The sequence below is a fragment of the Telmatherina bonti genome (genome assembly GCF_933228915.1).
Source record: "Telmatherina bonti genome assembly, chromosome: 6".
Taxonomy (NCBI): Eukaryota; Metazoa; Chordata; class Actinopteri; order Atheriniformes; family Telmatherinidae; genus Telmatherina; species Telmatherina bonti.
This window is the reverse complement of record NC_136624.1, coordinates 9,386,739-9,508,634: the sequence shown is the minus strand read 5'-3', so window position 1 is coordinate 9,508,634 and position 121,896 is coordinate 9,386,739. Positions and strand designations below refer to the sequence as shown.

General features: G+C 45.7%; 3 protein-coding genes across 3 annotated transcripts; 1 reads left to right on the top strand and 2 right to left on the bottom strand.

The window, feature by feature from the left end:
* Window positions 1–13,206: 13,206 nt before the first annotated feature.
* ppp4r2b (protein phosphatase 4, regulatory subunit 2b) lies at window positions 13,207–25,513 on the bottom strand. The gene is made up of 9 exons (XM_079242331.1): window positions 25,429–25,513; window positions 24,549–24,630; window positions 23,159–23,329; window positions 17,558–17,651; window positions 17,433–17,470; window positions 17,270–17,344; window positions 17,046–17,186; window positions 16,708–16,961; window positions 13,207–14,947 (listed from the first exon to the last, which is right to left on the bottom strand). The coding sequence occupies exons 1-9, from the start codon at window positions 25,460–25,462 to the stop codon at window positions 14,610–14,612; spliced, it is 1,227 nt and encodes a 408-aa protein (XP_079098457.1). The 5' UTR covers window positions 25,463–25,513; the 3' UTR covers window positions 13,207–14,609.
* Window positions 25,514–30,579: 5,066 nt separating this feature from the next.
* On the bottom strand, window positions 30,580–42,539 carry gxylt2 (glucoside xylosyltransferase 2). Its single transcript, XM_079241682.1, has 7 exons — window positions 42,177–42,539; window positions 37,400–37,583; window positions 37,139–37,270; window positions 35,201–35,452; window positions 34,874–34,997; window positions 32,316–32,488; window positions 30,580–31,458 (listed from the first exon to the last, which is right to left on the bottom strand). Exons 1-7 carry the CDS (start codon window positions 42,449–42,451, stop codon window positions 31,282–31,284), a joined length of 1,317 nt encoding a protein of 438 aa, XP_079097808.1. The 5' UTR covers window positions 42,452–42,539; the 3' UTR covers window positions 30,580–31,281.
* A 1,470-nt stretch (window positions 42,540–44,009) lies between these two features.
* On the top strand, window positions 44,010–85,696 carry shq1 (SHQ1, H/ACA ribonucleoprotein assembly factor; the record flags this gene model as incomplete). The annotated part of the gene is made up of 12 exons (XM_079242857.1): window positions 44,010–44,053; window positions 46,251–46,417; window positions 46,535–46,599; window positions 49,724–49,852; window positions 49,933–50,087; window positions 50,166–50,278; window positions 50,350–50,447; window positions 53,136–53,293; window positions 55,110–55,163; window positions 56,489–56,612; window positions 73,368–73,488; window positions 85,318–85,696. The coding sequence occupies exons 2-12, from the start codon at window positions 46,275–46,277 to the stop codon at window positions 85,694–85,696; spliced, it is 1,539 nt and encodes a 512-aa protein (XP_079098983.1). The 5' UTR covers window positions 44,010–44,053; window positions 46,251–46,274.
* Window positions 85,697–121,896: the final 36,200 nt, after the last annotated feature.

The window sequence follows — 121,896 nt, the reverse complement described above, 5'->3', positions numbered from 1 at the left end:
CCGACAACACACACTTCCCTCTCTCATCTTTACTCCTCTCTTTCACGGTGAACGAAAACGGTCCTTCGTCTCTGAAGGAAGACCTGCCGTGGTGTCATACTGGTGATGGTGATGTCTGCTTGCTGGGTTAATGGTCTATTCTGCCTGCAGACCCCTGCCATTTGTCAGACAGACTCTCAGCGCCACATGATCTTTCAGTCAGCAGCTCCGCACCTCGTTACTGAGGACAAAGCTTCGACTCTGACAGGACCGAATACCCCCCCTCCCGTCCATCCTCCCCCATCGTCCCACCTTCAGTCGTCCAGTTCTTTAATGAGGCCACAACACAGAAGCAGCAGAAATAAACTTTAAACAGGATTTTCTTCCTCATATTCATTTCCTTATGTCTGCTTTATAGATTTAAATGTGTCATTTGCAAATTGATCGATAAGATTGTTCATATTGAAGTATAAATGTTTTCAAGTCAAACTATTTGATTGCAAGTAAACTAATTTTAATCATTTAAATGTGTACAACCTCCATCCTCTTCATCAGAACCGCCTTCTGGTACCAGGTGGGAATTCCTTTTTAATTCTTGCTGTGATGATTGAACAAGGTGGAAACATTCCTCAGAGGTTTTGCTCCATGTCGACATGGATCCACCTCATCCCAAAGCTGCTCTGCTGGATGTAGATCTGGTGACTGTGGAGGCCGTTGGAGGACAGTGAACTCATCATCATGGTGGAGATGATGTGAGCTTTGTGACATGGTGCATCATCCTGCTGGAAGTTTCCATTAGAAGATGCTACACTGTGCTCAGAAAGGGATCGTCGTGGTCCTGGAAGCAGATCCTGTTGATCCTGACGGCAGGATGGATCCAGGTTTTCATGATGTTTCCAGCAGATTCTGATCCTACCATGTGAATGTGGAGCTGAAATGGAGACTCAGACCAGTTTTTCCATCTTCTATTGTCCAGTTCTGGTGAGTCTGTGTGAATTGTAGCCTCAGTTTCCTGTTCTTAGCTGCAAGTCAAACAGTTGTACTGTTCTCTGTGTTTTTCTGTTTGTTTTGGACAAGAATAAACAGAATAAATGTTTTTAATTTAATAAATAATTTTAATTTTTTTTTACTTTTGTTTTAGATTTTTATTTTGTGTTCAGATTTTATTTATTTTTTTTAATGTGCAGTGTTTAATTTTAAATTGTGCAATGTTGTGGTTTGTTCCTTTACTGTTCAGCAGCTGCTGCTGCAGAAATGTGCTATATAAATAAACTTGAACTTAACAAATGGTTGAAATGTTGAAAAAGAAAAAGTTGATAATAATGTAACAACAGCGAAATGGTTAAAATGTGAAACAGTATCAAACACTTAGTTTGGGCTTTATATACAAACCAATTGGTAGGGATGCTAAGGCAGGTTTATTTCCACATTTTTCTAAAGAAATTCATAAAAGTCACGGCAAGTTTACCTCTAACAAATGGTAGAGCAGGACCTTAATGGGTTAACTCCCACCTCCAGCAGAGTGAGGTGGAGATTATGGAGTCTTTGTGTTTGGTTCCTCTATTGTTGAAGCAAGAAGGAAGAAGGAGTCCTAACAGGCCTTTTTGGTCTGGGTGATGAGTAAGTGTTACGCAGCTTCGGTGGTCACTGAGGAAAAAACTCAGGCATGGGAGGAGTTTACCGAGTCCATGGAGAACGACTTCTGTGTGGGTTCGTGAAGAATCTGGTTGAACGTCTGGCGGCTCCGGAAGGAAAAGAAGTGATCCATCAACACTGTGAACAGCAGCAATGGGGGGCTTCTGACCTCGACTCAGGGTGTTGTGGATTGATACTTCGAAGACCTCCTCAATTCCATCCAAGGCCAGATTATCCAATGGGCATTATGAGCACGGGCCCAGGGGCCCACACCCATTGGGGGCCCATGTTGGCCCCATGTAGGAAAAACACCAGTTTGAAATGAAACAAAATGTATATAAAAGCCAGATAGTTACACCACAGTGTCTAGTGTATTGCTACTGGTACCACTGGCTGAGAGATGTTAGAAATGTCATTTCACAGTGTATCATTCATAATTTTTACAATGCTGTGGTGGGGAACGGGGCCCCTGGGACACTCTGGGCCCAGGGGCCTGTGCACTTTTAATCCAGTCCTGATCCCATCTCAACATATTCAGATGGGCAAACAGGATGTGACTCTCCTATCTCCTGTATTTAGATCACTGGTTATAAATCTCCTTGGTGGCATGGTTCCCGAGGATGGACGAGATCCGTTCAGAGTTCCCTAGGGGTCTGAGACAATCCTGGTTGACTCTACAGCATTGTGTGGGCATCGAGAGTGCCTCTGGACTGGCTGGCTGGGGTGGTGGTCCCTCTCTTCAGAGGGATCCAGCGGTGTATAAAGTAAAAGTAGAGAGTAGAGGTCACTAAACCAGTTGAATGTAATCAGCTCCGCTCCACTGCAGGTAGAGGAGCCTGTTGGTGAAAACACCTGTTCTAAATGCATCAGTTCAAAACATGGCAGGACTTCTACTTTATTTTTACTTCTACTTTATACACCTCTGTAAGCATCACAGTCCTCAACTTCCCCCCAAAATCAGAAAATGATTGATTATTTCTATTTTTTTAACAAAACAAAATGTGACTTCTTTGAGTGTGTCTTGCTTTAAATGAAAAGGAAAAAAGGTAGCAGGGAGTTAAATTATATATTTGTATCTAAACTGGCAAATTTGTTGACATATTGATGAATTAACAGTGAACTAAGGTTCATCAATTGATGATCAATTAGGGCTCCAGTAATTACATGAATCAACTTTGAGATCATCATTAGTTCATGATGAGCAACAGGAATTAATGATAAATTAATGCATTAGTTCATCATGAGTTACACATTGCTTAAGTATATGATTTGTACCATTATTATAAAGGGTTACCAAAGATCTTAAGTCCTGCTATTCAAGAACATGTACTAAGTGGGCTTATCATACACAGTTATCCGCATTTTCCATATAAAATCAGCAGATTCTCAAAGAGGTTTTATTAATTGAAAAGTGTGTTTTTTATGAGAACAGGAGACCGTATATATGTTTGATAAGTGCACTTAATGTTGTTTAAAGTGAGATCCAGACATGGTGGTTATAAATGGTAAATGGACTTGTGCTTATTGCGCTTTTCCAGTCATACAAACCACTCTATGAGCTTTACACTACTTGTCACATTCACCCATTTACACACACACTCATACCCTAATAGACACATTGGGGGCCAGCTTGGAGTTCAGTGTCTGGTCGCAGGACACTTTATCATGTATACACCATGGTCAGGCTGTTTTTCCTGAGCTGTTTCTGCATTTTATTTAGAAAAATCATCTCAGCAGTTCTCTAATGCAGCTTCTTTTGGAAAGTGTTTGTTTATTCCTGCCCTGGTAGTGGTAGAGGTGGTCTGAGAGCCGAGCCTGGGCCAGAACTGTCCTCACAGGGGCGCGCTGCAGTCCGGTTGTCCTGCTCCCCTTTGGGAAATTTGAACCTAAGCTTTAACTTTAGCCAGACCGTTATAAATGTGTTCAGTGTAAATGCTGAAGACAGAATTTCATCTCATTTATTCAACCAGATTTAACTGAAAGTACCTGGTTGAAGATAAAAGTCTGGACTTTCTGGAACCATCTCTCGGTACAAAACATCTTCTCTCAGTGAAAACCATCTATTATCCCTTGACTTGAGTGTAAAGAGGTTTTATTTAATCCTAAAGGACAGAAATTCACTTTGTATAAGTTCTCTCAGTTCTTCATGAATTTGTTGCTGTCTCAGTCTGCATCTCTGAGGTGGATTACATGATAATGAGACCAGCTGAGCTCAGCTCGTCCGCTGTCTGGCAGGGTGGAACTGATTACCCTCCTTTAGCCTTGTGATTTATGGCTGCATGCACGTCTTTTACTAGCAGATAACACAATGACATGTAAGGCAAACTGAAAGCTCTGGCTATCAATCCTGGGATGTCCCTCAGCCAGGTTTCCACGGTGCTGCGTTCAAGCTGCACGTCTGCAACCAGCTGACACTGCTGGAAGCTCTTTAATGATTTTCTTTTAGCTCCTGTTTACTGGATAAACCTGGACGCACGCACATCAGGATGTTACAACAAGCAGCTGTCCTGTGTGTGTATTCTGGATGTGATGCTGAAGCTACTTCGAAGTCACTTGTGACACATTAAAGGGGCTCTGTGATGCTATTTCAAGTTTTCTTTCTAAAGTGTTATAGTGTTGAATTCTCATCAGACATATAAGCTGCGCTTTTTATCACCTAAATGCATGTTTTTAGTTTTCCAGCACTCTTTACTTTTGGTTTCCATGGCAAAGGAAACAATTGGTTTTAGAGAGGTTTTTTTTCTACTTCGAAATTTTAGTGACGTCCTGGGGAAGGGACTCAGTGATTGGTCATCTTCTCTAGGTTGAGCCAAAGCGGCAACCTCCGGCGGTAAAAAGTGAAGCCTAGGCGGAAGTGCATAAAACTGCAGTTCCCCCTTCATCCACTAGGGGCTGCAAAACAGAGCAAATCCCCATAGACTCCCATGTTAAAAAGACCAACTTCACAGCAGAAATAAACATGTTTACAGCCTGGTTCAAAAATCCATTTTAGGTTTAATAGGTCAGGTTTCCCTTCATAACAACTGTGGGGGGAGTGAATTTTTTTCTAACTCGCCCGTTTAAAAGTAATTTAATCTCGAAGTTTGTCATATTTAGGGGCGTGTCTGATTGATTGACAGGTACCGATCTCCCGCTTTAAGTCAGAAGAACGTAGAACAACTGCGGTTTTTAGCCGGTTGACAACGTGACTTAGCTTTAGCCTGCTTACCTCCGTTAGCTGGTTAGCTCTTGTTATCTCGGGGTTAGCTCGGTTAGCTCTTAGCTACAGGCAGCTCAGAGTTCGCTAGATGTCAATCATCCACCATGACGCTCACAGCCCCCTTCTCAGCTCCACCTCTTTGCCCATATTTGTATTTGCCGGGCGAGACGACACGCGTGCCTCTGCCAAGATGGCGATGGTAGGAACCGCCCACCGAGCTTCAATTCAGCTCTTCAGAAACCTACGGGTGACGTCACGGAAGCTACGTCTATGGTTGTGCCATAGTCTATGGTTGTGCCATAGACTGTATATAAAAGGTTGTGCACGTTCATGAGAAGAAAGCTCGCCCACCTTCCCTGTTCAGTATAACTACTCCTAGCAGTTGACCAATCAGACGCAGCCTATAGGCAGGACATGGGGCGGAGCTTTCTCAGTTCACTTATTTCTGACAGAGGCTCATCTGAGAAGATCAATACAAAATGGATGAAGGGGTTCGTGAAAAATGTTTGATTATTTCTTGCCCTTCTGGACTTGCATATTAAAACAAATTAGACTGAAATGTGCATCATAGAGACACTTTAATAACAACTCAGCAAGCAACGCCTGCAGTTCGCATGACCTAAATGAAATCTGAACTTTTCCACTAAAATGTGCTGAGACTATATTACCCAGAGCCGACTGCAGGATAAACGGGAAGAAATGCTGAAACATTTGTTTACGTCCTGAACATCAGTCAGAGTCGAGGCGTCAGAGCATCTCATTTCTGCTTTAAACTAAAAAGCTGAAAAAGATGCTGATGTGAACCTCATCCCAGCTTTCCTCCTGAAGCACATTCTCACATCTCTATCTGCTTTGTGAAAACCAGCAGCGCTTTGATTCGTCAATCACACTTTTACTCCAAAAACGTCATGGACTAATCTGAATTTATGAATAATTCAAGAAAAAACTACGCATTTTCAATGTTCCCATCAGTCTGGATGTAAAGTAAGGATTCATTTTATTTATTAATTGCAAATAAAACCCTAAAGGAGGGAAGAAAAGGAGAGAGTGAAGAGAAGAAAAACAGCAATAACAATCCAATCAGAAAGCTTGAGCTGCAGAGACAGAAACATCTGTCAGAAAGCAGAGCAGACCATCATCAGGAGCACCTGAAGGAGGCCGAACTGAAGAAGAACAATGATATGGCTGCCTGCTCACTGTTCGCCTGCACTGTATCCCACATGTAAATTCCTGCTCACTGTCACCTGGCTGGGACTGGTTTGGGTTTCCTCCTTCCTCCCAACTGGATGAATTGTGGTCTAATCCTTGCTGCTTCTGCCTACCGCGCGGTAATAAGAGACATCTGCAGTCGTTCAGTGGCAACTGTTTCCTTAGTAACAGTCTGCCTGGACTTTTCACTACTGTGTATTTGGTGAAAAACTAAACACTTCTAAAGTTTAGTTCTTTTCTTTGTAACTGTTTGGTCTTATGGTTCCAGTGGAGTTAAAACTACCTGGTTTTGAGTTAGAAGTCTTGTTTTGTAAATCCCTTGTGGCTTCTCCTTCAGTTATCTTGGTCAGTGTGGACCTGGGATAGCGTGTTATTATTGTAGTTGTGGATGTCCATTGAGTTAAATGTCATGTTTTAGTTTGTACATTGACTAGACATTTAGTTATAGATCCTCTTATTTATATTTATTTCTTCTTGTTTTTGTATTAATCCATAGCTTTAAAGGCTAATTTTGTGTTTCGTTCCTTTTGACTGGATGTTTTTGGGTTACTTTTGGGTGGTTGTTTTTATTCTGTTTAGCAGAATTGCAAACCCCAGTTCCTTCAGTACAGCTCTGATTGTTTTGTGCCACATCTCCTGTCAGGCCAATAAATCTATAAATTTCCATTTGCAGAATCTTGCCACAGATTTTTTCCGTTTTATCCAAGCCGAGTCTGGTCGTAGAAGTACAATCCAGTCTGAAACCAGTTGGTTCACCTGCAGGGGGAAGAACTACAGAACCAATGACCAATAATCATGTCAATATGATCAGAGATTTTTCACACATTTTTCAGATTTTTCTCTTTTCATTCATCCATCTGTTCATTTTCTGAACCATTTAGTCCAGTTAATGGTCTCAGGGAAGCTGGAGCCATCCCAGCAATCAATAGTCAAGAGGTATGGTGCACCCTGGACAGATCGCCAGTCCATCGCAGGGCCGATTTTTATCCTATTTCCCAAATAAATAAAGTTCATCAAACCACATAACTTATTGTGTTAAACCAGTCCAGTCCTGGTCCTGGAGATCCACTTTCCTGCAGCTTTAGATGCATCTCGTCTCCAACATAGACATCTGAATTCCCTCTTCCTCATGTCCTTCAGCTCTGCAGAGTTCTGCTAAAGAGACGTTCATAGGTGTGTTGGAGAAGAGATGCCATGCTGCAGAGCTTCAGATCATATCCAGGTTCATGGTTGTGGTTTTTGCTGCATAAGCAGAAAATGGTGGAGATAGAAAACCCATTAGAGTAAATAAAAACTGACCCTTAAAGGCGCATTACGTAACTTTCTGACCTTAAAACTCCGATCCCAGACCTGTTTGATGACACAGTGACATCTATAATGTGCATTTCTGGAGCCAGCAGCGTCCCGAGGCGGAGAAACCGACACTATTCAACTTTTACATCTGCGTAACGTTGCAGCTGAGTTTTGCTTCACGAGTAACTGGCTGTTTAGATTCAGCAAACAAACACAAGATTAAAAGAGAGAACGAGACAAGAGTCATTCTAAGTTTGTCTTTTACTGGCTGGAAAGCGATGACAGGTCAGGTAGGATGCAAGATGGATGCCAAATTAGCCACCGGGGCGCGTGATGGGGAAAACGCCCAAAGTTCTGTGGTGTGTCTTTAAATATTTAAAAGTTCAGGATGATTTAAGAGTTTCTCGCCTGCTGCAAACAAGATGGAAAAAGGACTGAAACGATCCTACGAGGCAGAATTTCTGCTGCAGCTGCTGCTTCGTTTCTTCACACTTTGACTAAAAGATGGAAAGTCAGCGAAGCAGCGAGTATCCTGTCAGGTAGATCAGGTGTGTCACTAAACCTTCCATCACCTGTCAGACGCAGAAACAGTTCAGAAGCAAAGAAGCATCCAAGTCGGAGGTTTTCCATTGTTTTACATTGCAAGCAAATGAACACATTAACATGGTTCATAGATCGTTGGTTGACGGTCCTGCAGAGCTGAAAGTCACTGCGTCGTCCTCTGCAGACTCTCAGCTAGTTTTCACTGCAGTTTGCAGGGAGATGGACCTCTGCAGCACTTTTACTGTTGAACACATTCCAGAAGAGGAGCTGTGTACGGCAGGATAGAGAGACATGCATCCGTCCTTTCCTCACTGTCACATGAGCAGCCTGGATGGTCAGATGAATGGAGTTCCCTATGTTCTGGAGAGTCTTTAAATGCAACAGAGAAGCAGTTTTTTGCAGACTCTGCGTGGCTAAATGAGGACATGTACACACGTAGCTGAAACCTGTTGGTAGATTTTGTTTCTATAAAGGAAGAATTACCATCACCTGACTCTGCTTAGATACCCTACATTCATGATGTAGCATCAACCTTTAACATTATCTTTAAAATTCAACTGAACGCTGAATATCCTGAACTTTGTGTGAGTATTAAAAACACAATACAGCCTTCATTATAAATATCTTTCATAAGTTAAAATTTTCAGTTTAACTGAAAACACACAATTTCATTGTAAATATTTAATAATCAACTGGAATTGTCCTGCGATGGACTGGCGAGCTGTCCAGTATGTACCCCGCCTTTCGCCCAAACACTGCTGGGATAGGCTCCAGCTCCCCTCGACCCTTCATCAGACTAAACAGTCGGAATAATGAATGAACTTAAAATGTTAATGCAATGCTAAATGGCTCATAAACATCTTGTTTCTGTAGCTGTTTAGATAAAAGGCAAATCAATCAAACATAAATTTACATTTTTGTTGAAAAGATGCATGTTTCCATAGTTACCATTCCTTCAGCATCCCCCTGATGCCCATAAGTTAAAAATGAGCACATGTAAGTTCTGGTTGTTTACGCTGTAAGATGTTTGGTTGGCTGACTGTTGCTGTTAAGTGTCTGAGAAATAAACACAATCTCTGCTTTATCCATTATTTTCGGTCAGCTCCTGCCCCAACAAGAGGGATGTGCTTCTGGCATCTGATGACTTACATAACAACAAATAACTAAATAATCTATAAATAAATATGAAAACATGTACAAAGTGTGGAAACTATTAACCAGCTTATTAATCAATGAATCTTATGAAAACAGAACTTCACTAAGTGGAAAGAAATCCCTTTTACTTTTAGTGTACAGCATTAAAGTTACATTTCTCACAAAACATGTGGACATATACATCTTGCATTTATCAGTAGCTGTAAATAATAGTTAAACACATGGCGTGTGCAGGGAAGAATTAAATAAGATAGAAAAACAGTAGAAACTGAAAGTGTCCCTATACATATTCCCTCTCCAGTCAGATGGATGAGCTTCTGTTGACAGCGGTGCATCTAAAGATGTAGGTTTTACATATGCTCCCATTTCATGTTTCCCCAAATGGCACATTTTTATTTGGCTTATATTCTTATTTTCCCACAGAGCAGGCCTGCATTATCCCTGATTCCTTTTTTTCTGATTTCAGTTGATATCCTCAAACTTGAAGGTCTGATGTCAGCATGCCAGCTGACTGAATCGCACCATGTTCCTGTTTTAGTGACATGAACACACCAACATACTAACATGGCCTTTGACTGGGTCATCTTCCCGTATCCAACCCAGACCACAAACTCCTATTTCTAATGACCAGCTTCAGATAAATATCCACATCCTCCATCGTTCTCTGTTTTACGTCCCTCTTGTGTCACATGTTGCAGTATTTACAGCAGTATTTTAATAAAGACTAGAAAGCTTAAAAAAAGAAGTTTTTTTTTATAAAAAGCTGTGATGAATATATTTCCATCACAGATGTTTAAACCAAACAGAAACCAGCTTCTGGTTTGTAACGGGACAACAAAGGACGGCTGGTTGGGCCTTTTTCATGTTCAGGTCCCTTCATCCAGGTTCCTGGATGTCTGTCAGACTGAAAGACGAGAGAAATGAGTTCATGGCTCCATCCTGCAGCCAGCAACTGATGCAGATGAAAGAAATAATTGAGGTCTTCTCATGAAGTGAGAGGTCTGCGTTCTCATTAATCCCAGACAAGCACATTTGGACTGGCCTGGAGACTAAACGGCGCCCTCTATTGGACGAAGGAGAGACTGTGTGAAGAGGAGAGCATGGATGCTGCTCCATCTATGAACTTTCAATCCTTCTAAAGCCATTTAAAGTCTTAAATCCAACTCCTGCAGCACTCCAGCTCAATAGGTAGCTGCTGGTAATCCTGTCAGTGTCACCGTGTGTCCACCGACCTGGTTGGAGCTCATTCAGGTGGCGCTGCTCGTCTCAGGAGGCAGATGTTCCAGAATAAAACTAACATATCTCTGCTCAGCAGCACAGAAGCCTCCAGAGGTACACTAACCCCTGAATCAGTTTAATTTCATAGTAATTTCACTGAACAGTTGGGTTAAAGGCTTTGTTTTGAAGTTAAATTCAAAGGATGGTGTCCAACAAGTCATTTTTACTCATGTGGCCCTCTGGATGTACCATGAAAAGGTTTCTTTACTTAAAAGCTTGTAAAAATACTGCTTCCTGGGTAAAAAAAAAAAAAAAAAGTCTGTTTGGCTCCATTGGGTCTGTAATAACTGATCAGAGAAGAGTCACATGATGTGGGTTAAACAGTCATGTGGAAGATAATTTATATCTTTTCAAAAATAAACTGGAATGTTTATACAAAAATGTCTTCTTTTCCCCCTTAAAGCCAATTTAACAATCAGAAACTTGACTTACTTAGATTTTATTTAATCTGTGGAAAAAGTCACTTGTTACAGTAGCGTTTAATGTGGTGGTTCATCTCAGAATATTCTGCAAAGTTCTAGACGGAGTGGATCGTACATCCAGACCAGACAGGTTTTTATAAAGGTTTAGGTTAACACACATTCATATCCTCCACTGCTCTCCATGAAGAATCCGGAAATAAAGATTTTTCATTTACAGGTACAGAAAAAAAAAAAACATTCATTAGGGTTAAATGGATTTTTTTATATGCAACTTGACAAATTTAAACGCCTGGTCTCACCGTCTGATCTGAGCAGTTTTTCTGGCCGATGTCCCGGCGTAACTGGACAATAACTCCACCCACCAGGCTAGCCGCTTGGTCACCCAGGTTACCCAAGGAGCAGACCCACAGAATAACGCTTGTCTTTGTCCAATCAAATCCATTTAACTGGGCAGAAAATGATGTATGGGTTTGAACCTTTATTTATAGACCGGATTTTCAGTCCTCCCAAGGCCTGCATGAGGATGAAGACTTCTCCATGTTTTAGTCTGCAGAGACGCATCCCTGGTGGTCCCATTCAGTCGATGGGTGGTCCACATTCCCCTTCACTATCAGGCAAAACTAAAGTACTAAGCTGATGTACAACTTTCCCTACAGAACTCACAAACCTCCCTGTCACAGACCATCATCAATGTAAACTCATTAATCTCAGATTATTCTATAATCTGCCTATTACCAGTCATTTCCAGAATGTTCCCACAATCACATTACTGCCATGAAAAGTAAGATATAAACATTATATAAACATATTATAAGAACACCAGTTGGCAACCTTCCATTAATTTCTGATAATGGACATCTCGTCTGGCATTATCCCTTACTTTTCCCAGGCTTCCAGAGCTAAAATAGCTTTAAAAAGAATCTCACCCACTGGAATCCTGGTCAGATCTACAAGCACTCTGAAAATCTGGGAATTACAAACTCTGTCTTTTATAAGCAAAATATCAAATGACCTCAAAGGCATCAACATTAGCTCCTCTCTGACTGGCAGGTGGGAGTCTACACTCTTCCCCTGGACATGTACACCTGCCTGAAACAATCCTGTAAAACAAAACTTTATATAACATATTTCACACAACATGGACATTTTTAGAATATCAACTCGAGTTGAAGCGTAGAAACTTTAACCTGAACTAAACAGACTTATATTCCCCATCAGGGCAGCAGCTTCTTCATTTCAGCACCCTCAAAATGATATGAAACTATCTACAGATGAATGTCCAAAACAGACGAGACCAACAGTAAACTGGGACCTAAACTGGGCAGAACCTCTGCTCACAAATATGTTTTAAAAGAAAATTATTCTCATGAACTGGAAGCAAAACAAAAAAAGAAAATTAGGCATAAAGAAATCTGCTTTTAGACTAAATCAGTCGCATTCGATGCCTCCTCACATCATCTTCTCTGGTTCCCTGTGACTCTCTGGAGTGTCTGATACCTGCTGGGGGGTCTGGCGGCGACGGGGCTCGATGGGACTCAGGGAGGAGTTCTGGCTACACGAGCCATGAGGGCGTACTGGATGCCTGGCTTGGGTTGGGGGAGCCGGACTCCTCTGGGTGGGATTGTGGAGCATCCTGGACCCAGGGGTCTGGGGCTGCCCTGACAGCACAGCAGGACGGGTTTTAGCAATATGGGGGAAACAATTCTAGAAACATCCGATCCTCCATCAGACCCATCAAGGTCCAGGTTCTGGGGAGGATCAGTCCCTTCATCAGACCTGTTTCCACTGATCCTCAGTCCAATTCTTCAGACCACGTTTCCACGAGACCATTTCCGACAAGGTTTTGGCACCTCTAAGGTCCTGGTTCAGGTCTTTGCTGGTTCTCTGGTGCTGGTTTAGGAAATCACTTAAATACTATACATATGCTGCACTTTCCTGATCCTGCTGGCTGTGGAAGCCGTTCTGATGCTTGAGAGGAATGTCCACTGATGAGACGTAAACAGACATGTCAGTGGTTCCTCACGTTCATTTTCCAACCAATAAGAGCGCTTCAATCATTAAGAGGTTTCCTGAACCAAAAACATTTCAGAGAAAATCCTCTTCATCAGGTCTGCCTTTGAGTACCTGCTCGTCCTCTTCATCAGAAGCCCCTTCAGGTACCGGATTGGAAACATTCGCTAAATCCATTGCTACTTTTGAGCAATAAAAGTCAGTCCAGAAAGAGTTAAAGAGAACGTGGCTTCTACAAACATCTGGATCAGGGGTACCACAGTCCAGCCCTGGAGATCCACCATCTTGCAGGTTTTAGGTGCATCCTTTCTCCACTACTACTGAATTACATGACCAACTTGTTAGTAGGTTTCTGCAGATCTAGATAACATGCAGACGAGGGGATTCAAACACTGCTGTGGTGGTCCTGATCCAGAACTTTCCCTCCTGGTGAAAATAATGCAAAGAGCAGCAAAGATAAAAATGTTAACATTTATTGCCGTTTGTGAAAACTGCCCTGAAAGCAGAAGCATTCAGAAGACACACGACGATAGAATGATATGCTTCCACAGAGGCAGTGAACACATACCGTATTACAATCTACAAAATTCTACTTTACACAAATTTAAAATTCTAAATATCAAAAGTACAGCTGCAGAAACGGTGTAGAACTGGAACCAGGAACTGGGCATCGGTCAACGTGGGGACGACACCATACGAAGAAAGCAGCTGGTTTTAGAAACTACAACTGGCAGACAAAACGAAACTCGGACTCAGAAAATAAGTCATTGATTTGACAGGATGATGCATCCGGAACAGATCACTTTACAGAAGACGTCTCTACAAGGTAGAATGTCTGGTTCTGGGACCGGTAGTGTGGTTCACGACTAAATCCTCCCATCAGCAGAACAGACATGGAAAAATCTAAAGAAAGCCTTTCCTGGGCAGTCCGGTGGGATGTGGTGGGGTTCAGGTTTGAAGGGATGCAGTTGGGTTCTGGTATGGTGGAACCTGAATGTGTCCAGGTCTGGAGGGATGCAGTTTGGTTCTGGTATGGTGGAACCTGAATGTGTCCAGGTCTGGAGGGATGCAGTTGGGTTCTGGTATGGTGAAACATGGTGGGGTTCAGGTCTGGTGGGACCTGCATGGGTTCAGGTCTGGTGGGGTTCAGGTTTGAAGGGATGTAGGTGGGTTCTAGTACGGTGGAACATGGTGTGTTTCAGGTCTGGTAGGATGTGGTGGGGTTCAGGACTGGAGGCTTAGTGAGACATGGTGTGGTTTAGGGTCTGGTGAGAAATGGTAGACCAGGACTAAAACAGTGGTTCTCAACAGTCTGATAAATAATGTGGGTCTAGCATGGCTCCATTTCAGCTTTGCTAGCCCGAAGACCGCCCCGTTAATCCCCAGGCCGGGACTGGACCGCCACAGAATGCAGACAATCCAATAAAAAACCTGCTGAAACCGACCCTGAAGAAGACAGAGGGACGTAAAAATTAGAAGACCCAGTAAAAAAAACAAAAAAACCCAAACAGTTGTTTGCCCGCATTGGTAGCAGGTAGCCTTTGGGACAGGGGTGGGCCACTCCGGCAGCTGTTGGGAGTTTCCCTGCTGCAACACAGCTGGCTCAGATCAACACGTCATGAGCAGAATTTCATGTGGAACTCTCCACAAGTCTGCAGATGAAGTCTGTCATGTGTCAGATGTGTTGCAGCAGGAAAACAACACTTGCAAGACTGCAGCCTCGAAGACCAGAGTTGCCCACCCCTTCTTTTTTTTTGGGGGGGGGGTTTCACAAGTTGGGTGAGGTGTTCGTCTTGTGTACGAGGACCTTCTGTCCTCAGTCCCAGTGACGGTAAGGCTGGATTCAAGGACAAGCTGGTTTGTGGTCACACGTGGCTGCTTTCAGTCTAGTCCTGCTCCATCGGCTCCTCCGTGGTTCCAGCGTTTGAGACGGCGTCCTCTGCAGGAGGGGGAGTCGTACTGCTGGAAGGAGCAGCCGCCACATCGTCCCCAGCCGTCTCCACATCCTCTGGCACACTACAGCTGCTGCTGACCGGGTCACTGCTGCCGTCCTCTCTGTCCACGCTGGTCTCCGGGCTCCGCAGGGCGTCTGCAGGCGCCTGCTGCTCCGTCTGATCCATGTCACTGCCTTCGTCCTCCAAGCCGCACGGTACCTCCCTCTCAGCTGGCTCCGCCTCCTGACCAGAGCTGCTGCACATCTGGGTCTGCGTGCTGCTGGTTGGTTCTGGAGGAAAACAAAGAGATGTGATTCTGAACTGGAAAGGATAAAAACATGAAGTCTGATCCCATTTACTGGAGAAGGAACCATCATTTTCCAACCTTTACCATCATTCCCACTAAGCACCACTACAACCTTCAACAGCAGGGGTATTCAACTCGGTCCTATGAGGTCTGTAATCCAGCAGGTTTCCCATGTGTTTCTGCTTCAGCTGGATCTGGTTCTCCACAGACTCATTGATTTGAGATAGCTGTGTTGGAGCAAGGATACATAGAAAACCTGCTGGATTGCAGACTTCGTAGGACCGGGTTGAATACCCCTGATCTAGAGTGTGTAATCATAAACCTAAAGGTCAGTTTAGATTTGCACAGCGTCTACGTCAGGTTGGATACGCCGTAACCACCCTAAGCCCTGCGTACCTCTGCAGAAGCTAGACACACCTCTTTCAGACCTGATGTGCATCCCTGAGCGATGTTTATCATGATGAAAGGATTTGATCTGCAAACCCAGTCTGGTTTATTTGTTCCCTTTACGTGGTTTTAACGCCTGTTCTCACCGTCTGAGCAGTTTTTCTGATCGATGCCCGGTGGAACTGGACTACAACACCACCCACCAGACTAGCCGCTTGGTCACCCAGGTTATACATGGAGCGGACCCACAGAATGACACTTGTCTGTGTCCAATAAAATCCATTAAACTGGGCAGAAAATGACGCTGGAAACTGGGAAGTAAATGCTGGTGGATAGAAGCTTTGGAGACAAGACAGAATTCACCACTAGGATTGGACGAGTTCTGCATGAACCAAAAGATCAGGGGTGTCCAAGTTCCTCGAGATCTACCATCCTGCAGCTTTTCGATGTTACCCTTCTCCGACACACCTGAATCACATGAATGGCTCGTTATCAGGCCTCTGCAGAGCTGGATGACAAGCAGAAGAGGAAGTAAGCCATTTCATTCCAGTGTGTTTGAGAATGGAGGCATCTAAAAACAGGGCTGTCCAAAGTCGCCCCTCTAGGGCCACTGTTCTGCATTTTGATGTATCCCTGTTCCAACACACCTGGCTGACATTTAATGGATCCAACAGACAATGAAGTTCTACACAATGGCTGACTGATTTGAGTCAGGTGCGTTGGAGAAGGGAACCATGGAAAACATGCAGGATTGTGGCCCTCGAGTACCAGAGCTGGACACCTAAAAGTTGCAGGATGGTAGATCTCTAGGATTGGACTTGGGTACCCTTGCAATAGATGAGCCAGTTTTCTTCTTCTGTGGTTGTCTGGTCTTTTTCTTCTACAGGGATTCTTGATGCAGCACCTGCTCTGGTGGACATTGAAGCACCTTAATTAAAAGGTCCGGTTGGTTTGAGAAGCACAGCATCAACGTAACAGTCTGGAAGAATTCTCTGTTGCATCCCAGAGATGAACCGATGAACCGAGTACCCACTTTGGCTGCATCTCCCTTCGGACCGGGTCTATTAGACAGTCCGATTTGGCCCCCATTGGACAGAGTCTAGCAGACTGTCCTGGTTACCAACTGAACAGAGTCCCCCATCAGACAGAATCTGTTCCAGCCCCCCAAATGAACAGAGTCCCCTATCGGACGGAGTCTAGCACAATGTTTCCCAACTCCGGTCTTCTAGTACCACTGCCCCGCAGGTCTTTGACGTGTTCATGTCCCGTGATGTTCTTCTGATTGCCGACATACATGTCATTCCTCTTGTTTGCACGTTTTCCTGACACACCCTGAACAGCTCATGTAAACTATACCTTGGTCTTCAGCAGAAGCAGTGCTGGAGGCTTCCTTCTCTTTCTCTTCATCCTCTTGGACCATGGCTTCTGCTTCTTTAGAGTGGCAGGTGCTATGTGAAGGCCTCAGTGTGTCCTCCTCCTGCTCCTCCTCATTCTCCTCATCCTCCTTGCTGAATTTAAGTCTCTTCACTTCTTGGTGTTCAGCTTCCATGTCCTCCTCTTCATCCGAGTGTTTGTTCTTCAAGGCAGAGCCTTCTGAAGCCAAAACCTCACTGGAAAACAAACAAGCAGACAAACAGATTCAAGTTTTGTGTCCAACAGGAGAACCTCTGGCTGGCTGAAGGATTCAGTCCTACCTGGAGTCTTTGCTGCCCTCCTGCTCTGTGTTGAGGTCTTTGTTGTCGGTGCTGTCAGGCAGACCATTCGCTGCTAGTGAGCTGACCAGAGACAACTTTGGTCTGTTCAGCGGTCGTGGGGTTCCCGGACCATTTGCCTTCCTAAGAACGAGCAAAACCACAGAAAGAGACACTTGGTTTGAACTCGTCATGCTGGAATGCTAAGTTTAGGTCAAATAACGTACCTCTCTGTAAAAGCCGCCGTGTTCCCTGGGAGCATCACGCCATTCATCCTGTTGACTGCACTGCATCCATTTTTCCTGTTTAGAGAAAGATAACGGCACCAAGTCAGCAAACAAAAGCTATTCATGTTCAGAAAAATGCTCTAAACATGGACACAACACTTACTCTGAGGTGGGATGGATACAACTGACCACCATAACGTTCTACAGAGGTAAAAATGACCCAGATGTTACATAATACCAAAGGTTTGAGAGAAGACAGGAAAACCAGTCATGTGGTCCAGGTCTTACCTTCTCCACACCCCGGAGAAACTTATCTGTTCCTGTGTAGTTCCTTCTGGGTTCTGTGAGAAGTTCACATAAGCGCTGAATCGTAAAAGGGATTCTGAAACCAGGACAAGACCGACAGTGACCAGAAGATCTAGTTTTCTGTGAGAGAACATTTACAAGAAGAGAAATGTCCTCCAGAACAAAACATCTCATTTATCAAAGTTTAGTTTAGTATAGATTATTTTATATTTCTTCTGTTATTTATTTTCAAATTTGTGATTTCTGTAGAGCTTTTACTCTTTTCTTTTTTCCGTGGTCATGTTGAATGTTTTATGTACATCCTATTTATTCATTTGTTTTGTTTAAAAGTGTAATGCATTCATCCTGATGATGTTGACCCCAGGAACAGACGCAACTGCTATGTCAGGAGCTAATGGGGATCTAAATAAACTAACAAACAAACAAACAGGAACGGGATGAATCGATGAATGAATGGATGGGTGATAGAATGATGGGATGAATGGGGAGATGGGCTGGATGGGATGTTTATATGGTGGAAAATACACGATAATGAAACTGCAGAAATCTCAAAATAACTTAATTTTTAAAGAAAAAAAGAAAGTTAAGTTTGTACCTTCACGTCCCAAATGAACTCCTTCATCCCATTTTTCTGCTAAATAAAGTTTATTTTCTATGTTTAAATGTGTTCCCAACAGAAACCTCAGACACGTGAGATTATGACACGCTACTCAATGAAACTGTCTCATCAGGTCCAGATCCTGGACTAACAGAGACTCTCCTCTGTGAAACGCTCTCATCAGGTCCAGATCCTGGACTAACAGAGACTCTCCTCTGTGAAACGCTCTCATCAGAACATTTATGAAAAAGTTGACAAGTTTTCTTTCCTAAGTGTTTTTAGGTCATTGATGGACATACGTCTATGCTGAGGTCTGGAAACTACTAGGGTCAGGACGACGAGTCCTAATCCGCTTCATCAACCACATAAATTACCAAAAAGGGAAATTGTGTGTGTCAACGCGTTGTGAATGACATCAGAACAGTAAGATCACAGCATCAGAGGGAAGCTACTAAGGTACAAGAAACCAAGGAAAAAGTTCTTACAAGTCTTACAAAGTTGCCCACAATGAAAGAACGGTATCTTGGAAGCTTTGCAAGTCACCTTTATAATATACAAGAAAACAGGCTTTAAATAGGATTCCACTGTCGCTGACATGATGCATCAAAGACTTAATGATAAAAAATATGCAAATAATTAAAAACTAATGTATTTCACTGTTATATTACTTTGTTTTACATCATCATGCACAATATAGGTTTGTATGTTATTTATCAAAATTATATTTATATCAGAAGTTTTTATTAAATTATTTAACTATGAATGTCGGCTTTTCATAACTCTGCTGGCGTTTGTGTCACAGTGGGTAAGTGTTGCTCTGTCTACATATGACTGAACACTTCATGTATTATTGTTGAGCTAAAAGAGATTTTATTAAATTTTGCTTTGTCATTTAGCAGTCTGACTAGATGTGTTTTTTCTTAAGGAAATCCACAATATTTGCAATATATTATGTTTGTGAAAATAATCCACCTCACTAATTTTCTGTTCATATGCAAAGCAAACCACCATGAATCAGTTTTTTCCCCAAGCAGAAACCTCCGGTGGTTAAAAGAGAAGCACAAGTGAACAAAACTGCAGTTTCCCCCTCATCCACTAGGGGTTCCAAAACAGAGCAAATCCCCATAGACCAGGGGTCCCCAACTAAATTGGCAAGAGGTCAAGTTACTCCATCTGCCTGGTGAGCCAGGGTTCAAACATGCAAAAACAGATAATTCACTTTTCTGTCCTTTTATTAAACTTCCAAATTGGCAAGAAAACATTTTTTAGCTTATTCGCTCAAGAAGTTCTTCCATTCATGTTGTGAAAATATATTTAAATGTACAAAACAACACTGAAGTAACAAAAAAAAAAAAAGATTGCATATAAACTTACTTTTAACAGCCTTAAAGTGCAATATGTGTTCTCTTTCACAAACTTTAACTTTGTGCTGTATTTCACTTAAAGTGCAATATGTAACATTAATGTACCTCAAAAATGTAAACAAATAAACCCTTTTTTGTAAATGTAAACTACTGGTTTTACAGTCCTTAACAATAACAATTCAATATTCAAGTAATAAGTTTGATTAAGTGCAAAAGCTTTACGTACATAAGGCAAGGTAAACTGGAAAATACATACGTCTCAGCATGAAAAATTTGCATGAGCACTGGCAGCTAACCTCTTAAATCTGCGTATGAAAGGCGTCAAAGCCATTCTCAGGCATACATGCACATGCTCATTGGTAAGCTGTAAGCGGATATTCTTAATAATATTTACAGTTGAGAAGGCTGATTCACATCTATAGGTTGAAGAACCAAACATTGTTAATGTGAACAATGCCACTTTGGAGAGTGAATGAAACTTGTCCTTTGGCACAGTCTGGAGCCAAAACACAACAGGATCAGAGGATTCAAATTGCTCTCTTAACACTACATCAGCCTGCAAATCTAACAGCTTCATTTGGAGGGGATGTGAATTTGCCCATTTGTATACATTGTGGCCTCTTTTGAAAAAATGACAACATTCTTCACTAAAAAGGGATTTTTAACAAAGATCAAGAGCTGGTCTCCCAAAGTAAAGCCATCAAAGCGAGCCTTGAAGCTTTCAACCAACTTTTGGATAAAGTCAGAATGGGCAATGACATTGATCCCTTTAATCTCCTCCAATGAGGGAAAATGTGCACAGTCCTCCTCAAGATCCTTCTTCAGAATGACCAGTTTCTTCTGAAAAGACCAAACAGCAGCCACCAAGTCACACACAGATTTGTCTTTTCCTTGAAGTTTCAGATTCAGGTCATTTACATGTCCCGTGATATCAACCAGAAAGGCAAGTGTGTCCAAGTTACTTTTGTCCTCCAAAAAGATCCAGAAAGACCTGAGCCTTTGAACTTTTTTGTTGTGCCAGGAAATCTTTCATTTCATTCCTTATCTTCCAAAAACGTTCCAGCACTTTTCCTTTACTCAACCATCTGACATTGGAGTGCAGTAGTAGGTCATTGGCAGGTGCATCTACTTCTGCTAAGAATTCCCTCAGCAGACGATGCTGGTGAGAAGATGAAGCCCTGAGAAAGTTAACTAGTTTGGTGATGGTGTTCATCACATTTCCATAGAGCTCTGAAAGCGATGAGCAGAGGACAGACATGTGGATAATGCAGTGATATGACAAGAGTTCTGGATTGTCCTGCTTCAGTCGAGTAACTGCACCTTTTTCTCGTCCCATCATGGACGGTGCCCCATCAGTAATGATGGACACAACTTTTTCTAGATTTATTCCCCTCTGTGTCAGTATTTCCTTTATCTCTAAATATGTCCTCTCCTCTAGTATGGGTTTTCAAAGCAGTGATGCCTAAAATATCCTCTACAAATGTTTTACTCTCTTCATGATAGAATCGGACATATACCAAAAGTTGTGCATTGTCACTCACGTCAGTCGATTCTTTAGCAGCTAATGCGATGCAGAGGGCACTTTGTATGGCGCTGTCGAGTTGGGACTGTACATCTGCGGATAGCAGCTCGGCTCTTCTTGTTGTTGTTGTTGCCATCGCCTCCATGCACTCTTTGACCATTTCGGAGTCACTAAAAGGCTTTTTCTGCTTTCCCAAAATCCACTGCACTCGTAGTGAACACTCGTATTCCCGTTGCTGTGCTGTTAGCGTCTGTGTAATTACTCGTGTTGAACGCTCGTACTGTACTTTCAGTTCTTGTATTTTCCGTGCCCTCACCGCTGATCCTGGTGGGTAATTTGCATCAAAGGTTTTGTGTTTAGTCTCATAGTGCCGCTTGATGTTGGTGCTTTTAACAAGAGCAACAGACTCCATACAAATAATACACACTGGCCTTGTAGAACTCGCTGCTGGCATAATGAAAGCGTGAGCTTCAATCCACTCATCTCGAAAGACGCGTTTTTCAAAGTCCACTTTTCTAATTTTAGACAGTGCCATCTTCCCTCAATTTCTCGTGGTAAAAACAATCACAGCGCACTGCTGTGACCGCTCTGAGCGCTGCCGGTGTAAGGACCCCATCTGTCCTTGCGCGCGCCCATTCAAAAAAAAAAAAACACTCGGTGGAAAAAAAAAAAAAAAAAGAAAAAAAAATGAAGAAAATAAATGAACGTAATATCTATATCTAGATCCTGCATGGAGGTCCGGAAAAAAAGGGGCTCGGGGTCCGGAGTCAGACCCCGGTCCGCCAGTTGGGGACCCCTACCATAGACTGTTTTTAAAAAGATGGACGGAGCCTCGGTGACGTCAACCGTAGGTTTCTGAAGAGCTGAATTGAAGTTTGGTTAAAGTCACAGATATATTCTGAGTCAGCAGCTTGGAGAGGACAGAGCTAACTACATTTGTAGAGAAAGTCTTCCCCTTCGTTTTAAAGCTTTGATGCAAACCTTCACTGCACACCGCCAAAATTTTAAAGAGAGAACTTCTTGTTTAAGAAGAGTTAGGATTGTGGGAATTATATGCAATTCCCACAATCTGCAATGAATTTCAGGCTTCGTCCGTTTGTAAGCAGCATAAAACAGAGCAATCATTACAGTATTATCAAGCGGCAACCTGCAGCGGTTAGAAGTCAAGCCTATGTGGAAGTGCATAAAACTGCAGTTTCCCCTTCATCCACTAGGGGATTAAAAACAGAGCAAATCCCTATAGACTCCCATGTTAAAAAGACCAAATTCACAGCAGAAAGAAAGATGTTTACAGTCTGGTACAAAAATCCATTTTATGCCTAATAGATCAGGTTTACCTTCATGACAACTGTAGGGGGAGTGAATTCTTTTCAGTCCTCCCTTTAAAAGTAATTTAATCTCAAAATTTGGCATATTTAGGGGGCGTGTCCTTTTGATTGACAGGTACCTGATCTCCCGCTTCAAGAACAACCATGTTTTTTAGCCAGCGAACAGTGTGACTTAGCTTTAGCCTGCTTACGTCATTCAGCTGGTTAGCTCTTAGCTACAGGCAGGCCTTAGCTTTCCTAGATGTCAATCATCCAACCCCCGCTCACAGCCCTGCTCTCAGCTCCACCGCTTTGCTCATTTTTGTATTTTTGGGAGGGACGACACACCTGATGCTGCCAAGATGGCGATGGTAAGAACCGCCCAACGGGCTTCAATTTAGCTCTTCAGAAACCTACTGTTGACGTCACGGAGGCTCCGCCCATCTTTTAAATATAGCATACGAGTAACATGCAGGACACAGTGTTATATTAGAGCAGTGGGTGTTACCCTGGCAACCCCTACATCGTGGCCATCACTTCAACGGACCTACAGAGATCTCCTACATGCTACAAACCACCAGCCAGTAGCTCTGCAGAGTACTGTCATATAATGTTCAAGTGAAGCAGATAACAGCTTAACTAATGCACACCGAGCAAGAAGTGGTTGACATGTCATGGTCAACTAGCTGCTTCGCTCTCGTGCCTTTTATGCCAGAATAACATATTTAATATTTCTTCAGACATATGAAAGAATATTGGCTAACACCAGCTGCCTCAGACGTGAGAACCTACCCGTTGTATTCCCTCACAATCTTCAAGATTCGCTCCTTCATATCTTCAAATGGGACCGATTCCACATTAGGATTAGCTGGACCCCGTTGCTCAGGTGCTGATGCTTTGAAGTCGTCCATCACCTTCTCCAGTTTATACAGAAAGTAGTTCTTAAACTGAGACCACTGAACCCTGGAAGAAATATAGAAAATAATGAGTGATACACCAGCCAACGTATACTGTCATCCAACTCTCAATCCTGGTCCTCAAATACCACTGCTCTGCATGTTTTAGAGGTAACCCTATTTTAACACACCTGAATAAAATGAGGGTCTCATTAACAGGCCTGCAAAGAACTCGGTGAGGAGGTTCTTTGATATAAATCAGGTGTGTTGGAGTAGAAACGTGAAAGACATGCAGGGAAGTGGTACTTGAGGACCAAAGGCCTCCACTACGAAGCTGAATTTTCTCTTATCAAGGTAACTTCAGAATTAACAGTGACAGAGTGACAACCTTCACTCTCATGAAAGACATGGAGTTTGCAGAATCTTTTATGAGACCGTGCACTGATCTTAATGTGAAAACGCTGAGTTAAGTGAAGAACCAGCTTCACAGTACCGCTTATCCAGATCCCGAATGACTGGGTAAGTCAACCCAGGTAATGGAGAGATATCTTTGCAGTACAGGCCTCTGGATTGAGAAACACTGATCTAACATATACTAATATTTAGGGCTGTGACGGTATGCTTGTGTCCCGATTTGATTCAGATTTTTTGAGTGCCGATTAGATTTAAATTGGGATTCTCACAATTCTTCAATTTTGCTGATTTTTGTAGATTAAAAACAAAAAAATGTATAAAACTTTTTTTTGCTAATCCTTTTTTTTTTTTTTTTTTTTTATTTCAATAAGGAAAAAATAACACAGTAGCTAGCCAATCATTCTGCTTCTATACTACCCAAGACGATAAGTAAAAAGATCAATAAAAACAATAAAAATTAATAAAATTTCATAATGGATTATTTTTATTTGAAAAAACAATCCATTTTTGTTGTGAAGCAAAAAAATCCCAATTTTTGATCTTTCGATTTTCCCACCCTTCCAATATTACATTTAGCATGAAAACCCTCAACTTTCACGATAACAATTATACGACACAAAAATGTTAATGAATACTAGATTGTAGTAAAACTGTCCTTCTGCTGAACTGCTGTCTATGACTTTCCCAAACTCATATGTCCATTTATGTCCTCAGAACCATATGTCCTAACACTTATAAATGCTGTCAACATGCAACATAACATTACAGATCAGGACTATTTGTGAAATATCAGATATACACATCTACAATGACTACTAAGTCTACTCTTAGTAGTAAACAGGAGGATTATCAGGCCTACACTGCTCACTTACATGGTCTGTCCAGTCTTGGCAACATGGCATAGAAACTGTTCCAAAAGAGCGGATGGCTCCTTCTTTGCTTTCTTATCAAAATCTGAGAGGACAAAGAGTCATGAAATGAAGACACACACATGTATATCATCATATATAATCCATAGTCCATAAGTCCATATAAGTATAGTGATATATATATACATATATAATATACGTAGAATGTTAATATATAATTAAGATATCATTTTCAGGTATGATATACATAGAATCACATTACACACATATATAAGTATATTCCGTAAGTATATCATCATGTATCCTGTATACATGAACAAGTTTCGGTTTCCACTAGCTTACATTTTAGCTTTCACTAAACCAGCTTGTTCACACTTCCATCATTTATTATCTGCCCGAGACAACTTAACAGCGTGTTAGCAGCTGTCCAGAGGGACTCAATCCAAAGGGAACTTAAGTACTTGATCGTTTTTCCATTGATATAATCGATCAGGAGCGCCTGCTAGGGTTAGCCGCAGCTAGCTAAAGTTTAGCTAAGCTAAGTTAGCTGCAACACAGTAACCGGCAAAACATAGCGGGAGACATTGATCTGAAACTATCCCAAAACCGCCAGCGAGTTAATTTTTAAATAATGATTAAAACAGCAAACAGGTTCGGAAGTATAAATCAATACAAGCCTAGTTGTTCGCTTAGTGTCATGGCTAATGTAGTCAATAAACAGCTAATCGTTTCCGTGGCGATATTAGCATAAGTGGCAGCTAAGGGACACTAGCTTCCGAGCTACAATCCATCTATTTCTTTCAAATATAAGAACATTTTCTGACCGACATGGTTATCAAGTATTCTTAAGCAAAGCTAAACTAGCTAAGTAAGAAGAAGCGACCTCTGAGCGCCTCTTGAAGCGAGTCAATTTCCATCACGTCGTTGCCTCCGTCCGTGTTGGGGATGTGAAAGGCAGACTGGCGGCTAGCTGCTGCTGCTGCTGCTAAGCTACAAGCTAACAGGCAGCATTTTAATATGGCGCCGTGAGGTCACTGCCTGTTCACCGCGGCACGAGAACAGCTGCAGGACTGATCAATGCTCTCATTTATCCTGCATAAACAAACAACTGTTATTGTTATTGAGTCAGCAAGTAACACAAACAGAACTGTACGGGACATAATAATGAATAACACGTCTGATACTGGGTTGATGCAGACTTTAAGTGTCGTTACAATCTGTTTAGGAAACAAACTACAAATAACTTTTTAATTAATCCAGGATTTATATATATATATATATATATATATATATATATATATATATATATATATATATATATATATATATATATATATATATATATATATGTACATGTTATGAATGTGTGTAAGTATTTATTGAAACCGATGAGATGATATACGGTACAGCAACAGTGATCCTGGGGAAGCTTGGCCGACATAACATCAAGGGCAAGAAGGAGGCACCATGGAAGAGGTTAGAAACCAAGATCAAGGTAACTCGAAGGGAAGTTAGTAAACTGTCAGAATTACAGAAGGACACAAGCAATGAAAAGGTACAGCCAGATGTCCATACCTGAGGCCCTCGAACCTGCCAAACAAAGACTCCAAGCATTGGCTGTGCGACTGAAGACATACACAAAAGAAGTTGAGGCCAGAAGAATAAACTGGCTGTTCTCAACTAACCCAGCTAAAAATGTACTCCCAGTGGCAGGGTAATACTACACAAGCTGACCTATCAAGTCTGGAAATGGAACAATACTAGAAAGGCATATGGGAGAAGGAGGCATCACATAACAGTGAAGCACAGTGGTTAAAAGACCTCAGAGCAGACCAAAGCTCCCTGCCTGGACAAGGTCCAGTTACTATCATGGTGGCAGATATCCAGCATAGACTCTCAGGTATGAAGAACTGGTCAGCGCCTAGTCCTGATATGATCCATATCATATGAATCATGATATGGAAGAGGCTAAAGAGGCCAGAAGAGACTCCTTTAGCCTCTTCTGGCTAAAGAGAACATTGATCAGTCCTGCAGCTGTCCTCGTGCCGCAGTGAACAGGCAATGACCTCACAGCACCATATTAAAATGCTGCCTGGGTCAATGTCTCCAGCTATGTTTTGCCGGTTACTGTGTATCTTCTGGCCTTTTCTGACTTTACTCCATGAATGACTGACAGCACAAATGAACCAGCTCATGAGAGATGGGACTCACCTTGAATGGCTGACCAAAGAACGAACAGTCCTGATACTGAAAGGCCCCCACAAGGGATCAGTCCCATCCAACTACCGGCCAATAACCTGCCTCTCCACAACATGGAAGCTCCTGTCAGACATCATAGCGGCTAAGGTTAGTGGGCACATGGATCAATACATGGGGGAGACACATAAAGCCATTGGCAAAGGAACCAGAGTAGCCAAACACCAGCCTCTTGTTGACAGAACAGTTGCCCAAGACTGCAAAACCAGACACAAACCTGTGCACCGCCTGGATTGACTACCGCAAACCCTACGACTCAATGCTGCACACATGGATCCTGGAATGTCTGAAGCTGTACAAGCTCAACGGCAGCATAAGGACCTTCGATGAAAACTCAATGAGGCTGTGGCAGACCACCCTGGAGGCCAACTTCAAGCCAATTGCACAAGTCTCCATCAAATGTGGCATATATCAAGGAGATGCCCTGTCCGACATCGACTCACTGATCCACATCACCAGGCTCTACAGCAGGGACATCGGAATGTCATTCGGACTGGAGACATGTGGATGAATGATAGCAAAGAGAGGGAAGGTAATCCATACAGAGGGCATTGTACTCCCAGAGAGCAGGATAATAGATGTGGAGGAAAGCTACAAGTACCTAGGCATACCACAGGTGAATGGCAACCATTAAGAAGCCACAAGGAAAGCTGCCACAGCTAAATACCTACAACGAGGGAGGCAAGTACTGACAAGTCAGCTCAATGGCAAGAACAAGATCCGGGCAATTAACAGCTAGGCCCTGCCAGTGATCAGATACCTTGCTGGGAAAATAAGCTGGCCAAAGAAGGAAGCTCAGACCACGGATGTCAAAACACGGAAGCTGCTCACCATGCATAGAGGGTTCCACCCTAAATCCAGTGTCCAGTTTCTATACACTAAGCGCAAAGAAGGGGGCCGGGGACTAGTAAGCATCAAGGACGCTACCCAAGATAAAACATCTAAGCTCCACAAATACATCAGGGAAAGGGCACCAAGTGATGAAGCACTTCGTGAATGTCTGAGACAATGGAGTCTGGAGGAATACGAGATGGAAGAACCATCATGGGAGGAAAAGCCCCTGCATGGGATGTACCACTGGCAGATTACCGAAGTAGCAGATATAAACAAGTCTTATCGATGGCTGGAGAGGGCTGGACTGAAGGACAGTACAGAGTCACTAATCATGGCAGCACAGGAGCAGGCCCTGAGCACCAGAGTGATCAAGGCCCAGATCTACCATACGAGGCAGGATCCCAGGTGCAGACTATGCAAAGGAGCCCCTGAAACAATCCAGCACCTCACAGCAGGGTGCAAAATACTTGCAGACAAAGAATACATGCCATAACCAAGTAGCTGGCATAGTGTACATCTGTGCAGAATATGGACTGGAGACCCCAAAGTCCCAGTGGGAAACTCCCCCCCAAAGTGGTGGAGAATGAGAGTGATCAAATCCTCTGGGACTTCCAGATCCAGACAGATAAAATGGTGGTGGCCAACCAACCGGACATAGTGATCATGGATGAGCAGCAGAGGAAAGGCATAGTGATCCATGTATCCATCCCCAATGATGGAGTTTGAATCCCGCATGGGGCATGGTGCTAGGTATTTACATAGCTCCAAAGTAACATCATCCAGTTGGGTCCTTGGGCAAGACCCTTAGCGCTAAAGGCCCAACTACCTCATGATGAGGGGAAATAATGAAGCTGACATGCCCGCTCAGACGTTGCCCGGTCAAACAAGGTCTAGGTCACACACTGAGGAACCAGGGTGTGATGATGAGAAATGGGCTACTGTAACACAAAATAAACGACACTGGACACGAGAGGCTAATTATATATATATCTATACATATATATGTATAGATATATATATATGAGGTTCTTCTAATTTCATTTTCAGCAAACAGACAAAATGAAAAGCCAGTGACTCATAAAGTTAAAACTAAAGTAATGGAAAGTCAAAACATATTGGCCTTGTGATCCCATCCCTTTTATAATTAATTTAAAGGTGGAGTATGTAAGATTTTCAATATTTTCAAAATAATTTAACTAATAAAATAACTACAAAGCATATTACATCACACAAAATAGTAAACCTGCTTGTAAAACCTATTTAACCAATAAAACCTGCTTCTAGACCAGTAAAATTCTGCTACTAGACCAGTAAACCTGTTAATAAACCAATAAAACCTGTTACTAAACAAGTAAACATGCTACTCAAGTAGTAAAACCTACAATTAGACCAGTAAAGCTAGATCAGTAGAACCTGCTAGTAGTTTCTCTTGTTGGGATTTTTTTAAATTTTTTTTTATCCAGGTTAATTTATCAGATCATCTAAAACACATGTTGGATTTCCATAAAGGAGGTTTCAAGTTTTGGGTTTGAGCTTTTAGGTTTAAGGTTTGAGATTTTAGTTCTACATGTGTTTTCAGATCAACGTCCCTTTTAAAACCCCACCTTTCCCTTTTTTAAACCTCTTTAAAGTTTGTTCTTTCTTTTTCTGGTCTTTACACATGCTTAATGAAACCTAATCTTCCACTAGATCCTGAAATTTGAATGTAAGTAATAACATCTTTGTTGAGGTTTTAAATGGACATTTGGTGAATTTAAAATGGTCTGAGGCAAACCTGGTGAAAATGTGAAATTACTATTGACACTGTGTCAGACTATAGAGGAGAGGGAGTAGCCGGCTTGTCATCATGGATAGTTGAAAAGCCTGTATCTATCCTGTATCTAAGCTGTATCAGCTGGTCACCTCACTTCCTAGACATTGATGGACAGTTATTAAGAGGAGGGGGTGTTAACATTGCAAAAGATTACCACATTACCCTAGAACTACCTTTCACACATGCTAATATCTGCTAACCATGCTAACAATGGTAAACGTTACCCTGGAACTACTTTTACAGAAATGTTGCTGACATCATATTCACAATCAGCTCATATTCAATATATTCTCATATATTCAGTTTCATCATCTGAAATGTTCATCTTCTACTGGGAAGAAAAGGCGACGAGATACTTAGGTACTTTACTTAACTTACTTTTTATTCCTCTCCCTGGGGGAAAATTGATTGATTGATTGATTCATTCATTTTCTGAACCGCTTAATCAAATTCAGGGTCGCGGGGAAGCTGGAGCCTATCCCAGCTGGCTTTGGGCGACAGGCAGGGTACACCCTGGACAGCTCGCCAGTCCATCGCAGGGCCACACAGAGAGACGAACAACCACTCACGTTCACACTCATGCCTATGGGTAATTTAGAGTAACCAATCAACCTAACATGCATGTCTTTGGACAGTGGGAGGAAGCTGGAGTACCCGGAGAGAACCCACGCATACACGAGGAGAACATGCAAACTCCACACAGAAAGGCCACTGACCAAACCCCTCCCCAGCCAAGGATTGAACCAGTGACCTTTTTGCTGTGAGGCCACAGTGCTAACCACTGTGGCACCATGCAGCCTCACTGTGCCACCGTGCAGCCTAAAAAATTGATAAACTGATAAATTCATTTACAGAAACAACTGTAGCAGAACTTGGCTGTGTTGCATGAACAACATACTTTATGTAGACATGAGGTTCAGTATGTTTAATAGTTTTATTCAGAAACATCCAGCGCAGTCGTTTCCACTTTACATTCATGATGAAACATGACCCACATGTTGATGGAGGATGCATGTATTACATCCAATATATGTCTTTAAAATACTCACACACACACACACACACACACATCATGTTTCTCTTACAGTGAACATGAACATCATGTACACACAATCTGTCGTGTGACGTCACCATGGAAAATAAATCCATGTTTGGTTTGACACAGCACAGGAAAATAAAAGCAACACAGACATGATCATTTAAAAAGTGCATGTAAACATTCTGTATGTGAATAAATCCCATGTTTGTCTGAATATAACAGAAAACACTGGCTCACATTTCACCATAATGACTAACGCTGGAGAAGTTGTTCCTGGACCTCCTGCTCTCAGAGATAAACTGTCCAGAACGAAAAAAATCCCACAGATTCACAATGATTCTAGATGTCCTGGAATGTTCTGAGACGCTCCGGATGAACAGAATCCTCACAGCAGCCCTCCAACATCCCGAGACGTCCACCCGTTACAGCACAGGTGTCAAACTCCAGTCCTCGAGGGCCGGTATCCTGCAGGTTTTTGTTGTCACCATGCCCCAACACACCTGATCGAAATTGATAAATTGGCTGACAAGAAGCTTCTGGATCCATTAGATTTGTATCAGCTGTGTTGGTAGAGGAAAACAACAAAAACCTGCCGGATACCAGCCCTCAAGGACTGGAGTTTGACACCCCTGCGTTACAGCAACGTGAGGATGAATACTTACGCCAGCATGACAAGGACGAGGACACCGTTGCATCATAATGTCCATAAAGATGCTAGTCCAGGAACTCTGGTCCATGAAAAGCAACCAGTTTATTCTCAGAGATGCTGGCAGAGCATACTCCGTCTCCAACACCTATTTACGTGGTCGGACATGGCGGACCACTTTGTCCTCGAAGACTTTCCTCATCGTCCTCTCTATCTGCTTCAGGAAGACATGAGGGATCCGCCCACACAGGGTGTGGACCGTGTCCAGGAACCGGGTCTGGACGGGGTAGAAAAGGGACTGGAACATGTTGTCCTCAAAGGGAAACTGCAGAGAGACAGAGAGATATTGCTTGGAGTCAGCATCCATTCTGCATCCATATTAATTTCAATGGTTTTAATGGAAACCATCATACTAACTGGCATGTGTGAGCAGGAATGTGGGCGGGGCTTTAGTGTGCTGAACTTCAGTGGGCATGGCATCACCATAAATGCCCGCCCAGCTTGCCCTGAAGTTCAAAGGATTTACTAAAAGCTTCCTGATGTGACCAGACTGCTTCTAAAGAGCTAAAACCTTCCACGAAGAATCACTTCAGCTGGAGCAGATACCTCACAAAGCAAAACCAGTTTATGTCCTGGTCCACCAGTCACAGGAAGGCTAGACTTCAGCTGGAGCAGATACCTCACAAAGCAAAACCAGTTTATGTCCTGGTCCACCAGTCACAGGAAGGCTAGACTTCAGCTGGAGCAGATAACCCACAAAGCAAAACCAGTTTATGTCCTGGTCCACCAGTCACAGGAAGGCTAGACTTCAGCTGGAGCAGAAACCTCACAAAGCAAAACCAGTTCACATCCTGGTCCAGCAGTCACATGAAGACTAGACTTGGTATTCACTGATACTCATGAGTACCAGTACTGTGTATCTGCAAGTACTCTAATGTTGGTATTTGTACTAAAATGTGGTACCACTACATATTCCTGTCCTGTCTGAAAGGAGGTGGGGATTCATGGTGCAGAAGAGAGCTGTAACATTGTCCTCTGCTTTACATCCCGCATCTCTATACCTTTTATGTTCGGTTTATTGTTTTCACCAATAAATGGCTAAAAACAGGTTTTCAATCTTAGTTTCTTTTCTTCTCGTTTAAATAAAATGACTGAAGTCTGCAGTAAACCAGAAACACTCACATCACGTATGGCATCATAGACCACCTTAAACGCTGGCTGCTTGTTGTCATGGAACACTCCGCGGTTGCCATGGAGAATGGATACACCCTCCTCCTCTGCACCTTTACAGTTACTCCCGTACATGCAGTGGTCTGGCCTGTAGTTCCACTGGCAGGGAAAGATGAAAAGACATTCTGTGGAGAAAACAAACATAAAACCGCAGTCAGACCAAAACCCTCCACATATGCTGGACCAGAGACCCAACACGCTGTTTCAGATCATCTCATCGCCGATCAGAGGTCACAAAGAGACAGAGATTTCACGTACAGGCCTTAATATTTACTGCTTTGATGTTATTGACCTATAATGCTTCTTAATCTTCCCAATGTTCTTCCAGTAAGAATGATCCAATCCCACTATGTTCTTCATGTTCCTCCAGCAGGAACCACTCATTCCCACCATATTATTCCAGCAAGAACCATCCATTCCCACCATGTTCTTCCAGAAGGAATCATCCATTCCTACCATGTTCTTCCTGTTCTTCCAGTAAGAACCATCCATTCCCACAATGTTATTCCAACAAGAACCATCCATTCCCACCATGTTCTTCCTGTTCCTCCAGCAAGAACCATCCATTCTCACCAGGTTCTTCCTATTCCTTCAGCAAGAACCATCCATTCCCAGCATGTTATTCCAGCCAGAACCATCCATTCCCACCATGTTCTTCCAGAAGGAATCATCCATTCCTACCATGTTCTTCCTGTTCTTCCAGTAAGAACCATCCATTCCCACAATGTTATTCCAACAAGAACCATCCATTCCCACCATGTTCTTCCTGTTCCTCCAGCAAGAACCATCCATTCTCACCAGGTTCTTCCTATTCCTTCAGCAAGAACCATCCATTCTCACCAGGTTCTTCCTATTCCTTCAGCAAGAACCATCCATTCCCAGCATGTTATTCCAGCCAGAACCATCCATTCCCACCATGTTCTTCCAGTAAGAACCATCCATTCCCACCATTTTATTCCAGCAAGAACCATCCATTCCCACCATGTTATTCCAGCGAGAACCATCCATTCCCACCATGTTCTTCCTGTTCTTCCAGTAAGAACCATCCATTCCCACCATGTTATTCCAGCCAGAACCATCCATTCCCACCATGTTCTTCCAGCAAGAACCATCCATTCCCACCATGTTATTCCAGCAAGAACCATCCATTCCCACCATGTTATTCCAGCGAGAACCATCCATTCCCACCATGTTCTTCCTGTTCTTCCAGTAAGAACCATCCATTCCCACCATGTTATTCCAGCAAGAACTATCCATTCCCACCATTTTATTCCAGCAAGAACCATCCATTCCCACCATATTCTTCCTGTTCTTCCAGCAAGAACCATCCATTCCCACCATGTTATTCCAGCAAGAACTATCCATTCCCACCATTTTATTCCAGCAACAACCATCCATTCCCACCATGTTCTTCCAGAAGGAATCATCCATTCCCACCATGTTCTTCCAGAAGGAATCATCCATTCCCACCATGTTCTTCCTGTTCTTCCAGCAAGAACCATCCATTCCCACCATGTTCTTCCTGTTCCTCCAGCAAGAACCATCCATTCCAACCATGTTCTTCCAAAAGGAATCATCCATTCCCACCATGTTCTTCCTGTTCTTCCAGTAAGAACCATCCATTCCCACCATGTTATTCCAGCAAAAACTATCCATTCCCACCATTTTATTCCAGCAAGAACCATCCATTCCCACCATGTTCTTCCTGTTCCTCCAGCAAGAACCATCCATTCCAACCATGTTCTTCCAAAAGGAATAATCCATTCCCACCATGTTCTTCATGTTCCTCCAGCAAGAACCATCTATCCAACCATGTTCTTCCAGAAGGAACCATCCATTCCCACCATGTTCTTCATGTTCCTCCAGCAAGAACCACCCATTCCCACCATGTTCTACCAGTAGGAACCATCCATTCCCTCCATGTTCTTCATGTTCCTCCAAAAGGAACCATCTAATCCAGCGATCCTCACTGTTAATTGAATATACTAAGACAAGAGGAGAGCCGCCTCAAAAAAAGCGTTCCCACGCTACGCATCCTGCATGGAGTAACGGCATTCTTATGCAACAGTATATGGTGAAAATACAATAATGCCTCCGGAATGTGGGTGTTTCTTTTTCAATATTTATACGGAGCAGCTCTTTGGCGGAGTTCGGTGCAGCTGAAATCAGCCAAAACTGGCAACTCTGACAGGGTCAGTTAGGGCCGTTAGGACAGCAAAGTTTCTGCAAGCAGCCTGCAGCTCTTGTTTGTAGACAGAACTGCACCGTTGAGGATAATGATGACTTGTTTAAATCGCATTTTCAGAAAGCCAGCGGCTGCTTCACGAGTCGCAAGTCAAGAGTCGGTGAGCCGCATGCGGTTCACGAGCCTAGATTGTTCCCGTTGGAGGAACATAAAGAACTTGGATGGATTGGATTATTCCCTCTACTAGGATGTTCCTAGTGAGCATGTTGAGATGATAATAGTTATGCTGACTGTGTGAAGAGAAGGGTTTCGTTGAGCTCTTTACCTGGATTGTAGTGGAAAATAATGTTGAGGAGGTCCTGGTCTCCCCAGGTGATGTGGTTCTTGTACTTCTGGTAAAGTGGATGGAGAAGATCCTCCCACGGCAGACCGGCCGGAATCAGACTGTTCTGAAAACGACGACAAAAAGCTAAACTGCAGCCTTAAGAAGAAAAGAGACAGATGAAAGGAGGAGCAAGTTTGTTTTCTCCTCCTTCCATCTGCTGCTGGACTGATGCGGGCCTGGAAATCCAGCTCGGACAGTCCAGCCTCTACCTCTGGTTCTCATTAATCAGAGTAAGTTTGGGGAAATGGGACCACGTCCTGGACTCACTTTAAACAACCTGCTTCGGATCCGTGTAAGATTCATGAGCATGACCCCAGAGTTGACCCCTGTGACTCCGTAGAAAGGATGGCGGGCGAACCGGCTGTACCAGCCAATCTTTGGCACCTCATGCTCCGGGGCCATGGCTGCCAGCTGGGTCCCGTTGAAGGACTTCAGGAGACTCCAGAGGTCATCCATGGGCCGTAGGAACAGCACGTCAGTGTCCACATAGAGCAACGAGTCCACTTCCTTCAGGATTACCTGCACAGGAGCACAGAGTCTGCAGGGTTCATGGGTAAGATGCATCATTAGTCTGATAATTCTGCTGTATGAACCTGGCTCTAAAAGAAAACAATCTGAGTCTAAAACAGGCTAAATTCAGCTGAGTCAGACAGAAAATCCATCATATCCAGTCGCCAATGTTGGAGCTTAAAGCAGCTCAGCAAAACTGTCCAACCTTCAAACTCAGCGTTCCGTTGGACCAACATGAGGATGAGGTGCACACGCCCGGCGTCTTTCTGACATTTAACACGTACGTCTGTCCCTGCAGCATCCAGAGGCTCAGAAACCAGAACTACTTCTTCCAGACCGGAACACCTTTACTTAAAAGCATCACGCCACACGCTAGCAATTACATGTCAACACAGCAGTTGTCTGGAAAGCAAAAGGCAACTGATGCATCAATGAAACACCAGGAGGACATCATCAGAGAAGGAGAGGAAAGAAAGAGAGAAGGGATTCCAGAGTCTAGGAGACACTAAATTAGCCTTTTGTACGACATGCTAACATCTATCGCGTAGAGGGAGAATCTGCTGAAGTTTAGAGGCGTTAAAATCCACGTCATTTAAATCCTTATCAGTCACAGAAACTGTTGTTGCAGAAGCTCTGATACAGAGGACGACGTTTATAGTCAATTATCTGGTTAGATTATAGTCAAGACTATATATATATATATATATATATATATATATATACACACATATGTAGTCGTAATAATAATAATAATATATTATAATAATATATATATATATATATATATATATATATATATATATACACATGCACACATATATATAGTCGTAATAATAATAATAATAATAATATATATATATATATATATATATATATATATATATATATATATATATATATATATATATATATATATAAAATAATAATAATAATAATAATGATAATAATAATAATATATATATTATTCTTTGACCCGATCAGAAGACAGGTAGTCCAGACGGCTGAACCTCGCAGCTGTAGGATGGAACATTCATGGATCAACGAACACACGAGACGTCTAAAAGACTTTAGAGCGTGTTTAATTAGACCCGATAATCACTCGTCGCTACGCGGAGTTTAGTTCCCTTAAAGGTGGAGTATGTAAGATTTTCAATATTTTCAAAATAAATTAACTAATAAAATAACTACAATCATAATTAGATCGTTTTTTTTAAACATGTAGGTTCCAGTCTGTCCATATTTGATGTGTTATTAAATTACAAGTTTAATTAATGACAAATGACAAAAAGCACTTTTTTTTTTTTTTTTTTTTACTGGCAGGCAAACATTTAAGAAGGGTCTTTGTCATTAATTAAACTTGTAATTTAATAACACATCAAATATGGACAGACTGGAACCTACATGTTTAAAAAAATATCTAATTATGATTGTAGTTATTTTTTTAGGTAATTTATTTAGAAAATATTGAAAATCTTACATACTCCACCTTTAAGGGATTAGTTAAAGCAGCCATGTGTGTAACTGCAGACTGTAACGTGTGTGTCTTTGGGTTTTACATGATGGGACCACGTCACATATGAGGATGTCAAGAGGAGGGACAGAGTGCTGGAAGGGAGGTGGCGACAGAGAAGAAGAAGAAGAAACCTGAGTTCATGAGGAAAACCTGATGGTTTGTGTTGTGCATGGTGGTCTTACAGGGAGGAAGAGTCTCTGAGCAGCGCAGGGCTTGAAGAGCTTCTTCCACTCATCAGCGTTTCCCACGGAGAAGGAGATGGGATACATGCTGTACTTGAACTGGGCTGAGACGGAGCGTGGCCACTGGTTTAGCTGCAGGCCAAAGCAACAGGTTAAACGTGGAAGAAAACGTAATTCTGCAGCACTGAACCAGTAAATGCTACTTCAGATCCAGCAGGAATGAAATAAAAAGGATGGATGTGTCTACACTTCGCTGCTCACCCGTTCTTCAAACAGAGAGGCCAAGAGGTCCTCTGCAAAGATGTGAAACTGGATCTTCTTCAGGCTGAACAGCAGGGCGGATTTCAGCATGGTGAGCGTCTCGTCCAGACGATCTCCGCAGGCCACCACGGCCAGATGCATGACCTCCTCTGTTCGGCGGGGGAACGCCTTCCTCCGCGAGGGTCTAGGAAAGACCAGAGCAAAGCCCGCAATATGAAACACTTTCTTAGAATGTGTAAAGAAAAGGAAGCTGAAGGAGAAGGAAACCATGGAAACGGGCGTGATGAACTCAGGACGCAGCCGAGTCAAAGAAGTTTTTAACTCAACATTTCAAACACTGATCCAAATAATTCACGTTGTATTTTTACAGACCAAAACGTTCCTGAGGACGTGCACAAACACGTGATGAGAAACACGCATGACTGAAAACAGACGTTTCAGCCGGAGAACTGGAACTTTTCCACAACATTCATTTACTGGAGGTGTCAAACTCAAGACCTTGGGGGCCGGTATTCAGCAGGTTTTTGTTGTTTCCCTCCTCCAACACAGCTGATTCAAATCAAATGGATCCAGCAGCTTCTTGTCAACATATTTATCAATTTCGGTGGGGTGTTGGAGCAGGGAGACAACAAAAACCTGCAGGATGCCGGCCGTCAAGGACTGGAGTCTGACACCTGTGATTTACTGGTTCAATATGTCCACAAAGGACAACATCCAGACTTCCATCTGGTCCTCAGCAACATCCTGATGGACGAGCAGAACATCACACCTGACAACACGCCTTTAGTATGACCGTTGTCATGGTAACCGTCATGGCGACAAGCAGCAGAAACTTCCAGCTCATCAGTTTGTTCAGGACCATCTGAACAACAGAAGTTGGAAGAAACTTCGTAAGTCGCTTGCATCATCATTAAGCAGAAGACAGAGAGCGGATGGTGTAGGAGGACGCCCCCACCTCCACCTGCAGGACTCTACGTCCAACAAAGACGTTTACCAAGTTTCTGTCCAACAGGTTCACAAAGTTTCCGTCTTCGTCACCGTGATATGTGAGGAAATCTCTGGGACGATGAGGGTCAAGGTTTTGTGTTATGTCTTCAGTGAGGGGGTCGCACTCCGGTTCCTGAGAGTTCTGCAGGTTAAGATGTTTCCTACTTTAACATGACCGACTCAGATCTACAGTCTTTGTGCATCACTAGATAAGAAGCTGGAGGATCATCAATGTCCACAGTCTTATATCGCTGGGGAGGTTCTACGTTACGGTAGACGGTAAACCTTGTTGCATCCAGGTCAGTAGGTTTGGTTAGAACTAAAGGTCGATGGTCTCCGGTCATAAGAAGACGTCACATTTTCTTGTCAGACGTAAGATCACAAGTTGTGAACCTTCACAGCATTGATTGCAGGTGAGCAATGGTCTGATGGACTGGTGGTGGATGTGGACAAGCAGTTGGGATAAAACCAAGCAGCAACGTCCGGCAGTTAAAAGGGAAGCTTATGCGGAAGTGCCAAAAAACTGCAGTTCCCCTTTCATCCAGTAGGGGGTGCAAAAGTGAGTCAATTCCCAGAGACTCCCCTGTGACCAACGTCACCGCAGAAATAAACATGTTTACAGCCTGCAAAAAAAACCACCTTAGGTTTAAAAAGTTCAGGTTTATCTTCCTGACAACTGAGGGGGAAGTGATTATTTTAGAAGCATCCCTTTATAAGTAATTCGGTGTCAAACTTTGGGATAATTGGGAGTGTGTTCCTTTGATTGACAGGCATCCAATATGTGGCGGTAAGAAGGCAGAGTGTCGCAGAACTGCGGTTTTTAGTGCACTTAGCCTTAGCCACCAGCTAACCTTCATTAGCTGGATAGCTCTTGTTAGATCCAGGCGACGCTGGGAACCGCCCACCGATTCAATGTCGGTTCAGCTCTTCAGAAACCTTCGATGACATCTAGAGGCTCCGCCCATCTTTTATTTAGAGTTTATGGATAAAACCTGTTCGCTGTGAGCTGAGGAGGTTCTTCTTCATGCAGGTTCTTCCCTCTTTGCAATGCTGGAGTCTCTCTGGAATTCCAGGGAATCCTGGAGCCGCTACCTGTTCTCCACGGATGCCTGCGCACCCGTGGGACTTAAATGTAGCTCGTTGAAAATAAAGGTTCAGGGAAGCTCTGATAGCTGCAGGAACAAACAGAACAGGGAAGCTTCTATTTCAGCGACACATCAGGAGGGAAATTATGGAAGGCTGGAATTTCCTTGTGAGTCTGGATGGGAAGACTGAATCCGGACAGGTGGTCTCCATGCGTGACCGCTGCAGGACAATGATGCCCTGCAGGATGAAGGAAATCTGTCTGGCAGGATCTAAATGGCGACGCTCTGGCGAGGTTGCTGAACACACACATTCCTAGTTTTCCACACATGATTCAAAACATTCCCAACATGAGACCAAATCCACCCGATTCAGTGGTCCCAGCTGAAAACGGCTGCATGGAACCGGATGAAGACACATAAAAGTCACGCTGTTGGGAATAAAAACACACGATGGATTCTATCATGAGTCTTTTCACACATCTGGAAGCACGGAGGCGGTGGATGCATTGCAGCTGGCTGCCTACAAAACGCCACCAACATCCGCTGCAAGGAGAGAGAAGCTTCACAGGAAACCAAGCAGAGAAAGACGTTGACCAAACAGCCTGCAGGGTGTTTTTATTAGCATGTAACTGGGTCGAATGCTGGAAGAAGCTGCCATGTTTGAAGCTCTCACCGAGCGCGCTCAGTGAGGACGTTGCTGGAGAACAGCTGAGATCCACAGATCAGAAACAAAACTTCAGAGTGGACGGTAGAACAAAATATATGAGCAGAATGAGGATCAAGAACGGGAGATAAAACCAGACCAGGAACAGAAGCAACATCTGGAGCAGGAACAAGAGGAAGAACAGGAGAAAGAACAAGATCAAGAACAGGAGATAGAACTGGAGCAGGAACAGGATCAAGAACAGGAGAAAAGTTCTGGAACAGGAACGAGAGGAAGAACAGGATCAAGAACAGGTGATAGAACCAGAGCAGGAACAGAAGCAACATCTGGAACAGGAACAAGAGGAAGAACTGGATCAAGAACAGGATATAGAGCTGGAGCAGAAACAGAAACAAGATCTGGAACAGGAACGAGAGGAAGAACAGGAGTAAGAACAAGATCAAGAACGGGAAATGGAACCAGAGCAGGAACAGAAACAACATCTGGAACAGGAACAAGAGGAAGAACTGGATCAAGAACAGGATATAGAGCTGGAGCAGAAACAGAAACAACAACTGGATCAGGAACGGGAGGAAGAACAGGAGGTAGAACCGGAGCGGGAACAAAAGCAACATGTGGAGGAAGAACAGGAGACAGAACCGGAACAGGAACAGGATCAAGAACAGGAGACAGATCCGGAACAGGAACGGGATCAAGGCCAGGAAAATTAGCAAAAGCAAAAACAACAGGAGCAAAAACCAGAGAAAGAACAGAAACAAGAAGAGGAGCAAAAGGAGGAACAAAACATGTTTTAAATCTACAAAAACAAAGGTTGATGTGTGTGTGTGTGTAGCGAGGTCTTCTTCCTGCTCTGTTTTGGGAAGACAGACAGAGGAAGTCATGTGATGCATTCAGAGGAAATCTGTCCACCTAAATGTCTCCTGCTTTTATTCTGGATAATTTCTGCTCCAGAACTTCAGTAAAACTCGGTTTCATGCATCCTGTTCTCCTTTTTCCTTTTATATTCTGGGCTCGTGCAGAAGGAAGCTTGTTTCACATCACGGCTTCTTCTCCCGCTAAACAAGCAGCGTGACCCTTCCACCCCATCAGCCTTATCAGCTCAGCACACGCGGAGCAGCAAGGACGGAAAGGTCCTTCTGTAACGCCTCCGTGGCTTTTATCTGCCAACAGAGTCCCAGCCTGCAGTCTGGCTTTGGAGCTGAATACATATCACAGCTGAGGGGGTGAGGGGGGAATGGGGGGTGGTGGGTGGGGGGATTTAACCCACGAAAGAGGAGAACAAACATCCTCAGACAGAAACAGCAGAGGACGAATTCTGCCGGTGATTTGAAGAGTCCTGAGGAGAGACGCAATGTCAACATGCTGCAAAATTCTGCACATTTACACGCCTCATCTCTCCAGCATGTCCCCTCCACATCCCTCATGCCCCCCACCAGGGCTGTGACCATATGCTTTCGTCCCGATCCGATTTGATTCCGATTTCTTTGGGTGCAGATTCGATTTAAATTGCGATTCTCACAATTCTTTGATAATGCTGATTTTTGTAGATTAAAAACGAAATAAATGTATAAAACTTTTTTGTTTCCACATCATTTTTCCTGATTTCCATTTGGAAAAAAACAACCCATCAATCTGCTGCTATAATGCCCAAGAAGACAAGTAAAAAGATCACTGTAAACAAAAAAAAATGACCAAAAAAAAAAAAAAAAAAGTTATGATGGATTATTTTTATTTATTTGAAAAAAAAAAATCGAATTTTTAACAAAAAACCGATTTGCTAAGCAAAATAAATCCCGATTTTCGATTCGGTTTTCCCACCCCTACTCCCCACCCTCTCTCTTCACGTCCCCTAATGTCCCCTCATGTCCTCTACACATCCCTACATGCCATGTCCATGACCCCACGGACGACAGGGAAGGCAGACTGTCACAGATAAGGGTTGAAAGGTGATGAAGATGAAGAGTTTTTGCTGCGCATGATGAAAGCTCTGAAAGGGGGGGGGGCTGAAGCACGGAGTGGGTGTGGGGTGCAAATAACTCACCTCCTCTCGCTACCTCCTCCGTTTATACTTTTTTTGTCTTGTTTTTCCACAACGACGCGCACGCGGATTTCCTCGGATGATTTCCTCGCAAACTTTGCGGCCACGTCGCTTCGGTAGTCGGAGCGCGAGGAGAAAGGTTGGCCGTCATCCTCCTCCCCTTCCTCCCCAACTTGTCTCAGCAGAGGGTCGTCCGCGGCGTTTCCCCCCAGAAAGTACAGAAGTAGGAAAAGTCCACAGCACGCGGCGATCAGCGCTACTTTGCAGCGGATCCGCATGGTGAGCGCGACTTGCTGCGGGTGGGAGAGGCGCGCGGGACTCCGATCATGTCTGCGGCGGAGGGAGCGTGGACCCCGCTGACGTTCCGCTCCCTGCTCGCATTTTCCTGGATGATGATGATGAAGATGAAGAGCTGCTTCTCTTCGTCCGCGGAGGCGCGGCTTGTTCAGCTTTACCGTAATAATGGAGGAGCGCATCCGCACGCGCACCTCAGTGACCTGCCTTTCCCACGACTGCGTCTTTTCAGGGACACCTGTTGTTACCTGTTGGCTCTCCTGTTATAAACGTGTTATGATTTTATCTTCTGTAAGTAAAATAATAAAATAATACAAAGATTGTCCATCTTTATCAGTTCATTAGACCAGTGTCTCCCAGTCCTGGTCTTCAGGACCCTGTCCTTCATGGTTTAGACCAGTGTCTCCCAGTCCTGGTCTTCAGAACCCTGTCCTGCACGGTTTAGACCAGTGTCTCCCAGTCCTGGTCTTCAGGACCCTGTCCTACACGGTTTAGACCAGTGTCTCCCAGTCCTGGTCTTCAGGACCCTGTCCTGCATAGTTTAGACCAGTGTCTCCCAGTCCTGGTCTTGGGGACCCTGTCCTGCATAGTTTAGACCAGTGTCTCCCAGTCCTGGTCTTGGGGACCCTGTCCTGCATAGTTTAGACCAGTGTCTCTCAGTCCTGAAATGCGGGACCCTGTCCTGCATAGTTTAGACCAGTGTCTCCCAGTCCTGGTCTTGGGGACCCTGTCCTGCATGGTTTAGACCAGTGTCTCCCAGTCCTGGTCTTCAGGACCCTGTCCTGCACGGTTTAGACCAGTGTCTCCCAGTCCTGGTCTTCAGGACCCTGTCCTGCACGGTTTAGACCAGTGTCTCCCAGTCCTGGTCTTCAGGACTCTGTCCTTCACGGTTTAGACCAGTGTCTCCCAGTCCTGGTCTTCAGGACCCTGTCCTGCACGGTTTAGACCAGTGTCTCCCAGTCCTGGTCTTCAGGACCCTGTTCTGCACGGTTTAGACCAGTGTCTCCCAGTCCTGGTCTTCAGGACTCTGTCCTGCACGGTTTAGACCAGTGTCTCCCAGTCCTGGTCTTCAGGACTCTGTCCTTCACGGTTTAGACCAGTGTCTCCCAGTCCTGGTCTTCAGGACCCTGTCCTGCACGGTTTAGACCAGTGTCTCCCAGTCCTGGTCTTCAGGACCCTGTCCTGCATAGTTTAGACCAGTGTCTCCCAGTCCTGGTCTTGGGGACCCTGTCCTGCATAGTTTAGACCAGTGTCTCTCAGTCCTGAAATGCGGGACCCTGTCCTGCATAGTTTAGACCAGTGTCTCCCAGTCCTGGTCTTCAGGACCCTGTCCTGCACGGTTTAGACCAGTGTCTCCCAGTCCTGGTCTTCAGGACCCTGTCCTGAATAGTTTAGACCAGTGTCTCCCAGTCCTGGTCTTCAGGACCCTGTCCTGAATAGTTTAGACCAGTGTCTCCCAGTCCTGGTCTTGGGCACCCTTGTCTTACATGGTTTAGATCCAGCTGCCTGTTTGCAGGGTGTACTACGGTAAAAACGTGGCCGGCCATCAGGACTGCAGCTCAGTAGGATAAGTCAGAGTGTTTGGGGTGAGTCTTATTTTTACTTATAAACGTTTCGGTACTGTTAAACGACTCGGTTCGGTTCTCTGAAACCGAACCGGAACCATCTTCAGCAGAACTACGTCACAGTTGCAGCTAGCATTGATGGTATGCTAGCTGTTCATGCTAACAGCATGCTAACTAGTAATCCTGGACACGTGTTTGTCAACAAGGACTCAGAAAAACGGGATTTTTTATGTTTAAAGACATGAAGTTGTTTCAACAAAGACTAGTTGGCTTCTGTTAGGTTGAGTTAGAAGAGATGGAAAGGAGGAGGTAATCACATATCTGACATAATATGAACGACAGAGTCATCCGCCAGGTGGCAGCTGCAGTCAGCTGGTCTTCACCTGGCAGGTGAGTCATGAACACTGGAGACACTGTTTCTGTCTTTCATACTACAGGTCTGTGTCTCATGCTGCAGGTCTGTCTCTCATGCTACAGGTCTGTCTCTCATGCTACAGGTCTGTCTCTCATGCTGCAGGTCTGTCTCTCATGCTACAGGTCTGTGTCTCATGCTGCAGGTCTGTCTCTCATGCTACAGGTCTGTGTCTCATGCTGCAGGTCTGTCTCTCATGCTACAGGTCTGTCTCTCATGCTACAGGTCTGTCTCTCATGCTGCAGGTCTGTCTCTCATGCTACAGGTCTGTCTCTCATGCTGCTGGTCTGTCTCTCATGCTACAGGTCTGTCTCTCATGCTACAGGTCTGTCTCTCATGCTGCAGGTCTGTCTCTCATGCTACAGGTCTGTCTCTCATGCTGCTGGTCTGTCTCTCATGCTACAGGTCTGTCTCTCATGCTACAGGTCTGTCTCTCATGCTACAGGTCTGTCTTTCATGCTGCAGGTCTGTCTCTCATGCTACAGGTCTCTCTCTCATGCTACAGGTCTGTCTCTCATGCTACAGGTCTGTCTCTCATGCTGCAGGTCTGTCTCTCATGCTGCAGGTCTGTCTCTCATGCTGCTGGTCTGTCTCTCATGCTACAGGTCTGTCTTTCATGCTGCAGGTCTGTCTCTCATGCTGCTGGTCTGTCTCTCATGCTACAGGTCTGTCTTTCATGCTGCAGGTCTGTCTCTCATGCTACAGGTCTGTCTCTCATGCTACAGGTCTGTCTCTCATGCTACAGGTCTGTCTTTCATGCTGCAGGTCTGTCTCTCATGCTGCAGGTCTGTCTCTCATGCTGCAGGTCTGTGTCTCATGCTGCAGGTCTGTCTCTCATGCTGCAGGTCTGTCTCTCATGCTACAGGTCTGTGTCTCATGCTGCAGGTCTGTCTCTCATGCTGCAGGTCTGTCTCTCATGCTACAGGTCTGTCTCTCATGCTGCAGGTCTGTCTCTCATGCTGCAGGTCTGTCTCTCATGCTACAGGTCTGTCTTTCATGCTGCAGGTCTGTCTCTCATGCTACAGGTCTGTCTCTCATGCTACAGGTCTGTCTCTCATGCTACAGGTCTCTCTCTCATGCTACAGGTCTCTCTCTCATGCTACAGGTCTGTCTCTCATGCTGCAGGTCTGTCTCTCATGCTACAGGTCTGTCTCTCATGCTACAGGTCTCTCTCTCATGCTACAGGTCTGTCTCTCATGCTACAGGTCTGTCTCTCATGCTGCAGGTCTGTGTCTCATGCTGCAGGTCTGTCTCTCATGCTGCAGGTCTGTGTCTCATGCTGCAGGTCTGTCTCTCATGCTACAGGTCTCTCTCTCATGCTACAGGTCTCTCTCTCATGCTACAGGTCTGTCTCTCATGCTACAGGTCTCTCTCTCATGCTACAGGTCTGTCTCTCATGCTACAGGTCTGTCTCTCATGCTGCAGGTCTGTGTCTCATGCTGCAGGTCTGTCTCTCATGCTGCAGGTCTGTGTCTCATGCTGCAGGTCTGTCTCTCATGCTACAGGTCTCTCTCTCATGCTACAGGTCTGTCTCTCATGCTGCAGGTCTGTGTCTCATGCTGCAGGTCTGTCTCTCATGCTGCAGGTCTGTGTCTCATGCTACAGGTCTGTCTCTCATGCTGCAGGTCTGTCTCTCATACTGCAGGTCTGTCTCTCATGCTGCAGGTCTGTGTCTCATGCTACAGGTCTGTCTCTCATGCTGCAGGTCTGTCTCTCATGCTACAGGTCTGTCTCTCATGCTGCAGGTCTGTCTCTCATGCTGCAGGTCTGTCTCTCATGCTGCTGGTCTGTCTCTCTGTCTTCCAGGTCTACATTACTTCCCCGGTCACAATGATAACTCCTGCTTTTGATCTGAGCCAAGACCCAGACTTCTTGATCCTCAGCATCCGAGTGCCCTACACCAGAACATCAGAGTTTGACCTGTCCATCGACGGCAGGGACTTGAAGTTCTATGCGAAGCCCTACTTCCTGAGGTGTGTTTGTGAATGCAACCGTTTCATTCAGGAATGTTGGGTGTATGAAGAAAAATCTGCATCATACATGTTTATAGTTCCGTGTTGAATTTTTTATTAATGTGTATTTCTCCTCAGATTGTCTCTTCCTGGAAGGATCGTGGAGGACGGGAGGGAAAAGGCCACGTTTGACATTGATAAAGGTAGGATTGCTGATTGGATGATCAGTGCGCATGCGCTGATCAACCAGACGTGTTGCTTTATGAGATGAGAAAATATCTGCTGAGGTATTTCAGTCAACAGATGAATGGACTGCAGGACATTCTTTAAGTCTACTTAAAAAGATGATTCATCAGGTTATTTTTGAGAGATATGCAACTTTATAAACGATATTGATTTTTCTTTATAAATATCACACATTGTGTATGTAATGCTTTGTTTGTATAAGTTAAGGTAACTCTACTTGTAAGTGTTCATTATTAGGCATACAAGCTTTGCTTCTGTCTATTTTGTTTTTGTTTTTTTTACTTGATTGTTTTTTTTTTTTGGAAATGGACAAACTGATTGGTACTGATACTAACTAACTAACTAACTAGCAGTCATGTTCATTTCTGCGTATGTTCACACTGCTTACACTGTTATTTGGAAGTAGTTAAATACGATTTTTCCTCCATGATTCCTTACAGCAGGTTGCAGACATGCAGTTAACATTGGGTACAGTTACATGATGTTTATGTATTCAGAATTAATAATTCGGAATTAAATAGTTCGGAATTAACATATTCTACTACGAGTTTACATGAAGATAATAATTCCAAATGAAGGTTTACATGAAACATGTCCTCACTTAATTCTTCTTTAGAGCGGCGGGTTGGGAAGGGTTCTGATTGGACAGAGGGTGCAAGTGACGTATGACGTATACCGCAAATAAACAAAGTTGGCTCCCTGCTTCTCGTGTTTTCAGTCGTAACTTGTAAAAACTACATAATAAGAAACAGTTTCGCCGCTTTTTTAAAAAAATTATAAATGTGAAGTAGCAGCTCAACACCAGCATACTACTTCACTTCTGCAGCAACTGAGAAGGAGAAGAAAGATAGACCACCGAACACGGGAGGCAAAACAACGCGCATCATCGGGACAGAACAAGGTAACGAGCATGCTCAGAACGACCAGAATTAACTTAAAGCGGAATGAAGGTTTACATGACAGAGGAATTATATAGTTCGGAATTAAAATGCGAATAAACCAGACACTTTTATTGGAATTAAGTTTAATTACGCATAAAAATTAGCATTAGGAATTAAGTGTTTACATGGTTGTTTCTCATCAGTTTAAAGTGGAATTAACTTTTATTCGGAATTGAACAGGAATTAAAAGTCCCATGTAAATGCAGGGAATGTGGTTTTCCAGCATAAAGGTTCTTTCATTTCACATCCTTGATTCCTTCGCTTTGTACCTCCCAGAGACCCAACAGGTGGTTTACGTCCCTGTAGCATCCTGTTAGTCCTTCTCTGCTCCTGTAAATCTAGTCTGGATGGACAAACCGTCCAAACGGGGACTCATATGAGCGACTTGGCGTCTGGTTCTCGTATAAGCGCCTTGGCGTCTGGTTCTCGTATGAGCGCCTTGGGGTCTGGTTCTCGTATGAGCGCCTTGGCGTCTGGTTCTCGTATGAACGCCTTGCGTCTGGTTCTCATATGAACGCCTTTGCGTCTGGTTCTCGTATGAGCGCCTTTGCGTCTGGTTCTCGTATGAGCGCCTTGGGGTCTGGTTCTCGTATGACTGCCTTGGCGTCTGGTTCTCGTATGAGCGCCTTGGCGTCTGGTTCTCGTATGAGCGCCTTGGCGTCTGGTTGTCGTATGAACGCCTTGCGTCTGGTTCTCGTATGAACGCCTTGGCGTCTGGTTCTCGTATGAACGCCTTGGCGTCTGGTTCTCGTATAAGCGCCTTGGCGTCTGGTTCTCGTATGAACGCCTTGGCGTCTGGTTCTCGTATAAGCGCCTTGGCGTCTGGTTCTCGTATGAGCGCCTTGGGGTCTGGTTCTCGTATGACTGCCTTGGCGTCTGGTTCTCGTATGAGCGCCTTGGCGTCTGGTTCTCGTATGAGCGCCTTGGCGTCTGGTTCTCGTATGAACGCCTTGGCGTCTGGTTCTCGTATGAGCGCCTTGGCGTCTGGTTCTCGTATGAGCGCCTTGGCGTCTGGTTCTCGTATGAGCGCCTTGGCGTCTGGTTCTCGTATGAGCGCCTTGGCGTCTGGTTCTCGTATGAGCGCCTTGGCGTCTGGTTCTCGTATAAGTGCCTTGGCGTCTGGTTCTCGTATGAGCGCCTTGGCGTCTGGTTCTCGTATGAGCGCCTTGGCGTCTGGTTCTTGTAAAGCGCCTTGGCGTCTGGTTCTCGTATGAGCGCCTTGGCGTCTGGTTCTCGTATGAGCACCTTAGCGTCTGGTTCTCATGACGTTGTAAAGAGGGGTATTTGGAAAAACTGTGAAAAGGTGGAAAAGAAGAAAATGTTTCTGGATCAGCGTTGAGCAGAAACCTGTTTCTCTTTCGAGGCGTTTAATCCAGATTAAAGCATGTCTGATTGACGGTTTCGTACAACACGGCGGAGCGATGCTGGACCAGCAGCCATGATTGATCCTCGGGGCGTCTTTGCTCGGTGCTTCAGCCACTCAGTCAGGGTGAATTAGCTTAACTGATCATGTTATTTCAGGCCCACTGGAAGCATCTGTAGTGACTCCAGCCTGCAGGCTAGCAGCTCTTATCTGGGAATCTCTACTGTTAGCGCGGTGCATGACTTCCTGTCTGTAATCTGTCTTTGTCTGTTTCTGATGAAGTCTTTAAAGAGATCCCGCCGTATAATCTGCCACATCCATCTGCCTGCAGCTAACGCGCTGCGTCTGCAGAAGATCTGCTAATGAGCGATCATTAGGATCCCTCTCCCAGCTCTCCATCCTCCTGTAATTCCTCAGCTGAAAGCCGAATCACCGGAGTGCTTTACGATTTCCTGAGGTGACCATCCGATTATCGCTGCAATGAGGTGGAATTGTTCAGGTTGTCCATCGTGGTTGTCTCAGCTCTTCATCTGGGTGTGAGGCAGTCTGATCAGCAGCTCTATGTCTAAAAACACATTTATCCTGTTTTATTTCTACTCTAATAACTCTCCAAACTTGTGAATGATCATGTTTGGTGTAAACTGTACTGGGATCTGTACTGGGAGCTGGGGACTCTGGTGTTATTGGTGCTTTTCACAGACTCAGGTTGAGAATAAACCAGCATGTGAAGGTCTTCTATCAGGCATGATTAACCCTCAGTGTTCTATGTTGCTGTAGGTCTGTTCACCCTTCGGGTTCCTAAGGAGACTCCGGGGGAAAAATTCGAAGGGCTTCAGCTGCTCACGAGCCTCCTGGCTCCGAAAGGCTCCCGTTCAGCCAAACCCCTGGTGGAGGAAATGAGCGCGGGTACGTTTTAGATGAGAACTGCGTGGTTTCAGCTCCGGTTGGGGAATAAATTAAGCTGGAATCCTTTTGTTTCTCCAAAGTATGCAGTGGAAGTGCAGGCGACGATGAAGAGGAGGAAGAGTTTGACTGGCAGGTTGAGCAGGAAGTTTACGTGGAAAGATCCGAGGAGGAGACGAGGGCAATGCAACTGTATGGTTTTGGAAATCAACGATCCGGAGTGTTTGCACGGCTCCAGGTAATGTTCCTGAGGAAACGCGTAGACGTGGAGCTCGGGCCGCACGACTTTCTAAACCTGCTGTGAACTTGTGGGCAGGAAGAACTTGGCGACGTGATCGACGTGAAAAACCCAGAAGGAACATCGGCGGCGGACAGACGGCGGGCTCGGCTGGAAGCAGAAGCATCCGCCTTCTCTGCAGATCATTACCTGTGAGTTACAGTACATAAAGAGAGCTTCCAAACTGGAAGGTTTTACCACTAACACCAGTATGGCGCTGCAGGGCTGATTTGTTCGAGGACGAGGAGATAAAAGTGCTGCTGAAGTTCAAACCCTGGTGGACGACGCTGAGCTCTTCTACAGAAGAAGACGGAGGATCTGGTGAGCTGCAGACTTGTCTAGTCCAGCATTTAAGCAGGCAAAATGGGTTTTCTGGATGCTGTGTTCTGCTGGGCAAGTTTACTTTGCCAAGGGAAGCATCATAGGTATAATGCTCCCCTTGATGTTCTGGATTTTAATTTTGTTTTGTTTTATAATAATTTGTATTACAAAGTTTGTACTGCTGGACCAGACCGAAGAGGGACAAAAAGAGAATCGAAAAGAAGAGAAAACAGCTGCAGACTTTAAGGTCACTTCCATGCTGCATGCTTTGGGAATGGGTTGTGTTAATTTCTATTGCTATTCGAGACATTTTAGTGGAAGTCACAGTTTTCTATCGTCTGTATCTTTACTTTTTTTTTTTAAACCGTTTTGTGTGATGAGGCTGAAGAATAGAGATACTTTGATACATACCACAAGTTCAGTCAGAGGCAAATGTTTAAAAAAATAGGACAACACAACATGAAATAAAATAACTATAATAAAAACTACAACAATAATAAGAACAATTATAGTATATCTAAACACAGCAGCGTCTTTAAACGACATCATACTGATTGGGACCCAGGATAGTTCATCAAAAATGTCCACATTAAGTTCCTCCATCTGTCCTCTCGTCATGTATGATGAGATTTTTGTTGTTATTCAGAATCTTTTGTGTGGGGTTGGACAGATCCGCCTGTCCCTCTGCTGGACTTGGTGCTGGATCAGTTCTGAGACGTACTGGGAGACTGGTCCTTAAATCCCTCCTGTGATTCCTGACATGATAACAGTGTTTGTGCAGAAAATGAACCCCATCGTTCAGGATTTTCCAGCCCTCCAGTGTTAGAAACATGCCTGCTGGATGCCGTTGGACCATCTGGACCTGCAGAGAGCAGCGGCCAGTCCGGCCGACTTCCAACTGGAAGAATTAGGCAGAAATTAATTTCCAGTCAGCAGAAGCTTCCAGTGCTTCCTGCTGATGTCCTCCAGAACTCCCAGCTCCTTCGTCCGATGAGCGGACGGGATGTTGAGTGGAAAAACCTTCATCATATGTCTGTGGTCAGATGAGTGAATTGCCTCGTCTGCAGGTCATCCAGCTCTGCAGACGTCTGATAACCAGACGTTAATGTGAGTCCGGTGTGTTGGTGAGGAGATGCAGACGCTGCAGGACAGCAGATCTGTGAGACCGAGCTTTAAACACCAACAGGACGTTGCAGAGATGTTCAGCTGTGTTCAACCTACAGAAGCAGCATCCTTCCAGGTTCTAACCGGTTGTCAAGGAGATCCGGATTTCTGTCCATGTAGAATACTCCGTCTGGTTTTAGTCAAGGACAGAAATCCACCAAGCTACTGGTCTGGATGGTCTGGATCCACTCAGTGTGGACGTGGACCTGGTCTGGATTCATCCACTCAGCGTGGACCTGGTCTGGATTCATCCACTCAGCGTGGACCTGGTCTGGATTCATCCACTCAGCGTGGACCTGGTCTGGATTCATCCACTCAACGTGGACCTGGTCTGGATCCACTCAGCTTGGTGTGGACATGGACCTGGTCTGGATCCACTCTGCTCGGCGTGGACGTGGACCTGGTCTGGATCCACTCAGCTCGGTGTGGACATGGACCTGGTCTGGATCCACTCAGCTCGGTGTGGACATGGACCTGGTCTGGATCCACTCAGCTCGGTGTGGACATGGACCTGGTCTGGATCCACTCAGCTCGGTGTGGACGTGGACCTGGTCTGGATCCACTCAGCTCGGTGTGGACGTGGACCTGGTCTGGATCCACTCAGCTCGGCGTGGACGTGGACCTGGTCTGGATCCACTCAGCTCGGCGTGGACGTGGACCTGGTCTGGATCCACTCAGCTTGGTGTGGACATGGACCTGGTCTGGATCCACTCTGCTCGGCGTGGACGTGGACCTGGTCTGGATCCACTCAGCTCAGTGTGGACATGGACCTGGTCTGGATCCACTCAGCTCGGTGTGGACGTGGACCTGGTCTGGATCCACTCAGCTCGGTGTGGACGTGGACCTGGTCTGGATCCACTCAGCTCGGTGTGGACGTGGACCTGGTCTGGATCCACTCAGCTCGGTGTGGACGTGGACCTGGTCTGGATCCACTCAGCTCGGCGTGGACGTGGACCTGGTCTGGATCCACTCAGCTCGGCGTGGAAGTGGACCTGGTCTGGATCCACTCAGCTCGGTGTGGACGTGGACCTGGTCTGGATCCACTCAGCTCGGTGTGGACGTGGACCTGGTCTGGATCCACTCAGCTCGGTGTGGACGTGGACCTGGTCTGGATCCACTCAGCTCGGTGTGGACATGGACCTGGTCTGGATCCACTCAGCTCGGTGTGGACATGGACCTGGTCTGGATCCACTCAGCTCGGTGTGGACATGGACCTGGTCTGGATCCACTCAGCTCGGCGTGGACGTGGACCTGGTCTGGATCCACTCAGCTCGGCGTGGACGTGGACCTGGTCTGGATCCACTCAGCTCGGCGTGGACGTGGACCTGGTCTGGATCCACTCAGCTCGGTGTGGACGTGGACCTGGTCTGGATCCACTCAGCTCGGCGTGGACGTGGACCTGGTCTGGATCCACTCAGCTCGGCGTGGACGTGGACCTGGTCTGGATCCACTCAGTTCGGTGTGGACGTGGACCTGGTCTCACCCCGTCAGACCTTGTAACTGAAGTTGTTTTTCTCGTTGCAGATGTGGTGTTCACCGACGAAGACAAAGAGCAGCTGAGGAAGTTCTCCAATCGTTCCTACCTGCTGGACAAGACGTCGTCCCACCAGGTGTGGCTCGGTCTGGTGGACATCCTGCTGGCCTACGTCTACGAGGTCCGCTCTACTGACGGAGAACACAGCGTGAGTCCGTCCTCACACCCTTTAGACACCTTCCACTGTCTGTGGAGCTTGAAGAGATCCCAGCACATCCCAGTAAATCCAGTAACTTCCAGCACATCCCAGTAAATCCAGTAACTTCCAGCACATCCCAGTAAATCCAGGAACTTCCAGTACATCCCAGTAAATCCAGGAACTTCCAGCACATCCCAGTAAATCCAGTAACTTCCAGCACATCCCAGTAAATCCAGGAACTTCCAGTACGTCCCAGTAAATCCAGGAACTTCCAGCACATCCCAGTAAATCCAGGAACTTCCAGTACATCCCAGTAAATCCAGGAACTTCCAGCACATCCCAGTAAATCCAGGAACTTCCAGTACGTCCCAGTAAATCCAGGAACTTCCAGCACATCCCAGTAAATCCAGGAACTTCCAGTACATCCCAGTAAATCCAGGAACTTCCAGCACATCCCAGTAAATCCAGGAACTTCCAGCACATCCCAGTAAATCCAGGAACTTCCAGTACATCCCAGTAAATCCAGGAACTTCCAGCACATCCCAGTAAATCCAGGAACTTCCAGCACATCCCAGTAAATCCAGGAACTTCCAGCACATCCCAGTAAATCCAGGAACTTCCAGCACATCCCAGTAAATCCAGGAACTTCCAGTACATCCCAGTAAATCCAGGAACTTCCAGCACATCCCAGTAAATCCAGGAACTTCCAGTACATCCCAGTAAATCCAGGAACTTCCAGCACATCCCAGTAAATCCAGGAACTTCCAGTACACCAGTACATCCCAGTAAATCCAGGAACTTCCAGTACACCAGTACATCCCAGTAAATCCAGGAACTTCCAGCACATCCCAGTAAATCCAGGAACTTCCAGTACATCCCAGTAAATCCAGGAACTTCCAGCACATCCCAGTAAATCCAGGAACTTCCAGTACATCCCAGTAAATCCAGGAACTTCCAGCACATCCCAGTAAATCCAGGAACTTCCAGTACATCCCAGTAAATACAGGAACTTCCAGTACATCCCAGTAAATACAGGAACTTCCAGTACATCCCAGCAAATCCCAGCACATCCCAGAATTTCCAGTTCATCCCAGCTTATCCCAGTTCATCCCAGTTTATCCCAGCACATCCCAGCAAATCCAGGAACTTCCAGCACATCCCAGTAAATACAGGAACTTCCAGTACATCCCAGCAAATCCTAAAACTTCCAGTTCATCCCAGCTTATCCCAGAACTTCCAGTTCATCCCAGCACATCCCAGTAATCCCCAGAACTCCCAGCACATCCCAGTAATCCCGAAGCCTCCAGAACTTCCAGTACATCCCAGAGCTCCCACACCTTTTAGGATTTCTGGGAGAGCAAGGGTAAAAATTATGTTTGAAGCAGGTCTCCCATTAAAACCAGTAGAAAAGTTGACTGGTGTTCTATCTGGTTAGATAAAACTGAATGGGTCGCTGTCAGTTTAACATCTGAGCTTCATTTACTTTACATTCACCGTCCTCTTCATCAGGACCCCCGTCCTCTTCATCAGGACCCCCGTCCTCTTCATCAGGACCTTCTAGAGATGGTTGTGGGGGAGAATCCCAGTAGATACTCGGACCAACAACCTTAAACCGCTCTTCCTCATTCCGATGCTCAGTTTGAACGAGTCGTCTTCATCATGTCTACATGACTGCATGCTGTCGTGTGATTGGCTGGTTGCATATAAGAGCGTAAACAGGAAGTACAACGGGAGATGATGAAGAGGAGGGTGATGATGTCTCAACTTCCTCAGCTTTGGTTGTTTTGATGTTTCTGCTGTGATGCCGACTGCTTTTGTCCTGCAGGTGGAGTCTCCGTGGACCATCAGGAAACTCAGCGGGACTTTGTCCTGGTTGGAGGTGAGTCATTTATTCCACGCCGGATGTAGAAAATCAGTTCCAGAGACGCTTTCTGGCTTCGGAGCAATAAAATTTTTACTTTTTATTCAATGTGAACAAGTTTACATAAATGAATGTTTTTCATTATTTACACTTTGTCTCCACGTGGATTTGGACACGTCTTCATAGACATGTTGGTACCTGGATGTAGAGTACAACGTAGCCAATAGAAATCTGACAACAGCTGAACACACCAGTAAAAGTTCTGCTTTTTAGTTTTTAATTTCATAAAATTAGTTCAGTAAAATGTTTCAGTTTATTTTATCTTGATGACATGATTAAAATGTCCCCACTTGGAGACAAATCAGGATGTTTTCGAAATAACATTGAAGCATCGAGCGCGAGGAGACTTATAAGTTCCAGAAATGTGGTGTTACCCATAGACCGTATGAAAGATGGATGAAGCCTCCAGTGGTTAAAAGTGAAGCCTATGCGGAAGTGCATAAAACTGCAGTTCCCCCTTCATCCACTAGGGGCTCCAAAACAGAGCGAATCCCCATAAACTCCCATGTTAAAAAGACCAACTTCACAGCAGAAATAAACATGTTTACAGCCTGGTACAAAATTCATTTTTGGTTTAATAGGTCAGGTTTACCTTCATGACAACTGGGGGGGAGGGAATTTTTTTCTAACTCGCCCGTTTAAAAGTAATTTAATCTCGAAGTTCAACATATTTAGGGGCGTGTCCTTTTGATTGGCAGGTACCCGATCTCCCGCTTCAAGTAAGAAGAACGTAGAACAACCGTGGGTTTTAGCCAGTTAACAACGTGACTTAGCTTTAGCCTGCTTACCTCTGTTAGCTGGTTAGCTCCTGTTATCTCCGGGTTAGCTCAGTTAGCTCTCAGCTACAGAAAACTCGGAGTTCGCTCAATGTCAATCATCCACCATGATGCTCACAGCCCCCCTCTCAGCTCCACCTCTTTGCCCATATTTTGGCAGGGGCAACACGACACGCATGCCCCTGCCAAGATGGTGATGGTAGGAACCGCCCACCAAGCTGTAATTCAGCTCTTCAGAAACCTATGGGTGACGTCACAGAGGCTCCGTCCATCTCTTTATATACAGTCTATGGTGTTTCCTCAAACACACCACAGCTACCAAGCAGCTGGCGGCTAAAAGTGAACCCAAAAACTGTAGCCCCCCCCCCTTATCCGCTAGAGGCTCCAAATGGGGGTCAGGGTTAATTTTATTTATTTATTTATTTGTGTATTTATTATCTGTTTCTATGTAATTTAATCTTAAAAATAAATAAGCCCTGGGTCCTGATTGAATGTTTGCTCCTGCAGACGTTCAGTTCCCTGAAAGAAGTCCTGGTCTCGTTTGGGAGGAGAGTTCTGTGCTTCCCGCTCTACAGACACTTTGCTTTGGTCACCTCAGCGATGCAGGATGCAGCAAAGATTCTGCAATCAGGTGACTTTTCCTTTGTTTTCTACACATTTATAGAGCTGGGAAATTATGTAATAACCATGATGATCAAGATCCCCTGATATTTATCCCACCAGCAAAATTTTTAGTGTTAAAGTTGCACATTTATTTGAGATGGTTTCCATGGTAACAAGAAGTAGATGGAGATGTTTGATGTTGCATCCCATCAGATAATGTGTAATTCTTCTGTAGGTGAAACGGGGTCATACATGCTTCTGGTCATACATGGAAAAAAACCAGCATGTTAAACATCCTGAATCTAGTTTAATTTAAAAATACTGTAAATGATTTTTTTTATCTGATCTGTCAGTGTGAGATTATTGATGAGTTCCTGTCATTTTTAATATGTATCAAGTTTTTATTATAAAAAAAACTTTTCATGTAAAAAGCAGCAAAAAGTGTTTTACAGGATAAAAATTTCTGCAAATTAAAAACACACGAACCTTCACCCCTACTCTACAATCTAACCAGGTAGAACACACCTGGTCATTCATACAGTCACACATACACACCTGCACCTGACTGTCTCTGCTCGGGACCAATCAGATGTCAGGAATCCAGCCGTGTGGTTTTGCCCTGGGTCTGCATGTAGAGGATCCACCTGAGATCCAGGATGCATCAGAACGGCAGCTGTAAACAGGATGAAGAATCATCATCACATCCATGTTTCATATGAAACAGTGATGTTTTCCAGCAGTTTAAGTCACTGTTGTATAAAAACACACAATTATTACAAAATAGTGTTAATTAATCCAGTTAATTCTGCAGTTTCCCTGAGCTGCGTCTGTTTTAAATGTTAAAGTGTAACCCTCTTCTTTCTGCGTTACTCTCCCCACTACCAAGTTCAAAAACTGCAGGGTCGGGTGTGTGAGGTCGGGGAGTGGAGGGTGGGCGGGACCTGGAGGTCGGGGAGCGGAGGGTGGGCGGGACCTGGAGGTCGGGGAGCGGAGGGTGGGCGGGACCTGAACACATATGCAGATACTATTTAATGACAGACAGCAGCTCAGGCAGCGAGCTAGATTCACAGAGCTGAGCGGTCTGCAGACCACCGAAGTGGAAGACTTTCCCCTTCAGATCCCCTGATCCCCTTTCCCCTCTCTGATCCACAATGATGTGGTGAAAGAAGGTGGTCCTGATCTGGATCAGTCTGGATAAGGTGGTCTTGAACCGGATCAGTCTGAATAAGGTGGTCTTGAACCGGATCAGTCTGAATAAGGTGGTCCTGATCTGGATCAGTCTGAATAAGGTGGTCCTGAACCAGATCAGTCTGAATAAGGTGGTCCTGTACCAGATCAGTCTGAAGAAGGTGGTCTTGAACCAGATCAGTCTGGAGATGGGCCCGATCCGGATCAGTCTCAGCTGTTAGCATGATGCGCTAGCCTGCAGGCTCTGGCTCGCTACAGACTGATGCAGCTGTAGAAAGTAGCGCTGCTACGATCTGAGCCGCTGTCTGTCTCCAGGTGAGGATCAGCAGGTAAAGCATAAATTCTGGTCTTATTTTTACACATATCCGTCACATTGCAGCCATGGTTACACCAAAGCTATGGAAAAAAGAAACGCATACATAGAACATCCATATGCGTCAGTGGGCGTGTCTTGTATGCCTCCACTGTCTTTATCATGAAACCTGGCTTAACCTGTGTAGGAGGTGCTGTGAGTCATTTTTGAGCCACAAAATGATCATTTTTAAAGAAATATTTATAAATATTAATTTTAACCACAGTAAAGATAGTTTTCATCAAAATGACATAAATCTGTTTTACAGCTAAAAAAATCTGGGAACTTCCCATTTAATACGTTTAAAAACGTGAATTCACGTGGAGGCAGGATGGCAGCTGGTTGGAGGCAGGATGGCAGCCGGATGGAGACAGGATGGCAGGTGGATGGAGGAAGGATGGCAGCTGGATGGAGGAAGGATGGCAGCTGGTTGGAAGCAGGATGGCAGCTGGATGGAAGCAGGATGGCAGCTGGATGGAAGCAAGATGGCAGCTGAAAAGGAGGAAGGATGGCAGCTGGAAGGAGGAAGGATGGCAGCTGGATGGAGGAAGGATGGCAGCTGGTTGGAGGCTGGATGGCAGCTGGATGGAGGCTGGATGGCAGCTGGATGGAGTCAGCATGGCAGCTGGATGGAGTGAGGATGGCAGCTGGATCGAGGCTGGATGGCAGCTGGATGGAGGCAGGATGGCAGCTGGATGGAGGAAGGATGGCAGGTGGATGGAGGAAGGATGGCAGGTGGATGGAGGAAGGATGGCAGCTGGATGGAGGCTGGATGGCAGCTGGATGGAGGCAGGATGGCAGGTGGATGGAGGCAGGATGGCAGCTGGATGGAGGCAGGATGGCAGGTGGATGGAGGAAGGATGGCAGCTGGATGGAGGCAGGATGGCAGCTGGATGGAGGAAGGATGGCAGCTGGATGGAGGCAGGATGGCAGCTGGATGGAGGAAGGATGGCAGCTGGATGTAGGCAGGATGGCAGGTGGATGGAGGAAGGATGGCAGGTGGATGGAGGCAGGATGGCAGCTGGATGGAGGAAGGATGGCAGCTGGATGGAGGAAGGATGGCAGCTGGATGGAGGCAGGATGGCAGCTGGATGGAGGCAGGATGGCAGGTGGATGGAGGCAGGATGGCAGGTGAATGTAGGCAGGGTGGCAGCTGGATGGAGGCTGGATGGAGGCAGGATGGCAGCTGGATGGAGGCAGGATGGCAGGTGGATGGAGGCTGGATGGCAGCTGGATGTAGGCAGGATGGCAGCTGGATGGAGGCAGGATGGCAGCTGGAAGGAGGAAGGATGGCAGCTGAATGTAGGCAGGATGGCAGCTGGATGGAGGCTGGATGGAGGCAGGATGGCAGCTGGATGGAGGCAGGGGAGCAGCTGGATGGAGGCAGGATGGCAGGTGGATGGAGGCTGGATGGCAGCTGGATGTAGGCAGGATGGCAGCTGGATGGAGGCAGGATGGCAGCTGGATGGAGGCTGGATGGCAGCTGAATGTAGGCAGGATGGCAGCTGGAAGGAGGAAGGATGGCAGCTGGATGGAGGAAGGATGGCAGCTGGTTGGAGGCAGGAAGGATGGCAGCTGGATGGAGGAAGGATGGCAGCTGGTTGGAGGCTGGATGGCAGCTGGTTGGAGGCTGGATGGCAGCTGGATGGAGGCTGGATGGCAGCTGGATGGAGTCAGCATGGCAGCTGAATGGAGGCAGGATGGCAGCTGAATGGAGGCAGGATGGCAGCTGGATGGAGACAGGATGGCAGCTGGATGGAGGAAGGATGGCAGCTGGATGGAGGAAGGATGGCAGCTGGTTGGAGGCTGGATGGAGGCAGGATGGCAGCTGGATGGAGGCAGGATGGCAGGTGGATGGAAGCAGGATGGCAGCTGGATGGAGGCAGGATGGCAGCTGGATGGAGGCAGGATGGCAGGTGGATGGAGGAAGGATGGCAGCTGGATGGAGGCAGTATGGCAGCTGGATGGAGGCAGGATGGCAGCTGGATGGAGGCAGGATGGAGGAAGGATGGCAGCTGGATGGAGGCAGTATGGCAGCTGGATGGAGGCAGGATGGCAGCTGGATGGAGGCAGGATGGCAGGTGGATGGAGGAATGATGGCAGCTGGATGGAGGCAGTATGGCAGCTGGATGGAGGCAGGATGGCAGCTGGATGGAGGCAGGATGGCAGGTGGATGGAGGCAGGATGGCAGCTGAATGTAGGCAGGATGGCAGCTGGAAGGAGGAAGGATGGCAGCTGGAAGGAGGAAGGATGGCAGCTGGATGGAGGAAGGATGGCAGCTGGTTGGAGGCTGGATGGCAGGTGGATGGAGTCAGCATTGCAGCTGGATGGAGTGATGATGGCAGGTGGATCGAGGCTGGATGGCAGCTGAATGGAGGCAGGATGGCAGCTGGATGGAGACAGGATGGCAGCTGGATGGAGGAAGGATGGCAGCTGGATGGAGGAAGGATGGCAGCTGGATGGAGGCTGGATGGAGGCAGGATGGCAGCTGGATGGAGGCAGGATGGCAGCTGGATGGAGGCAGGATGGCAGCTGGATGGAGGCAGGATGGCAGGTGGATGGAGACAGGATGGCAGCTGGATGGAGGCTGGATGGCAGGTGGATGGAGGCTGGATGGCAGGTGGATGGAGGCTGGATGGCAGGTGGATGGAGGCTGGATGGCAGGTGGATGGAGGCAGGATGGCAGGTGGATGGAGGCAGGATGGCAGCTGGATGGAGGAAAGATGGCAGCTGGATGGAGGAAAGATGGCAGCTGGATGGAGGCAGGATGGCAGCTGGATGGAGCCTGTATGGCAGCTGGATGGAGGCTGGATGGCAGCTGGATGGAGGCAGCATGGCAGCTGGATGGAGGCAGGATGGCAGCTGGATGGAGCCTGTATGGCAGCTGGATGGAGGCTGGATGGCAGCTGGATGGAGGAAGGATGGCAGCTGGATGGAGGCAGGATGGCAAGTGGATGGAGGCAGGATGGCAAGTGGATGGAGACAGGATGGCAGGTGGATGGAGGCTGGATGGCAGGTGGATGGAGGCAGGATGGCAGGTGGATGGAGGCAGGATGGCAGCAGGATGGATGCAGGATGGCAGCTGGTTGGAGGCAGGATGGCAGCTGGTTGGAGGCTGGATGGCAGCTGGTTGGAGGCAGGATGGCAGCTGGATGGAGGAAAGATGGCAGCTGGATGGAGGCAGGATGGCAGCTGGATGGAGGCAGGATGGCAGCTGGATGGAGGAAGGATGGCAGCTGGATGGAGGAAGGATGGCAGCTGGATGGAGGAAGGATGGCAACTGGATGGAGGAAGGATTGCAGCTGAATGGAGGCTGGATGGCAGGTGGATGGAGGCTGGATGGCAGCTGGATGGAGGCAGGATGGCAGCTGGATGGAGGCAGGATGGCAAGTGGATGGAGGCAGGATGGCAAGTGGATGGAGGCAGGATGGCAGGTGGATGGAGGCAGGATGGCAGGTGGATGGAGGCTGGATGGCAGGTGGATGGAGGCAGGATGGCAGGTGGATGGAGGCAGGATGGCAGGTGGATGGAGGCAGGATGGCAGCTGGATGGAGGCAGGATGGCAGCTGGTTGGAGGCAGGATGGCAGCTGGTTGGAGGCAGGATGGCAGCTGGATGGAGACAGGATGGCAGCTGGATGGAGGCAGGATGGCAGCTGGATGGAGGCAGGATGGCAGCTGGATGGAGGCAGGATGGCAGCTGGATGGAGGCAGGATGGCAGGTGGATGGAGGCAGGATGGCAGGTGGATGGAGGCAGGATGGCAGGTGGATGGAGGCTGGATGGCAGGTGGATGGAGGCAGGATGGCAGGTGGATGGAGGCAGGATGGCAGCTGGTTGGAGGCAGGATGGCAGCTGGATGGAGGAAAGATGGCAGCTGGATGGAGGAAAGATGGCAGCTGGATGGAGGCAGGATGGCAGCTGGATGGAGGCAAGATGGCAGCTGGATGGAGGCAGGATGGCAGGTGGATGGAGGCAGGATGGCAGGTGGATGGAGGCAGGATGGCAGGTGGATGGAGGCTGGATGGCAGCTGGATGGAGGCAGGATGGCAGCTGGATGGAGGAAGGATGGCAGCTGGATGGAGGAAGGATGGCAGCTGGATGGAGGAAGGATGGCAGCTGGATGGAGGAAGGATGGCAACTGGATGGAGGCAGGATGGCAGGTGGATGGAGGAAGGATGGCAGCTGGATGGAGGCAGTATGGCAGCTGGATGGAGGCAGTATGGCAGCTGGATGGAGGCAGGATGGAGGAAGGATGGCAGCTGGATGGAGGCAGTATGGCAGCTGGATGGAGGCAGTATGGCAGCTGGATGGAGGCAGGATGGCAGCTGGATGGAGGCAGGATGGCAGGTGGATGGAGGAATGATGGCAGCTGGATGGAGGCAGTATGGCAGCTGGATGGAGGCAGGATGGCAGCTGGATGGAGGCAGGATGGCAGGTGGATGGAGGCAGGATGGCAGCTGAATGTAGGCAGGATGGCAGCTGGAAGGAGGAAGGATGGCAGCTGGAAGGAGGAAGGATGGCAGCTGGATGGAGGAAGGATGGCAGCTGGTTGGAGGCTGGATGGCAGGTGGATGGAGTCAGCATTGCAGCTGGATGGAGTGATGATGGCAGGTGGATCGAGGCTGGATGGCAGCTGAATGGAGGCAGGATGGCAGCTGGATGGAGACAGGATGGCAGCTGGATGGAGGAAGGATGGCAGCTGGATGGAGGAAGGATGGCAGCTGGATGGAGGCTGGATGGAGGCAGGATGGCAGCTGGATGGAGGCAGGATGGCAGCTGGATGGAGGCAGGATGGCAGGTGGATGGAGACAGGATGGCAGCTGGATGGAGACAGGATGGCAGGTGGATGGAGACAGGATGGCAGGTGGATGGAGGCTGGATGGCAGGTGGATGGAGGCTGGATGGCAGGTGGATGGAGGCTGGATGGCAGGTGGATGGAGGCAGGATGGCAGGTGGATGGAGGCAGGATGGCAGCTGGATGGAGGAAAGATGGCAGCTGGATGGAGGAAAGATGGCAGCTGGATGGAGGCAGGATGGCAGCTGGATGGAGCCTGTATGGCAGCTGGATGGAGGCTGGATGGCAGCTGGATGGAGGCAGCATGGCAGCTGGATGGAGGCAGGATGGCAGCTGGATGGAGCCTGTATGGCAGCTGGATGGAGGCTGGATGGCAGCTGGATGGAGGAAGGATGGCAGCTGGATGGAGGCAGGATGGCAAGTGGATGGAGGCAGGATGGCAAGTGGATGGAGACAGGATGGCAGGTGGATGGAGGCTGGATGGCAGGTGGATGGAGGCAGGATGGCAGGTGGATGGAGGCAGGATGGCAGCAGGATGGATGCAGGATGGCAGCTGGTTGGAGGCAGGATGGCAGCTGGTTGGAGGCTGGATGGCAGCTGGTTGGAGGCAGGATGGCAGCTGGATGGAGGAAAGATGGCAGCTGGATGGAGGCAGGATGGCAGCTGGATGGAGGCAGGATGGCAGCTGGTTGGAGGCAGGATGGTAGCTGGTTGGAGGCAGGATGGCAGCTGGATGGAGACAGGATGGCAGCTGGTTGGAGGCAGGATGGCAGCTGGATGGAGGCAGGATGGCAGCTGGATGGAGGCAGGATGGCAGGTGGATGGAGGCAGGATGGCAGGTGGATGGAGGCTGGATGGCAGGTGGATGGAGGCTGGATGGCAGGTGGATGGAGGCTGGATGGCAGGTGGATGGAGGCTGGATGGCAGGTGGATGGAGGCAGGATGGCAGCTGGTTGGAGGCAGGATGGCAGCTGGTTGGAGGAAAGATGGCAGCTGGATGGAGGAAAGATGGCAGCTGGATGGAGGCAGGATGGCAGCTGGATGGAGGCAGGATGGCAGGTGGAAGGAGGCAGGATGGCAGGTGGATGGAGACAGGATGGCAGGTGGATGGAGACTGGATGGCAGGTGGATGGAGGCTGGATGGCAGGTGGATGGAGGCTGGATGGCAGGTGGATGGAGGCTGGATGGCAGGTGGATGGAGGCAGGATGGCAGGTGGATGGAGGCAGGATGGCAGCTGGATGGAGGAAAGATGGCAGCTGGATGGAGGAAAGATGGCAGCTGGATGGAGGCAGGATGGCAGGTGGATGGAGCCTGTATGGCAGCTGGATGGAGGCTGGATGGCAGCTGGATGGAGGCAGCATGGCAGCTGGATGGAGGCAGCATGGCAGCTGGATGGAGCCTGTATGGCAGCTGGATGGAGGCTGGATGGCAGCTGGATGGAGGAAGGATGGCAGCTGGATGGAGGCAGGATGGCAAGTGGATGGAGGCAGGATGGCAAGTGGATGGAGACAGGATGGCAGGTGGATGGAGGCTGGATGGCAGGTGGATGGAGGCAGGATGGCAGGTGGATGGAGGCAGGATGGCAGCTGGATGGATGCAGGATGGCAGCTGGTTGGAGGCAGGATGGCAGCTGGTTGGAGGCTGGATGGCAGCTGGTTGGAGGCAGGATGGCAGCTGGATGGAGGAAAGATGGCAGCTGGATGGAGGCAGGATGGCAGCTGGATGGAGGCAGGATGGCAGCTGGTTGGAGGCAGGATGGTAGCTGGTTGGAGGCAGGATGGCAGCTGGATGGAGACAGGATGGCAGCTGGTTGGAGGCAGGATGGCAGCTGGATGGAGGCAGGATGGCAGCTGGATGGAGGCAGGATGGCAGGTGGATGGAGGCAGGATGGCAGGTGGATGGAGGCAGTATGGCAGGTGGATGGAGGCTGGATGGCAGGTGGATGGAGGCTGGATGGCAGGTGGATGGAGGCAGGATGGCAGGTGGATGGAGGCAGGATGGCAGCTGGTTGGAGGCAGGATGGCAGCTGGTTGGAGGAAAGATGGCAGCTGGATGGAGGAAAGATGGCAGCTGGATGGAGGCAGGATGGCAGCTGGATGGAGGAAAGATGGCAGCTGGATGGAGGCAGGATGGCAGCTGGATGGAGGCAGGATGGCAGCTGGATGGAGGCAGGATGGCAGCTGGATGGAGGAAGGATGGCAGCTGGATGGAGGAAGGATGGCAGCTGGATGGAGGAAGGATGGCAACTGGATGGAGGAAGGATTGCAGCTGAATGGAGGCTGGATGGCAGGTGGATGGAGGCTGGATGGCAGCTGGATGGAGGCAGGATGGCAGCTGGATGGAGGCAGGATGGCAAGTGGATGGAGGCAGGATGGCAAGTGGATGGAGGCAGGATGGCAGGTGGATGGAGGCAGGATGGCAGGTGGATGGAGGCTGGATGGCAGGTGGATGGAGGCAGGATGGCAGGTGGATGGAGGCAGGATGGCAGGTGGATGGAGGCAGGATGGCAGCTGGATGGAGGCAGGATGGCAGCTGGTTGGAGGCAGGATGGCAGCTGGTTGGAGGCAGGATGGCAGCTGGATGGAGACAGGATGGCAGCTGGATGGAGGCAGGATGGCAGCTGGATGGAGGCAGGATGGCAGCTGGATGGAGGCAGGATGGCAGCTGGATGGAGGCAGGATGGCAGGTGGATGGAGGCAGGATGGCAGGTGGATGGAGGCAGGATGGCAGGTGGATGGAGGCTGGATGGCAGGTGGATGGAGGCAGGATGGCAGGTGGATGGAGGCAGGATGGCAGCTGGTTGGAGGCAGGATGGCAGCTGGATGGAGGAAAGATGGCAGCTGGATGGAGGAAAGATGGCAGCTGGATGGAGGCAGGATGGCAGCTGGATGGAGGCAAGATGGCAGCTGGATGGAGGCAGGATGGCAGGTGGATGGAGGCAGGATGGCAGGTGGATGGAGGCTGGATGGCAGCTGGATGGAGGCAGGATGGCAGCTGGATGGAGGAAGGATGGCAGCTGGATGGAGGAAGGATGGCAGCTGGATGGAGGAAGGATGGCAGCTGGATGGAGGAAGGATGGCAACTGGATGGAGGCAGGATTGCAGCTGAATGGAGGCTGGATGGCAGGTGGATGGCAGCTGGATGGAGGCTGGATGGCAGCTGGATGGAGGAAGGATGGCAGCTGGATGGAGGCAGGATGGCAAGTGGATGGAGGCAGGATTGCAGGTGGATGGAGGCAGGATGGCAGGTGGATGGAGGCTGGATGGCAGGTGGATGGAGGCAGGATGGCAGGTGGATGGAGGCTGGATGGCAGCTGGATGGAGGCAGGATGGCAGGTGGATGGAGGCAGGATGGCAGGTGGATGGAGGCAGGATGGCAGGTGGATGCTGGAGAAGAAGCAGCCTGACGGATGCAACCAGAGTGGGGAAAGGGCTCCGTGGACTTGCAGCTTGTTGCGACTGAATACTGAAGCAGGGGAGCAGCTGATGGCCTCCAGGCTTCAGGGAATGAACAGGATTAGTACAGAACAGACTGTTGGCTTTGATCCGGTGAATCCAGAATAATCTGGAAATCTGGAGCCCTGCAGTCAGACGAGAGTCAGGAATGTAAACATGAGTCTGGATGCGTGAGCCACTGATGATCACTGCTACGTTCACGGCCTGTTAAGTGTCAGATTAGCATTTTCTCGCCTCATTAAGTAGGAAGATGGTTTGATGCGGAGAAGACTAGTTCGTTCTTGTTTCTTATCCAGCAGAAGTTTGTGTTCATCTCATCTCCGTACAACGTTATCCTGCAGGCTCACTTTCTCCACAACCTGCCTTCTGATGGTTCAAACACCTCAACATCACTGCCAAGATGCTGTTTATTCATGTTTCTCTGTAAACACAATCGTCATGGAGACTTGCAGGGTTTTGTTGAAGGGCCGTTCACCGCACAGTAAGGCTGCAACAATTTGTCAACTGAAAATTAATCGATGCAAAATTTCATTGTTGACGCGTCGTGCTATAAACCTAACTGCTTTGCTAATAACACGCTGCGCCAGGAAACTTCACGCCATTTACCAACCACGGCTTTTCAGACAGTATAAGAACTCTCACAGGAACTGCTGGGGGCAGTATTGTCATTTTGTGCAGCGTCTTTGTTTAAACAACAAAGAACAAACTGACAGCGGCGCAACCTATTTTAAGTCCTCCATTTTTAACTCGCAGTAATAACAAACATTCGTTAGCTAAATAAACCTGTTAGCCCCAGTGCACAAGGTTTATGCTATGTATATGATTTTAATAAAGAAATTTAACTGTCTAGCAAGTAATTTTCCCATTTTTTCTCCGTCCTCATAAAAGCTTGTTTACAATCTATATAGTTCATATTCAGTTTTCTGTTAATGATCTCATTTAAGGAGTATTTAAGCTTACATAGTTCTTTAAGTTTCTCATCAGAAAGGTGTTTTGACAAATTAATTCCTTCACTTTTTCTTAATTTTCTTTTCTAAAATAATAGTCTTAAGTTTTTCTCTTTTCTTTATGGCAGCCTAAGCCAAAGGTTTATCTCATATTTGCTTGGGGGGGCTGACCATAGACTGTATATAGAAAACAGATGGACGCAGCCACCCATAGGTTTCTGAAGAGCTAAATTGAAGCTCGGTGGGCGGTTCTGACTATCGCCATCTTGGCAGGGTCATGTGTGTCATCTTGCCCGGAAAATACAAATATGGGCAAAGAGGTGGAGCTGAGAGGGGGTCTGTGATCGTCATGATGGATGATTGACATCGAGTGAACTCCAAGCTGCCTGTAGCTAAGAGCTAACCGAGCTAACCCGGAGATAACAGGAGCTAACCAGCTAACGGAGGTAAGCGGGCTAAAGCTAAGTCACGTTGTTAACCGGCTAAAAGCCGCGGTTGTTCTACGTTCTTCTTACTTTAAGCGGATGATGGGGTACCTGTCAATCAAAAGGACACGCCCCTAAATATGCTGACTTTCGAGATTAAATTACTTTCAAACGGACGAGTTAGAAAAAAATTCACTCCCTCCACAGTTGTCATGATGGTAAACCTGACCTACTAAGGTAGGTTGCTGCTTGCTTCCAGCACAGTAGATATTTATTCATTGTCACCGATATTGAGTTTAAAAAAGTCTTTACTTCTTCCTTTATTGTCTTTCTAACAGTTGAGTGCAACAGTACTCCCGTGTTTAGTTTCCAGACTTAAAGGTTTACCTCAATTAACAGTTCAACTGGTGCATGATCTGTAAGGAAAATTGGTCACGGTTTTTATTGGCAAAGCACTAATCTGGAAAGAATCTATCCTGGTCTATGTTTGATGGCAGTGAGAGAATAAAGTGAAATAAGTCACATTTGGATTCATCAGTCTCTCGTAAATATTTTTTGCTTCTCTCTCATTGATCATAAGTTCAGGTTTAAATGAACTATCCAATATCGGGTCCATAACTTTTTGAATTCCCCTTGGAAAACAAATTCACCCTCGGTGTCTCCTAATATTTTATTCATCTCGAAGAAAAAGAGGGGATCTCCCTTGTTGGGTGTGTATATGTTGCATAAAACAAAAGAAATTCCCTCTGCTGCTGCTTCAACACACACAACCCTTCCCTCTGCATCTTCATTTTGCTTCAACAAAGAAAAACTTATATCCTTGTGAACCAGAATTCGAACACCATTATGTTTGCTTGACAACAAACTATGGAAGACATGCTACACCTATCACATTTAACTTTCTCTGCCTCCAAACCTTATATATGGGTTTCCTGTATCAGAACAAAATCTGTCTGATTATATTTCTCCTTTTTGTTATGACTACTGCACATATTTACGTTCCAGGAAGGAAACTTAACTGGTTTACCAGACATGGAAATAAGTCTTTGTCTGTTGGCAAACTTTTGAAACAAGGATTTTTGTCATGTTTTGGTTCCTAATAATAAGTTTTGGTTAATAAGTTATCACCATGTACCTGCCTGTTTTTGAACACATAACAAATCTACAACGTAACGGTGCAAACTGAATTTGATGAAACAAAAGGTGTCCGGCTGCGATGACGCAGCTAATGTCCGAGGGCTTAACATATCCTGAAGATTTCATCAAAATCCATCCATAACTTTTTGAGTAATGTTGCTAACAGACAACCAAACAAACAAACAAACTCCGGTGAAAACATAACCTCCACGGCGAGGGTAATTAAAAGACCAAGTAAACAAAGTCCACAGAAATACGTAAACCAAAATATTGGACCCTCATGTGCATCCAGCGGCATGGAAACAAAACAAACGGCACCTCTACTGAGCACACATCCCACAGATCCCATACATACCAGTTTAATGTCGCTATGACCAAGATTCACTCAACCAGAGTCAAAAGAAGGCTGAATTTATGCATCATGTTTGAAAAACATCATCACATATTCTGTCTTACCTTTGCTGTTTTGTCTCCAAAACTTTAATCCACCGACATAAAACCGCATTTAGTAAAGTAACTTCGTTTCCCACGGTGCTTTGGGAGTAGTTAGGCGGACAAAATCATAATTTTCTGCCCGGTAACATCAGTTTGATTGGACGACAACAGGTGTCAGCCATTCTGCAGAACAAACATTTCACTTTGTCGGTGCCAATTGGTCACATTTATGTAAACATGATGACATCAGCGTGATTCTACCGTATCACACAATTAAAAAGAGGGGTCGGTCATACCAATCCGCCAATCATAGCCAAAGTTACTCGCATTACGTACACGCCCACTGCATACGATGATGTGGTAGTCAGTGGTGCGGCGAATCCAGGATCTCTTTTCGCCACCAAAATTTCATAATTTGTTCCTTTGTGACACCCCCAACATACCCCGAAGATTTAATTAAAATCCATCCATCACTTTTTGAGAAATGCTGCAAACGGACAAACGCGGATGAAAACATAACCTCCTTGGCGGAGGTAATAACACCTAAGGTCCGTAGAATTAAGCTGCTCCACGATCGTTCAGTACTAAGAGAAGACTTTTCTTGCCTATTCAGTTAAATACAAAACGCAGTCTTACATTTAATGCAGCTCACCATGCTTCACTCTCAATCCGTAGTTCTCCCCGTCACTTCTCATTAAAGACTTTTTCTGCAGCTACAGCTCATGTTTTGTTTCCCTCCATGCAAAGAGTAGCGTTGCGGGAAAAGCCAGTGTTTATCTACTGCAGCTTGTGTAGTTTGCGCTTCAGCGGTGGAAACGCTTTCCTCTTCTGTGGCAGCTCTTCAGACATACCCGGGAACACAGATAGGCAACAATTTTCCCAAACAAACGCTCACTTCTCCTTGGCTACATGGAATAACTCATTCCTCGCCAATCGCCTCAGGAAACGGATCAGCACCGGCCTTGATGCCTGACCTTCATTCCACATCAGTGCCAGTCGCCTGTCCATCCGCTTGGTCTCAAACTCCCTGCCAGTTTTTAACTCGACTCCATCTCATAAAATATTTCAAAAGTAATCCAGCAACATCCTGTTCGTACCAAAGGTCTATTTTCGACCCACCAGTCTTGCATTATTTTGCCTGTTTTGGTTTTAACAGGCTTCCACACGGTTCTGCCAGGCTTCCATCCTCCTTCCCTTATGTTTGAGGAGCTGTTTCAGTGCGTCTCGGCCTCTCCAAGCCTTTCCTGGTTGGCTGTCACCATATTAGTCAAATCCACCATTGCTGTTTTATGGACAGGACTTAAGTTGCAGCGTTATGCAGAAGTTAAACAACTTTTCCTAACTTTATGATGTGTTTAAAGATGTTCGGGGATCATTAGTAACAGCCTGGTGGTCCTCATGTATGGGGCTTTTTTCGGGTAGACATACAAGTAGAACTTTTAAAGTATTTCAATGTCACCATGTCTTCTAAGCCTTGTCCTGACCATAAATATCCTGCTAAAGCCAATCACAGTAATCAGAGTGAGCTTTAATTGACTTAAATACATGTATTTTTACACTAATAACACAAAATTAGCTTGTGTAAGGCGAGAGTCTTCCTAACTTGCAGCCGTCTTGGATGCTGCAGCAACACAAGTCCTTTTTGTTCAACTTCTCATTATATGTTACTACATTCTGCATGTTTGCATGGGCGACTACATATGTGTGCAGGTTGTACTGGTAACACAGGAGACAATGTAAAGATGTGTCTTTCATCGGACCAGTTTAAAGCATCTGGTTCTGCTTTTCCTGCTTTCTGAAAGTTCTTCTCTAAGTATGGAGCAGTATCAGGAATGTTTAATAAAAAGGTCTGTTTCTCCGTTTTACACTTTTACATCCAGTAGTTGTAAATCAGACATATTTACCCTGAAACAGTTTAACATCCAACAGTTTTATGTGTGGTTTACTTGATCAAACAAAACTTTGTGGTCATAGCCTGGTTTTTTTAGATAATAAGATGGTTTGTATGTTTTATGTTTAATGTTATGTCTTGCTGTTTTCTTTGACATTGTCGCTGTGCTGGAGTCAGATGATCAGATGTTAAAACAATGGAAGCAGCTTTTTGGACCTTTATGGTTCATATTTCCCGACTCGTTTAATAAGTGGACTTTTAGTTTAACACACAAGTCGGAAGCAGGGAGCAACCTTTCCTCCAGTTTTCCACTAGCAGGAAATTATACGTCCTCCCTCTGGAAAGAAGGCGAACGTTGGAACGTTGCCTCATACGATCCAAGTCCTGACTTAACGCTGCAGTTCTGCGCACCAGCTTTAAATCACAACCAAATGTTTAAGGCTTTCCTCGCTGTTTATTCTGAATGTTCTGGAATGTGTCTGGATGATACCAGCCAGCTCTGTGGAGGTGGAGACCAGCTGTTTATATGTCTGACTGGAGAAATGCTGTTTTCAGCATGATGGAAGCACATTCTGTGTGATGCATGTATGTGAGTGAAAGCATGTATGAACCCTCAAGAGTTCAGGTGTCAGTTCAGCTGGAAAATAAACTTATTTTAATCTGTAAACTTTCCTCTGAGCTTCCATGATGGAAAACTTCTAAATTAAGTACGAAGCAGCCCGGACAGTTGCTGATTTTTGGTAGTAAATAAAGATAAAGCTTCGTCTGTGCTGCTTGTTTACATCCACAACAACCAGAGAAATCAGATCAGAAAGCAGTGATTTTCCTATCCACATGGAAAAATAAGCATTTCAGTCGCAGACCTGTAATAAACTCAACTCAGATTGATTTGCATTGGACCAGTTCACCATAAAGTCACTTTGGGATGATTCAACTTTTAATTTAACATCACGCACAGCTTCTAATTTAGGCTAATTTAGCATTTAGAGGATGACAGCATGTTGAAAGGAAACTTTTTCTTTAGTGTTGCATAAAAGATTTTTTCTTGTTTTTATTTTTTGTTTTTCTATACACATTTTTCATAAAAAAAACAAAAACCAAAAACAAAAGAGTTAAATAAACAACCAGGGAGGGCAGAGCTGAGTTCAGAGATCACCCCTGCCCGCTCAGCACTGCTCCCCTGTGGTTTCTTGTGTTAATGCTCAATTTGGTGCATTAATGGATCCACAAACCTATGAAAACAGAATAAATTACATTCATAAAAATGCAGGAGACTGACCAAAATGTCCGTCTGTCGGTGTGTCTGTCCTTACTTATGGTAAGTTCCTTTTCTTTGCTTGGATGTGATTGGCTCCATGGCCTGTCAATCAAACCAAAGACCTGTCTTTTCTGATTATTAAACAAAAATCTGGCTCATCTGTAAATGACTATTTCTGATGTTCATCATGGTGCGATTCATTATGGTCCAGTTAACATGCAGTTCAAGCAAAACCATCATGTGATCCATGTCGTTCCAGTTTCTAATAACTGGTTTTATGTAATCTAGTTCACTCAGAATGGCTGTTGATGGAAACCAGCAGGTTGGATTGAATCCCTCATTCTGATTCGCTCAGAGCGGCGGGCGACCATGCAGAGTGAAAACCTCCAGCAGTACAAGACTCTGGTCTTCTTCTGATCCATATGGACTTCCCTGACATTCAGTTCTAAGTTTTGTGAAGACAATGGAAAATGACCAGAACTGGTTTCAGGTCAGAACATCATGCAGTCCCAGCAGGTTTATGATGGTTTACGCCAGGGATCCTGGTCCTCGAGGGCGAGTGTCATGCAGGCTTTCCAAGTGTCCCCGCTCCAACACACTTGATTCAAATCAATGTGTATTTAGCAGACGTGCAGAGCTGAATCAGAACACTGGCCCTCCAGGACCAGGATTGATCCCTGGTATGAAAAACCTTTCAGGCTGTCCAGGAACTACTTGTCATTTGTCCCAGATGAGACACTTCTTACCCAGAAACATCTTAAACCACGCTGAGAGGACTCTGCTGGGACCTCTCGTGCCTGTTTAATGTAGAAACAATTCCTGCAGGCAGAATCAACCTGCCGCCTCCTGAAGTCACCCTGAGCTCTAATAACTCTTTCCTGTTGCGTCTTGATGTCCAGGAAAATCCTGCGTCCTGAAAAGCCTGCTGGACATCCACAAAGTCTTCAGGGAGAATGACCCAGCTTACATCCTGAACGACCTCTACATCACAGACTACTGCATCTGGATCCAGAGGGTGAAGTAAGTTTACCAACCATAAACACAAAAACACAAACCAGCTTTACTTCCAAGTGGAGATGGAGACGTTCAAACTGAGCATCAGGATGAGAAAGAAATGAGATTCAATAGACTGACATTTCATGATTGTTGTAGAAGGTGATCCTGATGAAGGCCAAGGTGATAGGTTAGTTGATTGATGGATTGATTGGCTCGCTGACTCGTTCTGTATGTAACTGCAGGGTCTTCTGTCTCATGGGTGTGTCCATCATCCAGCAGAGTCTGTTTAACTCCCAGAGCATGCAGCTCTCCTTCTGGTTAATATTTACAATCATGTCCACGTTTGATGTCTTGGCTGGAAATCAAACCAGCAGTCTCCTTTTTTAGGACCACCACCCAGATTCAGACAACATTTACAGGGACTCAATGTGCACCCCTAGTCTTCCCTTGTGGTTTAGGGATCTGATGGGTGTCCAGCCTGTTGGACTGATGATGTTGGAAAGACCAGAAACATCCTTAAACTTTAAAAACTTGTCTGTAATGTGTTTTCATACACCGTCGGTCTAAGCATAAGTCCCGCCATGTTGATCTACATCACTTTCTTTTTCTGGTCCACTAAAAGAGAAACAAACAAGAAGAACCCCAGACCAAAGTTCACTTCTTTGGTCCAAACCAGGAGACCTTAGCATTAGTCACTAATGCGGTTGTCTGCAGCCTTAGCATTAACCTCTACTGTGCGAGTCTGCGGTCCTGGGATTAGCCGCTAATGCATGAGTCTGCGGTCTTGGCATCAGCCGCTAATGTGGGAGTCTGCGGTCTTAACATTAGCTGCTAATCCTGGAGTTGGCGGTCTTAGCATTAGCTGCTAATGCGTGAGTCTGCGGTCTTAGACTTAGCCGCTAATGCATGAGTCTTTGATCTTACCATTAGCTGCTAATATGAGAGTCTGTGGTCTTAGCATTAGCTGCTAATGCATGAGTCTTTAATCTTACCATTAGCTGCTAATGTGGGAGTCTGTGGTCTTAGCATTAGCTGCTGATCCTGGAGTCTGCGGTCTTAGCATTAGCTGCTAATGTGGGAATCTGTGGTCTTAGAATTAGCCGCTAATGCGTGAGTCTGCGGTCTTAGCATTAGCGGCTAATGTGGGAGTCTGAGTGTTAGCATTAGCTGCTAATACTGTTTACATGAAGACATAAATTATCAGGTAAATCCAAAAATCAGATGATCAATAGATTGTTGATCTGTATATATGCAGGTTTATTGTTGATGATCAGGTAAAAAGGTGAATCCATTCAGCAGCACCCTTCTGCTGCTTTCCATTGCGATAGAAACGGTAACAGATTAACATGTCATGTGTCGTTAATGAGCCATATAATCTGAGAACCAGATTATTTTATTATGTTTAAATGAAAATATTCTCTTTCCTATTTTAAGACCTCGTTTCCGTTGTTGAAGCCAGCTGCTCTCTGGGAGTTTCTGTCGTTCTGATATCCGTGGTCGAACCTTAGCAGCACTTTGTATCAGCTGACAGCTGTGATGACAGATAGTGAAGGCTTTGTTTTCTTCCTTCTGAGATACTCGTCCTCCTGACGTGAGTCTGTATCAGCTTGGCAGCGAGATGAGATTTAATCTAACCCCCCCGTGTATCCCGTCACTCCCCACCGCAGACGAGGTGGAAACAATCATCATCGTGATGGACGTGTTGGTTAACGGATGTTTGCTGGAGGGTTTGATTTATTTAGGCCTCTTCATGTATGTTTCTCAAGTTCTACTGACGTTGGTCTCAGATTTACAGCCTCATAAAGACTTTGCCATGATTTAATCCGCAGGGTCGGACCAAAATCACCCCTCACACCACCCCCACAAAAGCAGAAATGTTGCTGAAGACAATTATGCGTCATATTGCTTAGTAATGTGGCTCTTAAGGCTTTTTTCATCTTGAGATCCATTTAACCATGATCATTTTCATGAGATCTTTTAGAATAGAGGGAATCATGCAGTTTATTTCATAGGCAAGGTGAACATGTGAATCATCCATACTGGAACATTGTTTTGGAATTCTCCAGAGAGGAGTGTGTCCTCACAAATAACAGCTGAGAGGACACAGTCCAGTCATTGTAGAGTTGGGTGTGAAATTAACACTGCTGCTGTTTCCACTCTGGCAAGAGAAGGCGGTGGAATAAACTCCTCTGGTTCTGCACACCTGCAAGGAACCTGCAAGAAGAAGCAGCTTCTGTCTTGGAGGACGGTGGGTTGGTTTAGACCAAGCGACAACCTCTGGTGGTAAAAAGTGAAGCCTATGCGGAAGTGCATAAACTGCAGTTCCCCCATCATCCACTAGGAGCTCCAAAACAGAGCGAATCCCCATAGACTCCCATGTTAAAAAGACCAACTTCACAGCAGAAATAAACATGTTTACAGCCTGGTAAAAAAAAATCCGTTTTAGGTTTAATAGGTCAGGTTTACCTTCATGACAACTGTGGGGGGAGTACATTTTTCTCTGACTCGCCCGTTTAAAAGTAATTTAATCTAGAAATTTAGCCTATTTAAGGGCGTGTCCTTTTGATTGACAGGTACCCAATCTCCTGCTTCAAGTAAGAAGAATGTAGAACAACCGCGTTTTTTAGCTAGTTAACAACGTGACTTAACTTTAGCCCACTTACCTACGTTAGCTGAAGAGCTCCTGTTATCTCCAGGTTAGCTCGGTTAGCTCTTAGCTACAGGCAGCTTGGAGTTTGCTAAATGTCAATCATCCACCATGACTCTCACAGCCCCCCTCTCAGCTCCACCTCCATGTATTTTCTGGGCAAGACGACACACATGACCCTGCCAAGATGGCGATAGTAGGAACCGCCCACCGAGCTTCAATACATCTCTTCAGAAACCTACGGGTGACGTCACGGAGGTTCTGTCCATCTTTTTATATACAGTCTATGGTCCAGACCAACAGTCTGCCAACCATGGCTTATTGGTTTACCACTGTGCACTGACAAGTTAAATGCTTCTGTTGGAATGTTACACGCAGGTTACTCTGCGTGTAACATAAGAAATGCATTGGAAGCACGACCAGACATGTTAACTTGCATGTAAATATCTTTTAATCAGATGTTGACATTTATGGACAACTTTTTGGGTCACAAAGATTCCTTTTGAGACCTACAGTTTTATCCAGTTGTTCCATCTGCCAGTCCCACTGAGCAGCCATGGAGATGCTTCACCCAGATGTCTGTTGGGAAGACGGCCACCAGGCTGCATCACTCAGCTGTCAGAAAGCCATTCTGAAAGCTTTGTAGTGGATAAAGATCTGATGGAGTTCCAGCGAGGTCCTGCTGGGAGGAACAGACATAAAGAGAAGTCGTTCAGATTTCCTGTCAGCGTGGAGCCACTGCAGATGTTACGCCTGCTCATCGCAGACACACTTACAGGATGTTTGATTGTGTTTGTAGCTTCAGACAAATGCAGCAGTATCCTGTCAGACAAACCAGTAAAGTCATTAAAACCTCCAACCAGGAAAGCGGAATGGAAGCGCCATCATTTTTCTGTGTGAAGATTAACACACAGCCAAACTGGAGGCTGCGAGGAGGCCGGACCGCTTGTAAGAAACTAATTAGCACAAGTCCTGCAACGTCTTACAGATGTTGGCATTAATTAATCTGAGAATATTTAATATTAAACACATTAATCCATGTTCAACATTTACAGCTTCATCAGATTGCAGTGTAGCTGGTGATGCATGATATTCCTCTTCTGTTCTTCAGTAATATCCTATAATACTGTAGTTAGTACTGTTCTCCATCAGCTTCTGTTCTGTTTCACTCATCTGGTTGAAGAGAAAATGTCTGAATCAGTTTTAATATCCCACACTGCAACAAAGTTTTTTATGAAGTAAGAAATAACCAAACCACTTGGAAAATAACAATAAGCTTAAAAACACATTACGTAGCTTTCTGACCTCATTACTCCGCGTCTCGGGCTTGTTCGATGACACAGTGACATCTACCATGTGCATTTCTAGAGCCGCTGCTGCCCAGCAGCGTCCCAAGGCTGAGAATCTGAAATTATACATTTACATCCAAGATACAACATGACGTTGCAGCAGTTTCACTTCACACTAGAAAACACACTTTCTGTTCCAAAGACTGTATACAGAAAGATGGACGTAGTCTCCGTGACGTCACCCGTAAGTTTCTGACGAGCAGATTTGAAGCTCGGTGGGCGGTTCCTACCATCGCCATCTTGGCAGGGGCATGCGTGTCGTCTTGCCCGGAAAATACAAATATGGGCAAAGAGGTGGAGCTGAGAGGGGGGCTGTGAGCGTCATGGTGGATGATTGACATCGAAAAAACTCCGAGCTGCTTGTAGCTAAGAACTTATCAACCTAACCCCGAGCAGGAACAGGAGCTAACAGGAGCTAACCAGCTAACATAGGTCAGTTGGCTAAAGCTAAGTCACATTGCTAACCGGCTAAAAACCGCGGTTGTTCTGCATTAATCTTACTTGAAGCGGGGGATTGGGTACCTGTCAGTCAAAATGACACACCCCTAAATGTGCTGAATTTCGAGATTAAATTACTTTTAAACGGGCGAGTAAGAAAAAAATTCACTCCCCCCACAGTTGTCATGAAGGTAAACTTGACCTATTAAACCAAAAATGGATTTTCATACCAGGCTGTAAACATGTTTATTTCTGCCGTGAAGTTGGCCTTTTTAACATGGGAGTCTACGAGGAATTGCTCTGTTTTGGAGCCCCTAGTGGATGAAGGGGGAACTGCAGATTTTTGGCACTTCCCCAGAGGTTTCACTTTAAACCGCCGCAGTTGGATGCTTGGTCTGTTTTGAACATACAACGTCGCTGATTCAGCAACAAAACACAAGAAGTTTAAAAGAGAGAAAGAGACAAAACAAGAGTTTTTGTAAGACCGTCTTGCTGGCTGAAGAGAGCTAACCGGTCAGGTAGGACGCAGGATGGATGTTGAATTAGCCGTCTATAGGAGGCGCTTGATCAGGAAAATCGCAAAAGTTCTGTCGTGCGTCTTTAACCCAAAAAAATTAAGCAATATTGACCTAAAACAGCTTTTTATGGATAAGGCTTGTTTTGAGGTGCCTATGACTTTAATAAAGCCGACACGTGTATCTTTATCAGAGTCATACTCATCTACCTAATTAGGGTACGGTTGCAAGATAAATGAGAATTTTACGTATACTGGAACATCACAACTAATTGCTCAAAAGATGCAACATCTGACTGATGCAACATGTTTTAAGCTAAACTCTGCTCTCATTGGATTAATGCATCCATGTTTCTCATTTGGATTTAGACTTCTTTCCGATCTCTCTGACTGCTCTGACATTCAGTCCCTCCAATGGATCGCTGCTCCCGCCGTCGGCCTTTATCCCTCCCAGCAAGGGAATGAAGCGTTTACGATCTGCTCTGCTTATGTTACACAGATTTATAGGTGAAGACGAGCTTTATAAAAAGACCGAATGATATTTCATCCAAAACCAGCCCCATGAAAGAAATGTGAGACTGTAATTTAGCTCAGCTCTTTCAGACCCGCCGCTGTTCGCTCTCTCTCCTCGTCCTCGTACAAAGACTTTGGCAGATGGAGGTGTCTTTGTCTCGCCTGAAGTTTTCCAACCTTGACAAAGCCTCCCCTCCTCAGTTTAATGAAGGCAAGCCACAACAGCAGTGCAGTAATGACTGGATTGTGTACAACATTATCCCTCCCCCTCCTGGACCGGAGCTTTTGTATTCACCGCAGGCAGAGCCTTTCTCACCGCAGAGAGGAGGGAGAGGAGAGAAAACAAGCGCGCCTCTCCAACGCTAACTCAATAATGACTTCCCACGGGGGAAAGAGAATACAGAGCAGTGTTTGAAGTGTTTAGGAGGCTCCGCGCTACAGGAAGCCCTCGTGTGTTTTCTGGAGCCTGGCACAGACGAAGGCTCCTTATGGACTGCACCCTCCTCATCCTCATCGCTAAAGGTCACAGTCATGTCTTCTTCTCTCCCGAAAAAGCAATTTGTCACTTCGGGGCTTGGGGATCTCGGCTGCGGTTACTTTCTGACTCTGAGGATTATAGCGGTTTTTAGTGTTCACACATACTTAGTGGCCTCCTCAGGAGACGAAGCAGAGTCCACATGAGACCACATGAGACCAGAAGTTGAATCCTTTGTTTGTTAATGGAGACCAGGACGTTGGACTAGAGTAGGGATGGGCAGCTCTGGTCCCCAAGACCTGCAGTCCTGCAAGTATTGGGAGTTTTCCTTCCCATTGGCCTAAAATAATTACATTGTGGACCAAAATTGGGGGGCCAGAGTTTGACACCTATGTATTAAATATTGATTTTTTTTCATTTTATTAGATTAGATTAATTACTTTTATGACAATATTACACTTAATATCTTTTTTAATTTGAACATTTATTAAATGTATCTTTGGGGCCAGATTTGACCATCTGGTGGTCTGATTTTGGCTCCAGGCCATGTGTTTGATACCGCCATACGTTGTTTTGTACTTGGGAGACAGAACTTCAGCTTTCATCACAGAGATATTTCTCTCCACTGTTCTCCTGAGCAACTACTGGGTGCAGATAGAAAATGTAGAATTTGTGATCTGTTTTCTTCAGTCTTGATGGTTCAGAAACCTAGAAGAAAAACTGTCCTTTCAGACATGGTTGTTATTTTCTCTGCGTCTCAAACATCAACCTTCCCTCGTTAACAAAGCTAGGTAATTGCTAATCTGTTGATGGATCATGTGTCAGATGCTCCTCTCTCCCAATGTGCATCGACCTGCAATTTGCTCGCATTACCTGGCAGAGGTTCATGTTCATCTACATTCTGGAAGAATTTCAATACTTCATACTCCCTCTCATATTGGTTCCGTTTAGTAAACTCCACCCTCTTTGGTTGTAGTTAGTAAACTCCCTCTTTTGGTCTGGATAGTAAACTCCTCCCTCTTTATTTCTGGTTAGTAAACTCCTCCCGCTTTGGTTCTGGTTAGTAAACTCCTTCCTTTTTGGTTCTGGTTAGTAAAGTCCTCCCTCTTTATTTCTGGTTAGTAAACTCCTCCCACTTTGGTTCTGGATAGTAAACTCCTCCCTCTTTATTTCTGGTTAGTAAACTCCTCCCGCTTTGGTTCTGGTTAGTAAACTCCTTCCTTTTTGGTTCTGGTTAGTAAAGTCCTCCCTCTTTATTTCTGGTTAGTAAACTCCTCCCACTTTGGTTCTGGTTAGTAAACTCCTCCCTCTTTATTTCTGGTTAGTAAACTCCTCCCGCTTTGGTTCTGGTTAGTAAACTCCTTCCTTTTTGGTTCTGGTTAGTAAAGTCCTCCCTCTTTATTTCTGGTTAGTAAACTCCTCCCACTTTGGTTCTGGTTAGTAAACTCCTCCCTCTTTATTTCTGGTTAGTAAACTCCTCCCGCTTTGGTTCTGGTTAGTAAAGTCCTTCCTTTTTGGTTCTGGTTAGTAAACTCCTCCCGCTTTGGTTCTGGTTAGTAAACTCCTTCCTTTTTGGTTCTGGTTAGTAAAGTCCTTCCTTTTTGGTTCTGGTTAGTAAACTCCTCCCGCTTTGGTTCTGGTTAGTAAACTCCTCCCGCTTTGGTTCTGGTTAGTAAAGTCCTTCCTTTTTGGTTCTGGTTAGTAAACTCCTCCCGCTTTGGTTCTGGTTAGTAAAGTCCTTCCTTTTTGGTTCTGGTTAGTAAACTCCTTCCTTTTTGGTTCTGGTTAGTAAAGTCCTTCCTTTTTGGTTCTGGTTAGTAAACTCCTCCCGCTTTGGTTCTGGTTAGTAAACTCCTCCCGCTTTGGTTCTGGTTAGTAAACTCCTTCCTTTTTGGTTCTGGTTAGTAAAGTCCTTCCTTTTTGGTTCTGGTTAGTAAACTCCTCCCGCTTTGGTTCTGGTTAGTAAACTCCTCCCGCTTTGGTTCTGGTTAGTAAACTCCTTCCTTTTTGGTTCTGGTTAGTAAACTCCTTCCTTTTTGGTTCTGGTTAGTAAACTCCTCCCGCTTTGGTTCTGGTTAGTAAACTCCTCCCGCTTTGGTTCTGGTTAGTAAACTCCTCCCACTTTGGTTCTGGTTAGTAAACTCCTCCCGCTTTGGTTCTGGTTAGTAAACTCCTTCCTTTTTGGTTCTGGTTAGTAAAGTCCTTCCTTTTTGGTTCTGGTTAGTAAACTCCTTCCTTTTTGGTTCTGGTTAGTAAACTCCTCCCGCTTTGGTTCTGGTTAGTAAAGTCCTTCCTTTTTGGTTCTGGTTAGTAAAGTCATTCCTTTTTGGTTCTGGTTAGTAAAGTCCTTCCTTTTTGGTTCTGGTTAGTAAACTCCTCCCGCTTTGGTTCTGGTTAGTAAAGTCCTTCCTTTTTGGTTCTGGTTAGTAAAGTCCTTCCTTTTTGGTTCTGGTTAGTAAACTCCTCCCTCATTGGTTCTAGTTAGTAAACTCCTCCATCTTTAGTTCTGTATACTAAACTCCTCCCACTTTGGTTCTGAATTACGAACTCCTCCCGCTTGGTTCTGAATATTAAATTTCTCCCACTTTGATTTTGATTAGTAAACTCCTCCCACTTAGGTTCTGAATAATAAACTCCTCCCTCTTTGTTTCTGGTGAAACACGTGTAAACCTGGGTTGATTCACCAGAAAGTACCATGGTTCTGATAGTCCAGAACAGAACAAGAACCAGAATTGATAAGTAATAGTGTCATGTTTTTTTTTTCTTTTTCCTGGCACCTTGCGGTGGAATCGCATTACTACCATAAATCTAGTTACCTAATGAGACAATAGAATAGAATAAGAAGGACAATTGTGAAGTGTACTTTATATTTGACTTTATTTAAAAGTTTACTTTTCCAAGATTTGTAAAATGAAAAACTTCAGAAAAAGTCTATAAACAGATTTTTCCACCGGCTGATTAACTTCTGAATAAAGGCTGTTTTTACCAGATGATAGGGTCCCTCGTCTCTGAGTAAAAATCCATCAGGTCTTGTTCAGACTCCCAAACACCAGATATATTGACCTTCCTCTTATCTGCAGCTCAACAGATAATTAAATATAATTCCTCTTACAGCTGCGATCCAGTAAGAATCCAGTAAGAAGGTTAACACAGGCCTGGTCCAGGTTACAGAGTTCCTTCATTACATAGAGGTCTGATAAACCCTCTTTCTCTGGCTGGCTGAATGTTTTAGGGACTAAAACTGAGTTAGAACATGATCAGCTTGTTTCTTTCTTTTATTTGAACTATGACAAAATAATAAGTGGGGGATAATCTCTATCTGGTTTCTGGCCTCATCAGTGTGGTTTTATAAATAAACCATGAAACGCTTGTCAGAATGTTGGATTATTGTCTTGCGTCTTTCTGCCCCTCCTCCCATTTAGTCTTCTTTTCCTTTTGTTTTTTCTTCCTGGTAGAATGTGTGCACATGATCCAGCAGCAGAATAAGATCCGTTTACAAAGACGCTCTTCGAAATGAATTTGCAGCCTCTGCACGAACCATCTAGCAGCTCGTTAGAGCTGCACGGTAATGAGGAGCCGTCCTGCTGCTCAGCGGTGGATTAATTGGGCCAAAGAGGGCAAGAGGAGTGAAGTGTGCGCACGTATGAAAAGTAGCCCCCCTCCAAACAAACCTCTTATAGTAGTACGCAGACCAGCACTCTGAATGGACCCAGTCTGAATGGCGATGACCCAAACAGGTCAGCTGGTAATCACCATGGCGATAGGGGTGTCACACATGCCCTAACTGCACTGAGGGGCGAATAACAACCACTTCAGTTTTTGGCAGCGTGGCAGGCTCTCCCAGTGTGAATAATGTGCAGGCAGGGGTCTCCACACCACCTGATGGCCTTGTGGGCTGCAGCTCTTTCAGCAGCCTGTTGCACCGGCGGCAGGACACCCCCGTAAAACTGAACTGACAGGACAGGAACGTCCTTAGATGCTCTGCTTAATGAGCATTTTCTCTTAGACTTAATGTCAGGAGACGTTCGGCAGTGGGACTGCAGCCTGTACTCGCTTCTGTCCAAACTGTTTTTCCTCTATTTTATCCCTCCATAACTAAAGGAGATGAGAAACACAAGTTTTAAAAGATTAGGATGTGAAGAATGCAGCAAACCTGGACGATAGCAGGAGTTATTTACGTTCCTGTTGAAGACGTCACTGCTTTCAAAGTCCCTAACCCGTTCACCAGAGGGCAGAGTTCAACTCCAAGCTGTGACCTCAGTTAAACAGGAGAACCCTGTTTGGGGTTTTTTTTGTCGCAACCTGGAGACCTCCAGTGTCCATCTGGACCAGAGTTCTCTTTGGGCTGAACCAGGAGACCCCCGGTTTTCATTGGTCCAAACCAGGAGACTCCCACTTTTCAATCACTGTCATGTCTCGTCATAAGATGTGGAAGAATTATGTAAAAGTTCTAATGGACCTCTGATCAACTCCAGACCACCAGGGTAGGAAGCAGATCCAGGTTTTACTCAGATCCTGGATCAACCAGGAGATGAAGCAGTTTTCTTCTGCAGCGTTGGTCCCCACGTTCCTCTTTCCCAGGCTCATGAGGTCCAGCAGATCCCTGTTCATGAGCCGGCTGTTCATCCTCTTAGTTACAGATGTGGAAGTGTGTTGTTCGGATGATGAGATCCAGAGCCTTCGTTATCTATGTTTTATTGAGTTTCTGCGGATTGTGTTCGACTCCGTGTTCAGAGGAGGGATCGGACTGTAGATCTTATCCGGTCTGTAGTATCAGAGGTTCAGGTTCTGGTTCACTGTTCATTCTCATCCTTCCTGACCTCACAGTCTGTCATCTGTTTGGTTCACCTCTTACTTTTCTGGCAGCACATAATTCCGGTGTCTGCTTTGGGGGTCCTCAGGGTCTGTCCTGGAGCCCCTCCTTGTTGTCTATAAACTTCCACTCGGTTACATTTTCCACAGACACATTATTCATTTCCATTGCTACGCTAACAACGCCCAGTTCTGCCTCTACCAAACCCTCCTCTTCACTCCCACCCGCCTCCCTGACCATCTCTCCACAACAAAGTACCCCTGGTGGACATGTCCCACTCTGTCCACTTCCAACAACCACTGAAATGTCCTTCCCTCCCCTTGGGTGAAGAGTCTGGGTCTCGTCCTTATCAATGTTTTCACTTTCCCATCAATAATATCACCTGACATACATACTATCATCTGAGAAACCTTTCTGGTCTTCGCCCCCTTCTCGCCCCCCAACAGCAGCCATCTTTGTCCACCGCCTTGTTACCCGCCAGATTGATTACTCCATCCCATTTCTCTTTGGTTCCCCCCAACAAATCCCTCCAGAAGCTGTAGTTCCCCAGGCATCATCACACAGACCCTGACCACTCATACCCCCCACCCCCCCAGGCCACCCCCCATCATCTAACAACTTCACAGCTCCCCATAAAACAGAGAATTCCCTTCCATGTTCTCCACATTACATCCAAACACCTCCCATTCTGGCTCCACCACACAAATCTGAACTGCCTCCTCACTTCGCTCCTCCTCCGCTTCTTACCCCCTCTCCCACAACGCAGCCCCCCTGGGGGGCCCCTAATCTCCATACCATAGACGCTCTCCCACTCCACAAATCACCACTGAAAACACACTTCAGATGGTCCTTTACCATGTAGCCACACACTCACCGTGTTAAAGTTGTCCTCTGTTCTGGTTTTAATAGATTAATTCTCCTCTGCAGAGTCTCAGCTGTTCTAAAAGCTGCGTTTTAAATCTAACAGAATATTTTATGATTATTATCAATCCGTCTGTCTGTCGGCACCTCTGTTGACTAGGTAACACGGATCAGCTCATGTTTCTTTCATGTTTTTCCTCTGAGTTGTGCAGCGGGTTTATTCCTTCCTGTCTCCCGTTGCAGGTCCAAGAAGGTGGCGTCTCTGGCGGCGACGTTACAGAAAGCCTCGCTGCGGAAGAAAGACCTGGACCTGGAGCTGGATGAGCTGGAGGATGCAGCGGTCATGGTGATGGAGGAGGAGGAAACGGGAGATTCCAGCGAGGGCAGCGACTCATCCAGCGAAAGCGAAGAGTCTGAAGAAGGAGGAGCAGGAGGAGGAGCAGGAGGAGGGGAAGAGACATGTAAGGACAGCCCTCTCCAGTCCCAAACCTCCCTCCTCTCTCCCATCCAACCCAGAACTCTCACCGAGGAGACAGGAGAAGGTCCTCCCTCACCTTCAGGAGGCTGCAGGAGGCTGATCCAGGACCTGGAGGACCTGAGAGTCTCTCCAGACTCCAGCTGATCCAGGACCTGGAGGACGTGAGAGTCTCTCCAGACTCCATCTGATCCAGGACCTGGAGGACCTGAGAGTCTCTCCAGACTCCAGCTGATCCAGGACCTGGAGGACCTGAGAGTCTCTCCAGACTCCAGCTGATCCAGGACCTGGAGGACCTGAGAGTCTCTCCAGACTCCAGCTGATCCAGGACCTGGAGGACCTGAGAGTCTCTCCAGACTCCAGCTGATCCAGGACCTGGAGGACCTGAGAGTCTCTCCAGACTCCAGCTGATCCAGGACCTGGAGGACCTGAGAGTCTCTCCAGACTCCAGCTGATCCAGGACCTGGAGGACCTGAGAGTCTCTCCAGACTCCAGTTGATCCAGGACCTGGAGGACCTGAGAGTCTCTCCAGACTCCAGCTGATCAAGGACCTGGAGGACCTGAGAGTCTCTCCAGACTCCATCTGATCCAGGACCTGGAGGACGTGAGAGTCTCTCCAGACTCCAGCTGATCCAGGACCTGGAGGACCTGAGAGTCTCTCCAGACTCCAGCTGATCAAGGACCTGGAGGACGTGAGAGTCTCTCCAGACTCCATCTGATCCAGGACCTGGAGGACGTGAGAGTCTCTCCAGACTCCATCTGATCCAGGACCTGGAGGACCTGAGACTCTCTCCAGACTCCAGCTGATCCAGGACCTGGAGGATCTGAGAGTCTCTCCAGACTCCATCTGATCAAGGACCTGGAGGACGTGAGAGTCTCTCCAGACTCCATCTGATCCAGGACCTGGAGGATCTGAGAGTCTCTCCAGACTCCAGCTGATCCAGGACCTGGAGGACCTGAGAGTCTCTCCAGACTCCAGCTGATCCAGGACCTGGAGGACGTGAGAGTCTCTCCAGACTCCATCTGATCCAGGACCTGGAGGACCTGAGAGTCTCTCCAGACTCCATCTGATCCAGGACCTGGAGGACCTGAGAGTCTCTCCAGACTCCAGCTGATCCAGGACCTGGAGGACCTGAGAGTCTCTCCAGACTCCAGTTGATCCAGGACCTGGAGGACCTGAGAGTCTCTCCAGACTCCAGCTGATCCAGGACCTGGAGGATCTGAGAGTCTCTCCAGACTCCAGCTGATCCAGGACCTGGAGGACCTGAGAGTCTCTCCAGACTCCAGCTGATCCAGGACCTGGAGGACCTGAGAGTCTCTCCAGACTCCAGCTGATCCAGGACCTGGAGGACCTGAGAGTCTCTCCAGACAGGGAAAACCGGAGAAACATCTGGAAGGATCTGTACCAGGACTTTCTCAGACCTTCTAGTCCCTGTTCTGGAGTTTTTATTAAACATGGGATTTAAAGGCTCTTCAGTATTTTGATCTTTTGTTTGGATGTTTTCCGTGTTTCAGGAATTTTCTTTTATCTGGACGTCGCTACTTTTATTTTGGTGCTTTGGTCCAGTTTAACGACATTTTTCAGAATATTTTTTTATTAAAATCCAGATTTAACTTTATTTTTACTTGAACACGTTTATTTTTCACTTCTTTTTTTTTCTTTTGTTTCTTTTGTTTCTCTCCTTTCTTCTGCTTCTTCTGGACGTATTTAATGCTCATCTCTGTTAGCTTGTTTATATCTATGTTCAGGCTGCAGCTGTTGCTTTGCAGTAAACCTGAAGCGCCGACCGCAGCCGGAGACTCCGCTGAGCGGGATGGCAGCATACGCCGCTGTGATTGATCCGTCTGCTGTGAAAAGACGCGCCGACACAACTCAATACGATCAGCGTGTCAAACAGGAGAGAAAACAAACAGAAGCAGAAGGATGAAGGCAGTGAGGCGTTTGCAGGATCAGGGTTAGCTGAGGACTAACTCAGCCCGCAAACAACTCCGCTCTACCAAAGTCCACAGGAAACTGGTTTGATCCGGGTCCCCAGTTGGGCCTGTATTGATTATTAGAACTGAATAGTGGAGTTTGGAAGTGGCACGTGTAGAACTGATCAGGTTTTTGTGATCCTGATGGTCTGCAGCCGGCTGGAGGAGACGGATTCAGGACACCAGCAGGGATGGCTGCAGTATCGACTTGCTGAGATGGATGATGACTTTAACGCCTCCATGGAGGACGCATCCATCCAGCAACGGCCCCGAGGGGAAGACATCCACACAACAACGCCCCCCCTGGGGAGCGGACCGCCATCATCGCTGTATGATGACAAGTTGTGAACGTGGGATCATTTAAAACCTCATTTTGTTCCAGAGCTGTGAGTCCTGGGGGCCAAGCAGCTGGGGGGGGCCCCCAATGAGGTTTTATATTGATTAAATGACAGGGGCCTCTGCTGTCGTTTCTCATCTTAAAGTGGTCTCCATGTTCCGTCTCTGAGGTTGACTTCAGGTCTGCAGACAGTTTTCCCTGAAGTGACCCCTCCACCGGGACCGGGTCCAGGTTTTAGCCCAGGAGCTCATATCAGACATGTCTGAAGATCCGATTCTGCTCCCAGATTCACGTAAATGCGTCATTTCTAACGTTGTCATGCTTCCACGGGTTCCTCGCGTTGCCATGAAGCCAGTTTCCCCACCAGAGGGCGGTGTGGAGTCTTCTTCTCTGGTCACATGTCAGCCATCCTGCTCCACACTGCCCCCTGAGGTTTCTGCTGATATTGCTCCGTTTGCTATGTCCAGCGACGGATCTGCAACGTCCAGAAAGTGGAATCGGTTACTGAGGTGGTCATTGAAAGTTGTATTTTCTGTTGAATTAGGAGTATTATGCTGAGTTGTTTAGTTTGATTGATTTATTATATTTTATTACATTTATTTGTACATTTTTCCAATAAACCTGATTTGCAGTGGAGGTTAAGTCATTTTGTCTCCAATTGTGTGCATGGAGTTGCTTTTAATCAGAGTTCAGTGTGTGCAACTGGAGTCTGCTGGTAAGTTTGTTTTCTCTGCTGAAGGAAAACAGTTCAGAGGTTTAAATCTGTTTATTAGGGGAAAAAAAAATCAAACTTCTCTTTAAATGTGTAAATTTTCAGCAGATGTTTTACATGTAAAAATCTTCATCTTTTCACTGAAGAAGTAAAAAGTGCAGACAGAAACCCTGCAGGTGGAGATTCTCCACGTTAATCTTCACCAGGTTCGTCTGAAATCAGGTGAAGAAGCTGGCCTCATTCCTCTGAATAAACCCCCTGTGAGATGTTTTCCTCCTGCCTTGTTTGGGTTCAGTTTCACCAGAAGAGCAAATCCTCCACTTCAGCCTTCATTCCGGCTGGTTGGAGCAGAAAACTCCAGGCTGCTCTGAGAGCTGAAGTGGTTCTGCTGCTTCAGGAGATTAATGACCCTCAGGAAGAACTGGACCAGGTGGTCTTCGGGGTCTGGCTCCTCCAGCTCCTCCGCTCCAGGCTCCTTCAGCCCTTCTGGCTTTGTTGCTCTTCTTGCTGAGCTGACTGACATGATGAGGGGATGAGCGCGTGCGCGTGAACGCCGCGGGTCGACAGGAGGATTATCTAAACGTCTTCATACTTATAATCACAAAGGAAGCAGTGAAATGCTCCTTTCAGCGCGCGGGCACGCGCATTTTTGTACGTGTGTGGCTGCATGTACCGTAGCACGAGCGTGTGTGTGTGTGTGTGTGTGTGTGTTGACAGCATCGCTTTGCGCTCATGGGTTTGTGCTTCTTTAGTTCAATGAAGATTATTTAATCATCAGTCTGACATCACGCAGCCCCGCGTCATCATGCAAATGACTAAAAACGCAACACGATCCCGCACAAACGTGTCAAAATGTATCCATCCATCCATCCGTCTGTCTCTCTGTACATCATCCATCCATCCATCCATCCGTCTGTCTCTCTGTACATCATCCATCCATCCATCCATCCATCTGTCTCTCTGTACATCATCCATCCATCCATCCATCCATCTGTCTCTCTGTACATCATCCATCCATCCATCCGTCTGTCTGTCTGTACATCATCATCCATCTGTCTGTACATCATCCATCCATCCATCCATCTGTCTGTCTGTACATCATCCATCCATCCATCCATCTGTCTGTACATCATCCATCCATCCATCCGTCTGTCTGTCTGTACATCATCCATCCATCTGTCTGTACATCATCCATCCATCCATCCATCCGTCTGTCTGTCTGTACATCATCCATCCATCCATCCATCCATCCATCCGTCTGTCTGTCTGTACATCATCCATCCATCCATCCGTCTGTCTGTCTGTACATCATCCATCCATCTGTCTGTACATCATCCATCCATCCATCTATCCGTCTGTCTGTACATCATCCATCCATCCATCCATCTGTCTGTACATCATCCATCTATCATCCATCCATCTCTCTGTACCTCATCCATCCATCCATCCATCCATCCATCTGTCTGTCTGTACAACATCCATCTATCATCCATCCATCTGTCTGTACATCATCCATCTATCATCCATCCATCTGTCTGTACCTCATCCATCCATCCATCCATCTGTCTGTACCTCATCCATCCATCCATCCGTCTGTCTGTAGATCATCCATCCATCCATCCATCTGTCTGTACATCATCCATCCATCCATCCGTCTGTCTGTACATCATCCATCCAAACATCCATCTGTCTGTACATCATCCATCTATCATCCATCCATCTGTCTGTACCTCATCCATCCATCCATCCATCCATCCATCCATCCATCCGTCTGTCTGTACATCATCCATCCAAACATCCATCTGTCTGTACATCATCCATCTATCATCCATCCATCTGTCTGTACCTCATCCATCTATCATCCATCCATCTGTCTGTACCTCATCCATCCATCCATCCATCTGTCTGTACCTCATCCATCCATCCATCCGTCTGTCTGTAGATCATCCATCCATCCATCCATCTGTCTGTACATCATCCATCCATCCATCCGTCTGTCTGTACATCATCCATCCAAACATCCATCTGTCTGTACATCATCCATCTATCATCCATCCATCTGTCTGTACCTCATCCATCCATCCATCCATCCATCCATCCGTCTGTCTGTACATCATCCATCCAAACATCCATCTGTCTGTACATCATCCATCTATCATCCATCCATCTGTCTGTACCTCATCCATCCATCCATCTGTCTGTCTGTACATCATCCATCCATCCAAACATCTATCTGTCTGTACATCATCCATCCATCATCCATCCATCTGTCTGTACCTCATCCATCCATCCATCCGTCTGTCTGTAGATCATCCATCCATCCATCCATCCATCTGTCTGTACATCATCCATCCATCCATCCGTCTGTACATCATCCATCCATCCATCCCTCTGTACATCATCCATCCATCCATCCATCCATCTGTCTGTACCTCATCCATCTATCCATCCGTCTGTCTGTACATCATCCATCTATCATCCATCCATCTGTCTGTACCTCATCCATCCATCCGTCTGTCTGTACATCATCAATCCAAACATCCATCTGTCTGTACCTCATCCATCCATCCATCGTTCTGTCTGTACATCATTCATCCATCCATCCATCCATCTGTCTGTACCTCATCCATCCATCCATCCGTCTGTCTGTACATCATCCATCCATCATCCATCAATCAATCTGTATGTACATCATCCATCCATCCATCCATCCGTCTGTCTGTACATCATCCATCCATCCATCCATCTGTCTGTACATCATCCATCCATCTGTCTGTCTGTACATCATCCATCCATCCATCCATCCATCCATCCATCCATCCATCCATCCATCCGTCTGTCTGTACATCATCCATCCATCCATCCATCTGTCTGTCTATACATCATCCATCCATCTGTCTGTACATCATCCATCCATCTGTCTGTACATCATCCATCCATCCATCTGTCTGTACCTCATTCATCTATCCATCTATCCATCCATCCATCTGTCTGTACATCATCCATCTCTCTGTACCTCATCCATCCATCCATCCATCCATCCATCCATCCATCTGTCTGTACATCATCCATCTATCATCCATCCATCTGTCTGTACCTCATCCATCCATCCATCCGTCTGTCTGTAGATCATCCATCCATCCATCCATCTGTCTGTCTGTACATCATCCATCCATCCATCCGTCTGTCTGTACATCATCCATCCATCCATCCATCCATCTGTCTGTACCTCATCCATCTATCCATCCGTCTGTCTGTACATCATCCATCTATCATCCATCCATCTGTCTGTACCTCATCCATCCATCCATCCATCTGTCTGTACATCATCCATCCAAACATCCATCTGTCTGTACATCATCCATCTGTCTGTACCTCATCCATCCATCCATCTGTCTGTCTGTACATCATTCATCCATCCATCCATCCATCTGTCTGTACCTCATCCATCCATCCATCCGTCTGTCTGTACATCATCCATCCATCCAAACATCCATCTGTCTGTACATCATCCATCCATCATCCATCAATCAATCTGTATGTACATCATCCATCCATCCATCCATCCGTCTGTCTGTACATCATCCATCCATCCATCCATCTGTCTGTCTGTACATCATCCATCCATCTGTCTGTACATCATCCATCCATCCATCCATCTGTCTGTCTGTACATCATCCATCCATCTGTCTGTCTGTACATCATCCATCCATCCATCCATCTGTCTGTCTGTACATCATCCATCCATCTGTCTGTACATCATCCATCCATCCATCCATCTGTCTGTACATCATCCATCCATCCATCCATCCATCTATCCGTCTGTCTGTACATCATCCATCCATCCATCCATCTGTCTGTACCTCATTCATCTATCCATCTATCCATCCATCCATCTGTCTGTACATCATCCATCTATCATCCATCCATCTCTCTGTACGTCATCCATCCATCCATCCATCCATCTGTATGTACATCATCCATCTATCATCCATCCATCTGTCTGTACATCATCCATCTATCATCCATCCATCTCTCTGTACCTCATCCATCCATCCATCCATCCATCCATCTGTCTGTACATCATCCATCTATCATCCATCCATCTGTCTGTACCTCATCCATCCATCCATCCGTCTGTCTGTAGATCATCCATCTATCATCCATCCATCTGTCTGTACCTCATCCATCCATCCATCCGTCTGTCTGTACATCATCCATCCATCCAAACATCCATCTGTCTGTACATCATCCATCTATCATCCATCCATCTGTCTGTACCTCATCCATACATCCATCTGTCTGTCTGTACATCATTCATCCATCCATCCATCCATCTGTCTGTACCTCATCCATCCATCCATCCGTCTGTCTGTACATCATCCATCCATCCAAACATCCATCTGTCTGTACATCATCCATCTATCATCCATCCATCTGTCTGTACCTCATCCATCCATCCATCCGTCTGTCTGTACATCATTCATCCATCTGTCTGCACATCATCCATCCAACCATCTATCCATCCATCCATCCATCCATCTGTCTGTACATCATCCATCTATCCATCCATCAGTCTGTACATCATCCATCATCCATTCATCCATCTGTCTGTACCTCATCCATCCGTCTGTCTGTACATCATCCACCCATCCATCCATCCATCCATCATCCATCCATCCATCTGTCTGTACATTATACATCCATCCATCTATCCATCCATTCATCCGTCTGTCTGTATATCATCCATCCATAATCCATCCATCCATCCATCCTCCATCCATTCATCTGTCTGTCTGTACATCCTTCATCATCCATCCATCCATCTTCTATCAATCCATCCGTCCATCCATCCATCCATCCATCCATCCGTCTGTCTGTACATCATCCATCCAGCCATCCATCCATCCATTTTCTATCAATCCATCTATCCATCCATCCATCTGTCTGTCCATAGGACAGACCAATTCAGAGTCCATCTGATTATTTAAATCATCATATACATATACATACACACACACACACACACACACACATATATATATATATATATATATATATATATATATATATATATATATATCCTGCGATGGACTGGCGAGCTGTCCGGGGTGTGCCCTGCCTGTCGCCCAAAGCCAGCTGGGATAGGCTCCAGCTTCCCCGCAACCCTGAATTGGATTAAGCGGTTTAGAAAGTGGATGGATGGATATATATATATATATATATATATATATATATATATATGTATATATATATATATATATATATATATATATATATATATATATATGTATATATATATGTATGTATATATATATATATATATATATATATATATATATATATGTATATATATATGTATGTATATATATATATATATATATATATACATATATATATGTATATATATATACATATATATATGTATATATATATGTATGTATATATATATATATATATATATACATATATATATGTATATATATATGTATATATATATATATATATATATATATATATATATATATATATTCATGTTGTTTTGAGTTCGGCTGCGTTCAACCTGTATTAGTTGTTCCAGTTCCATCCATTCATCCATCTATCTGTCCATCATCCATCTATCTGTCCATCCATCCATCCATCCATCATCCTTCCATCCATCCATTCATCCATCTATCTGTCCATCATCCATCTATCTGTCCATCCATCCATCCATCCATCTATCTGTCCATCATCCATCCATCTGTCTGTCCATGATCCATCTGTCCATCCATCTGTCAATCACCCATCCATCCGTCCATCTTTCTGTCAATCATCCATCCATCCATCCATGACAGGCCGATTCAGAGTCCACCTGACCGCAGACCTGCGCCCATCCTCTTGTAGAGCTTTTGCTTCATCCTTCCCTCGATCCTAAACAAGACCCTGACATACAGGAACTCCTTCATGTGGACCTCATCCCTGACCTGGAGAGGACACTCCACCATTTCCTGGCTGAGGGACATGGTCTTGGATCTGGAAGTAAAGAGTCTTGCGAGATCACATCCTGATGCATTCCAACAGAACCACATCATCAGCCGAAAACAGAGGTCTGATCCAAGACCACCAAAGCAGACCCCCTCAATATCTCAGCAGAACCTAGAAATTCTGTCCACAAACGTTCTGAACCGAATCATTCATACGGAGATCCGACCTGTTGGAGTCCAACCCTAACTGGATCTAATGTTTAGCCGACAATGTGGACCAAATTCTGGCTCCAACCGGCCCTGATCACGGGTCCGGTCCCGGGTCCCCATACTAAGCACAGAAACTAAAGATCCGGTCCCCAAGACTCACAGCGACAATTTTCAAACAAACATGTTTCCATGTAAATCTGAGTTTGATCGAGTCTTTCTTTCTCATTCTGCTGATGTGCAAAGAGTTGTCCTCCTTCCTCCTCTGCTCCACTAAACCAGGAGCGTGAAACACCCACGCCAGCGCTCTGTTGGCGTGTCACGCATCCATGGCTGCTCTTCAGCACGGGAGTTGTTGATTACATCTACATAAGACGACACTGACCGCCAGAACAGACGATTTACCTGCACAGAGAAAGCGTTGAGGAGGTTAAAGGAAGAAAATCTCACTTCCACTTCCTTTTACTTTCTGCTTCACGTCAACCAGAAGCGAGCCGAGGCAGGAGAAGCATGTTAACAGGGTCATGAGACGCTCAGCTCTGCCGTCAGCACCTGCATGAACATCAGCGACAGCTCACAGGATCAACACGCCAGCGGAGAAACACGTGTGTTTTATGTTAATGTTGCACCAGAAAGGAAATGATCGTCTGCTGCGAGCCGACTGACTCAGCATGTAAAACGCAGAACAAGGAGTCAGATAACAAGCCTCAGAACAGCGCTGACCTTTGACCCCTGGATGAGCGGCTGCTGACTGACCTTCAGCTGGGTTAAACCGGCTGATTATTACGTGTTTGTGCTGGGCAGGACTTTGAGCTGCTGGAGGCAGTAAGGATTCATCTGAACCTGCAGGTTTTCTAGGAAAGGGGGAGAAATCTGACTCGTGTCCTTCTTCAGAGCTGGACCAGCGTATAGTTCCATCATGTAGTTTTTCTTTTATCGTTCATCTTCTGATTGGCTGTGACTACAGAAAACACTGGAAACAACCAGGAGTCGCTGAACAAATGTTCTAGGACCGCTGCCATGATTTTTATCTGCTCCTCTACCTGACCATGACCTCCTCACTCCCACACAAACACTGGAAAGCATCCAGTATCCTGCAGCCATTGGGGCATTAAATGCCACTTAGCTCTTAAATATTTTCTGTGCACGAGGTTCACAGATGACACATCTCCATTGCCTCCACGCCGTCCTCCGACATCTGGAAAGCGCCAAATTCTACATCAGGACGCCGTTTATCAGCTTCAGCCTGGCATTCAGCTCCATCCATCAGCTCCACTGAACTGGTCAGCAAGCTGCAGACACTGAAACCTGGCTAACATAAAAAATCATGGCGTCCATGGTGGAGGAGCTGCTGCTGAAGGTTCAGATCTCCTGGATTCCATCGTTGAATAATGAGATGTTGGGACCAGTTTGAATCTGGTCAAATGGAAAAATAAATCTTATTTCTGCCAAGAGATCATCTTTAATGTTAGAATCTGGATCTAAGCGCCATCTTAAACGTCTGAAACGGTTCGTAGTGTAGCTTTAGCTCCTAATCATTCATTCATTAATTATCCTAACCGCTTAGTCCAATGACAGGTCGTGGGGAAGCTGGAGCTTATCCCAGCAGTCTTTGGGCGAAAGGTGGGGTACACCCTGGACAGTTCGCCAGTCCATCGTAGGGCTAGTTCCTAATCATAATCAGTATATGGCCTGGTCAGCTGACCCCCATCAGATGATCACTCAGCTTTCGGCACATTCGGCTGGTAAATCTCACTCAGAGCTCGTATCAAACTGCTCTTTAACACCCCCTCCCCTTACAAACTCCACATTCACTGGTACTGCTCTGTTCTGTACTTCAGGGTCTATTCTGGACATTTAAATCCAGTACCAAACAGCATCCATGGAGGCGATCCTGGACGTTGATTCGATCATGCTAAATGATGGCTGTAACATAAAAGCTATAAAAGTGAATAATCTGATCAATATAAAGTATTTTAATCTTTTCAAAGGATGGAAAAGATTATCCAGGCTAAATAAAACTCAATATTTCAAATGGTTTAAAGGAAAAGATAACAGCAGTTATTATCACAGATAACATTAAGATTCACCAGAAGATCAAAGACAGAAGAGGTGGCTGCTGGGTAATATATGTGCTCGCAGCCAGAACATCCTCTGATCTCAGACGCAGGGTGATGGAAGCGCAGCCGTTGCAGTCATGATAAAAACATACAGTATGTTCCTGTTTAACACATCCCAGCCTTCTACACAACGCTGATGCACACCGATCTTTCCAGAGCAGAATCAATGAGGCGCTCGCCCACAAAGCGTTCGTCTCCAGGCTTTGACTCAGGAGAATCCAGCTTTCACACATCTGTAGTGTGTTAGTTGCACTTGTGGGTTAATATCAACAGATCAGAAACATTCTCCTCCACCCGGGGGTAGCATCAGGACACGGCACCGGCTCTGTTATTAATCTTATCAGGGTACGACCTCCTTCCAAACCCTGGAATTATGAGATAAAACCTCTCTTTCCCCACGGAGCTGACATTAAGTTCTCTCTTTTATTTTAAGAGGCATTTCATCAAGACAAAGAAAATTAACTGCATCTCTAAAAGTGCCTTGAGATGATGTGAAATACTGCAATACAAGAAAAAAAAGATGAATTGGTTGGACCCCCATCTTAATTCCTGTATGTAATAGATTTCAGCAAGGTGGACACATTCCTCAGAAGGTTTGCTCCATGTTGACAAGAAGCATCAAACAGTTTCTGCTCATGCAGGATGAGAATTTCTAATTTACAGCATATCATATCAAATTAAAGCCAGAAGCGGCATCCATTGGGTCTGGGCCCCATGGCCCCCACCACCCATCTCATACACCTATTTAGATTAACGCTACATAGTGTAGTGTGTTAGGGACCTAACAAATATGAATGCTGTCAGTTTTGGTGCAGATCCCCTTTATTTATGGGGATGTGAGTAAACTGTGTCTCATGCCGAGATACGGTTTGTCCTTTAAGAAATATTTCAACATCGTTTGGTCTCTAACTTGTCGTGAAGCTTCTCACTGAATTTGGAATCAATCGCATGAATCCTCTCAGACTATTTTGCTCAAATACAATGTGTGTGAAGAGCAAAAAAATGGAGTAAAAAATGGTGTAAACTCCAAGATGGTGGACACCCCGTTGCCATGACAACAGGTGTTTGACTGACTTTTTTGCTTGTCTTGGGGGCGTTACACATGTGTGTCAAATTTTGTTGTCTTACGTCAGCGTAGACATTCGGAACCCAATTCATTTGGGGATTTTTTTCCCGTGTCTATGGGGCGCTGTAGAGCCGTTTTGGCATTTAAGTCTATGCGGACCATAGATTATCTAATTTTTTTGCCGGGTTTGTTGAGGGTGCCAAATTTCAAAAGTTTTCATGGGTATTTAGGGGGTCAAAATTGCACTTGATGTGCTGACAACAATAATAAATATCTGAAAACAATAAAGCCCTGGCGACCTGTCCAGGTGTACCTGCCTCTCGCCAAATGATTGTTGGGATCGGCTCCAGCTTACCCACAACCCTGAACTGGACTAAGCGGCTAAGCAAATGGATAAAAAAGCTAAGTGTCTGTGAGCTTAGCATTACCCAGTGTGTTTGTTTTGGCAGCTAGCTTGGCTTTGTTCAATTCCTGGGTGAAACGCTGAGCTTAGAGATCTCTTGAATTTCTCAAATTTGGATAAAATTGGCAACGTCTTCTGGTCTGGAGAGCAAGATCCCAGCTCCACCAACTCCAAGCCATAACCACCAGATTCATGCATTAATCACTTAGCAAGAATTTGCAACAACAGTGACAACAAAAAGCTATTAAGCTAAAGAATTTGGGGCAAATCTCATCAGACTTGTCCATACTTGTTGGATTCATATATGATATCTACTCTGTCTTCCTGTTTAAACACATTTATTCTGGCTCGGCAGCTAATCTGTTTATCTTTTATAGATATGTCTTGATGCAAGCCTGTAAAAGTAATATTTTGTCTTTAATGTTGCTACCTTTCCTAGCTGAGCCATGGTTATCACAAGCAGCACTGAGACACGGTCATTTACCAGCAATCTGTTATTGTATGAGTTTTACAATGCACATCTGTTCTGCACTAGTTGCTTGATTCAGTGCTCTGATTGGCTGCATGTCTGCAGGTCATTTGGTACCAGTCAGACTGGAAATCAAAAGTAAACAAAGAGGTTTCATAGTAATTTGAACTTGGCAGTACCAGTCTAGGAAATACCTCTGCATATGTTTAAGTGCAGGTAAAGCATCAATCCAACATCTGGGACCTTTTTGAAGAGTCGAGTTCAGCAGTTTTCTTCATACGAAGATCTCAGCCGGGATTCAGAATCCAGCTCCTCTCTGAAGGGTCATTGAAGCCGCAGCGAATAAACCGGTTTATTCTTTGTGTTTTTACCAGGGAAAAAGTGAGACGGTAAGAGGAGAAATGGAACACAGCATATAATAGCGAGTCTTGTGCCAGATAGCTCATTCTTGGAAATGTACAGCTTGGCAAACCTTGCAACCATAAAGCCAGTTGGACGATTCAAGAATGTGACAGAAGGCATCGAGACGGACCCTAATTGAGAACAGACCTTGATTCTGGACACCAGTTTGGAGGAAAAAACAAACATTTTGTCATCTTTAAATGTCTGTTTTTAGTCTAACAAGAAAAGTATGTTGTTGTGCCTTTATTGTGTTACTCGCGTGTCTCTGCCCTCATTACCATGTCGTATCGCAGACCGATAGGGTGTTCATCACCATGTTGTATCCAGTGTTGTTGGGAATAATTAGTTATATTTACTGACTACTGTCATGGTACGTGGAGGTGTGGGGACCCAAGGGCAGGAACAGAGTAGCAGGAGGCAGACGAGTTGCAGGAACAAGTTTTAATCCAAAAACTAAAGTGATCAGAAGACAGGACGTAGACAAAAAGCAACTACAGATAAGCTAACACAATGAACCAGCAGTGGAAACAGAAACCAAGAGGCATAAATACAGGGAAACAGAACAAGAGACAGGTGTAATGAATCAACTAATTGAGTCCAGGTGAACTTAATGAACTGGAAAGCTGAACAGGAAACCAGAGATGAAGGAACCAAACAAGAACAACTACAAAAATAAAACAGGAAATGGGAACTAAAGAGACACAAAGAGTCCAAAGCACAACAACTTGTTCCTAAAAGCTGAGTTAATAACTCATTCATTCATTCATTATCCTACCCGCTTTGTCGGATGAAGGGTCGTGGGGAAGCTGGAGCCTATCCCAGCAGTCTTTGGGTGAAAGGCGGGGTACACCCTGGACAGTTCACCTGTCCATCTTAGGGCAAGTTAATAACTGAATCACTCAATAATGAAAGTAGTTACCAGGGAAAGTAAATATCTGAGCTGCTGTAAAAAGAATTTAGATTTTTCTGAGCAGAATTCACAGGTCAGTGGAAATAAGTGGAGCAGACAGGTTTTTGGCCATAACCTTTGATATTTATTACACATCAACAGACAGCAACAAGTTTGTCCTGCACTTCTGGTATAATCTTTGGAACAAAAGTAAAGAGTTAAACTTTACTATGTCTGTTTAACTCCATGGAAAATTAAATGAAACTCTCTCATCCTGACTGGTAAATGTGGTCAGTCTGTGGGGACCTACTGTTCCTGATGATGGCCTCCATCTTGATTCTTCTCCACCAGTTTTTCCAGCAGAGTTCGAGTCCTCCCCATCACTGACACACTTCCTGACCACTTTGACTGTCATGCAGTTCATCCATCACACAAAGAAGAGCTTCTGTCCTTTTATATATCCAGCATCTGCAGCAAATAGTCCAGCTTATGTCCAGGTGGACACACAGGTATTTATAACACCCAGGTATTTATCAGTCTAGGCCACCTCAATGCCGCCCCCCTCCATTACAACAGGTAAAAAAATCCACCATCATCTCCTCAGTTTGAGATGTATTGATGCATCACAGTAATCCTACTCCGCTGGTTCCCAGTACTCCATTGTACCCAGTTCAGACTCGTCTTTTGTACCTTCAAAGCCAACCACAACCTCACCCCTCCTCCTCCACATAAACCCCACCCCATCTGGTTCACTTGGATCTTCCTCCACCATCCACCTCACTGTGCCCCCTGCCTGCCTCAGCACCATGGGGGGGGGGGGGGGTGGAGCCTTCAGCTCTGGATATCTCTGCCACCAGGTTTACAGAACTCTGACAGTCTCTTCGAATGTAGACTCAGAACCCACCTGTTTAAAACTGCTGAGTCATTGTAGCCACTGCACTGCACTATATATATATATATATATATATATATATATATATATATATATATATATATATATATATATATATATATATATATATACACTGGTCACAAAAAGTTAGGGATATTCAGCTTTTGGGTGAAATTTCACAACAAGCCTAAAATGCATTCAAACCTGTACAGGTGAACTTAATGTGATCTTCTCTAAGCTTTTAAATGCACATGTCCAACTGTTAAATGTTTCAATAAATTTTGCACAAGTTGCTGTTCTCTAACAAGGAGCTTAACGACAAAAATCACGGCAGGTGTGTGATCCTTGAATTGACCAATAAATGTCCTGGTTCAATTAGAGCTGGTGTTTAAACGGTTGTCCTCATCATGCTGTTCACATTTTGACATCATGAGACCAAGATGACACCTAACAATGGAACAACAGTCCCTTGCCATTGCGATGCTTCAAACAGGACGTTCTCAGACAGAAGTGGCCACTGAGCTTGGAGTGTCACAGAGTGTCATCAGCAGGTTGCAACAGAGATATGGAGAGACTGGAAGAGTCACAGAAAGGCCTAGAAGTGGACGTCCTTTGGCCACATCCCGTGCTGATGACAGCTACATTGTGAACACTGCCCTGAGAAACCGGATGATGAATGCCACTTAACTCCAGGCACGTTTAAGAGAGGTGAGAGGCACGTCAGACCATTCGAAACCGTTTCCATCAGCGTGGTCTGCGTGCTAGACGACCTGCACGGGTACCTGACCACACCACCAGGCACAGGCATCATCGTCTTGCATGGGCCAGGGAGCATTTACGCTGGACGAGGAACCAGTGGGCCTCAGTGCTGTTCTCTGATGAAAGTCGATTCACACTGAGCAGAAATGATGGCCGGCAACGATGTTGGAGACGTCAGGGAGAGCGCTATGCATCAGCCACTGTTGTCACCAGGCAAGCTTTTGGTGGTGGCGGTGTCACAGTGTGGGCAGGGGTGTCCACTTGCTCCTGCTCATCGAGGCCGCATCATCAGGGAACGGCTGTTGGAGACTGGTGTACCTCAAATGGAATGGCCTGCACTCTCTCCAGACCTGAATCCCTTGAAAACCTGTGGGATCAGCTGAGCCGTCGTGTAGAGGCTCGAAACCCTGCACCCCAGAACCTCAATGACCTGAGGGCTGCCCTTCAAGAAGAGTGGGATGCCATGCCTCAGCAGTCAATACGTTGCCTTGTGAACAGCATGAGACGTCGTTGTCAAGCTGTAATTGATGCTCAAGGCACATGATGAGATATTGAGACGTTCAAATTTTTTGTTGTGGTGTAACTACCATTGTTGTTACCTTTTGTGTTGAATGAATTTTTTGAGATGAGGAAATCCGACTTACTACCGGCAATGCGGACAAAGCTCTGACACCTGTCGTACAGGGACCGGACAGCTCGTACAAGGGGGTCCGGTACCCCATACTCCCGGAGTACCCCCCACAGGAGCCCCCGGGGGACACGGTCGAATGCCTTCTCCAGGTCCACAAAGCACATGTAGACTGGTTGGGCAAACTCCCATGCCCCCCCCCAGGACCCCAGAGAGGGTATAGAGCTGGTCCACTGTTCCGCGACCAGGACGAAAACCACACTGCTCCTCCTCAATCCGGGATTCGACTATCCGGCGGACCCTCCTCTCCAGGACCCCTGAATAGACCTTACCAGGGAGGCTGAGGAGTGTGATTCCCCTGTAATTGGAACACACCCTCCGGTCCCCCTTCTTAAAAAGGGGGACCACCACCCCAGTCTGCCAATCCAGCGGCACTGCCCCCGATGTCCACGCGATGCTGCAGAGGCATGTCAGCCAGGACAGCCCCATAGCATCCAGAGCCTTAAGGAACTCCGGGCGGATCTCATCCACCCCCGGGGCCTTGCCGCCAAGGAGCTTTTTGACCACCTCAGCGACTTCAGCCCCAGAGATAGGAGAGTCCACCCCTGAGTCCACCAGCTCTGCTCCCTCATGGGAAGACGTGTTGGTAGGATTGAGGAGGTCTTCGAAGTATTCCCTCCACCGACCCACAACGTCCCGAGTTGAGGTCAGCAGCTCCCCATCTCCACGGTACACAGTATTGATGGAGCACTGCTTCCCCCTCCTGAGCCGCCGGATGGTGGACCAGAATCTCCTCGAAGCCGTCCGGAAGTCTTTCTCCATGGCCTCGCCGAACTCCTCCCATGCCCGAGTTTTTGCCTCGGCAACGGCCGAAGCCGCATGCCGCTTAGCCCGTCGGTACCCATCAGCTGCCTCCAGAGTCCCACAGGCCAAGAAGGCCCGATAGGACTCCTTCTTCAGCTTGACGGCATCCCTCACTGCTGGTCCACCAACGAGTCCTGGGATTACCGCCACGACAGGCACCAACGACCTTGCAGCCACAGCTCCGGCTGGCCGCCTCAGCAATAGAGGCACGGAACACAGCCCATTCGGACTCAATGTCCCCCGCCTCACCCGGGACATGTTCGAAGCTCTGCTGAAGGTGGGAGTTGAAGCTCGCTCTGACAGGGGACTCAGCCAGACGTTCCCAGCAGACCCTCAAAACACATTTGGGCCTGCCAGCTCTGACCGGCTTCCTCCCCCACCATCTGAGCCAACTCACCACCAGGTGGTGATCAGTTGACAGCTCCGCCCCCCTCTTCACCCGAGTGTCCAAGGCATGTGGCCGCAGGTCCGACGATACGACTACAAAGTCGATCATTGAACTGCGGCCCAGGGAATCCTGATGCCAGGTGTACATATGGACACTCTTATGCTGGAACATGGTGTTTGTTATAGACAATCCATGACGAGCACAGAAGTCCAATAACCAAACACCATTTGGGTTCAGAGGGGGGGGACCATGCCTCCCAATCACTCCCCTCCAGGTCTCACTGTCATTACCCACGTGAGCATTGAAGTCCCCCAGCAGAACAATGGAGTCCCCAGAAGGAGCACCCTCCAGCACTCCCTCCAAGGACCCCAGAAAGGGTGGGTACTCTGAACTGCTGTTCGGTGCATAAGCACAGACAACAGTCAGGACCCGTCCCCCCACCCGGAGGCGGAGGGAAACTACCCTTTCATCCACCGGGGTAAACCCCAACGTGCAGGCACCAAGCTGGGGGCTGATGAGACCGGTTTCCGGTGAGGGTTGGACTCCGCCAAGGCTGCCCTTTATCACCGATTCTGTTCATAACTTATATGGACAGAATTTCTAGGCGTAGCCGAGGGGTTGAGGGGATCCGACTTGGTGGCCTCTGGATTGGGTCCCTGCTTTTTGCGGATGACGTGGTCCTGTTGGCTTCATCTGGTTGTGATCTCCAGCTCTCGCTTGAGCGATTCGCGGCCGAGTGTGAAGCGGCTGGGATGAGAATCAGCACCTCAAAATCTGAGACCATGGTCCTCAGCCGGAATAGGGTGGATTGCCCTCTCCGGGTCGGGAGTCAGGTCCTGCCTCAAGTGGAGGAGTTTAAATATCTCGGGGTCTTGTTCACGAGTGAGGGAAGGATGGAGCGCGAGATCGACAGACGGATCGGTGCGGCATCTGCAGTAATGCGGGCTCTGCGCCGGTCTGTCGTGGTGAAGAAGGAGCTGAGCCAGAAGGCGAAGCTCTCGATTTATCAGTCGATCTACGTTCCTACCCTCACCTATGGTCATGAGCTGTGGGTCGTGACCGAAAGAACGAGATCTCGTATACAGGCGGCTGAAATGAGTTTCCTCCGCAGGGTGGCCGGGCTCTCCCTTAGAGATAGGGTGAGGAGCTCAGTCATCCGGGAGGGGCTCAGAGTAGAGCCGCTGCTCCTTCGCATCGAGAGGAACCAGTTGAGGTGGCTCGGGCATCTGGTCAGGATGCCTCCTGGACACCTCCCTGGTGAGGTGTTCCAGGCACGTCCCTCTGGGAGGAGACCCCGGGGAAGACCCAGGACACGCTGGAGGGATTATATCTCTCGGCTGGCCTGGGAACGCCTCGGGATCCCCCCCGCAGAGTTGGCAAATGTGGCTGGGGAGAGGGAAGTCTTCCCTGCTTAGGCTGCTGCCCCCGCGACCCGACCCCGGATAAGCGGCAGAAGATGGATGGATGGATGGATGGAGATGAGGAAATCAGTAGTGCATCCTTCTACTTAAATGTCTTACTTTTATGATATTATATCACTGTAGCATGAACATATTGCATTTTCCATAAATTTCACCTGAAAGCCAAATATCCCTAACTTTTTGTGAGTAGTGTATATATATATATATATATATATATATATATATATATATATATATATATATATATATATATATATATATATATATATATATATATGTATATATATATATATATATATATATGTATATATATATATATATATATAAAACTATATATATATATATATATATATATATATATATGTATATATATATATATATATATAAAACTATATATATATATATATATATATATATATATATAAAACTATATATATATATATATATATATATATATATAAAAAACTACCGGGTGTTGTTATATATATCTGTGTGTCAATTTTATTCTTTATCACCTCATTTTTAATGTTTTAAAGTGTCCTAGAGGGTATTGAAAGGTGCGTTTAACGTGTATTGAATTCAATATGACATTGAAACCGAACTGAAAATACTTTTTGTGATAAAGTTTGAAATAATGTTGCATTTGCAACCCTATCTGAATGTTTTTAACTATGTTAGAGAAGCAATACTCATATAATCACCATGTAAGATGCTTTAAAAAAACAAAACAAAACAAAACAAAAACAAAAACCTGCACTTCCTCACTATTTCTCTCAAAATGTCACAATTGAAAAAGAAAACAACAGGTTTTGATTAAGATCATTAATACAAAGATAATTACAACATATTAGTCCAGTAAACGCGTAACATGAACTGTTTGACTTGTTTTGAATGAGTGAAAAATACTTTATCTACATGATGATGGGAATGGGAAGCTCTCCGTGGAATCTGCTTATATTTCCACCCTGTTATAGAAATCTCTGGAGGAATTGGTTTTATTTCATTGGTGCAAAGGAAACAAACGTGATAAAGTTTCCACACAGATCATATAATATGTCACGTTTGACAAGTTTTCTGTCATGGATGCAGTTTTACAAGTTACTGTATGTTGTATATGTATTAAGATCCTTTAACATGAAATAAATCTTAATTTTTCCTCTAAAATAATTACACATTAACACGTCATTATCTGATTATTGTACTAATTAATTAGTGCTAGTTATTATATTGCACGCTAACGCTTTGTATAGTTAAAGTTTTGGCTCACTGGCTCTGAACACAGAGAAACCACACGCAGAGGCTTGCAGTTGAATGGTTGGGTCTTTGAGCCAGAGAGGAGTCTCTGAGGGTCTCTACCTCTGTTTCTCTCTCTGCTGCAGCAGGATGTAAACAAACAGTTTTTACACAGCAGACTTGTCAATATGAAGAGACGTTTTCAGTCTGGAAGAAAGAAGAACTGATACGTCTGTCTCATCAAACCCTTGTAAGCAGACAGAAAGTTGTGGTTTTGGATGGAAACTGCCTCCAAAGCCCAATGAGATACAAAGTTTTTTGCTACACGCGGTTTTATCTTGGTGCAGATCCATTTTGGAGGCAAGACAGCAAAGGTATGATTTACAAAAATGAAGCATAAATTCGGCCTTCTTGCGCCTCTGGTTCAGTGAATTTTGGTCACAGTGAGATGAAACTTGCAGGTGTGTAATCTGTTGGATGTGTGCTTCCAGTAGACATGTCGTTTGCCCATGCCATCGAGTAGACATGAGGATCCACAGTAAAAGTCGGATTCCTTTCGGCATGAGAGAGAAAAATAATAAACTTGTCTTCTGAAGACCATGACTGAACAAAATCTTTACCATCCAACGGCTGTGAAATTATCGGGAAATCTATGTTGGAGTCTTCATAAGACCAGTTAATGTTGGGAAAAGCTCATTGTTTTCTTTATTCTGTCTGCTGCCTCCCACACCATCGCAGAGAATTAGTTATTCTGTAGAAAAGCAGGGGGGAGTTGCTCTTATTCTGACTTACAACAGATCGGTTTACAAGCCAGCCTCTGGAAACCTGAGTTGAACCACTTTAACGCTCATCCTAATGGAGCCAACGTGACCTGAACCCCAACTCTCGCATGCCTTCAGACGGTTGCTAAGAGGTTTCTAAGGCAGCTCTTAATGGTGCTTTCAGAGCTGTCATAATCCCCCACCCCCCTGTATTTTCTTGTTTTATGAAGCCTTGTTGCTGCCCGGGTTTTGCCCCTTGTGGTACTTCTCTCTACGTTATCTGCAGAACAAGTCGTTTTTCATGTGCTGAAGACAAGGTTTCGGGTGATAACGCTGCGTCTGTCCTGGTTCCAGCGTGTTAGGGTGATTACAGCTGGGCCACATGAGCCTGTGCGTGCAACACTTCCGGAAAACCGAGAGTGGAGTATTTCCTGCGCTACGGTCTCATGGATGGCTGCAGAACACACTCACTGCTCTGGGCCTGTTTCCACCTGCAAACACTCGCTTCAGCAGACGAGGACAAGCCGTAACCTTCCTTTACATGGTGCTGTGAAAAGTCAGACGTTACAGCTGCTTGACTCTAAACAGGGTGTTTCTCCTCATGGCAGCTTTTCTTACCGCGCTCTGACTACTAACAGTTCACACCACCTTATCTGGAGGTGCCGCTTTCAGCTGATAAGATATACATGTATCTGTTGTGTAGAGAAACGTCTGCACAGATCATTAATTAATATCTGAAATCACTGCTGTGGATTGTTGTTATTTCTGCAGGAAAATAAGCCAAATTGATTATTGATTAGCTGACATCACCAGTGATATGCTGGATATAAATTATGTGTGAAACCAACACGTAAGCTAGCAACTCTGCATCGTTGCAGTGGTGAGTCTGGTAGTTTTATTGTGGGACTGGGAGCTCACGTTTCACACCAGTAGCTCTCAAAGTGTTGGTTGGATGAAGATGATGCTGGATTAGCCATCGATGGGGGATCTCTCTGAGAAATTCTGCTAAAGTTCTGCTGAGTGTCTTTAAGACCAGACTGCATTGGGAATCTCCCAGCTGGATCCTCCACTGGCGCCTCTCTGTGTTAAACTGGGTCATCTCCAGTTACTCTGGCCTCCTCCCACTGAAACATGTCTGCTGAATGCAGCTAAGGTGGATCCTGCCTGATGTTTAGTCCGGTTTCCACCAGGCGTCTGGGTGGTGCAGAAAGGGCTGGTTCACATTATTTCCTCCAACAAAAACTGGGAGGAGTGCCAGATTATCTGTCCTACACTTTGGTACCCTTCTGTTAGAGTCCAGTATTCATGGATTTGACCCCGAAGCATGAAGCCTGGTGCGCTGTGATCTGTCCGAACCTGTTGGTCTGACTCTGGGATAAGAGCAAAGCAGGAACAATGTCATGTTAAGAAATATGATAGACTTATTCTTGGTTAAGTGATTGGTTACATGATTAAGTGATTCTTGGTTACATGAATGAAAACAACCAACTGCTGGACGTCCTCCGTCCTCCGGCTTGTTAGAACGAAGATGCTAGACTGTTGAGTCATCTGCTCCTTATGACCAGACCAAAGCCAGACCAAGCTGGGCTGTCCTGTACCAAGCCAGACCAAGTTGAATCGTCCTATACTGACCTAGACTGTCCTATACCAAGCACAACCATCTCAAAACGAGCTGGAATGTCCTGTACCAAGGTAGACTAACTCATACTGAGCCAGACCATCCTATATCAAGCCAGACTATCTCATAACAAACCGCACCAAATTGGACCATCCTGTACCAAAGTGGACCAAACCATACCAAGTCGGATCATCTCATAAGCTGGAGTGTCCAGTACCAAGGTGGGCTACTTCATACAGAGCCAAACTGTCCTATACCAAGCCGGGCCATCTCGTAACAAGCCAGACGTAGTCATACTGAGCTGGACTGATCCACACTGAGCCAGACTGTCCAGCACTGAGCTGGACTATCTTGTACTGAGCTGGACCATCTCATGGCAAGCTGGTCTGAGCTGCACTGAGCTGGATCTTACCAAGCTGGTCCGAGCCGTACCTGTTGTTGGAATCATATTTCACATTCAAGTATTCAACCTGTGTCAGCCATAAGAGCCCGCCCCCTTCTGGGACTGGTCTGCAGCACCTGGAACTAAGCAACTAACTAGTGACATTATTTTACATATGCCAAATCACTTTCAGCACGAGGGAGGGACTACATCCAGATCAGGGGCTGAACCCACCCCACCTCCCTTCCCACTAAGTCCTACAGCCTGATGGGTCACAGCTGCTTTTCTAGCTGAGAGGAAACAGTTATCAGGTGCTGAAGTTTGAACTGATCGATGTTTAACACGGAAGTTTGCAGCACAGTTTTAGACACTCTGAAGTTAAATCTGCTCCACAGGAGACTCTGGCTGGGTTTTACCAAACAGCTGGAGCGATTTCTGAAGCTCTCTGAAGCCTGCAGGGACAGGGATGAGCATGACTACAACAAAGAAGTAAAACTTTTCTCCCTTAGTCCCTTAGAAAGTCTTCAATGTTCCAGGACATCATCAGAGAGGATGTGCATGAATGTACATATCAGATGTAAGTATTGTAGAGTCAGCCGGATGGTCCCAGACAGGCCAGACAGAAAACAGACAAACATGATCAAAACAATAAAAGACAATATAATATCTAATAATAACACATGTAGAAACAGAAAATGTGAAGAGAATTAAAAACACATGAGGATTTTTTTTTAGGTGTGAAAATCCAGGTTACTGTTAAAGGGAATTTAATGGGAGGGAAAGTAGACTTTCTGATGCTTGCAGCAACGTAGCTCAAGATCAGTAATTTCACTCTGAGCTCCATTTAAAGCAGACTGAAATTCCACCGTTTTGATATACAACTCATGTATGAACAGGGAAAACTCTGGGCGTGAGACACTCTTGTATGACAAGAATCCTTGGGCCAGATTTAGCGTGAGTGCCAGAGATTTGGGCTGATATCTTATTTTTCATGATATCTAACCTGCAATTGTGTCAAAACCGTAGAAGCTTTTACAGTATCCTTTTAGCTAGTAAAAGTTGTATCTTTTGTGACCCGTTTACACTCTGAATGACGTTTCCAGGTGGAAGAAGACCTGAGCTGGAAGTTAAATTCCATTCATTCTTATGGGAAAAAAGTTTTGTAAGAGTTCTCTACAAAAAAGTCACATCACACTCTTCCTCATTGAGAGACACGGTTTCAGTGTTTCCAGAATAAACCCTGGGGTGAAAACTATGGGAGACACAACTTTCTGAACTTCTGGAAATGTTTATTTAAAGCAGTTGAGACCAGAAATGCTGACATATATTTTCTTTTTTGGCCTTAAAACAACAAAACAAATTGCAGCACATCGGTACAGTGGTGGAAGGATGAAGATCTGGACATCTGGCAGTCACTGAGTCCACCGTGATGCATCTACATGTTCTCCAGTCGAATCTGATCTGAAGGAAGACTCAGACATGGAGTCCAGTGGCAGGGGGGAGTGTGTGCATGTGGGTGGGTGGGTGTGTGTGTTGTTTTGGTAGGGGGTCTTGTGCTCGGGGAGCACAGTTGGTGCTCTGGGATGTGGCCTGGCTGCCGCTAGATGGCGGTCTGGGGATCCTGGCCCTCCGTTAGTGTGGGCTGCTCCCTTTGCCTTGGGGGTGGGGGGCTGTTTTCAGGCTCTTGGGGTCCTGGGGCCTGTGCTCTGTCTGCCCTGGGTGGCCGGTGCCCTCCTTCACCACCTCCTGGGTGGATGCATGGCTGGCTCCGGAGCGGGGTGGTTGGGGTCTATGCTTAGAGGTGACTGCCGGTTGCCCAGGTCTCTGGGTTCTCCTGGCCTGCCTCTTGCCTATGGGTGGGCGGGGTCACATTAGCATGATCACTCTTCTTTGAACACGTTCCACTCTGAATGTTCAGCATGTGTCACAGTCACTGAGTCATCCAGCAAGTTTATCCATTCTGATCTAACTTGCTAGTTTCTGGTGCTCCTGACAGTTAATGGTTTTGTTCTCCGCAGGGACCACGAATCTAGAGTTGGCTTATGTGGGTTGTGTGTATATATATATATATATATATATATATATATATATATATATATATATATATATATATATATATATATATATATATATATATATATATATATATATATATATGTATATGTATCTGTGTATGTATCTGTGCATTCATCTCTTTCTCTTCTTTTCTGTCATGGATGCAGTTTAGACAAATAGAAAAATAAAATAAGAATCCAAAAACTCAAGTGGATAATTTTATCTTTAAGCTCCCCTTTGCAAAGTAAATTTGCTCAGCAGAACACAGCATCCACAACATCTTTCTGCTTGCTTAAATGCTGGACAAGACAAAAAAAAAAAAGAAGAAAAAAACTCGGAGTCCAGACCTGAAGCAGACTGGGATGTGGTGACCTGGCTGTGAAAAAGCATATGGTGTGTTTGTTTTTTTTTTACACGTTACTTCTGCACTGGTGGAACGTTGAGGCCTAACTTGCTGCTCCCTCCCTCAGTGATTCTGCTCGCTTCATTAATGATGTACGCTGTATTTACATGCTTGTTTAGCACAGGTGTGAAGTGTTTTCAACCTCTTAATTAAATCAGATGCCTGTGCAGACACATGGTGTCATGTCTAACCCCCCCAACCCCCAGCAGAGGCCACGCTGTCACCTGCGGCAGGAAATCAGGTGTATTAACAAGTCAATGAGGAATTCATGTGTATAATTTAAACACAAACACATCTGACCTTTGTCAATGATGCCACTCAAACCTGCAGGTGGTGTTTTTCCCGTGGGAGAGGCGTGTATGGCTCACACCTCCCGATGGGAAGAAAAACCCTCTGTTAGATGCATTCTTCAAATCACCTAAATGCAAACCCCAGCAGGTGTTTGTTTTGTTCTGTTTGCTCCGTCATACACATCTGAATTCCTGTGTGGTGTGAAGCTTGTTTTCGTTTTCCTCCGGAGAGCTGAAGAGGGGGATGGGTGAGAGGCTGGCTTTTCTTCTCCGCCAGCCAGAGCAGAGAAGAAAGATCAGCGTTTACATTCAGTCCTGCGCTTCCTCTGTGATACATCACTCTTCAGATACCCCCCACCTCCACCCCCATTTTGAAAACAACCCTGATACTTCTCCTGTAGTGCTGTTGGTTTAGAGGTAGAGCTTCTCCTTCAGAGGAGATCTTACAAAGTCCTTGAAAAGCAATTTATCCTCTTCTATCCAGTCACCTCCTACCACCTCCCTCTTACAACCATTTCCAGCAATCTCCTCCTCTCATCTCCTGAAGGCTCGTTACTCCATCTTCATTTTCTGCTGCTTTCATCACTTGCTGACTCTCCCCTTACACACAAACGCGCGCACACACACACACACACACACACACACACTTTAAAGCCTCCCCTCCGACCTTCCTGCATCACATCCAGCACCGTCAGAATCAAACATGAAGGCCGACCTCGTCTTCGCTGCTTAAATCTCTCTATAATGGAGCCAAGTGAGACTGCAGCAAGGTCAGTTACTCAGTTACTCCATCTGGTAGGATGGTGATGGATGTCTGGTCTGATGTCTGAAGTCTGGTCTGATGTCTGTTAGAAGAGGAGGAAGAGGAGGAAGAGGACGAAGAGCGGGAGGAGGAGGAGAAGCAGTACAGTTGTACATATTGTATAGAACCTGTGGCATCTGTGATGTCTGGAGTTTTCCTGGTTCCAGATTGAGGACTAATAGTTTGAGAGGCCTGAATTCAAACATATTGATTACAGGATAGATGGATCACCACCCATCAATACGTCAATCTGGCAGATTGACTGGAATTCTTAGAGCATCATGTGGTCTTGAACAGCTGGATCCTGTGGTTGAAGGTCTGTAGTGTCTGATCGATGGTCTGGTTGAAGGTCTGTGTTGTCTGCTTGGTGGTCTGGGGTGTCTGGTTGATGGTCTGCAGATTCACGCACCAGTCATCATAACTGGCGCATGAATACCATAGTGGCCCTTTAGACAATTGAGTCGTGGCCTATGGCAGGGATACTAAATTTGGTCCAACAAGGTCTACAATCCAGCAGGTTTGTTCAGTGTACCCTTGCTCCAATACAGCTGACTCAAATCAATGACTCAGTGTTCAGACCCTGATAGTCTGTTAGATCCATTTAATTTGATTCAGATGTCATTTGAATAAATGAAAAACCTACTGGATTATGGACCTTGGAGACTTGAATTCAGTAGCCCTGGTCTATGGTGTCTGGTTGATGGTCTGTGATATCTAGTTGTTGTTGCTGTGTGTGCATGAAACACATACAGCACAGCAAGTCAATGTCTAAATAAGCTTGGTACTAGAAGGTGGTCCTGATGAAGAGGATGAACTGGTAATAGAAGGACGTTCTGATGAAGAGGATGACTTGGTACTAGAAGGAGGTGCTGATGAAGACGAGGACCTGGTACTAGAAAGTGGTCCTGATGAAGAGGATGACTTGGTACTAGAAGGTAGACCTGATGAAGAGGATGACTTGGTACTAGAAGGTGGTGCTGATGAAGAGGATGACTTGGTACTAGAAAGTGGTCCTGATGAAGAGGATGACTTGGTACTAGAAGGTAGACCTGATGAAGAGGATGACTTGGTACTAGAAGGTGGTGCTGATGAAGAGGATGACTTGGTACTAGAAGGTGGTGCTGATGAAGAGATGACTTGGTACTAGAAGGTGGTGCTGATGAAGAGGATGACTTGGTACTAGAAGGTGGTGCTGATGAAGAGGATGACTTGGTACTAGAAGGTAGACCTGATGAAGAGGATGACTTGGTACTAGAAGGTGGTGCTGATGAAGAGGATGACTTGGTACTAGAAGGTAGACCTGATGAAGAGGATGACTTGGTACTAGAAGGTGGTCCTGATGAAGAGGATGAACTGGTAATAGAAGGACGTTCTGATGAAGAGGATGACTTGGTACTAGAAGGAGGTGCTGATGAAGACGAGGACCTGGTACTAGAAAGTGGTCCTGATGAAGAGGATGACTTGGTACTAGAAGGTAGACCTGATGAAGAGGATGACTTGGTACTAGAAGGTGGACCTGATGAAGAGGATGACTTGGTACTAGAAGGTGGTCCTGATGAAGAGGATGACTTGGTACTAGAAGGTAGACCTGATGAAGAGGATGACTTGGTACTAGAAGGTGGTGCTGATGACGAGGATGACTTGGTACTAGAAGGTAGACCTGATGAAGAGGATGACTTGGTACTAGAAGGTGGTGCTGATGAAGAGATGACTTGGTATTAGAAGGTGGACCTGATGAAGAGGACGACTTGGTACTAGAAGGTGGTGCTGATGAAGAGATGACTTGGTACTAGAAGGTGGACCTGATGAAGAGGATGACTTGGTACTAGAAGGTAGACCTGATGAAGAGGATGACTTGGTACTAGAAGGTGGACCTGATGAAGAGGATGACTTGGTACTAGAAGGTGGACCTGATGAAGAGGATGACTTGGTACTAGAAGGTGGACCTGATGAAGAGGATGACTTAGTACTAGAAGGTAGACCTGATGAAGAGGATGACTTGGTACTAGAAGGTGGTGCTGATGAAGAGATGACTTGGTACTAGAAGGTGGACCTGATGAAGAGGATGACTTGGTACTAGAAGGTAGACCTGATGAAGAGGATGACTTGGTACTAGAAGGTGGTCCTGATGAAGAGGATGAACTGGTAATAGAAGGACGTTCTGATGAAGAGGATGACTTGGTACTAGAAGGAGGTGCTGATGAAGACGAGGACCTGGTACTAGAAAGTGGTCCTGATGAAGAGGATGACTTGGTACTAGAAGGTGGACCTGATGAAGAGGATGACTTGGTACTAGAAGGTGGTGCTGATGAAGAGATGACTTGGTACTAGAAGGTGGTGCTGATGAAGAGGATGACTTGGTACTAGAAGGTGGACCTGATGAAGAGGATGACTTGGTACTAGAAGGTGGTGCTGATGAAGAGGATGACTTGGTACTAGAAGGTGGTGCTGATGAAGAGGATGACTTGGTACTAGAAGGTAGACCTGATGAAGAGGATGACTTGGTACTAGAAGGTGGTGCTGATGAAGAGGATGACTTGGTACTAGAAGGTAGACCTGATGAAGAGGATGACTTGGTACTAGAAGGTGGTGCTGATGACGAGGATGACTTGGTACTAGAAGGTAGACCTGATGAAGAGGATGACTTGGTACTAGAAGGTGGTGCTGATGAAGAGATGACTTGGTACTAGAAGGTGGACCTGATGAAGAGGACGACTTGGTACTAGAAGGTGGTGCTGATGAAGAGATGACTTGGTACTAGAAGGTGGACCTGATGAAGAGGATGACTTGGTACTAGAAGGTAGACCTGATGAAGAGGATGACTTGGTACTAGAAGGTGGACCTGATGAAGAGGATGACTTGGTACTAGAAGGTGGACCTGATGAAGAGGATGACTTAGTACTAGAAGGTAGACCTGATGAAGAGGATGACTTGGTACTAGAAGGTGGTGCTGATGAAGAGATGACTTGGTACTAGAAGGTGGACCTGATGAAGAGGATGACTTAGTACTAAAAGGTAGACCTGATGAAGAGGATGACTTGGTACTAGAAGGAGGTGCTGATGAAGATGATGACTTGGTACTAGAAGGTGGTGCTGATGAAGAGATGACTTGGTACTAGAAGGTGGACCTGATGAAGAGGATGACTTGGTACTAGAAGGTAGACCTGATAAAGAGGATGACTTGGTACTAGAAGGTGGACCTGATGAAGAGGATGACTTGGTACTAGAAGGTGGTCCTGATGAAGAGGATGAACTGGTAATAGAAGGACGTTCTGATGAAGAGGATGACTTGGTACTAGAAGGAGGTGCTGATGAAGACGAGGACCTGGTACTAGAAAGTGGTCCTGATGAAGAGGATGACTTGGTACTAGAAGGTGGACCTGATGAAGAGGATGACTTGGTACTAGAAGGTGGTGCTGATGAAGAGGATGACTTGGTACTAGAAGGTGGTGCTGATGAAGAGGATGACTTGGTACTAGAAGGTGGTGCTGATGAAGAGATGACTTGGTACTAGAAGGTGGTGCTGATGAAGAGGATGACTTGGTCCTAGAAGGTGGACCTGATGAAGAGGATGACTTGGTACTAGAAGGTAGACCTGATGAAGAGGATGACTTGGTACTAGAAGGTGGTGCTGATGAAGAGGATGACTTGGTACTAGAAGGTAGACCTGATGAAGAGGATGACTTGGTACTAGAAGGTGGTGCTGATGAAGAGGATGACTTGGTACTAGAAGGTAGACCTGATGAAGAGGATGACTTGGTACTAGAAGGTGGTGCTGATGAAGAGGATGACTTGGTACTAGAAGGTAGACCTGATGAAGAGGATGACTTGGTACTAGAAGGTGGTGCTGATGACAAGGATGACTTGGTACTAGAAGGTAGACCTGATGAAGAGGATGACTTGGTACTAGAAGGTGGTGCTGATGAAGAGATGACTTGGTACTAGAAGGTGGACCTGATGAAGAGGACGACTTGGTACTAGAAGGTGGTGCTGATGAAGAGATGACTTGGTACTAGAAGGTGGACCTGATGAAGAGGATGACTTGGTACTAGAAGGTAGACCTGATGAAGAGGGTGACTTGGTACTAGAAGGTGGACCTGATGAAGAGGATGACTTGGTACTAGAAGGTGGACCTGATGAAGAGGATGACTTGGTACTAGAAGGTGGACCTGATGAAGAGGACGACTTAGTACTAGAAGGTAGACCTGATGAAGAGGATGACATGGTACTAGAAGGTGGTGCTGATGAAGAGATGACTTGGTACTAGAAGGTGGACCTGATGAAGAGGATGACTTAGTACTAGAAGGTAGACCTGATGAAGAGGATGACTTGGTACTAGAAGGAGGTGCTGATGAAGATGATGACTTGGTACTAGAAGGTGGTGCTGATGAAGAGATGACTTGGTACTAGAAGGTGGACCTGATGAAGAGGATGACTTGGTACTAGAAGATAGACCTGATAAAGAGGATGACTTGGTACTAGAAGGTGGACCTGATGAAGAGGATGACTTGGTACTAGAAGGTGGACCTGATGAAGAGGATGACTTGGTACTAGAAGGTAGACCTGATGAAGAGGACGACTTGGTACTAGAAGGTGGTCCTGATGAAGAGGATGACTTGGTACTAGAAAGTAGACCTGATGAAGAGGATGACTTGGTACAAGAAGGTAGACCTGATGAAGAGGACGACTTGGTACTAGAAGGTGGTCCTGATGAAGAGGATGACTTGGTACTAGAAGGTGGTGCTGATGAAGAGGATGACTTGGAACTAGAAGGTGGTCCTGATGAAGAGGATGACTTGGTACTAGAAGGTGGGCCTGATGAAGAGGATGACTTGGTACTAGAAGGTAGACCTGATGAAGAGGATGACTTGGTACAAGAAGGTAGACCTGATGAAGAGGACGACTTGGTACTAGAAGGTGGTCCTGATGAAGAGGATGACTTGGTACTAGAAGGTGGGCCTGATGAAGAGGATGACTTGGTACTAGAAGGTGGGCCTGATGAAGAGGATGACTTGGTACTAGAAGGTGGACCTGATGAAGAGGATGACTTGGAACTAGAAGGTGGGCCTGATGAAGAGGATGACTTGGTACTAGAAGGTGGGCCTGATGAAGAGGATGACTTGGTACTAGAAGGTAGACCTGATGAAGAGGATGACTTGGTACAAGAAGGTAGACCTGATGAAGAGGACGACTTGGTACTAGAAGGTGGTCCTGATGAAGAGGATGACTTGGTACTAGAAGGTGGTGCTGATGAAGAGGATGACTTGGAACTAGAAGGTGGTCCTGATGAAGAGGATGACTTGGTACTAGAAGGTGGGCCTGATGAAGAGGATGACTTGGTACTAGAAGGTAGACCTGATGAAGAGGATGACTTGGTACAAGAAGGTAGACCTGATGAAGAGGACGACTTGGTACTAGAAGGTGGTCCTGATGAAGAGGATGACTTGGTACTAGAAGGTGGGCCTGATGAAGAGGATGACTTGGTACTAGAAGGTGGGCCTGATGAAGAGGATGACTTGGTACTAGAAGGTAGACCTGATGAAGAGGATGACTTGGTACAAGAAGGTAGACCTGATGAAGAGGACGACTTGGTACTAGAAGGTGGTGCTGATGAAGAGGACGACTTGGTACTAGAAAGTGGACTTGATGACTTAGCGCTGAGCAAAGCTTCGCTCCCACTTTAGCAGTCTGTACAAATCCTATGTCTGAGCCGTCAGATTTCTAATCAACAGGCAGGTAATTGGCTGAGAAGGCGTGACTGTTTTAGTCCTTTTCGCTGTTGTGTTTGGGAGTTACAGCGTGTGAGTAGTCCGTGTCTGCCCGCTGCACATTCTCAGCTTGCAGTCCTTTTGTTTTGAACCCTTTGTGGAGGCTGGCCGGGATTCACTGAAACTCTCCACTGCTGAAGAGGCTGCTTTTCATTTTCTCCTCAACACACACACACACACACACACACACACACACACACACACACACACACACACACACACACACACACACACACACACACATACACATACACAAAGGCCGAAGCTCTGCCAGCATTTGGTGGGATAATCTACCTTCCTGAAGGTTTGCTATAGCTCCCCTCCCTTCTCGCTCTTCTTATCAGCCTCAGCGTAAGCAGCATGTGGTTTCCTGCCAGCTTCTGGGAGCCGTGAGCTGCCTCTCCAAACAGGAACATGCATGAAAACATTCCACAGCTGAAGGAAACTGTGTCCTCAAATGTCCCCCCTCCCCCCACCTCCACTTTCTTTCTTTCTTTCTTTTCTTTCCTCTCGCCAACCCCAGACGCTTCCACACATCCCACATCCAGCTCCGCCCGCTGGACGATTAACACACACACACATCTGCAGATGGAGGAGGACGTGAGACAGATAAACAGCAACATGCACAAGCAGAGTGTGTGAATGACTATGCATGAGATGGTGTGTGTGTGTGTGTGTGTGTGTGTGTGTGTGTGTGTGTGTGTGTTCGTGCGTGCATGGGTGTGTATTTTCAGCAAAGAAATCTATGATCAGCTTATTCCACATCATTTAACAACATGTGCTCCCACATCAGAATTTCATCTGCAAAGCAAAGTCAATTCTAAGATGACATACGATCTGAGATCTCATTAGTGTGCTCGTTTAACACGTTATCATGCATTTTTAAGCTGTTAGTGTGCTTATTCACCCAACCTGTTAGTGTGCTTATTTACCCCGTTAGGGTGGTGGATCACAATTGCTCCGTTTACATGTGAGTTTTAATTCCTGTTAAATTCCGAATAAAAGTTAATTAAACTTTTAAACGCTTTAAACTGATGAAAAATTACCATGTAAACACTTCATTCCCAATGCAAATTTTTATTTGGAATAAACTTAATTCAGATATAAGTGTCTGGTTTATTCGCATTTTAATTCCGAACAATTTAATTCCTCTGTCATGTAAACCTTCATTCCGCTCTAAGTTTATTCCGGTCGTTCTGAGCATGCTCGTTACCTTGTCCTGTCCCGATGACGCGCGTTGTTTTACCTCCCGTGTTTGGTGGTCTGTCTTTCTTCTCCTTGTCAGATGCTGCAAAAAGTGAAGTAGTTTGCTTGTGTTGAGCTGGTACTTCACATTTATAATAAAAATAGCGGCGAAACTGGTACTTATTATGTAGTTTTTTCATGTTTTTCACGATTGAAAAGATGAGAAGCAGGGAGCTAACTTTTTTTATTTACGGTATACGTCATACGTCACGTGCACCCTCTGTCCAATCAGAACCCTTCCCAACCCGCCGCTCTAAAGAGGAATTAAGTGAGGACGTGTGTCATGTAAACCTTCATCGGAATTATTATTTTTATGTAAACTTGTAGGGGAAAACTTTATTCCAAATTAAAATCAATTTAAAATTCCGAATCATGTAACCGTAGCCATTCTCTGTACAGTATCTGATATCTTGTCAAGTTTGTAAGCATTATCATTAACCACATTAGAGTTCTTGTTCAGATGGTCAGCATTCTCATTCACCCCGTTAGCATGCTCTTTCATTCTGTTAGCATGCTTTTTCACACTACTGAAGTTCTTGTTCAGTTTTTAAGCATTGTTATTTACCCCGTTTGCATGGTCTTTCACTCTGTTAGCATGCTTGTTCACATCATTAGAGTTCTTGTTCAGCTGGTCAGGATTCTCATTCATCTAGTTAGCATGGTCTTTCACTTTATTAGCATGCTCGTTCACACCAAGTGAGCATGGTTTTTCACTTTGTTAGCATGCTCGTTCACACCATTTGAGTTGATGTTCAATTTTATTTATGAATGCGTCTTCATTCGCCTTGTTAGCATGGCTGCATGCTCGTTTGCACCATTAGAGTTCTTAATTAATTTTTAAGCATCTTCACTCACCCCATTACAATGGTCTTTCATCCCATTAACATTCTTGTTTAGCTTGTAAGCATTCTCATTCCCTCCGTTAGCATACTTATTTATCCAACTGGTCTGTTAGTTATGAGAGATGCTCTTTTGTGGTGGAAGTGCTGGTTGAAAGGCGAGCATCAGTGTTTGAGGGCTGTTAATCATGTAAAGTTGTTTAACATTACGTGACAGCTCCTTAAAACCAGACAGCAGGTGTAGATAAAAGCATTAAATCCACAAAAAGGACAACACTGCTGCTGTTTTTGATTAATGTTATGAATGGATCATAGAAATGCAGACTCTCACAGCCATTATCTACAGGTGAAAGGTCAAGTGATCTATTTGTGGAAGGAACACATAGCTGGAACAAACGCAATCGGTGTCTGCCTTCCTGACTGTCATGGTAAAGAAGGCAGATTGTTCTCAATGACAAAGGTGTCATAAAAAAGCAAACACTGGGGAATGATTCTGCACAAAAACTCAACAAAAACTCAGATTTCAACAAAGATGGAACTACAACACAAGGCTCATAACCGGGTTAAAACTTTATGGATAAACTGAGTTTTCCCTGCTGGGACGTTAAGACTGATTGGTGGAAAATATTGGGAAGTTCAAACTAATCTGTTTAATCTGAAGTCACTTTTCTCTGTGGATGAGTGGCAGAGAAAGGCTCATTGGATTTCCTCTCCATCTTATAGCCTCTCTTTCTGAAGGTTTTTCGGGAACAAGTAAAGACAACCAGGAGATCCAGACAGTTTAGAAGGGAGCGGTTTTCGTCCTGGTCGCGGAACAGTGGACCAGCTCTGTAACCTCTTTGGGGTCCTGGAGGTGACATGGGAGTTTGCCCAACTAGTCTACATGTGCTTTGTGGACTTGGAGAAGGTGTTCGACCGTGTCCTCCAGGGGCTCCTGTGGGGGGGTACTCTGGGAGTATGGGGTACCGGACCCCCTTGTACGAGCTGTCCGGTCCCTGTATGACAGGTGTCAGAGCTTGGTTCGCATTGCCGGCAGTCAGTTGAATTAATTTCCGGTGAGGGTTGGACTCCACCAGGGCTGCCCTTTATCATCGATTCTGTTCATAACTTATATGGACAGAATTTGTAGGTGCAAACGAGGTGTTGAGGGGATCCGGTTTGGTGGCCTCAGGATTGGGTCCCTGCTTTTTGCAGATGACGTGGTTCTGTTGGCTTCATCTGGTCGTGATCTCCAGCTCTCACTTGAGCGATTTGCTGCCGAGTGTCAAGCGGCTGGGATGAGAATCAGCACCTCCAAATCTGAGACCATGGTCCTTAGCCGGAATAGGGTGGATTGCCCTCTCCGGGTTGGGAGTGAGGTCCTGCCTGAAGTGGAGGAGTTTAAATATCTCGGGGTCTTTTTCACGAGTGACGGAAGGATGTAGTGTGGGATCGACAGGCGGATCGGTACGGCG

Bases quoted from the DNA above. Each gene is read 5' to 3' on its own strand.
- ppp4r2b (XM_079242331.1), bottom strand. From the start codon at position 25,462: ATGGAAATTGACTCGCTTCAAGAGGCGCTCAGAG. The intron at 23,330-24,548 runs GTAAGTGAGCAG...TATTTCTTCCAG, and splicing joins GCCAAGACTGGACAGACCAT to GGTTCAGTGGTCTCAGTTTA. The intron at 17,652-23,158 runs GTAGGTTCTCAC...TCCTGGTTTCAG, and splicing joins ATTGTGAGGGAATACAACGG to AATCCCTTTTACGATTCAGC.
- gxylt2 (XM_079241682.1), bottom strand. From the start codon at position 42,451: ATGCGGATCCGCTGCAAAGTAGCGCTGATCGCCGCGTGCTGTGGACTT. The intron at 37,584-42,176 runs GTGAGTTATTTG...GGTCTTTCCTAG, and splicing joins GGAGGAGGTAGCGAGAGGAG to ACCCTCGCGGAGGAAGGCGT. The intron at 32,489-34,873 runs GTAAAGAGCTCA...TTTTCTCCACAG, and splicing joins TATTTTCCACTACAATCCAG to AATGTCTTTTCATCTTTCCC.